This window comes from Pleurodeles waltl, unplaced genomic scaffold (genome assembly GCF_031143425.1).
Source record: "Pleurodeles waltl isolate 20211129_DDA unplaced genomic scaffold, aPleWal1.hap1.20221129 scaffold_37, whole genome shotgun sequence".
Lineage (NCBI taxonomy): Eukaryota > Metazoa > Chordata > Amphibia > Caudata > Salamandridae > Pleurodeles > Pleurodeles waltl.
The window spans coordinates 9,285,874-9,430,052 of NW_027150076.1; the positions used below are offsets into that span (position 1 = coordinate 9,285,874).

At 47.3% G+C, this 144,179-nt stretch overlaps 1 pseudogene; it reads left to right on the forward strand.

The window, feature by feature from the left end:
- The first annotated feature begins 46,445 nt into the window (after positions 1-46,445).
- Positions 46,446-116,186, forward strand: LOC138276136 (zinc finger protein 850-like; annotated as a pseudogene).
- The last annotated feature ends 27,993 nt before the right edge of the window (positions 116,187-144,179 follow it).

The window sequence follows — 144,179 nt, forward strand, 5'->3', positions numbered from 1 at the left end:
AAACAAATCCTCGGCTAAGCGTCTCTCAAATGGACCCGAGAAGCATGAAACAGCTGGTCTCTTCTGCTGTCCTTCGCTCAGCTGCTCCCCTCCCTGCCTTTCGAATTCCATTGTGATTGAAAACAGGGTCCAACCCTGCACATCTTGTTCACGTTTGTCTCTGCCCTTCGCGCTCCATGGCCACTGGCGGCTGACTTGTTGGTTTTGCTTTCTGAAATGAGTCCCTCTCAGGCTGCGCCCGGTCGGCGGCCAACAGAGGTCATAAATCGTTACTATTACAACAATTTTGTTCCCCAGAAAATACGGAGCGAACCCCCCCCACCCCTCCTCATAAATTGTGATAAAAATCTGCTCTTTCTAGACAGATGTCAAATGCATTTTACTTTGACTGGAGAATGAAATCCCTAACAGTGAAATACAAAAAAATTGAATATGTAATGAAAAAATGCACTACCACCGAAGGCATATACGAATTAGTTGTATAATTGCTTCTCTAAAACTGAGAAAATTAACGCAAAATACTCAACGCACTGCTATCCTTACTCGCTTAATATTGGAAATAAAAAGCAATTGGGAAAAATACGAGTTCGTTAGCATTAGTTAGTAGCTTTCATCTGTTATTCATTAGAAAATATTTTACCCCGCATAGTTAACTTTCAGAGTGTAACGCCAGAGATGCTTTTAAACATCATTTACTGGTCCTTGTTAATGAATTCACTAATTAAATCGTTGAGCAGCTTGCAGAGCATCCTTCACTAAGAAAACACACGTATAATCTGCTTTGGAACAATGAAATTGATTGCAAATAAAATGTAATGTTGTTTTTTGTGCAGATGGTAGCAAATTCACAACGTTAAAGTAACACAGACATATTTAATTGAACTACACAAATCGAAAAATAGATGCACCATAGGATGATCATGTGAAAAATAACAAAAATGTATTATTACTAGCAGCTTGGTCCTATGGCATTGGTGTGCTGAAGCATCACTTCAGGAGGGCCACACACTCCTGCTTAAACAGACAGTATCAACCCTGAATCATCTTTCTGGGACTCAAGTGCCCCTGACTACCATTCATTTCATGTCCTTGTAGGATGAGTTCATGGGATTAACTGATCCCCCAGGAGGGCTCATGAAACAGCATCAAACTGTAACCACCTCCTTGAATTGTTGTTTCAGGAAGCCTTGGTCTCTACGGCTCCCCCAGAAGTGCTCATTGCTGTCTGGGTGATGTATTCCCAGCAAGTATTCGTAATGGAATTAGCACTACATTTCATAGTTTATTCATTTGAGGGCAGCTGCGAATGGAACATATTTTACTTCGACAAAGAGATTTCCATTTTTAATCTTTGCTGCGCCAAAGACGGGGTAATTTGTAAACCGAACAGTGGGTGACACTTTCCAATGCTAATAAGTACACAATTAGCACATGTGCGAGAATACATTCAGCTAGCGTGTGCGTGATAGGTGTACATCATCTCTGTGATACCCCTCGACATTACAGTGACTGTAAACATTGCCAACGTCATGGAGTACATAGTGGGTTATGGGAGTCACTGGCATTTGAATTTTAAGGCAATAAGAATCCAATTGTTGTTTTAGCAAAGTTGGTTTACGGCTAGTAGGACGTGGGCATCACTATTAAAACCGTTCTAACCCATCAGCACATGCTTATGTCTATAATATATACAAGGTTTCTAGCATTGATCCAGGGAATAGATATGGCATGGCTGTGAAACATGAAGGACTGCGCATCCATTGTGGGGTTCCAAATGTAATCAAACCGTTATGCAAGGATTGAAAGGCGGCAATTCGTAGGTATGTGGCTTAAAGTGTGCTGGCCCCAACCCTCGACTTTCCGCCCAGATCGATTATTTGCCGTTTGTGTTGTTGGATCCCAGTAAATAGGGGCTGTGTAGCGTGCCCTGCTTCTCCGGGAAGGTAAAGAGCTCATGGGCCACGTACATGACTGTAAACAGGGGACCTTGGCACAGATTATAAGTGAGATGCGTCGAAGCGATGGGTCCTTCTGATTGGTAGGCAATGGCATATCACTCCAGGTAATACGTTAGGGAACAGATAGACCCTCCTACGACAATGACCAGGAAACAACAAGGCATAAAGGATTAAAGAGATAATGAAGCAGACAGCTGATAGGCTCGCAGAAGAGACAACAGTTTATCTGCCTCTTACCATTTAGGGAACTGCCAGAGCAACAACCACAAAATAACACTATGGGCCTATGGGTCATAGACCGCCAGGGTGGAGGCCGGATGAAGCACCGCCAACAGGCTGGCGGTGCTTCATCAGGGATTCCGACCGCGGCTGTGAAGCCGCGGTCGCCCAGCCGGGTCCGGCGGTTTCCCGCTGGATTTTCCCCGGCTGGGGGAATCCTCCATGGCGGCGCTGCATGCAGCGCCGCCATGGGGATTCCGACCCCCTTCCAGCCAGCCTGTTCCTGAGGCTGGCGGGAACGGGTGTCGTGGGGCCCCTGGGGGCCCCTGCACTGCCCATGACACTGGCATGGGCAGTGCAGGGGCCCTCTAACAGGGCCCCATAATGATTTTCAGTGTCTGCTTTGCAGACACTGAAAATCGCGACGGGTGCCACTGCACCCGTCGCACCCCTGCAAATCCGCCGGCTCCATTCGGAGCCGGCTTCATCTTTGCAGGGGCTTTCCAGCTGGGCCGGCGGGCGATCTTCTTGAGATCGCCCGCCGGCCCAGTGGGAACGTTGGAATCACCGCCGCGGTCATTTGACCGCAGTGCGGTGTTTGGGCGGTATATATGGGTGCGTTGTGGTGCCCTCTATGGGCTGTTTTGAGCATTACAGACTAATGCCAAAAATGTATTCCTGATAAATGTTTGTTGGGGTTTACATGATGATTGTATATCTTTTATTAATTTCTCCTTATTGCAGTTATGACCATGTTTTAAGCCAGCATAACATCCTTATTACACTGACTGTGTGAACACTCTTGATATGTTTTGGTGACACTTCTAGTTTATTTCTCTCGTTACTCCTCTGTGGCTGTCTTGTGTATTTGTGGGGGGACTTGTGCTACCCCGCCAGCAGCTCTGATGGTGGGGTGGTGAAAGTGGTATTCTATTAGAATTAGCATGGCAGATTTATATTAGAATGTTAAATGGTAACCTTTTACATTTTTGCTACAGATAGAGGAAGAAGGTAAATGGAAGTGCGTTAGTTATAGCCAGGACCACTGGAATTATGTGGTAAGAAAGGACCAAATTATGAGGCAGGATTGACCAATTTATGTGGCAAGAAAAGTCCAATTATGCATTTACAATGCCAATAGCTCTAACTCTCGTAAATGCGAGACCTATTGCATTTCAAATGCTTTTTTCAGATCTGTGTACCCCATTCTGGCTTCTGCTATGTGTACTGCTGCCCAACAACTGTCATACATTGGCATGAGTAAATGAGCATATACCTTGCCATGCTTTGCTAATGTTCTAGTAATACATTTGTGATTCATCAGACTGACTCCAGATTGTTATTTGTTTCAAGGATGTTTATTTCGGTGATAATAAGTATAGGGGCATGTGCAAAGGGCTGGGGTGACGGTGGAGGAAGGTCCATGGTAGAGTCCAATCTTATGGCATCACAGGTGCATTGTCCAAGGGGGCATTGGAAGTGGAGCAATGTCAGTACAAGGTGGACAGGGTAACAGAGTGGGACAGAAGGGTGACAATCAGAAGAGTCCTATTCCCTGGCGGGGTCTTGGCAATGTTCTCTCTTTTCTGCCTGGATCGCAGGGACCATTTGCGGGGTGGTTCTCCTTCTGCAGGGGGTGGGGGGCTGGTGGCCTGATGTTTGTGTGGCGGTGCCTCCTGTCCACTAGCGCCGTTGGAGGTGGAAGGCTGTTCCTCCATTTGGCTAGTGTCAGGGGCCCTTTGTTGTGCCATTGCCTCCCTCATGGTCTTGCCCATATCAGCCAGCACCCCTGCTATGGTGACCAGGATGCTGTAGATTTTTGTGAGGTCATCCCTGATCCCCATGTACTGTCCCTCCTGCAGCCGCTGGGTCTCCTGAAACTTGACCAGTACCATGCCCATGGTCTCCTGGGAATGGTGGTATGCTCCCATGATGTTGGAGGTTCGGTTTCCTGGGCCTGTCCTCCCCCTGTCGCACAGCAATCCTCCCAGCTTCCCTGTTGTCCTGTGCCTCTGTCCCCTGAACCGTGTGCCCACTGCCACTGACCCTAGGTCCCTGATCGTTGTGTGTTTGTGGGGTTGCCTGGGGTCCCTGTTGTGGTGGACACACTGCTGATTGACGTGTCCTGGGGACAGTGGCATGGGTCCGCTGGGTGGGTGCTGTGCTGGTGTTTCCTGAGGGGGGAGGCTCTGTGGTGGTTTGGGACTGTGGCAGGGTAACCGACTGTCCAGAGGTCCCTGATGGGCCAGGTTGGTCATCGTGACCCAGGCGTGCAGAGCTGCTGTCATCACTGTGAGCCTCTTCTGTGGGGGGGGGGGGGGGGGGGCTGGATGTAGCTGGCACCTCCTGTCCGGTGACGTTGGGTAGGGGTCCTACTGGGATGCAAATGCATTGTTATTGTATCGGTGTGTGCCATCTTGTGCAATGGGTGTGTTTCCCTTATAGAATTGTGCTTTCCCTATCAGTTTTAGCCTTGTGTAATTGCTGATTGTGTGGGCTGGGTGGGTCTCTCTACTGGGCATGCTGTGATGATGTGTGTCCATGCAGGTCTGTGATGGGGGTCCATGCATTGGTGTGGCATGCAGGGCTTGGTTTTGGGATGTGTAGGTTGTGATAGTGGGGTATATGTGAGGTGGTGGACTGGTGGGGGTGAGGTTATGGGTAGGAGTTAGTAATGGCATGCAGGTAGGGTGAGGGATATAGTAGTAATGATATGTCTTACTAGAGTCCAGTCCTCCTGCTACTCCTGCGAGGCCCTCAGAATGCATGATCGCCAAGACTTGCTCCTCCCATGTTGTTAGTTGGGGGGGGAGGAGGTGGGGGCCCACCGCCAGTCCTCTGTACTGCTATCTGGTGTATTGATACCACGGAACGCACCTTCCCCCTTGGTCGTTCCACCTCTTCCTGATGTCATCCCTGTTTCTTGGATGCTGTCCCACGGCGTTCACCCTATCGACGACTCTCCGCCATAGCTCCATCTGCCTTGCAATGGATGTCTGCTGCACCTGTGATCTGAATAGCTGTGGCTCTACCCGGATGATTTCCTCCACCATGACCCTTAGCTCCTCCTTAGAAAAACTGGGGTGTCTTTGAGGTGCCATGATTTGGTGTGAGTGATATGTGTGAGGTAATGTGTGGGGTGATGTGTTGGGATGTATTATGTGATGTGTTGGGATGTATTATGTGATGTGTGTGGATGGTGTATGAGTGATGGGGTTCTGTCTCTCTGAGTGATTGTGTGCTCTATGATTGTCTGTGCTTGTTCAATTTTGTTTGGGTTGTAAGGGGCTGTGGGTAGTGTGGGTGTGTGTTTTATAGTGATGTGGGTGTGTGGGTGTGGTATGTGTATGTGTGTCAGGTGTGCGTATTTTGAATTGTCCAATGTGTTGTGGTTTTGTAAGTGTGGGTGTATTTTGAGAGCGGCGGTATGTACCGCCAATGGCTTACCGTGGTTGAATGACCGCCGCGTTGATTCGTGGGTCGTGATACTCTGGGCATATTCCTGTTGGTGTGACTGTGTGGGTTTTGCTATCGCCAGTTTATCACTGACCTTTGGTGTGGCCGAATTGTGTGGGTGTCTGTATTGTGGCGGTATTCTCTGTCTGAGTCATAATACCGCCACGGTCACGGTATGCTGGCGGGCGTCAGCACGGCGGTAGGCAGCATTTACCACCAGGGTGGTAATGAGGGCCTTAGTCTTTGGGGCGGTAGTCACCAATGTCTAAAGGAGCACCACTGTGTGACCAAATAAGCCCTGGTTGATCTCCAGGACCAGTCACTCAGGGCCAGTGATCAGGTCCCTCAGCAGTCCTCCTACGATTCTTGCACAGGTGCTGCAGAAGGTGGTGTGCAATAAGTTGGGTTTGACATAGAGTGTCTGGTATTCACCCACCAGTCTTCCACAGGTGCTGCCAGAGAGGGTGTAGAATAGTTTTGGTTTGACAGAGAGTGTCTGGTGTTCACCTACCTGCCTCCTATCTGTGCTGATGGAGAGGGTGGAGAATAGTTTTGGTTTGAAAGAGAGCTTGGTGTTCACCCACAAGCCGTCTAGAGGTGCTGTTGGACAGAGTGAAGAATAGGTTGGGTTTGAAAGAGACAGAGAGAGATGTTCTTAAAGGGGTGCTGTTAGCATATAAATGATCACACTCCTGTCTGCAATAGTTGAGTAGGGGGAGTCACACAGGAGTTGGTGTTGCCCCCAACCCTCCTTCTCAATGCCTACACAATTGTCTTGCCTTTATTTTTTACATCATGAGATCTTGTTATTGAAATTAATTCACCCAGCTGGTGGTCCATCTGCACAAGGGAGGAGGGGACATGATCCAGCACCTACTACGATCAATGAGGATGAGTAAGATGCGATCAACAGGTTTGAGAATGAAATCCTATTGCAAGGAGTCTGTGCCTCCACTTTAAGCTGTGACTGACCAACAATGTTGAATCAGACTTTTGATATCTCCTTCATCCTAGACCAAGAATACTAAACCTTTTGAGTTCGACGGACCCCATTACTGGAATTTGGGGACACAGACTGACGCCCTCATTATGAACATAGCAGTAATGAGCGACGGCATGGCGGGTTCAGACCGCCATATTCTGAACTGCAGCCAGTTCACTACTACCCACTGCCAGGCCAGAATCGACCACCGGGCCGACAGTAGGCACTCTCGACCCGGCGGTGGAGGCCGGACCGGCTGTGGGATAATGATCCCATTTCCATCAGGGATTTCCTGGCAGTTAATCTCTGGTGGAAAGCATACGGGTGAAAGGAATTCTCATTCCTGTCACCTGTTTGTGACATGCCAGCCCCCCTTGAAACTACCCACCCCCAAAACCCCTAGAACTGCCCACACCTCCCAAACCTATAAAACCGACCCCATCCCTTCACCATCCAATCTCCCAGTAGGTCTCACAAAACCCCACCCTCACCATCCACCACCCACCCCCCTCCACACAGGTACCCCCAAACCCTAACCCCCCACATCCACATGCATCCATATTCCTACATGCACACATGCATTCTTACACGCAGACACACATCTTCCCCTTCGCAAACACACACACACCCATGAACTCACACACTCAATACACATACACCCCTTTCCCCCTTTCCCTTCCGGACAGCACTTACCTGTTCTGTGGTGCTGCTCCGGGAGGGAACGGGCTCCTTGGATACTGCTCCGCCGGCATCGCCGCGCCTCCATACACCGCCACGCCTATGACTGCATCATTATAGGCGTGGCGGTGTCTGGACTGCCGTGGCGGTGAGGGTGGAGCAGCATCCACCTCCACAACCGACCGCCAGCATGGCGCAAGGCGGGCCTCACCGCCATCAATGGCGGTGAGGCTCCATGCATCAGAATATGGCGGAATGCCTGCTGCTGCCACTGGAAGTCTTCTGTCAACCGTCAGCATGGTCGGCGGCAGGCTATCCCGCCATGTTCATAATGAGGGCCTGAGTCATTAGTGGAATCCGGGGAGCCCGGCCTAGGCATTTTTGATTTAAACCACAGAACAATGCACAAAAAATAGAATCAAACAAATACACATTTTAATTTTAATAGAAAGGTTGGAGCTTTTCTAATTCAATTGGGGCCACTCATCATCCATACTAAATTCTGTTTGATGCACTTGCACTGCACCCAAAAATCAATCTGAGGACAGCAACTTAATTTTGAGCCTCCCATTTTAAATTCCTTGACATTTACAGAAATTTAAAAAAACTTTCAGTTTTACATTTTGTGTCTTTTCTTAAGTACACTTTATCCTAGTTAATATTATTTAATTTTCTAAGCAGTCATGAACCCCGGAGTAGGCTCCACAGACCACCATGGGTCCCCGAATCACAGGTTAAGAACCACTGCCCTGAACATATATTTCAGTATTTTCTTAATAAATAAGAAAATCACTGAGGAGTTGACAGAATGTGAGTGAATTAATCAATCATAGAATTAATGTACATTAGTGTATATTCCATGGCATCATTACATCAATAGTACAGAAGAGTACAACAACAGAAATATATGTTAACATTAGCTAATCAATTCATAAACAGTAGTAGGGAAACAAGCAACTGAAGCACCAAAAGTATAACATACACCTAATGTCTGAAAATTATTATACCTTTGATAGAATTTTCAGAAGATAGACTGACTTAAAGGAGTCCATAGTTTAAAACACCAATGGTTGAATTAAACTTGTAGAAATAAGTACCAGCAGCTTCCACCAACCTATGGATGACGTGAATTGTTAGGCTAATGACGTAAATTTATTACCAAAAACTCACAAACTTAGTCAATTCCTTTCTAGTGTTATGTTTCATACTATTGGCCAATTATTACAGAACACTTGGGCCATGAGATGTTAGGAGGAATGTTATTACACATTTACAGCTCCCCATGTTAGCTTATTTAAAATCAGTATTTCCATTTTAAGGGCAACAATACATTGGCAAATGCAGCTTTGAAAATGCAATTCTGTTCTGTTATCTGTCGCCTCAGAGTCACACAACTGGGTGTAAGAGTGACTATGTGCACCTCCTTATTCTGAACATCTGCACTGAAAGCTAAAGACAGATTTCTTATCAATCAACAAACTATTTAAAGTAGTCAAACTTCCAGAGAAAACAATTCTCAGTGAACTCCCACCATGTCACGCAAACCGGTAACAAGGAGGGCAGGAAGAAAAAAGTTACCTGTGGTAACTATCTTTCTTGTGGATACTCTTATCCGCCTGCAGATTCCTTGTCCAAAGAATAATCCCAGGCACCAGTCTGGATCCGGAAACTTCAAAGCTCTCACATTGCCAGTAGGGGGGCGCTGATTCACATCAGACCTGGAAGTGGCATCTGATGAGGTCCCCAAAGAAATAGAGTGCACAAGAACTCCAGGTTTTAGCCATTGTTCCCACCTTTTAGGCCCGGAGATTGACTGATATTGATAGAGTGGTGCAGTACCAAAATCAATTTGGGATCTTATTAACTGTCCCATAACACATCCATCAAATGTGGAGGAGGGAGAGTCATTGAGGAATCCGCAAGTAGACAGAGTATACACTAGACAGGTAAGTAACCTCTTGATCTGATGGACTTGGTGGTGGGTCAGCGCACTGACAAGATGATGTCTACCACATCCGGTGGCAGCTGCAAGGAATTCAGATGTCCCCTCTCAATCTCATCTCAGCCATGAACGAGACAGCCTTGGGAATTGGGATACAGCACCATTTCCTCCGACTGGGAGAGAAGGTCTAGTCTGCATGGCAACTTGAGAGGGGGACATATAGAGAAGCGCTGAAGGTCTTCATACCACACTCCCCTTAGCCAATCTGGGGCAATTACAATGACTTGGGACTGATCTTGGTGTATCTTCCAGAGAACTCATGGAATCAATGGAAATGTGTAGTGCATTTGAAAGTTACACCTCAACTGAAACATGTCCTCCAAGGCATCCATGAATGGATACTGGAGGGCACAGAACTGCTGGTGTTGAGAATTTTCTGAAATGGTGAACAAGTCCACAGGAGGAGTGCCCCCTGGGCGAAGATGTCCTGGACTCATATCCGTAGCGGATGCTACTCAGGATCGCCAAGATAACACCAGCTGAGGCTGTAAGATCTCACATTCAGGGACACTCTGCAGTTCCAACAGGTTGATATGGAGAACCTGTTCTTCTACTGACCAAAGGCCTCTGATCTCCAGATCCTCTAGGTGAGCTCCCCACACTGGAGTGGAAGCATTTGTTACTACCATAGCCACGGCTGAAGGGGAAGCAAAGGCCATCTTGCAACTCAGGTTCACCTCGTTCCCCCACTAAACCACTTCTGTTGCAGCACTGGGGGAGATTATGATGGAGTCCAACAGGTCTCCGCCGTACTGTAGCCACTGTCTGTAGAGGCACCACTGCAGGGCCCACAAGGGCCAACATTCATGTGGGACTATGAGAATGCAGGAACCCATCAGACCTAGGAGTCAGAGGACCTACAGAACTGGGACTTTCGTATTGTGTTGGAAAGAGGGAACCGTTTCCCCCGAATGTCCGCTATCCATGGAGGTGGAGGAAAGGTACGAAGAAGAGTGGTGTTCAGTACTGACCTTATAAACTGGAGTCATTGGGAGGGTGTCAGGTGAGATTCTGGCTCATTAGTCCAGAAACCCAGGTCAAACAGTAGGGCTGCTCTTGACTGTAGATGTGGAAATATCAAATCCAGCGACCTAACTTTGGTTAGCTAGTCATCCAGGTATGGGAAAATAGGTGTGCCCGACCTTTGGAGATGGGTTGTAACCACTGCCATCACCTTTGTGAAAACCTGAGGTGCTGATGTTAACTGAAATGGTAGCACTACAAGTTAGGGGTGTGTAGAACCCACTACATAAAGCATATACCTCTGATGCAAATGCAGGATCGGGATGTGGATGTGACACCATACAGTCTCTAGCTTTGAAAGCCATTAACACTTGCACTAGGGCCTGCCTCTTGAACTTTTCCTTTTTGAGCTGTAGTGTGGTCGGAAGCAGTGTCGACTGCGCTTCTCATCCATGGCCTGGACCATGAGGAGTCTTGCCTCATGGTCTTTGATGTCCTTTGGGTGCTGGTAGTAGTTACAGGACCAGGCCTCATGGTCTCAACCAAGGTACTAGTGGCGGATGAAGTGGGGATCAGTTATGGACATCTGTCCTTCCCAATCCCTACAGGGTTTGAACCCCGATTTTTTGGGAGGAGGCATGGTACTGCACTTGTGAAAAAATTTCAATGAAAAAACTCTAGACTTTTTGAGAGAGTGGGCTCCGGATCTGCGCCAAAGGAGATGGAAAAAGGGAACAGATTTCCCTGTACTGGGGTGAGTGCTATATGGCTTTGTTGTCATCGGATGCCACTTTTGACACTGATGCAATGCCTGACCCCCTACCATCAATATGATAGCCTTGAAGTTCCTGCTCCAGACTGACACCTGGGGATTACGCTATAGATGAGGAATCGTCAGGTAGAAGTATCCATCAAAAGTGATCTCTCCTTAGTCACAGGTGCTGAGACTCTTGATTCTCACTGCTTCACAAAACCTTCAATGTGAAACATGCCAGGACGGGCAGAGCTCTGGCGGCATTGATGTGCTGTGCTCATTCAGGTACTTAACAGCAAGTGACATCTTCATTTCCAAGTCCACTACTAGGTGTTGGTGATGGTGGTCGGCAGCAGGGACTCTGAACTTTTTAAAAATTAATTAAGAGGATTACATTTGTTCTCTGCCATCTTTGGCTACTGAAGATGTTTCCTTTTCTTTCTTCTCACATGAATATTTTATCGTAGAACTCCTTCAACTACACAAGGTTATGAAAACACTGTTTATTTGGTGGCTCCAGCACCACAAAAGCATATTTCAGATGATTCACAAAGCTGCGATTATCTTATTTGAGGTCTGAGAAAGTCTCACCTGCATACTGATGAGGCAGCACAAACTTTTAAAGGCCTTGCATTTACCCGCAGAGTTTATAAAATGAGGGTTCCTTTTTGCTTATAAACAGAAGCCTGAATTAATTTGTGTTTCTTTTCTGCTCAATCCAGATTTAATTTCCAGTGCCAAGGTTCCAGAAATGTATAGCAGGAAGTCGATAGTTCTGGATTCTAGCTTCTAAGAGCTGGAATTCTTTACAGCTCAAGATTCCATCTTTACTTAGCCGTCAACACTTCAGGAACTTATTAAGAACATCTTTTTCTCCTATCAGTAATTTTGCCATTATACACTGATTCTATCCTTGCACCCAGTCAGGATTCTTCACCAGTTTTTCACTCTTGGCCGCTCACCAAGGATGGTGGGCATCTCCTTCGCCCCAGGAACCTCAGGCCCTGCCCCAGTCAGCCCTGCAGCCCTCAGTGAGGAGGCTATTGACCTCCTGAGATCCCTCACTGTTGGGCAATCTACCATTGTGAATGCCATACAGGGTGTCGAGAGGCATTTGCAACAAACAAATGCATACCTGGAGGGCATTCATTCTGGCCAGGCAGCCCAACAGAGAACATTTCAGGCTCTGGCCTCAGCACTGATGGCAGCCATTGTCCCTGTGTCCAGCCTCCCTCCTCTAACTTCCTCCACCCAGACCCAATCCCCTGTACCTCAGCCTATCCTTGCACACCATCAGACTAGCATGCACACACCTCAAAACACAAGGGTGGCTCAGGCACCACACATCCCACAGGCACTCACACAAGCATCATACCCATGCAGACATACCAACATCCACTGCCTACACTGTGTCCGCCTCCTCCACGTCCTCCTCCTCCCTTCCAGTCTCGTCTCCACTCTCACCTGCATGCACTACATCTTCAGCCACTACCTCCATCACCACACACCGCTCACGTGCACTCACCACCCCCACTACCATTCACACATCCCCTGTGTCCTCTCCCAGTGTGTCTGTGAGCCCTCCTCCCAAAGTACACAAACGCAGGCACACACCCTCCCAAAAGCCATCCACCTCACAACAGCCTCCAGCCCATGCACCTTCACCCAAATTCAGCAAACGTACACCTCCTACAACCACTACCTCTTCCTCCACTCCCAAACCCCCTCCATCTTCCCATCCCAGTGTGTCTAAAAAACTTTTCCTGGCTAATATTGACCTCTTCCCTACACCTCCCCCCCCCCCGTCCGGCCCCTAGGGCCAGGCTTTCCAGGTCCCAACCCAGCACCTCAACCACCATATCACCAGACACAGTGGTGCCAGCGACTGCGGGCTATTGGAGTGCGCCAACCAACAGGGCTGCTAGTGTGCCACGGAGCGAGGGCAAGGACATTCCGCCACCTGCAAAAGTTAAAAAGTTGCCCACATCCCAAAGGGAGAAGCAGAAAACACCTGCCACCAAGGGCTCAGGAAAAACGAAAGGGGATAGTGGCAAGACAGCTGCGCCACCATCCAAGGTGGGGAAGGGCCAGAAAATAAAGGGCAGGTCAGGAGAGGGCATGGTGGCACCGACAATGGGATCAGTGTCACACCTTCTGCCCACGTCGACGCCAACCTGTACGGCAGAGAAGACCGCCACCTGCCCTGCCACCTGCACCGCCACCAGCACCGCTGTCATTGAGGCCGCCACCAGCACCCCAGTCACTGAGCCCACCACCAGCACCGCAGTCACTGAGCCCACCACCAGCACTGCCGCCACAGAGCCCGCCACCAGCACCACCGCCACAGAGCCCGCCACCAGCACCTCAGTCACTGAGCCCGCCACCAGCACCGCCGCCACAGAGCCCGCCACCAGCACCGCCGCCACAGAGCCCGCCGCAAGCACCGCTGCCACAGAGGCCGCCGCCAGCACTGCTGTCACAGAGGCCGCCGCCAGCACCGCTGTCACAGAGGCCGCCGCCAGACCGCTGCCACAGAGGCCACCGCCAGCAACGCTGCGACTGACCCCGCCGCAAGCACCGCCAGCGGCCCTGCGACATCCTGAGCCAGTGGCACCACCGCAGACATGGCTGCCATCCCCAGTGGTCAGTCGTCCGAGGCTGGTGGTCAGTTCCAGGAGCCTGGGCAGCTTCCATGATGTACCACTTTCAGTGGAGAAAGGCATCCACTACCTCAGTCCTTGGCAGGATGAAGCACTGTGGGCACAAAGCCCCCTCCAGAACTAGTGGAGAAAGGCATCCACTACCTCAGTCCTTGGCAGGATGAAGCACCCTGGGCACAAAGCCCCCTCCAGAACCAGTGGAGAAAGGCATCCCCTACCTCAGTCCTTGGCAGGATGAAGCACTCTGGGCACAAAGCCCTCTCCAGAACCAGTGGAGTATCATCACATCCACTACCTCAGTCCTTGGCAGGATGAAGCACTCTGGGCACAGAGCCCCCTCCAGAACCAGTGGAGAAAGGCATCCACTACCTCAGTCCTTGGCAGGATGAAGCACTTTGGGCACAAAGCCCCCTCTAGAACCAGTGGAGGAAGGCATCCACTTGAGAGACTGTGGCTTTGCACTCCCCAAGATACAGCAGTGGGCAAACCACCCACTGGAAAGACTTGAGAGACTGTGGCTTTGCACTCCCCAGGATAAAGCAGTGGGCAAACCCCCACTTGAGAGACTGGAGAGACTGTGGCTTTGCACTCCCCAGGATAAAGCAGTGGGCAAACCGCCCATTGGAGAGACTTGAGAGACTGTGGCTTAGCACTCCCCAGGTTAAAGCAGTGGGCAAACCGCCCACTGGAGAGACTTGAGAGACTGTGGCTTTGCACTCCCCAGGATAAAGCAGTGGGCAAACCACCCACTGGAGAGACTTGAGAGACTGTGGCTTTGCACTCCCCAGGATACAGCAGTGGGCATGGAGCCCCCACGTGGAGCAGTGGCGTCGTGCATTCATCAGGCTGAGGGCCCCCCCCTCATCCTGAGGTGCCTGTTTCATTTCGATCTAATGCCCCTGCAGTGTTCTCTACGTTTGAAGTCTGGTATCATGTGTGGGCCTCCCCCATGCATTTTGGGACACTGATCCACGGACAATGTAATATCCGGACTTGTGTAGTTCGTGTACATATTTGTATATACTGATTTTTGAAATTGCACTATCTGATTTTTATTGATTACAATTGTTACAATCATTTCATTTTGTCCTTGCGTTCTTCCAGGGGGTGAGGGGGTGTATATGTAATGTTGCTGCATGTATTAGCGTGTATGTTGTTGTGGGTGAGGGTGGGGGTGGGGGTGGGGGTGTTGCGTGTGTGTGTCACTCTCTTTTCCCTCCCCCTCCCCTGTGTTGTAGGTGCAGTACTCACGTGGTCCTCACCGCCGTCTTTGGTGCTCCTGGTAGAGGAGCAGGAAGACCATCGCAGGGAGTATCTGGAGTTCTGGCTCCATGGCGTCCTGGTTCCTCGTGGGGTGTGGAGAGGTGAGTGTTTTCCCTTCCAAGTCCTGTTTCCGCTGTGTTTTTGTTCACGTTGGTTCTGCCCCGGAAAAGGTGGTGGATTCCCGGGTTGTAACAGGGTGGGCGGTATATTGTCTTCCGCCTGTCTGTTGACGGTGACCGCTGCAGTGTTTGTTTCTACCGCCTTAGCGGTCGGAGTGTTAAAGTGGCTGTCTATGATGGCGGTTTCAGCCATGGTCGTGATTCCATTTTTTTACCGCCCGCCTGTTTGCGGTCCTACCGCCGCTTTAACACCGACCTCCAGGGTTGTATGAGGGCCATAGTTGTTACCTGTGGGCTTTGTCATTGGACATAATTAGGTGTCAGTGCTCCACTAGATACTTGGGGCGGTGCGCAAAAGGGGTTACCTCCTTGCACCACTACTCCTCCTACCTGCCATTGTGCTTGTCCACCTATGGTGTTACTGCCACCCTCGGGCCTATGTTGCTGCAGTGGCCCTTGAGGTGTCATCCACTGAGCTTGAGAGGTATGGGGGCACTCTTGTCTTGTATATTGTTGTGGTCTCCATTGCATCTGCGGCAGCCTCGCTACTTGTCTTTGCGAGGTGGCCACCCCTGCATACATTCATCCATCCTTTTAATTCTGCATTCCCTTACAAAATGACCCGACCTGCCACAATAGTAACATGGCTGACCCCCTCGGGACCCTCCTTGCCTTCTCCCCTGCATTGCTCCTTGTTCTCCTGCCGGACCTCCTTGTCTTCTCACTGTTTCTCTCACTACCTGTCCTACTGGTACTTGCCCTTGCACTGGCGTTGTGACAGTCGCTGATGGTGCTGTCACAAGTGCTCCTTCTGTACTTGGTTTCTTAAGTTTCTGTTGCACTAACTTAGCAGTAGCTTTCCCTGCCTGCTATGTTCTCTCTTTATCTTTCTCTTGTTTACATTTAAAATAATGTATTATGTGAGCCTGTATTGCTGGCCATGGTTTAGCCTCAATTCCCACTACTCCATCTAGATTTACTTGTATCTCCGTGGGAAGGTCTCTCTTCAGTACATTATAAAATAAAAGTGTATTTCCTCCCGTATTCTCCCAATTACATCTTACCTCCTGTATCCATCGTTCTTTCATTCTTGTAACAATGTCCTCAGATGGCTTAATACTTTCTGCCATGAGAGCTCCAATATCTGGCCTATCTGGATATGTCCACCGCAGCGCATCCCAAACATGCTGGCGGGCATTATTAAAGGAAAATCCATCAAACTGTGTATTTGTCAACTTAACTTGAGGAAGTCCTGCTCTCGTAAATATAGTATTTACCTCATCTCCTGCCAGAAAACTCAACAAACTCTTGACATCGCCCAGTGCAAGGTTCACTCCAGAAGTATGTTTTTCAAAACTTCCTATCCATTTTCCTGCACCTTCAGACAGTGGGGGCAGTGCTCTCTTTAAATTTTCTTTGTCCAACTGTGGCTAAGGTACGTATGTTGGTGCCTGTCCTCCCTTAAAAATGAGAGGCAGTTGAGTGAAAGGCAGGGAGCCTGTTAACCTATGACTTAACCTTGGGTCTGGCCTGTTACTGCGTATCACTTCAGTCGGTTTGTCTTTGGCGTACATCTCCCAAACTCTAAGACACTCTTGCATGTATGGATAATTCCAACCCGGGGCGCCCATCCCTGCCGTATACAGTCTTCTGCTATAGCTAAATCATAGGGTTGGAAAGACCCCTGTCGGGCCATGGTTTTCTCCCCTCTTTTTCAGTCCATTCTGCTAATTCATCTGAAAAGGGCTGGCAAAAATAACTGCCCTCCTCTTGTTCTATCGTCTCAATAGGTGACACCCTCAATTTGGTTGTTTTTCGAATTTACTTTCTCTTTACTTCTCCCGAGGCTCGCGCTATTAATTGTAACCTTCGTATATGACGGGGTCTAACGTTATTCAGGCTTCTGTCTCTTCCTGATGTGCCCTTATTCGTATCAGACTCATCATCCCAATCCTCAACTGCTGCCTCAGCTCATGTTTCCCTTCTTGTTTCTTGTAAAAATCTATCTTATTGTGACCTTTCTACATCTTCTTCCTTCTCTCTTTCCTCCAACGTCCACTCTCCTGCTGCCTCGCTCAATGTATTCGCAGATGTATCTCCTAATCTGCCCTGTAGTCCATTGCCTTCGAAGAGGGTCAACATTCTCAAATCTGTCTGCCCGTTCTCCAAGGCGTTGCACCCTAGGTATTGCTCCTTCCTTTCTAATCTGTTCATGCTCTGTCCGAGGAGCTGTCGGGACTAGGCTAGGCGTTCTCTCTGCCTCCTTCACCTCTGTCTCACCTTTCTCTAATTCGACCCGTATTGAATCTTGATATCCGGCCGCTGGCCAAATAGGGTAGAGACCATACGGTGGAGGTCCCTCTGGAGCCCCTTCCGTGAATATTTTGCTTCTGATATTTAGATTTAATGTAAGTCAATGTATGTTCAACTATGTCCTCATCAAATATCCCTTACTTAGGCCATGGCTGAGCATGGTCTTTGGTATCTCTATACCATTGCTTACAATATTTCTGTATTTTCTTCTTGTCAGACGAAAATGTTTTCATCATATGTTCCAGGGGAGCATCCATGATTTTCCCCAGGACATACGCTTCCTATATGTCTGTATACTCTTTATTTCCACCCACTCCTTATGTCCTTTCTCTCCCCTGTATGTGTTCTTTTGTCAATCTCGCTAACCTATAGCACTTCTTCTATCTCAATGTCAAGTGTGGGAGCATTTGTAGGGGACGAAATAGATTGTAACAGAACACAGTACAGGTTAAATTATGAATGAGAATTATCAACAGTGGCACTTGGGGACATAACGTCCCTTTCTTCACTTAAAACCCCAGACTCATATAAATCTGTAAAAAATGCATCTAGGAGGGCTTCTAACAATAATTTCCTGCGTTATTATGTGAAACCGAGGAGTGTCACACAGACATGGGGGTTGGCCGTAGACCCATTGAAATGTTAAAACTAGATCGAGGGTATCTACTTCCTGCCACAGGGGATTACCAATCTCACTCATAAGGGTTTTTTATTTATCTCCACTAATCTTGATCTCATCTAATTTTAATTCTCCAGTTTTATTTGCACTGACGTTTCCCCACTCCCCGGACACTTCAAGTTTTTCTATCGGGATATAAAAAATATGACAAAGATCTTGCACTCTCTCTTCCTCACTTATTTCAGATATTATAACCTTAGGCGAGAATCCTTGCCTTTTCTCTACAATTTGCCACTATGATTATGAAACATCACATTCTTTTTATCATCCTTATTACACATTGTTAACATCACATATTTTAGTCATTATTATTACACTTTTCAAGTTTTCAACAAAAGGTCTGACTGTGCTCCGGGTAAAGTCAATTGTCACCGAACACTTGCTCGTCCCTTTGCCTCCTGTCAGACTTTACACATTACCTGATTCACTCTACTCTCTACTCTCACCCTCCGGACCTAACGGGGATACCTAATGGACATTAACTGTCCCTTCCAGGAACTATTTCCTTGGTTATCCACTATCATACACCTACGTCATCCAGGAGTTATTCTCCTAGGTTATCCGCTAAAACACCTAGTGTGTCTTCCAGGAGCTATTCTCCTAGGTTATCCACTGATACACATGGCACTGATAGGGGTCTCCCCCGTCCCTTCCCTTTCCCCAGAGTTCTCTCCCACCCCCCTCCCTCCCCCGACCCCCTGCACATATCCACACATTCACGCACATACATACACACATATGCACACATGCATACACACATTCACCCACGCATTCCTACATTCATACACACTCACAGCAACACTCACGTACATACATCCAGGCACTCACACGACACAACATACACGTACACTCACAGCCATTCATGCACACACGCATTACACACACATTCACACACACGCGCACAACACCCCCTACCCCCCTCTCCTGTCGTAAAACCCGACTTACCTGCTTGCAGGGGGCCCTCCGGCAGGAGACGGGACGCGCCGATGCTGCCAGCAGCAAAGTCCGCCAGCAAAGCACCACCAGGCCGTATCATGGAAAATGATACGGTAGGCGGTGTTTTGCTGGCGTGGCATGGCTGCTAGCAGTAGCGCCACCTTACCGCCGTCCGCCGCCATGACCATAGCCGAAATTCCGCCAGCCTTCTGTGTTGGTGGTCTCTGCCTCCTGGGTCCTGTGGGATGCAGCTCCCTCCGTCGCCCGTGCCTCTGCTCCTCCGCCAGATGATGCTAATGCACATAAGGACAGGATGACAAAATAACAAGGGGGGAGAGACCAAGGATACACTTGGTCAATGGCTGCATCAACACCACCGTTGGCGTACACAGCACCCTCACACACAGGGAACAGGCCTACGCCCTATGCAATGCTCTACCAGTAACAATGCTAGTCACCAGGGCATGGGGAGGGACACATACCGCCCACTGCCGCATACCTGGGACCCACACAGCCCTCCCCAGTAGTGGATGCCTACAAGCTAGGTAGGAGGAATATCACATCAGAACCCTACCCAACATGGGACCTACTCTGCAATGTCAGGCCCGGCCTAGGGGCACCCATAGACACACATCCACTACCCGGATACCACCCCACCATGCGTAAGTAGTAATGATGGGCACTGTACTCACCCCCTTGTGGCTGCTGTGATGCCCGCAAGTGCCCATCCAGCTCTGGATAGGCCACTGCCAGTATGCGGGCCATCAGGGGGGTCAGGGTTCGATGGGCACCCATTCCTCTTTGGGAAGCCATCCCCAGCTGGGCCTCGGCCATCTTCCGTGCCCAGCGTCTCAGGTCCTCCCACCATTTCTGACAGTGGGTGGTCCGCATGCCATAGACCCCCAGGGTCCGCACGTCCTTGGCGATGGCACACCATATACCCTTCTTTTGATGGGCGCTGACCTGCAGAGAGATACACACAGGTAAAGGTATTAGTCAGACCGTCCTGCCTGTTACACTCATGGCCCACCATACCCCTTCCCATTTGCACAGACATGGCACAGCACACAAGCTGCACGCCGCCCAGGGGACATCCACCAAATCCCCCTATACGAGGCCTTCACACACACCACTCCATGCATTCATGCCCCATGCATCGTGCTCACAGTGTACTCACCTGTTGGTCTGGAAGCCCATACAACAGTCCGTACTGGGGTAGGACCCCATCCACTAGTCGCTCCAACTCCACCAAGGTGAAGGCAGGGGCCCTTTCCCCAGTCACACGGGCCATGGTCGGTTCCAGACACAGGTCACAGCAGCACATGCAGTGTAGGTCCTCTCCTGTTGAAGGTCAGGTAGCAAGTGAGTGAACAGATAGAAAATGGCAGTGACGTCTGCGGCGGTGCATACCGTCACCGCCGGCGCACATCACCATTGGCCACTGTACCCCATAGGGCCCAATATTATACAATGAGTCGTTGCACAACGGTTCCCGACCGCCTTCCGCAACGGCGCACAACGTCTGCAGAATTACCTCACTTCCACCTGCTCCCCCACACATGACAGGCGGATGCCATTTCATGGGGGGGCAGGCCCTGGATTATAACTGCTTCACAGTTCATAATTGTACATACATGACAAATGCCACTTATACATTTCAGATTAACATCATGCATTGTACTGTTGTGGCTACAATGTACAGTTTATGACCTGCTCCTCACTCTTTTGCCCCATAGATTGCTACCGCTGCGGATGAATAGGAGATGGAGACATACCCCTGTGTGCAGACCTCTGGTAGACTTGCAACAATGGAGGACACGCACATCATCCTCACCTACAGACTTGACTGGGCCACAATCATGGAGCTGTGTGCCCAACTGGAGCCTGACCTGATATCTGCTATCTGTCACCCCACTGAGATACCCCCTCTTGTGTAAGTCCTATCTGTGCTCCATTTCTTGGCAACTGGTTCTATCAAAGTGACAGTGGGCTTGGCAGCAGGAATGTCACAGCCAGTGTTCTCAATAGTGCTGATCAGAGTGTTGTCTGCCCTGATTAAACACATGTGCAGCTACATTGTTTTCCCCCAGGTGGAGGATTTAGCCACAGTGAAGGCTGACTTCTGTGCAATGGGACATATCCCCAACATCATTGGGGCGATTGATGGAACACATATTGCATTTGTCCCCCCCCTACAAAATGAACAGGTGTTCAGAAATCAAAAGAGTTTTCACTCAGTGAATGTTCAGATGGTGTGCCTGGCGGACCAGTACATCTCCCACGTCAATGCTAAGTATCCTGGGTGTAAGGAAATGCCTCCTTGGCATGGTTACCCCCTGACTTTTTGCCTTTGCTGATGCCAAGTTATGATTTGAAAGTGTGCTGAGGCCTGCCAACCAGGCCCCAGCACCAGTGTTTCTTTCCCTAACCTGTACCTTTGTTTCCACAATTGGCACACCCTGGCATCCAGGTAAGTCCCTTGTAACTGGTACCCCTGATACCAAGGGCCCTGATGCCAGGGAAGGTCTCTAAGGGCTGCAGCATGTCTTATGCCACCCTGGAGACCCCTCACTCAGCACAGACACACTGCTTGCCAGCTTGTGTGTGCTGGTGGGGAGAAAAAGACTAAGTCGACATGGCACTCCCCTCAGGGTGCCATGCCAACCTCACACTGCCTATGGCATAGATAAGTCATCCCTCTAGCAGGCCTTACAGCCCTGAGGCAGGGTGCACTATACCATAGGTGAGGGCATAGGTGCATGAGCACTATGCCCCTACAGTGTCTGAGCAAAACCTTAGACATTGTAAGTGCAGGGTAGCCATAAGAGTATATGGTCTGGGAGTCTGTCAAACACGAACTCCACAGCACCATAATGGCTACACTGAAAACTGGGAAGTTTGGTATCAAACTTCTCAGCACAATAAATGCACACTGATGCCAGTGTACATTTTATTGTAAAATACACCCCAGAGGGCATCTTAGAGATGCCCCCTGAAACCATACACGACTTTCAGTGTGGGCTGACTAGTTTTAGCAGCCTGCCACACACCAGACATGTTGCTGGCCACATGGGGAGAGTGCATTTGTCACTCTGTGGCTAGTAACAAAGCCTGTACTGGGTGGAGGTGCTTCCCACCTCCCCCTGCAGGCACTGTAACACCTGGCGGTGAGCCTCAAAGGCTCACCCCCTTTGTTACAGCACCCCAGGGCACTCCAGCTAGTGGAGTTGCCCGCCCCCTATGGCCACGGCACCACTTTTGGCTAGAAGGCCGGAGGAGATAATGAGAAAAACAAGGAGGAGTCACTGGCCAGTCAGGACAGCCCCTAAGGTGTCCTGAGCTGAGGTGACTCTGACTTTTAGAAATTCTCCATCTTGCAGATGAAGGATTCCCCCAATAGGATTAGGGATGTGACCCCCTCCCCTCAGGGAGGAGGCACAAAGAGGGTGTAGCCACCCTCAGGGCTTATAGCCATTGGCTACTAACCCCCCAGACCTAAACACACCCCTAAATTGAGTATTTAGGGGCTCCCAGAACCTAGAAAGATAGATTCCTGCAACCTGAAGACGAAGAAGGACTGCTGACCTGAAAGCCCTGCAGAGAAGACGGAGACACCAACTGCTTTGGCCCCAGCTCTACCGGCCTGTCTCCCCACTTCAAGAAAAACTGCAACAGTGATGCGTTCCACAGGGTCCAGCGACCTCTGAAGCCTCAGAGGACTACCCTGCATCTAAAAGGACCAAGAACTCCAGAGGATAGCGGCTCTGCTCCAAAGAAGAAACATCTTTGCAACAAAGAAGCAACTTTTAAAGAACACACATTTCCCGCCGGAAGCGTGAGACTTTGAACTCTGCACCCGACGCCCCCCGGCTTGACTTGTGGAGAAACAACACTACAGGGAGGACTCCCTGGCGACTGCGAGCCTGTGAGTAGCCAGAGTTGACCCCCCTGAGCCCCCACAGCGACCCCTGCAGAGGGAATCCAGAGGCTCCCCCTGACCGCGACTGCCTGCTTCTAAGAACCCGACGCCTGGTAAGGACACTGCATCCGCAGCCCCCAGGACCTGAAGGATCCGACCTCCAGTGCAGAAGCGACCCCCAGGTGGCCCTCTCCCTTTCCCAGGTGGTGGCTACCCAGAGGAACCCCCCCTTTCCCTTCCTGCTTCGCTGAAGAGACCCCTGGGTCTCCCATTGAACTACATTGCAAACCTGACGCCTGTTTGCACTCTGCACCCGGCCGCCCCCGTGCAGCTGAAGGTGTACTTTTTGTGTTGACTTGTGTCCCCCCCGGATGCCCTACAAAGCCCCCCTGGTCTGCCCTCCAAAGATGCGGTACTTACCTGCTGGCAGACTGGAACCGGGGCAACCCCTTCTCCATTGAAGCCTCTGTGTTTTGGGCACCACTTTGACCTCTGCACCTAACCAGCCCTGAGCTGCTGGTGTGGTAACTTTGGGGTTGCCCTGAACCCCCAACGGTGGGCAACCTTGGACCCAACTGTGAACCCTGTAGGTGGTTTACTTACCTGCAAAACTAACAAACACTTACCTCCCCCAGGAACTGTTGAAAATTGCAGTGTCCAGTTTTAAAATAGCTTATTGCCATCTGTATATGCTATTTTGCTAATTCAAAGTTCCTAAAGTTCCTAAGTGAAATACCTTTCATTTAAAGTATTGGTTGTAAATCTTGAACCTGTGGTTCTTAAAAAAAACTAAGAAAATATATTTTTCTATATAAAAACCTATTGGCCTCGAATTGTCTTTGAGTATGTGTCCCTCATTTATTGCCTGTGTGTGTACAACAAATGCTTAACACTACCCTCTGATAAGCCTACTGCTCGACCACACTCCCACAAAATTGAGCATTAGAATTATCTCTTTTTGCCACTATCTTACCTCTCAGGGGAACCCTTGGACTTTGTGCATGCTATTTCTTACTTTGAAATAGTACATACAGAGCCAACTTCCTACACTGGGTCTGTGCATGATGCCTTTATCCTGAAGAATAGCAGCATTCCAAATGTGATGGGCCAACTACAGAGGCACCGGGTGTGGCTATATGTGAGCCCTGGTTCCCACCCAGTGGATGTTGGTGTATGCGTAGGGTGTGGGCCATAAGGGATAGTGTGTGGCTAAATGTTGTCCCTCAATATTTGCAGGTGACTCTGGTTCCCCAACCTATTATGGCTACTGACCCCTGTAGGAAAGTACCATCTTGCCTGGCATGTTACCCCCATTTTTCACTGTATATATGTTGTTTTAGTTGTATGTGTCACTGGGACCCTGGTAACCCAGGGCCCCAGTGCTCATAAGTGTGCCTGAATGTGTTACCTGTGTAGTGACTAACTGTCTCACTGAGGCTCTGCTAATCAGAACCTCAGTGGTTATGCTCTCTCATTTCTTTCCAAATTGTCACTGACAGGCTAGTGACCATTTTTTCCAATTTACATTGGCTTACTGGAACACCCTTATAATTCCCTAGTATATGGTACTGAGGTACCCAGGGTATTGGGGTTCCAGGAGATCCCTATGGGCTGCAGCATTTCTTTTGCCACCCATAGGGAGCTCTGACAATTCTTACACAGGCCTGCCACTGCAGCCTGAGTGAAATAACGTCCACGTTATTTCACAGCCATTTTACACTGCACTTAAGTAACTTATAAGTCACCTATATGTCTAACCTTTACCTGGTAAAGGTTAGGTGCAAAGTTACTTAGTGTGAGGGCACCCTGGCACTAGCCAAGGTGCCCCCACATTGTTCAGAGCCAATTCACTGAACTTTGTGAGTGCGGGAACACCATTACACGCGTGCACTACATATAGGTCACTACCTATATGTAGCTTCACCATGGTAACTCCGAATATGGCCATGTAACATGTCTATGATCATGGAATTGCCCCCTCTATGCCATCCTGGCATTGTTGGTACAATTCCATGATCCCAGTGGTCTGTAGCACAGACCCTGGTACTGCCATACTACCCTTCCTGGGGTTTCTCTGCAGCTGCTGCTGCTGCCAACCCCTCAGACAGGCAGCTGCCCTCCTGGGGTCCAGCCAGGCCTGGCCCAGGATGGCAGAACAAAGAACTTCCTCTGAGAGAGGGTGTGACACCCTCTCCCTTTGGAAAATGGTGTGAAGGCAGGGGAGGAGTAGCCTCCCCCAGCCTCTGGAAATGCTTTGTTGGGCACAGATGTGCCCAATTCTGCATAAGCCAGTCTACACCGGTTCAGGGACCCCTTAGCCCCTGCTCTGGCGCGAAACTGGACAAAGGAAAGGGGAGTGACCACTCCCCTGACCTGCACCTCCCCTGGGAGGTGTCCAGAGCTCCTCCAGTGTGCTCCAGACCTCTGCCATCTTGGAAACAGAGGTGCTTCTGGCACACTGGACTGCTCTGAGTGGCCAGTGCCACCAGGTGACGTCAGAGACTCCTTGTGATAGGCTCCTTCAGGTGTTAGTAGCCTTTCCTCTCTCCTAGGTAGCCAAACCCTCTTTTCTGGCTATTTAGGGTCTCTGTCTCTGGGGAAACTTCAGATAACGAATGCATGAGCTCAGCCGAGTTCCTCTGCATCTCCCTCTTCACCTTCTGATAAGGAATCGACCGCTGACCGCGCTGGAAGCCTGCAAACCTGCAACATAGTAGCAAAGACGACTACTGCAACTCTGTAACGCTGATCCTGCCGCCTTCTCGACTGTTTTCCTGCTTGTGCATGCTGTGGGGGTAGTCTGCCTCCTCTCTGCACCAGAAGCTCCGAAGAAATCTCCCGTGGGTCGACGGAATCTTCCCCCTGCAACCGCAGGCACCAATAAGCTGCATCTCCGGTCCCTTGGATCTCCTCTCAGCACGACGAGCGAGGTCCCTCGAATCCAGCGACACCGTCCAAGTGACCCCCACAGTCCAGTGACTCTTCAGCCCAAGTTTGGTGGAGGTAAGTCCTTGCCTCACCTCGCTGGGCTGCATTGCTGGGAACCGCGACTTTGCAAGCTTCTCCGGCCCCTGTGCACTTCCGGCGGAAATCCTTCGTGCACAGCCAAGCCTGGGTCCACGGCACTCTAACCTGCATTGCACGACTTTCTAAGTTGGTCTCCGGCGACGTGGGACTCCTTTGTGCAACTTCGGCGAGCACCGTTTCACGCATCCTCGTAGTGCCTGTTTCTGGCACTTCTCCGGGTGCTACCTGCTTCAGTGAGGGCTCTTTGTCTTGCTCGACGTCCCCTCTCTCTGCAGGTCTAATTTGCGACCTCCTGGTCCCTCCTGGGCCCCAGCAGCGTCCAAAAACGCCAAACGCACGATTTGCGTGTAGCAAAGCTTGTTGGCGTCCATTCGGCGGGAAAACACTTCTGCACGACTCTCCAAGGCGTGGGGGATCCATCCTCCAAAGGGAAAGTCTCTAGCCCTTGTCGTTCCTGCAGTATTCACAGTTCTTCAGCCTAGTAAGAGCTTCTTTGCACCAACCGCTGGCATTTCTTGGGCATCTGCCCATCTCCGAGCTGCTTGTGACTTTTGGACTTGGTCCCCTTGTTCCACAGGTACCCTCAGTCAGGAATCCATCGTTGTTGCATTGCTGATTTGTGTTTTCTTTGCATTTTCCCTCTAACACGACTATTTTGTCCTTAGGGGAACTTTAGTGCACTTTGCACTCACTTTTCAGGGTCTTGGGGAGGGTTATTTTTCTAACTCTCACTATTTTCTAATAGTCCCAGCGACCCTCTACAAGGTCACATAGGTTTGGGGTCCATTCGTGGTTCGCATTCCACTTCTGGAGTATATGGTTTGTGTTGCCCCTATCCCTATGTTTCCCCATTGCATCCTATTGTAACTATACATTGTTTGCACTGTTTTCTAAGACTATACTGCATATTTTTGCTATTGTGTATATATATCTTGTGTATATTTCCTATCCTCTCACTGAGGGTACACTCTAAGATACTTTGGCATATTGTCATAAAAATAAAGTACCTTTATTTTTAGTATAACTGTGTATTGTGTTTTCTTATGATATTGTGCATATGACACTAAGTGGTACTGTAGTAGCTTCACACGTCTCCTAGTTCAGCCTAAGCTGCTCTGCTAAGCTACCATTATCTATCAGCCTAAGCTGCTAGACACCCTATACACTAATAAGGGATAACTGGGCCTGGTGCAAGGTGCAAGTACCCCTTGGTACTCACTACAAGCCAGTCCAGCCTCCTACATTGGTTGTGCAGCGGTGGGATAAGTGCTTTGAGACTACTTACCACTCTTGTCATTGTACTTTTCATAAGAGAAAAATATACAAAACAAGGTCAGTGTATATACACATAGCCAAAAAGTTTTGCATTTCCTCTTTTCACTCTTTTCTAAGTGCTGAAAAGTACTTCTAAACTTTCAAAAAGTTCTTAAAAGTTTAAAAAGTTTTTTTCTCTCTTTCCAAAAAGTTCTGAAAACTTTTTTCTCTTTGTCTATCACTTTAACTCTCTCTAAAAATGTCTGGCACAGGCCAAAAAGTTGAACTGTCCAAACTTGCATATGATCACCTTAGCAGGAAAGGAGCAAGGAGTCTCTGCATAGAGAGAGGTTTGAGTGTAGGGAAGAATCCTTCCTTAGAACTGTTAATTAATATGCTTAGAGTACAGGATAAGGCCATAAGTGCCCAATCTGTAGAAAAAGTAGCTAATGGTTCTCAATCTGATCCAGGGACTCCCCCAGGAAAAGGTTCAGGAAAGAAACTTCTCAGCCTACCCATTACTAGACAGTCTAGCATAGTTGGTACAGAGGTTGAATCACATCATACTGATGATGTGCTCTCACATTATGCTGGTAGCCAAGCTGTTAGGGTGCCCTTGGTAAGGGACAGGTCTCCTTCTGTTCATTCCCATCATACCTCTGTATCTAGAAATGTCCCTCCCACCCACCCTGATGACAGATTGTTAGAAAGGGAGCTCAATAGATTGAGAGTGGAACAAACCAGACTGAAGCTCAAGAAGCAACAGCTGGATTTGGATAGACAGTCTTTAGAAATAGAGAGGGAAAGACAGAAGATGGGTTTAGATACCCATGGTGGCAGCAGCAGTATTCCCCATAGTCATCCTGCAAAAGAGCATGATTCCAGGAATCTGCATAAGATAGTTCCCCCTTACAAGGAGGGGGATGACATTAACAAGTGGTTTGCTGCACTTGAGAGGGCCTGTGTTGTACAGGATGTCCCTCAAAAGCAGTGGGCTGCTATCCTATGGCTATCATTTACTGGAAAAGGTAGGGATAGGCTCCTTACTGTAAAAGAAAATGATGCTAACAATTTCCAAGTTCTTAAGAATGCACTCCTGGATGGTTATGGCTTAACCACTGAACAGTACAGGATAAAGTTCAGAGATACCAAAAAGGAGTCTTCACAAGACTGGGTTGATTTCATTGACCAGGCAGTGAAGGCCTTGGAGGGGTGGTTACATGGCAGTAAAGTTACTGATTATGACAGCCTGTATAACTTGATCCTGAGAGAGCATATTCTTAATAATTGTGTGTCTGATTTGTTGCACCAGTACTTGGTGGACTCTGATCTGACCTCTCCCCAAGAATTGGGAAAGAAGGCAGACAAATGGGTCAGAACAAGAGTGAACAGAAAAGTTCATACAGGGGGTGACAAAGATGGCAACAAAAAGAAGGATGGTAAGTCTTCTGACAAGGGTGGGGACAAATCTAAAAATGAGTCTTCATCAGGCCCACAAAAACACTCTGGTGGGGGTGGTGGGCCCAAATCCTCCTTTAATCAGAACAAGGAAAAGAAACCATGGTGCTATTTATGTAAGATAAAAGGCCATTGGACAACAGATCCCAGTTGTCCAAAGAAAGGCACCACAGCTCCTACCACTACAACCCCTACTGCTACACCTAGTGTCCCTACTAATAGCAGTGGTGGTGGGAGCAAACCTACTAATAGCCAATCCAAGGGAGTAGCTGGGCTCACTTTTGGTAATTTAGTTGGGGTTGGTCTGATTAGGGAGACCACAGAGGCTACTTTAGTCTCTGAAGGGGCTATTGACTTAGCCACTTTGGTTGCTTGCCCCCATAACTTGGAGAAGTACAAGCAACTAACCCTAATAAATGGTGTTGAGGTCCAGGCCTACAGGGACACAGGTGCCAGTGTCACAATGGTGATTGAGAAACTGGTGCACCCTGAACAACACATACTTGGACACCAGTACCAAGTAACCGATGCTCACAACATAACACAAAGCCACCCCATGGCTGTTGTAAATCTCAACTGGGGGGGGGTATCTGGTCCAAAGAAAGTTGTGGTAGCTTCAGATTTACCTGTAGACTGTCTATTAGGGAACGATTTGGAGACATCAGCTTGGTCAGATGTGGAGTTGGAGGCCCATGCAGCAATGCTGGGCATCCCAGGGCATATTTTTGCTTTGACAAGGGCTCAGGCCAAAAAGCAAAAAGGACAGGGAAGCTTGGATCCTGGAACAATGGACCAAGTGCTCCCTAAAGCTAGGGCTAGTAGAAGCAAACCACTTCCTACTATCCCTCCCTCTACAGTGGATTCTACTTCTGAGGAAGAAGAATTCCCTCCCTGTGCAGAACCTACACCAGAGGAGCTGGAAGCAGACACTGCTGAGCTTTTGGGTGAAGGGGGGCCTGCCAGAGAGGAGCTGAGTGTGGCACAGCAAACCTGTCCCACATTAGAGGGTCTCAGACAGCAAGCTGTCAAACAGGCTAATGGGGATGTCAGTGACTCACACAGAGTTTACTGGGAGGACAACCTCTTGTACACTGAGAATAGGGATCCTAAACCTGGAGCTGCCAGGAGATTAGTGATTCCTCAGGAGTACAGAAAGTTCCTCCTAACACTGGCACATGACATTCCCTTAGCTGGGCACCTGGGTCAAATGAAAACTTGGGACAGATTGGTACCACTGTTTCATTGGCCTAGGATGTCTGAGGACACAAAAGAATTTTGTAAGTCCTGTGAAACCTGTCAAGCCAGTGGCAAGACAGGTGGCACTCCAAAGGCACCCCTTATCCCACTGCCTGTGGTTGGGGTTCCCTTTGAAAGGGTAGGGGTTGACATAGTTGGCCCCCTTGACCCTCCTACTGCTTCAGGCAATAGGTTTATCTTAGTGGTAGTGGACCATGCCACAAGGTATCCTGAAGCTATTCCTTTAAGGACCACTACAGCTCCTGCAGTGGCAAAGGCCCTCCTGGGAATATTTTCCAGGGTGGGCTTCCCAAAGGAAGTAGTATCAGACAGGGGAAGTAATTTCATGTCTGCATACTTAAAGGCCATGTGGAAGGAGTGTGGTGTAACTTACAAGTTCACAACACCCTATCATCCACAAACAAATGGACTGGTGGAGAGATTTAATAAAACTCTCAAAGGCATGATTATGGGACTCCCTGAAAAACTCCGCAGGAGATGGGATATCCTTCTACCATGCCTCCTTTTTGCCTACAGGGAGGTACCCCAGAAAGGAGTGGGCTTCAGCCCCTTTGAACTTCTTTTTGGACACCCTGTTAGGGGTCCACTCACACTTGTAAAGGAGGGTTGGGAACAACCTTTAAAAGCTCCTAAGCAGGATATTGTGGATTATGTACTTGGCCTCAGATCAAGGATGGCTGAGTACATGAAAAAGGCCAGTAAAAACCTTCAGGCCAGCCAAGAGCTCCAGAAGCAATGGCATGATCAGAAGGCTGTTTTGGTTCAGTACCAACCAGGGCAGAAAGTGTGGGTCTTGGAGCCTGTGGCCCCAAGAGCACTCCAAGATAAATGGAGTGGACCCCACACAATTGTTGAAAAGAAGGGTGAAGTCACCTACTTGGTTGACTTAGGCACTGCCAGGAGTCCCCTTAGGGTGCTCCATGTCAACCGCCTGAAACCCTACTATGACAGGGCTGATCTCACCCTGCTCATGGCAACAGATGAGGGACAGGAAGAAGACAGTGATCCTCTACCTGATCTCTTCTCTTCCACAGAACAAGATGCTCTTGTGGAAGGTGTAGTTTTGGCTGATTGTCTTACCGCTGAGCAGAAAGATAATTGCATAAATCTCCTAGGACAATTTTCAGAACTCTTCTCCATTGTGCCAGGCACCACTTCTTGGTGTGAGCACACTATAGATACTGGAGACAGTTTACCTGTCAAAAGTAAGATCTATAGGCAGCCTGACCATGTCAGGGACTGCATAAAGCAAGAGGTTCAGAAAATGTTGGAACTAGGAGTGGTTGAGCACTCTGACAGTCCATGGGCTTCTCCTGTGGTACTGGTACCAAAACCCAATTCTAAAGATGGAAAGAAGGAAATGAGGTTTTGTGTAGACTATAGAGGTCTCAACTTGGTAACCAAAACAGATGCTCACCCTATACCCAGGGCAGATGAGCTAATAGATACACTGGCATCTGCCAAGTATCTAAGCACTTTTGATTTGACTGCAGGGTATTGGCAGATCAAAATGTCAGAAGATGCTAAACCTAAAACTGCATTTTCTACCATTGGAGGACATTACCAGTTTACTGTAATGCCTTTTGGTTTGAAAAATGCACCTGCCACTTTTCAGAGGTTGGTGAACACAGTCCTGCAAGGGCTGGAAGCTTTCAGTGCAGCATATTTGGATGATATAGCTGTCTTTAGCTCCAGCTGGGATGATCACCTGGTCCACCTATGGAAAGTTTTGGAGGCCCTGCAAAAGGCAGGCCTCACTATCAAGGCTTCAAAGTGCCAGATAGGGCAGGGTAAGGTGGTTTATCTGGGACACCTTGTTGGTGGGGAACAGATTGCACCACTTCAGGGGAAAATCCAAACTATTATTGATTGGGTTCCCCCTACCACTCAGACTCAGGTGAGAGCCTTCCTAGGCCTCACTGGGTATTACAGGAGGTTCATTAAGAACTATGGCTCCATTGCAGCCCCCCTTAATGACCTCACATCCAAGAAAATGCCTAAAAAGGTATTATGGACAGCAAACTGTCAGAAAGCTTTTGAGGAGCTGAAGCAGGCCATGTGCTCTGCACCTGTCCTGAAAAGCCCTTGTTACTCTAAAAAATTCTATGTCCAAACTGATGCATCTGAATTAGGAGTAGGGGCAGTCCTATCACAACTTAATTCTGAGGGCCAGGATCAACCTGTTGCTTTTATTAGTAGAAGGTTGACCCCTAGAGAAAAGCCTTGGTCTGCCATTGAGAGGGAGGCCTTTGCTGTGGTCTGGGCTCTGAAGAAGTTGAGGCCATACCTGTTTGGCACTCACTTCATTGTTCAGACAGACCACAAACCTCTACTTTGGCTAAAACAAATGAAAGGTGAAAATCCTAAATTGTTGAGGTGGTCCATATCCCTACAGGGAATGGACTATACAGTGGAACATAGACCTGGGAGTAGCCACTCCAATGCAGATGGACTCTCCAGATATTTCCACTTAGACAATGAAGACTCATCAGGTAATGGCTAGTCTTATTGTCCTTCGTTTGGGGGGGGTTGTGTAGGAAAGTACCATCTTGCCTGGCATGTTACCCCCATTTTTCACTGTATATATGTTGTTTTAGTTGTATGTGTCACTGGGACCCTGGTAACCCAGGGCCCCAGTGCTCATAAGTGTGCCTGAATGTGTTACCTGTGTAGTGACTAACTGTCTCACTGAGGCTCTGCTAATCAGAACCTCAGTGGTTATGCTCTCTCATTTCTTTCCAAATTGTCACTGACAGGCTAGTGACCATTTTTTCCAATTTACATTGGCTTACTGGAACACCCTTATAATTCCCTAGTATATGGTACTGAGGTACCCAGGGTATTGGGGTTCCAGGAGATCCCTATGGGCTGCAGCATTTCTTTTGCCACCCATAGGGAGCTCTGACAATTCTTACACAGGCCTGCCACTGCAGCCTGAGTGAAATAACGTCCACGTTATTTCACAGCCATTTTACACTGCACTTAAGTAACTTATAAGTCACCTATATGTCTAACCTTTACCTGGTAAAGGTTAGGTGCAAAGTTACTTAGTGTGAGGGCACCCTGGCACTAGCCAAGGTGCCCCCACATTGTTCAGAGCCAATTCACTGAACTTTGTGAGTGCGGGGACACCATTACACGCGTGCACTACATATAGGTCACTACCTATATGTAGCTTCACCATGGTAACTCCGAATATGGCCATGTAACATGTCTATGATCATGGAATTGCCCCCTCTATGCCATCCTGGCATTGTTGGTACAATTCCATGATCCCAGTGGTCTGTAGCACAGACCCTGGTACTGCCATACTGCCCTTCCTGGGGTTTCTCTGCAGCTGCTGCTGCTGCCAACCCCTCAGACAGGCAGCTGCCCTCCTGGGGTCCAGCCAGGCCTGGCCCAGGATGGCAGAACAAAGAACTTCCTCTGAGAGAGGGTGTGACACCCTCTCCCTTTGGAAAATGGTGTGAAGGCAGGGGAGGAGTAGCCTCCCCCAGCCTCTGGAAATGCTTTGTTGGGCACAGATGTGCCCAATTCTGCATAAGCCAGTCTACACCGGTTCAGGGACCCCTTAGCCCCTGCTCTGGCGCGAAACTGGACAAAGGAAAGGGGAGTGACCACTCCCCTGACCTGCACCTCCCCTGGGAGGTGTCCAGAGCTCCTCCAGTGTGCTCCAGACCTCTGCCATCTTGGAAACAGAGGTGCTGCTGGCACACTGGACTGCTCTGAGTGGCCAGTGCCACCAGGTGACGTCAGAGACTCCTTGTGATAGGCTCCTTCAGGTGTTAGTAGCCTTTCCTCTCTCCTAGGTAGCCAAACCCTCTTTTCTGGCTATTTAGGGTCTCTGTCTCTGGGGAAACTTCAGATAACGAATGCATGAGCTCAGCCGAGTTCCTCTGCATCTCCCTCTTCACCTTCTGATAAGGAATCGACCGCTGACCGCGCTGGAAGCCTGCAAACCTGCAACATAGTAGCAAAGACGACTACTGCAACTCTGTAACGCTGATCCTGCCGCCTTCTCGACTGTTTTCCTGCTTGTGCATGCTGTGGGGGTAGTCTGCCTCCTCTCTGCACCAGAAGCTCCGAAGAAATCTCCCGTGGGTCGACGGAATCTTCCCCCTGCAACCGCAGGCACCAAAAAGCTGCATCTCCGGTCCCTTGGGTCTCCTCTCAGCACGACGAGCGAGGTCCCTCGAATCCAGCGACACCGTCCAAGTGACCCCCACAGTCCAGTGACTCTTCAGCCCAAGTTTGGTGGAGGTAAGTCCTTGCCTCACCTCGCTGGGCTGCATTGCTGGGAACCGCGACTTTGCAAGCTTCTCCGGCCCCTGTGCACTTCCGGCGGAAATCCTTCGTGCACAGCCAAGCCTGGGTCCACGGCACTCTAACCTGCATTGCACGACTTTCTAAGTTGGTCTCCGGCGACGTGGGACTCCTTTGTGCAACTTCGGCGAGCACCGTTTCACGCATCCTCGTAGTGCCTGTTTCTGGCACTTCTCCGGGTGCTACCTGCTTCAGTGAGGGCTCTTTGTCTTGCTCGACGTCCCCTCTCTCTGCAGGTCCAATTTGCGACCTCCTGGTCCCTCCTGGGCCCCAGCAGCGTCCAAAAACGCCAAACGCACGATTTGCGTGTAGCAAAGCTTGTTGGCGTCCATTCGGCGGGAAAGCACTTCTGCACGACTCTCCAAGGCGTGGGGGATCCATCCTCCAAAGGGGAAGTCTCTAGCCCTTGTCGTTCCTGCAGTATTCACAGTTCTTCAGCCTAGTAAGAGCTTCTTTGCACCAACCGCTGGCATTTCTTGGGCATCTGCCCATCTCCGAGCTGCTTGTGACTTTTGGACTTGGTCCCCTTGTTCCACAGGTACCCTCAGTCAGGAATCCATCGTTGTTGCATTGCTGATTTGTGTTTTCTTTGCATTTTCCCTCTAACACGACTATTTTGTCCTTAGGGGAACTTTAGTGCACTTTGCACTCACTTTTCAGGGTCTTGGGGAGGGTTATTTTTCTAACTCTCACTATTTTCTAATAGTCCCAGCGACCCTCTACAAGGTCACATAGGTTTGGGGTCCATTCGTGGTTCGCATTCCACTTCTGGAGTATATGGTTTGTGTTGCCCCTATCCCTATGTTTCCCCATTGCATCCTATTGTAACTATACATTGTTTGCACTGTTTTCTAAGACTATACTGCATATTTTTGCTATTGTGTATATATATCTTGTGTATATTTCCTATCCTCTCACTGAGGGTACACTCTAAGATACTTTGGCATATTGTCATAAAAATAAAGTACCTTTATTTTTAGTATAACTGTGTATTGTGTTTTCTTATGATATTGTGCATATGACACTAAGTGGTACTGTAGTAGCTTCACACGTCTCCTAGTTCAGCCTAAGCTGCTCTGCTAAGCTACCATTATCTATCAGCCTAAGCTGCTAGACACCCTATACACTAATAAGGGATAACTGGGCCTGGTGCAAGGTGCAAGTACCCCTTGGTACTCACTACAAGCCAGTCCAGCCTCCTACAACCCCTATGAGGAATCCCAGGACAAGGGCAGAGGGACATTACAATGAGGCACATGGGCGAACAAGAAGGATAACTGAACGTACCTTTGGCCTCCTGAAGGCCAGATTTCAGTGCCTCCATCTAACAGGATCCCTGTGCTACTCACCCAAGAAGGTCTGCCAGAGAATCTTGGCATGCTGCATGTTGCATAACCTTGCCTTGAGACACCATGTGCCTTTTCTGCAGGAGGAGGAGGCTGGAGATGGCCGCGTGGCAGCAATGGACCCTGTGGACAGTGAAGATGAGGAGGCAGATGATGAGGATGAGGACAACAGAACTGCAGTGATTCGACAATACTTCCAATGACACACAGGTAAGGCAGTGTAACTTCACATTTCATTGTCATTTTTTTGTTTCACATTGTCACTGGCAGGCTGTGATTTCCCACTTCTATGTCCACTCACTGTACCCTTTGGCAACTCTTTTTGCAGATGTTGGTGCCCCACTATTGTCCTGGTGTGTTCACTGCAGCTAACTACACGTCTATCCTATGTGCACATTACTGTACAGTTGATTTGCAATGTTTGAACCTTATTAAAAGAATACATACTTAAATCATTTCACATACTCCATACTTGTATTTTTTCAAAGTGTGTTTATTGCAATGCTAAGAAGAAAAGGGGGAAATGCAATCGGCCAGGGTGATGATGGAGGAAAGTCCAGGGTATTGTTCCAGTCTATTTGTAGTAAAGGTGCATTGTCCAAGGGGGCATAGGAAGGGGAGCAATGGCAGTTCAAGGTGGACAGGGTGACAGAGTGGGACACAAGGGGGACAATCAGGAGAGTCTTATTTCCTGGCGGGGGTCTTGGCAATAGTCTCTTGCTTCTGCCTGGATCGCAGGGAATGTTTGCGGGGTGGTTCTCCTTCTGCAGGGGGAGGGATGCTGGTGGCCTGTTGGTCCTGTGGCAGGCCCTCCTGTCCACTAGCGGCAGCAGAGGTGGAGGGCAGTTCAGTTGTCTGGCTAGTGGCAGGGGCCCGCTGTTGTAAGACTGCCTCCCTCATAATGTTGGCCACGTCTGCCAGAACAGCGTTAGCTTTAGGCCTTAGGCCTTTGTGCACTTTGCCCTGGATGTATTTTATTCATTTGCAGGTAGTTTAGAGCCTCTGTGCACTTTGCTCTAAATGCTTTTTATTAGGCTTCGTACTGTTATTTTCAGATAGCCAGTTCTACGGTGTTGTTTTTCTATTCATATCACACTGTTTTGCATACTTCAGCACTTGAGTTCTCCATAACATATTCACTCAGTGCTTCAGTCAAGGATACAGTCTGGTACATTGCCGATAGACGTGGTAGGAGTTTAATCTTGGCATTTTTGCATAGGGACATTTTGTGATCACGCTGACATGTAGGTTATAAAATAACTTCCTTGTCCCAATACACGCAAGAGGGAGATTCCGACCAGGGAACCACAACTTGATGCTGACTGCCTCGTTGCAGATGCTGAACCAAGATCACAGGCCTTTGCTCAGGTATGAGGGCTGATGTCTCCGCAGTGATACAGACAGGCAAGCTAGAAGCTTAACATGCTGTGCTCGAAATAGAACAAGCAGAGGGAGAGTAAAAACTATAATACACAATGATTGCTTTATTCTTATGTTTTACTCTCCTGGTAACTATTTCAATCCTACTGTGTTGTATGGTTCTGGTTATTGCGGCTCATGCCTTATTCTCTAAAATACAGTCGTTTTATTAAATCGTTATATAAAACTTATACTGTCTTTGTCATTTGTATATGAGATCATATTGTAAATGAGAGAGTTGGTTTGGATCTGAGTGACCACGACTTCCCTGAGAAGTTCCAAAGATGTCATGTGCTCGGCTGCCCAATCATCTCTTCCCCGTGCGAGAAATGAGGCACTGCTAGTTAGCCGGAGCAAAAACCGGATTAGGGTGACAGAGTTCCTTACACGTGGGTCAGACTCGGTCCCCCACACCGTTATCGATCCTGCTGCCTAGAAATCCAGTAGTCTCATTTAGGATAATGAGAGCCCACGCGACACCTGCAATGGAGACCAGGGTGGTGTTGATGGCCTTCAAGTCCTCCCTGATCCCCCTGGTACTGTCTCTCCTGCAGCCGCCTGTTCTCCTGCACGTTGTCCAGGATCTGGCCCAGCGTATTCTGGGAATGTTGGTATGCTCCTAGGATCTCGGTGAGTGCCTCCTGGAGAGTCGGTTCCCTGGGCTTGTCCTCCCCCTGGCGCACAGCACTCCTCCCAGTTTCCCGGTTGTCCTGTGCCTCTGTCCCCTGAACCATGTGCCCACTCCCACTGACCCCTGTAGTGGTGGACACACTGCTGATTGATGTGTCCTGGGGACAGAGGCATGGGGATGCTGGGTGGGTGCTGTTGTGGTGTTTCCTGAGGGGGGAGGCTCTGTGGTGGTGTGTGACTGTGCCTGGGTAACCGACTGTTCAGAGGTACCTGATGGGCCAGGTTGGTCATCCAGATCCAGGTGACCAGAGCTGCTGTCATCACTGTGGGCCTCATCTGTGGGGGGACTGGAAATTTCTGGCACCTCTTCTCCACTGACATTGGCTGGGATACCTGTGGGGATGTAAATGCAGTGTTAGTGTTTCTGTCTGTGACATATTGCGCATGTGTGGCTTGCCCTCTTTGGTTGTATGTGCCCTGGCTGCTCTAACATGTGTGAGTTGTATGTGGTGGGCTACCTGATTCTCTCTAGTGTGCATGCTTTAGTGATAGGTGTCCATGCAGGTCTGTGAGTGGTGTCCATGCATTGGTATGGCATGAAGGGCTTGGCATTGGGATGAGTGAGATGTGATGTTGGGGTGTGTGGGAAGTGGTGGAGTGAGGGTGAGGGTAGGGGTATGTGATGGCATGCAGGTAGGGGGTGAAAGTAGTAAAGAGTTGACTTACCAGAGTCCAGTCCTCCTCCAACTCCTGCCAGGCCCTCAGGGTGCATGATTGCCAAGACTTGCTCCTCCCATGTTGTTAGTTGTCTGGGAGGAGGTGGAGGTCCACCGCCAGTCCTCTGTATAGCGAGCTGGTGTCTTGCTGCAATGGAACGTACCTTCCCCCGTAGGTCGTTCCACCTCTTCCTGATGTCATCCCTTGTTCTGGGGTGCTGTCCCACGGCGTTGACCCTGTCCACGATCCTCCGCCATAGCTCCATCTTCCTAGCAGTGGATATCTGCTGCACCTGTGCTCCAAATAGCTGTGGCTCTACCCGGATGATTTCCTCCACCATGACCCTGAGCTCCTCCTGAGAGAATCTGGGGTGTTGTTGTGGTGCCACGGGTGTTGTGTAAGCAGTATTGGTGAGGGTGTGTAGGGTGATGTTTTGGGGTGTGTGTTGTGTAGGAGGCTGGCTTGGCTTATAGTGGGTACCTGATGGTACTTGCACTTTGTGCCAGGTCCAGTTATCCCTTATTAGTAGATTAGTAGTGTTCTAGCAGCTTAGGCTGATAGAGGTAGCTATAGCAGAGCAGCTTAGGCTGAACTAGGAGACATGCAAAGCTCCTACTATACCACTTATATCATATAGCACTATATCATAAGAATCACAATACTCAAAGTTACTAAAAATAAAGGTACTTTATTTTAGTGACAATGTGCCAAAAATATCTCAGAGCATATACTCCCTTATGAGGTAAGTAAAATACACAAAATATACACACAAACCAAAATCAGGTAAGTAAACAGTTAGAAAAGTAGTGCAAACACTGTAGAATACAAGAGGATGCAGTAGGCCTAGGGGCAACACAAACCATATACTAAGAAAGTGGAATGTGAACCACTTAGGGACCCCAGGCCTGGTGTAGTGTGTAAAGGGTCGCTGGGAGTGTAAGAAAACACTAAGGGTGTCCAAGATACCCCACCCTAAGACCCTGAAAAGTAGGAGTAAAGTTACCCTACTTCCCCAGAAACGCACTAAAGTCGTGATAGGAGATTCTGCAAAGACAACAACTGACTGCGAAACACTGAAGATGGATTCCTGGACCTGAGGACCTGTAAAGGAAGGGGACCAAGTCCAAGAGTCACAAAAGTGTCCAGGTGGGGCAGGAGCCCACTAAATCCCAGCTGAAGGTGCAAAATGGCTGCCTTCGGGTGGAAGAAGCTGAAGATTCTGCAACAACGGAAGATGCCAGGAACTTCTCCTTTGCACAGAAGATGTCCCACGGCGTGCTGGAGGATGCAGAGTTGTGTCCACGCAGAAAGACCGCAAACAAGCCTTGCTAGCTGCAAAGGTCACAGTTGAAGAAAATGGGTGCTGCCTGAGCCCATGAAGGACCAGGAGGTCGCTCCTTGGAGGAGGAGACAGAGGGGACGCTCAGCAACACAGGAGGGTCCCACAAAGCCGGTGGTCAACTCAGCGAGTTGAGCAATGCAGGATGGAGTGCTGGGGACCTGGGATGTGCTGTGCACAAAGGATTCCTTGTAAAATGCACAAAAGCCAAATCAGCTGCAGATCACGCAGTACACAAGATTACTGTCTGGCGTGGGGAGGCAAGGACTTACCTCCACCAAATTTGGACAGATGGACCACTGGACTGTCGGGGTCACTTGGATCCAGCTCCTGTGTTCCAGGGACTAAACTCGTCAAGATGAGAGGGGACCCAGAGGACCGGTGATGCAGAAGTTTGGTGCCTGCGTTAGCAGGGGGAAGATTCCGTCGACCCACGGGAGATTTCTTCTTCTTGGCTTTCAATGCAGGGTGAAGGCAGACAGCCTTCAGAGCATGCACCACCAAGAAACAGTCGAGAAAGCCGGCAGGATTAGGTGCTACAATGTTGCTGGTAGTCGTCTTGCTACTTTCTTGCGGTTTTGGAGGCGTCCTGGAGCAGTCAGCAGTCGATCTTTGGCAGAAGTCGAAGAGGGAGATGCAGAGGAACTTTGGTGAGCTCTTGCATTTGTTATCTGACGAGAAACCCACAGGAGACACCCTAAACAGCCCTCAGAAGAGGATTGGCCCCCTAACCAGGTAAGGACCTATCAGGAGGGGTCTCTGATGTCACCTGCTGGCACTGGCCACTCAGAGGTTTCCATTGTGCCCTCACACCTCTTCATTCAAGATGGCAGAGGTCTGGGACAAACTAGAGGAGCTTTGGGCACCACCCCTGGGTGGTGATGGACAGGGGAGTGGTCACTCCCCTTTCCTTTGTCCAGTTTCACACCAGAGCAGGGGCTGGGAGATCCCTGAACCTGTGTAGAATGGTTTATGCAAGGAGGGCACCATCTGTGCCCTTGAAAGCATTCCCAGAGGCCAGGAGAAGCTACTCCTCTCAGGCCCTTAACACCTATTTCCAAAGGGAGAGGGTGTAACATCCTCTCTCAGAGGAAATCCTTTGTTCTGCCTTCCTGGGACTGGGCTGCCCAGACCCCAGGAAGGCAGACGCTTGACTTTGGGTTGGCAGCAGCAGTAGCTGCAGTGAAAACCCCAGAGAGCTAGATTGGCAGTACCCGGGGACCATGCTGGAGCCCAGGGGATGCATGGGATTGGTACCCCAATACCAGATTTGGCATGGGGGGACAATTCCATGATCTTAGACATGTTACATGGCCATATTCGAAGTTACCACTGTGAAGCTTCATATAGGTATTGATCTGTATGTAGTGCACGGGTGTAATGGTGTCCCCGCACTCACAAAGTCCGGGAAAATTGCCCTGAACTATGTGGGGGCACCTTGGCTAGTGCCAGGGTGCCCTCACACTTAGTAACGTTCCACCTAACCTTCCCTAGGTGAGGGTTAGACATATAGGTGACTTATAAGTTACTTAAGTGCAGTGAAAATGGCTGTGAAGTAACTTGGATGTTATTTCACTCAGGCTGCAGTGGCAGTCCTGTTTAAGAATTGTCTGAGCTTCCTATGGGTGGCAAAAGAAATGCTGCATCCCATAGGGATCTCCTGGAACCCCAATACCCTGGGTACCTAGGTACCATTTACTAGGGAATTATAAGGGTGTTCCATTGTGCCAATCAGAATTGGTAAAAATGGTCACTAGCCTGCAGTGACAATTTTAAAGACAGAGAGAGCATAAGCACTGAGGTTCTGGTTAGCAGAGCCTCAGTGATACAGTTAGGCACCACACAGGGAACACATTCAGGCCACAACCTATGAGCACTGGGGTCCTGGCTAGCAGGGTCCCAGTGAGACATATAAAACACACTGACAAACAGGGTTTTCACTATGAGCACTGGGGTCCTGGCTAGCAGGATCCCAGTGAGACAGTAAAAACACACTGACATATACTCACACACAGGCCAAAAGTGGGGGTAACAATGCTAGATGGGGGCTACCTTCCTACATGTTGTGAGGTGCGTGGGTGGTGTATAGGTGATGGTGGTGTGTGGCTCTGGTCTTGTCTGTGGTCGTGGTGTCTATCTTGTTGCAATTGTTTGTAATGGTAAAGGGTTGTGGGTATTGTGGGTGTGTATTTTATAGTGGTGTGTGTGTGTGTGTGTGTGGTTTGTGTATGGGTGTCAGGTGTGTGTAGCCTGAATTGTCCAATGTTGTGCTGCTTTGTATGTGTGTGTATATTCTGAGCGCGGCAGTATGTACCGCCAATGGTTTACCGCCATTGAATGTCCTCTGTGGTGATTCGTGGGTCATAATGTGATGGGCGTTGTTCTGTTGGCGTAACGGTGTGGGTTTTGATACCGCCAGTTTATCGCTGACCTTTGGTGTGGCGGACTTGTGTGTGTGGCTAAATAGTGATGTATTGGTGTATGTGTGTCCTAATATGGTGAACGGATATCCACCGCCGCAGCGGTATGTGACGGTATGCTGACGGTAGTCAGCGTGGCGGTAAGTGGGATTTACCGCCATTGTCATAATAAGGGCAATTGTGTGTCTTCCAGCCTGGCCGGGATATCACATTTCATTTCTACATCAACATTGTATTTTTTTTTAAAACACACAAATCGTGCATGCACTTACTTCCCCATACTACAATTACCACAGAATTATGCACTTTTAACTATCAGAGTTCGAAGCCCAACCCCTCCTACTCTTTAGGTAAGCAGGCTCTGGAATGTCGCCCGTCCGCTTGAACAAACAGGTGTAATTCTCACCTGGTTTGAGCGCAATGTTCTATTCAAGCGTCACCGGCGGTGCTTCCTTCAGCTGCATCCAGGGACTTGAGGAAGTAGCGGGCTCCTGGCTGCCGCTCGCCAAAATGTAGTTGAGTTTTTGTCAGAAATAAAGAAGTGACACAATTCTAATAATAATTGAGTATATTTATAAGTAAATAAAATACGGCCGGGAGTACAGCACAGTTCTGTAACTGAAGCCACACTCAACACAGCTCTTACAAACAGCGATTTCTTTGCTCTTGGTGGGCACCTAAGTTCCACCTCCTTCATTACATTTACAATTAACAAAGACTATAATTCTTTAAATGCTATCTGACTACCTGTTACTAAAATTCAGGTATAACAGATCAGATATAATACATATATATCTTCCTACATACACAGTGACCTTCAATCCTACCCTTTGAGCTCTATCAATATGTCTTCCCTACGCGTCTGCCAACTTTGAAGTTTTACGGTCTCTCTCCCACTCCCTGCCAACCTTGAAACACAAACATCTAGTGCTGTGTCTCCCTTTCAGCCTGTCATGATTTACCCCTTCTCCTAACCCTGGAATCAGAAAGTGGCTCAGACTCTCCTTTGTGTATGCGTCCTTCTAAATTATCTATGGCATGCGAAGTCGGACTGTGACTGCTTTTACTCTGCACCTGGCCTCTCTCTTCATTCTCCTTTCTGTCCCTGCATCCCTACTTGACCATTGTATTCAAACCGAGGCCTGTACTTTTCATGTATCATGTACACCGCTGCACATTTGTTTTCTACGTCGTGTGTTGATCAGAGTAGGCCTTCTGTCATTTTCTTGAGGCCTATTACAAGTGTCCTAATACTCTGCTAAATTCTATGCCGATTTATCAAACTGTGCCACACTTATTAGCAGATCGAACTGGACTAAAAAATAAATTCCAGTTTTATGCCAGATTTTGTTTAGATTTGTCAAATTGTGCCTAGGTTAGAAGCAAATCAGGTCCATTTTTTAAAGGAAAAAAATAAAAAAATTAGGTGTAACCTAACGTCTGGGTACTTAGGAAAAAAAATTGCAATTTTCCTTTACAGTTGCAGTCTTATTGGTTTATAGCAATTGTACCTGATTTTTCTGTCCCACTACGCTGAAATTATGTTCAATGCGAACAAAATGTAATTAAGATGGTGGTGAAAAAAAAAACTGCAAACGTTCCATCAATCAGTCAGATTACACATGTAATTATTCTGGGGGTGTGACGAAGTGTATGCTACCGCCAGCTATTCTTTAGTCGTTCTCGCATATGGGGAAGTTTGTATTGTTGTTGACCATGCTGTATGGTAATTACTTTTGGTTAACACCTTTCCACTACGTAGCAGGCAAAACGCAGATTGAAATGTGGGTGGATGGAGGGCAGGGTGCACGCCTCCTGTGTACAGAAAGAACAGGTAGAGCCAAGTGCCTATGCATGCCCCATAGACACACACGTTTCACATGGGCATCAATAGTACTATTTCCTTGGCAAAGACTGGAAGAGTGAGAGAATTCCCAACTTGCCAGCGCTTCCCAGAAGGATGGGGCAGAGAGCATCACAGCTGAAGTTGACAAGGGGTCAAAGAGAGGCACTACCGGCTGGAGCAGAGGTAGTCGGGTGCCTGAACTTCGGGCGACAAAAGCAAAAAGAACAGATGATGGACGGAGTACGGAACAAATCAAACATTCACTCCATCATAGGCATCTACATGTCCACCTCTTCTGTTTATACCTCAGAAACACATACCTCTGCATCTAATCTGTATGTACTTCATAGGCACCTACCTGTGCACCTCCTCTGTTTGTAGCTCATAAGCACCTACATGTGCACCTCCTGTTTCTACCTCACATGCACCTACCTATGCACCTCCTATGTTTGTAACTCATACACGTCTACCTGTACGCCTCCTCTGTTTGTACCTCATGAACACCTACCTGTTCGCCTCCTCTGTTTGTACCTCATTCGCACCTACCTCTGCACCTCTTCTGTTCCTCCTAAGCACCTACCGGTGCACCTTCTCTGTATGTACCTCATAGACAAATACCTATGTGCCTCCTCTGTTTGTACCTCACAGGCGAGCTTCCAAAAATAAGCTTGTAATCCCTATGCTGACATCCGTGGCCTCTTGACTGTAAGGCCATTATCTGACTTCTGCTGAACGCTGCAGAGTGAGTGTCCAGACGTAAGGGAGCTGAAGGACAGGAAATGAGGTAAACTTGAATATAAGAAATATGGAAAGGTAGAAATGCAGCCTCACCTGTGGATAACTCACACCGATCTGCCCAATGCCCATCCAGTCACAAAGTAGCATCCTAGGTCCCAAACTTACAACATTAAGTCAGATACCATGTGAAGGCAGAAAAAGAGGAAAAAGGTTAAATGCACACATCCGTTGCGGGGATATACCCGGTGAATTATTAGTTGTGATGGATTCTCTTAATGACTGATATTGTTGAATAATAAATTATATGACTCAATGTTTGTTTGCCTTATTTGTGCAGATAATGTAAAGGTTGGGCGTTACAATCAACCACTCATTCTTTTTTACAAAAAGGCCCTGGAAGGAGCTGCATCTTTTTAAGTTGTCTTTCAGGGCCAGAATCAGGCACTATAAGCTCTGCTAGTTTGAGGGAGATGGGCAGGTGTTATGGCAATAGGAAGCCCACCTCAACTCACAATAATGCTCCAATCTTTCAGGTTAGAAAAAAACAGTAATGCTTGAACCAGGGGAGCTTTTGAAAGTGTCAAAGGTGACTTGATGAACAGTAAGGTGAAGGCAGGAGTTGGCATTTGAGCTGATCCAATGTGAACAGGGAAGCATTTATTTGAAGTGTGTGAATTGAGGTATTTCTGTTATATACTTCCTGAAGAGTTACCTTTGTTATATATTTCCTGAAGAGTTATTGGATAACAGCAGCCCAGCCTGATCCCTCTGTTTTTCCACAATCAGTTCTTCTTTAAATTAAATCTTATCCATTTGCATCTACCTAAAGCAGCGCCAGTACCACATAGGTACTTCGTGATCGTCCTTCCTTTATTAAGTTACTCTGGGAACACTGGTAAATCACCTCCTTTTCAGAAGTTAATACTTTGTGACATAGGCACTCCGTAAGCATCCTTCCTTTACTAAGTTACTTTGTGAATGCTGGTAAATCCCCTCCTTTTCAGAAGATAATACGATGTGACATGTTCAACAAAACGTTTAGTTAAATATCCGTGTATGGTGAAGTATTCCTTGCTAAGTTTCAAAGACGGTTAAGTAGAGATGTAATTTACAACCAGTTCAATATTGTGTATTCACATTTCCATTTAGTAATTTTTTATATCTTCACATCCAACAGAAAACAAGCCTTGAATGTATGACATTATTATGAATAAAGAAGATAAAACTGCAGATCTGCAAAGAACAGTCACCAACACTCACCTTGGTATTCAGGAAAATATCAATACAGACAGCAACTGAGAAACCTGCTCATAAACTGATCCTGGAAGAAGCATTTAAGGGCAATTCAGTGGATGTAAGAATCTGAGCTGTGCACCTCAACACCACAAGACGAAGAAATGACTGCTTGAAAATGAAGGCAGCAACAACAACAATAACAAACTACCTCTTGTATAAACGTGTGTCCAACACCAGCTTTGGTCATGGGATCAGTATGATGTTACAGCAGTGTTTTGTTTTCTAAAGTGATAACAGACCATCATTCAATGCTCTGCGTGTATTGCAAACTCTTCCTGGTCAAATCACAGCAACCAGAGAAAAGCACAACAGAGTGGAGCCAAACACCTGAAGGGTAAAGGAAAGAGGAGTTCTGCTGTCTACAATACAATAGACTGTTCCAATTTGCACCGGCCAGAAGGGAGATGAATCTCTACCTGCAAGCGTGCATAGCCATAATCCAATCTAAAGTCACAACCACCTACATCATATTTTATATATGAGTGTGACACGTATTTAATGGCTATTGAACGCTAGTTTTAATTCAGAAATCAAACGTAAAAGTGCTTTATCAGCCATATGGCTCATCAGGAAGCACAGACTTGGGCTGTAGACAAATATATACCCGACCCACAGACACTAACCACGAAAAACAAATCATACACATTTAGTGAGAGCTTTAGTTTCTCACCTCAATTAAAGCACCATCAGAAAACTCACACAGAAAAAAACCCATTCAAGTCCAGTGAATGTGTGAAGAGCATCAGTCAATTACCAGAATTACAGAGCCATCAGCAAACACGCAGAGGGGAAAAACCATACAAGTGCAGTGAATGCGAGAAGAGCTTTAGTCGACTATCAGTTCTAAAAAAGCATCAACGAACACACACCGGGGAAAGACCATTCAAGTGCAGTGAATGTGGCAGCACTTTTAGTTATGCTTCATCATTAGGGATTCATCAGCGAACACACACAGGGGAAAAACCATTTAAGTGCAGTGAATGTTTAAAGAGCTTTAGTCAATTATTACACCTCCAAAGACATCATCAAACACACACAGGGGAAAAGCCATACCATTGCACTGAATGTGGAAGTAGTTTTAGTGATTCTTCACAACTCAGGATTCATCAGCGAACACACACAGGGGAAAAACCATTCAAGTGCAGTGAATGTGCAAAGTGCTTTAGTATGTCATCACACCTACGAAGACACCAGCAAGCACACACAGGGGAAAAACCATTCAAGTGCAGTGAATGTGCAAAGTGCTTTAGTATGTCATCACAATTACAAAGACATCAGCGAACACACACAGGGGAGAAACCATTCAAGTGCAGTGAATGTGCAAAGTGCTTTAGTATGTCATCACAATTACAAAGACATCAGCAAACACACACAGGGGAATCCCAATTACAAAAACATCGGCGAACACACACAGGGGAGAAACCATTCAAGTGCAGTGAATGTGCAAAGTGCTTTAGTATGTCATCACAATTACAAAGACATCAGCAAACACACACAGGGGAATCCCAATTACAAAGACACCAGCGAACACACACAGGGGAGAAACCATTCAAGTGCAGTGAATGTGGCAGCGCTTTTATTTACTCTTCATCATTAAGGATTCATCAGCAAACACACACTGGGGAAAAACCATTCAAGTGCAATGAATGTGCAAAGTGTTTTAGTATGTCATCACACCTACGAAGACACCAGCGAACACACACAGGGGAAAAACCATTCAAGTGCAGTGAATGTGCAAAGTGTTTTAGTATGTCATCACAATTACAAAGACACCAGCGAACACACACAGGGGAAAAGCCCTTCAAGTGCAGTGAATGTGGCAGCACTTTTACTTACTCTTCATCATTAAGGATTCATCAGCAAACACACAAAGAGGAAAAAACATTCAAGTGCAGTGAATGTCTGAAGAGCTTTAGTCAGTTATCAAACCTAAAAAGACATCAGCGAACACACACAGGGGAAAAGCCATTCAAGTGCAGTGAATGTGGCAGCACTTTTAGTTGTGCGTCATCATTAGTGATTCATCAGCGAACACACACAGGGGAAAAACCATTCAAGTGCAGTGAATGTCTGAAGAGCTTTAGTCACTTATCAAACCTAAAAAGACATCAGCGCACACACAGGGGAAAAGCCCTTCCTGTGCAGTGAATGTGGCAGCACTTTTATTTACTCTTCATCATTAAGGATTCATCAGCGAACACACACAGGGGAAAAGCCATTCAAGTGCAGTGAATGTGGCAGAACTTTTAGTTATGCTTCATCATTAGGGACTCATCAACGAACACACACAGGGGAAAAGCCATTCAAGTGCAGTGAATGTGGCAGAACTTTTAGTTATGCTTCATCATTAGAGACTCATCAACGAACACACACAGGGGAAAAACCATTCAAGTGCAGTGAATGTGGGAAGAGCTTTAGTAAGGTATCACACCTACATAGACATCAGCGCACACACACGGGAGAAAATCCTTAACATTGTAGTGAATGTGGCAGTAGTTTTAGTGATTCTTCGGCATTAAGGAATCATCAGCAAATGCATACAGGAGAAAAAACATTGAAGTGCAGTGAATTGTATGAACAGTGTTGGCGGTATCCGTGGCACCCTATTTTGACATTTCCGCTGGGCCAGCGGACAAGCCACATCAACATTGAAGCCGGCTCATAATAGATGTTGATGGGCAGCGGGTGCAGCAGCACCTGTCGTGCATTTCACTGCCCGAAATTCAGGCAGTGAAATGCGCGATGGGGCTGTGTCTGGGGGCCCCTGCACTGCCCATGCCAAGTGCATGGGCCCGCAGGGGCACCCCAAGTCCCCCTTACTGCCAGCCTTTCCATGGCGGTGTTTACCGCCATGGACAGGCTGGCGGTTGGAGATTCATAATCCCCAGGGCAGAGCTGCTTGCAGCGCCTCCCTGGGGATTATGACCACCCGGCGGAAGCCTGGCGGTATAGTGGAGGGACTGGCGTTATGGCCTTGGTTAATGCACCACGGTCATAATACACTGGTGGAACACCGCCAGCCTGTTGGCGGTATTACCGCCAGTGTTCCGCCGGCCACCAGGGTCGTAATGACCACCTTAGTCACTTATCAGGCCTACAAAAGCATCAACGAATACACACCAGGGAAAGACATAAAGGTGCAGTAAATGTGTGAATAGGATCAGTTGATTATCAAAACTACGAAGACATCAGCAAACACACAGGGGGTAAACAATACTTTTACGGTCAATGTGGAAGTAGGTTTAGGAACGTACCAACATTAAGGATTCATCAGGGAACATTCACAGGGGAACAGCCTTTCAATTGCCCCGAATGTGTGAAGAGCTTTAGTTTACCAGGCCTACAAATATATCAAGGAACACACATACAGCGGAAAAGCCATTCAAGTGCAGTGAATGTATGAAGAGCTTTAGTCAAATGCAGTGAATGTGAAAATAGTCTCAGTGACTTTTCAACATTAAGGATTCATCAGTGGACACACACTGGGGAAAAGCCTTTTGGGTGCAGTGAATGTGTGGATAGCTTTTGTCAGTTATTAAACCTATTGGTACATCAGCAAACGCACACAGAAGAAAAACAAAAACATTGCAATGAATGTCAGAACTGCTTTTGTCAATTATCAGCTGTCTAGAAGTCATGAGCAAACACACAGTGGGAAGACCTAGAAGTGCACTGAAATTGTGAAGAGCTTTTGTCAATTTTCGATTCCACACAGTCCTCAGCGAACACTTTCATTTCACTCACATGGAAATAATCCTAGCGGTGCAGCGAGTCTGGAAAGAACTTAAGAAGATTAACAATAATAATGAACCATCTGAGGGCATAGACAGGAGCAAAAAAGTGCAGTTATTTCAACATGAAGGAATTACAGAGAAAGCTAAAATGTCAATGATGTGGGACATTCAAATACCAGATCGTAGAAGACCCGTCTAGTCAGAAAAGAAAAAACACAAATCTCGATACCTGTAGAATTATAAAACGTGTCTATTCTCAGTGATTGTTCACTTTTGCACACATAACAAAACAACATGACGTACCAGGAAGCACATTGGGAGACTAGCACATTGTTGACTAAAATGAAAGAAACATTGTTGGTTTTTATTCAGTTGCAAAGAAAAACATCCAAGCACACCTGTTCCTGCTACCTGTAAAGGCAGCACTCTGAACAATACTGGGACTAACAAGGGTACTTTCAGCTAACTTGAGGGGTTAGTGATAAAACCCATAAACCCAACACACCTCGACTGAGTCCCTGCAAGAAGAACTAGTTTAACAAGCACACGCTGGTGAATGTTCACAGCTGATCGTGGTGTTTGGTCATTTTCATACAACATTGATGATTCACTGGCAGTAGCCGGAGAACAGTGTCCAAAAGCACAAGACGTAAAAGCAGCAGAATGTGAGCTGTAACTCTCAGGGTTAATGCTTGCAGTGCACGATACTTACCACCCAATGCCTGACATGGAAGAAGCAATGCTAATGTCCATCCTCACATGCACCTGTCAATGCACCCATCATAGTGGCACTTCCCAGGGATATTTAACATTGAGCTGGTTCTTGGCTGACTGCTCACTACGTAAATGATTCACTGTTAGATTAATTGTATATAAATGTGTTTTATGACTTTCTTATTTACAGAGAATTATTCAACCAAATCCTAATTGGGTAAAGGACAGAATCGGGGCATGATGGCACAATTCTTGAGAGGAATTATTGTGAAATGACAGAACCCACTATAAAGAGTTTCTCATAAAACTATAAGCACCATGAACGGGCGAAGAGTGAGCAAGGGGAAAAAGTTATGGTTGTCTGAGGGTGGAAACGCACCTCCAAAGATCACATCTAGAACTTTGTTCTTCCTAGGTCTCGAACAAACTGCTTTATGTGTTTTGTTTCTTAAAATGGGAGGCTGTGCCTCAGAGCCCAGTAAGAACATGCAGTGCTAAAATTCTAGCAAATGTAAACTATGTAGCTTTTCCACAGCCATATAACGCCCCTTTAACCTTTGTTTTTTTCAGTCAATTCCTAATTTTAAATTTTTTATTCTATTTTCTAAGTATACTGTCTCTGTAATCTTTGTTTATGTGAGTGAAGAAAGTAGTGTATCCTGACTTATCCCACGTTTAGCCTTGTTCAAAAAAGACATTTTAACATTTTACACATAGTGAGGTCACTTTATTGTAGTTTAACATGCTATAAGACTGTCCCACATACAAAAATATTGGCAGTATAAATACAGTGCATATGACAAATTGTCACCTATCGTTTCGCTCATGGACGTGTTGTCAGGGCTCTGGAGATGGGAACCTCCATTGGTAAAATGTATATATTACTAATAACAAATGCCTCTGCAGTATATGTATTGAACTAAAGTGAAGCACAGGTGTTCAGGAAACAGCCTATTTTTAATCCAAAAGAGTATACCTTGCTCTTTCATAATGTTTGCTGCATCATTTAAGCATTGAATCAGTTGATGTATCCGCTCGTTCTTTGGACCTTATAACTAAGGGCCTCATTACGAACACGGCGGGACACAGTGTCTCCGCCCACCGGCCTGGCGGGGAACACGGGCGCAACATTTAGGGCGGCTCCATGAGAAGCCGCCGCCAATGTTGTTGTGCGGCAGGTGCAGCAGCACCCGTCGCGTATGTCACTGCCCGTAAATCGGGCAGTGACATGCGCGACGGGTGCCTGCACGGGGGCCCCTGGGAACCCCCTCCGCCAGCCTTTTCCTGGCGGGACATCCCGCCAGGAAAAGGCTTGCAGCATTTGAAACATTATCCGCAGGTAGCGCAGGTACCCTGACAGATGGCGTTTCCGAGCATGGCGGTGGGTGACGGCTGCCGTTGGCGGCCATCACCCTGTTCTTTATATGGCGGTTCGGCCCACCATGCCGTCTGGCGGCTTTAGCCACCACTGCCGGCATGGCGGGCCTAACCGCCAAGTTCGAAATGAGGGCCTAAGTGTGACTCTGGCTTGACTCCCCCCATGAATATTGTGACTTGCCGAGATCTTATTTTTACCAGAATGAAGCCACTGAACCAGCGGATTCTGTTTGAAGAATGGGGTGAAATAGTTAAATCCCACATCAAAAACATTTAATTGCTAGGACGATCAATTGCACATCCTGCAACTCCTCTTCCACACCAGTTGTCCCTTATTCTCAAATGTTCAGAAGGATTTGTTGTCTGAATGTCAGAAGCGGCAGAGACATTCATGAAGCTAAAGCAAGAAGGAGTGTGGCAGATATAGAGGGCAAAAGAGAGATAAAGGGAGCGAGACAAAGAAAGAGGGATCAAAATGAAAGAAAGTGAAAATATAAAGAAGAAGCAGCCAAATACTTGCAATGTGTGACACCACTAGAGGAACGGCTTGAATACCTGTGAATTTATATATTTATTTTCAATACCCATAGACTAACGTCATGCCAATAAACAGGGCACAAGTTGTGAGAAAGAAAGGGAGGGGGACCCTTCTCATATGCAAATTGCAATGATGTCACAAAAAGTGATGTCAGGCCCTTATAATAATCCTCATGTGAAAGGTCGACGGCCTATTTTAAAAACAATAAACATAAAATAATGTTAAAAGAACATTTTGGTTTTACTTTTTATGCATCATGTTTTTCCCACTATCAATCTGTAACTAAACTCGGAAATGGCTGAAAGTGTAAATAATATTAAACAGATATGTGGAACTTGGAAATTATATTATTATATAACTTTCAGCAAATAAATAAAATGTGCTGCCAACTTGTGTTTGTTTCCTGATGGTGTTCTTTACCCAGCTCCAAATCACAAAGGTGTTTCACATATACAGTGTGTCAAGCAATAGAAGGGTTAATTTTGTCATGTTCTCTGTTGCTCTCTTGTGCCATTCACACAAATAAAGGGGACGATGCTGGTGGGACGGGTAGTTACAAACACTCTGATGCCAGTATTTGCAAATGCAAGAACCTGCAGTGCCATCCACCAGGTAACACCTCCCAGCCGCAGGCTGGGGCGGAGGTGGAACTGAGTCCCTTTTCTAAAAAATAGTAGGGGGCCTCCATCAAACTGCATCCTCCCCCGACGTGTGCCCTTCTGATAATGAAATAGTGAATTTGAGTAATGAACGATGAATTGAATTGACAGAAAGAAATGAGAAAAAGAGAACAACAGAGCGAGATGCAGAAAGTATGGTGAAAACTAAAAAAGAGACATGAGACAAGGAGAAAGTACAAACGGTTCACCCTTGGTAGATCATGCCCTTCTGCACACAGGACCCTTTTCAGGTTATTTATATAGAAAATAAATAAAAAAGAGGCCAGTATCCAGCCTTGTCTAACACCACAATTCAAGGCAAATTTAGATGTACACTCTCCAGCGGGCCCATAACAGACAGTAATGGTAAGGTCCAAATACAAGTCTCTAAGAAAAGTAACCAGCGTTTTATCAAAACCCACGCCCATCAACATGTTTCAGAGCTTAGCCCTGTTAACCCTGTCCATAGCTGAGCTGAAGTCCATAAACCCCAAATGAAGGGAGCCTGTCTTTGCCTTGGTGTACTTGGCTACAAGTAGGTAGAGATTTAAACCTTGGCCCACGTTGCCCTTCCCAGGCTGGAAGCCATATTATACATCAGAGAAAGGCTCATGTTCACTAGCCCACACAGTTAACCTTCTCAATAGAACTCTCCCAATTACTCTCACTCTTGATTATTTCAATGAAATGGGCCTGTAACAGCAGGGTCCATCCTTATTGCCCTTTTTATGTTTCCCCTAGGCAGCACATGCGCTATCTCCTCAAGAAATGTTATCTATTCTGTTAAGTATGTGCCCCCCCCTTTGCTGCCCGTTGCTTTTAATCTCGTAAATGTGAGTTTTTTACTGGTCAGTTGTATTTGTCTCTCCTTTCGTTGCTTGGTTTCCTCCCATGGCAACTACCCATGTTACATGTACGCTTACTCTGTTCTTAATGTATATATTTGTCAGCGCACTACTTTTTATGTCAACTTTAACTCATTTTCAGGTTCAAAATGGTAACACAGCTGCTCCCGTCAAAGTTGAACGCAAGTTTGGCATCCAGCCGCTACCGCACTGCCTCATCCCCGCTTTTCCTGTCCCTTGCCCTGGGCGGCGCCCGCTTCATGTCCACCACACTTCCTCTCAGTATTGCTGGCTCTGCTCACTCCTCCCCCTGCTCTCGCCGGCTTCCAGCAGTGCCCCTTCTTCCTCCCTCCTGCTTGATGGGCTTGTTACTCTGCTGAGGCCCGTGCGGAGCTTCTGATATCCTTCATTTATTCTTTTGGCTCCTGCAATGATTTGCAACCATGGGTACTATGACCCAAATTTAAGAAGAGCCTAGTGCCACCCAGCACCATATTAGCGTCATTTTTTTATGTTAATGTTCTTGTTAGATTGGAAAAAACGTTGTGCCAAATTTACAAAGTGGAGCAATACATGCATTGTGCCACTTTGTAAACCCTGGCGCCACCTTATGCCTGCGCCAGACATAATGCATGCAAGGGGGCGTTCCTCCATTAGGGGGCCCAGAAATATGGCCCAGTGGAATCTGTGAGATTCCACTGCACCATTTTTCTCGTCATTTTTAATGCCAGCTCAGTGCAGGCATTAAATTGAGGCACACCATTGTTTATAATGGGCCTCTATGTACTTTGCAGGATTAGTGCCAAAATTGTTGCCACTAATCCTGCAAAGTACCACAATAGCATCAGAAATCATGACGCTATTAATCCTAACGTGCTCCATGGTGCGCTGTATCATTAATACAGCGCACACTTGGTGCGTTAGTGGCACAATGGGGCGCAAGAAAAATGGCGCTTCATGTAATGAAGCACCACTTTTCTTAAATCTGGGCCTATATTTTTTATCAGAGCAATCTCTAGTTCTTGTTTACTTTCTTCTCACCCACCCAAATCCTGATTCTTCTCTTCCCCCTGCGTCTTTTTCTTCTCCCCCTCCCACACGCACTGGTCTCTATTTATTCAGCCCCATTCCAACTGAAGCGCTGGCCACTTCATAGCACTTAGATTTTTTTCCGTGGACTGGTTGTGCTGAGGCGACGATAGAAGAAAGAAAACAATTCAACACATGAAAATACAACAGACAGCAGCAGCAGCCTCTGCAGAGAGGTACAGGAAAAGGCTCTGCACACACGAGCAGGTACATGATGGGTTACCATAGCTTTGTGATATAAAATGACCAAAAGGTTTCAATCCTGTTTTGACCCTATTTAACAATACAGGCCATGAGCTGCAGTGGGGTGTGTCCTTCCTCCATGGCAGCAACAAACAAAACAGCTGGCAGAGGTCCTGTCCCTCACAGAATTTATTATCTCATGTTGATTGACTGCTATCCAGCTCTGTGCTCTTCTCGGTCTTTATCTCTGCTGTTTGCTTTATTTTCCAATTCAAATTGTTCCATGCACAATTAAGTTTCCCACCTGCGCCAAGGAGGATTTGTGTTGATGGATGCTTCTCCAACAGTGCACCTCTCTCCTTATTGGTAAATGGCAATGCCAGGCAAGATGGTACTCTCCTACAATATCCAAGAAATCATAGTGACTGCATCTCTTAGGAACTGGTTTCCATGGAACTTAACAGCACCGACACAAACAATGTACTTTGTAGTGACTTGGCCCCTTCAAACGTTTGGGAACAACTTTTAATTAAAGTGGCTAGCTGTCTTGGGCCAAATTCCAAATTTTCTGAATAAGGGGTAACCTTATAAGCCAGACTAAAATGCACCTTTTTACATGAAACACTGAACATCAGCACAGAAAAAGGATTGGACAAGAATGTACCTCCCTTGAAGAAGTAGTCTTGTACTCCAGGCCTTCTCATGAGGCTCCATGTTCACCTGCTCAACTTTTCCCAACATGGTGTTGTGAGGTACTTTGATATGAAAGCTTTGGAAAGATCGGATATCTGCTCCCTGTACTGAGCTTGGCCACAGAACACAGAGACTTAAGCTTGATGGACTCTGTGGGCCTCCTACTCTCTCCATGGCCGCCCCCCACCTCCAGACATATATTAACTGTGTGTAGGAAAGTACCATCTTGCCTGGCATGTTACCCCCATATTTCACTGTATATATGTTGTTTTAGTGTATGTGTCACTGGGACCCTGCCAGCCAGGGCCCCAGTGCTCATAAGTGTGCCCTGTATGTGTTCCCTGTGTGATGACTAACTGTCTCACTGAGGCGCTGCTAACCAGAACCTCAGAGGTTATGCTCTCTCTGCTTTCTAAATTGTCACTAACAGGCTAGTGACCAATTTCACCAATTCACATTGGCATACTGGAACACCCTTATAATTCCCTAGTATATGGTACTGAGGTACCGAGGGTATTGGGGTTCCAGGAGATCCCTATGGGCTGCAGCATTTCTTTTGCCACCCATAGGGAGCTCTGACAATTCTTACACAGGCCTGCCACTGCAGCCTGAGTGAAATAACGTCCACGTTATTTCACAGGCATTTACCACTGCACTTAAGTAACTTATAAGTCACCTATATGTCTAACCTTCACCTGGTGAAGGTTGGGTGCTAAGTTACTTAGGGTGTGGGCACCCTGGCACTAGCCAAGGTGCCCACACATCGTTCAGGGCAAATTCCCCGGACTTTGTGAGTGCGGGGACACCATTTCACGTGTGCACTATACATAGGCCACTACCTATGTATAGCGTCACAATGGTAATTCCGAACATGGCCATGTAACATGTCTAAGATCATGGAATTGTCACCCCAGTGCCATTCTGGCATTGGGGAGACAATTCCATGATCCCCGAGTCTCTAGCACAGACCCGGGTACTGCCAAACTACCTTTCCCGGGCTTTCACTGCAGCTGCTGCTGCTGCCAACCCCTCAGACAGGTTTTTGCCCTCCTGGGGTCCAGCCAGGCCTGGCCCAGGAAGGCAGAACAAAGGACTTCCTCAGAGAGAGGGTGTTACACCCTCTCCCTTTGGAAAAAGGTGTCAGGGCTGGGGAGGAGTAGCCTCCCCCAGCCTCTGGAAATGCTTTGATGGGCACAGATGGTGCCCATCTCTGCATAAGCCAGTCTACACCGGTTCAGGGATCCCCCAGCCCTGCTCTGGCACGAAACTGGACAAAGGAAACGGGAGTGACCACTCCCCTGACCTGCACCTCCCAGGGGAGGTGCCCAGAGCTCCTCCAGCGTGCCCCAGACCTCTGCCATCTTGGATTCAGAGGTGTGCTGGCACACTGGACTGCTCTGAATGGCCAGGGCCAGCAGGTGACGTCAGAGACTCCTTCTGATAGGCTCTTACCTGTGTTACTAGCCTATCCTCCTTCCTAGGTAGCCAAACCTCCTTTTCTGGCTATTTAGGGTCTCTGCTTTGGGGAATTCTTCTTTGGATATATCTGTGTATTGTGTTTTCTTATGATATTGTGCATATGACACCAGTGGTATAGTAGGAGCTTTGCATGTCTCCTAGTTCAGCCTAAGCTGCTCTGCTATAGCTACCTTCTATCAGCCTAAGCTGCTAGAAACACCTCTTCTACACTAATAAGGGATAACTGGACCTGGTACAGAGTGTAAGTACCCCTTGGTACCCACTACAAGCCAGGACATCCTCCTACGTTGGTTGTGCAGTGGTGGGATAAGTACTTGCAACTACTTACCACTTTGTCATTTTGTACTTTTCATAAGAGAAAAATATACAAAACAAGTTCAGTGTATGTACACCTAACCAACAAGTTTTGCTTTTCTTCTCTTACACTATCTGCTAAGTGCTGAAAAGTACTCCTAAACTTTCAAAAAAGTTTCAAAAAGTTGAAAACGTTTTTTTTCCTGTTCTTTAAAAAGTCCTGAAACTTTTTCCATCTTTTATCTGTCTCTAAACCTTTTTCTATCATGTCTGGTGTAGGAACTCCTCTTAATTTGGTCAATACAACTTGTGACCACCTTAACTTTAAGAGCCTAAGGAGTCTCTGCATTGATAGAGGTTTAGTGGTAGGAAAGAACCCTTCTAGAGAGTTACTGTCTAATATGCTTATTGAGAATGATAAGGCCCAGGGTGGCACCTCATCTGAAAAGTTGATAGATAGCTCACACTCTGACTCAGGGGAGCCCCCAGTAGGAGTGTTGCAGGGTTCCCTTCTTAATCTGCCCCTTAGCAGACCACCTAGCAATGCTGGTAGTAATAGAAGCTCCCATCACAGTAGGGATGTTTTTGTTCCTGGAGGCCAGGTTGTTAGGGTGCCAACTGTTAGGGACAGATCTCCCTCTGCTCATTCAAATCTTTCTTCTGTGTCAAAACATTCCCAACCCACCCACCCTGATGACAAGATGTTAGAAAGGGAACTCAATAAGTTGAGAGTGGAAGAGTCCAGGCTGAAGCTTAAACAGCAACAGCTGGCTCTAGACAGGGATTCCCTAGACTTAGAAAAAGAGAGACAGAGGTTGGGGTTAGGACCCCATGGTGGCAGCAGCAGTATTCCAGATAGCAATCCTGTGAGAGAGCATGATTCTAGGAATCTGCATAAGATAGTTCCCCCTTACAAGGAGGGGGATGACATTAACAAGTGGTTTGCTGCACTTGAGAGGGCCTGTGTGGTTCAGGGGGTCCCTCAAAGGCAGTGGGCTGCTATCCTATGGCTATCTTTCAGTGGAAAGGGCAGGGATAGGCTCCTTACTGTGAAGGAAAATGATGCCAATAATTTTACAGTTTTGAAGAATGCACTCTTGGATGGATTTGGCTTAACCACTGAGCAATACAGGATTAAGTTCAGAGAAACCAGAAAAGAGTCCTCACAAGACTGGGTAGACTTTGTTGACTATTCAGTGAAGGCCTTGGAGGGGTGGTTACATGGCAGTAAAGTTTCTGACTATGAAAGCCTGTACAATCTAATCCTGAGAGAGCATATTTTGAATAATTGTGATTCTGATTTGTTACACCAATATCTAGTGGACTCAGATCTGACCTCTCCCCAAGAATTGGGAAAAAGGCAGACAAATGGGTCAGAACAAGAGTGAACAGAAAAGTTCATACAGGGGGTGACAAGGATGGCAAGAAGAAGGATGGTAAGTCTTCAGACAAGGGTGGGGACAAATCTAAAAATGAGTCTTCATCAGGTCCACAAAAACACTCTGGTGGGGGGGGGGGTGGGTCCAAATCCACTTCTAATCAAGTAAAGAAACCATGGTGCTATTTATGTAAAGTAAAAGGCCATTGGACAACTGATGCCAGCTGTCCAAAGAAAAGCACCAAGCCTCCCACTACCACAACCCCTACTGCAATCTCTAGTGCCCCTAGTAATAGCAGTGGTGGTGGGAGCAAACGTACTAATAGCCAATCCAAGGGAGTAGCTGTGCTCACTTTTGGTAATTTAGTTGGGGTTGGTCTTGTTAGAGAGACCACAGAGGCTGTGTTAGTCTCTGAAGGTGCCATTGATTTGGCCACCTTGGTTGCTTGTCCCCTGAATATGGATAAGTACAAGCAACTTCCCCTAATCAATGGTGTTGAGGTTCAGGCCTACAGGGACACAAGTGCCAGTGTTACCATGGTAATAGAGAAACTGGTACACCCTGAACAACACCTACTTGGTCACCAGTACCAAGTGACAGACGCTCAGAACAACACTTTTAGCCACCCCATAGCTGTTGTGAATCTCAACTGGGGGGGGGGGGTGGTTACTGGTCCAAAGAAAGTTGTGGTTGCCTCAGATTTACCTGTAGACTGTCTACTAGGGAATGATTTAGAGACATCAGCTTGGGCAGAAGTGGAGTTGGAGGCTCATGCAGCAGTGCTGGGCATTCCTGGGCATATTTTTGCTTTGACAAGGGCTCAGGCCAAAAAGCAAAAAGGACAGGGTGACTTGGATCCTGGAACAATGGACCAAGTGCTCCCTAAAGCTAGGGCTAGTAAGGGTAAATCCCTACCCACTATCCCTCCCTCTACAGATGATTCTACTTCTGAGGAAGAAGAATTTTCCCCCTGTGCAGAACCTTCACCAGAGGAGCTGGCAGCAGACACTGGTGAGCTTTTGGGTGGAGGGGGGCCTGCCAGGGAGGAGCTGAGTGTGGCACAGCAAACCTGTCCCACATTAGAGGGTGTAAGACAGCAAGCTGTCAAACAGCAAAATGGGGATGTCAGTGACTCACATAGAGTTTACTGGGAGGACAACCTCTTGTACACAGAGGCAAGGGACCCAAAACCTGGAGGAGCCAGGAGATTGGTCATTCCCCTGCAGTACAGAGAGTTCCTCCTAACTCTGGTACACGACATTTCCTTGGCTGGACATTTGGGTCAGATTAAAACAGGGGTAGCAACTTTCTGTCTGAATACTTGAAGGTCATGTGGAAGGAATGTGGTGTAACATACAAATTCACCACACCTTATCATCCACAAACAAATGGACTGGTAGAGAGGTTTAATAAAACTCTCAAAGGAATTATAATGGGACTCCCTGAAAAACTCAGGAGGAGATTGGATGTCCTGTTACCTTGCCTCCTTTTTGCTTACAGGGAGGTACCCCAAAAAGGAGTGGGCTTCAGCCCCTTTGAACTCCTATTGGGACACCCTGTAAGAGGTCCCCTAACACTTGTGAAGGAAGGTTGGGAACAACCTTTAAAAGCTCCAAAGCAAGACATAGTGGACTATGTATTCGGCCTAAGATCCAGAATGGCTGAGTACATGAAAAAGGCCAGTAAAAACCTTCAGGCCAGCCAAGAGCTCCAAAAGCAAAGGCATGACCAGAAGGCTGTTCTGATTCAGTACCAACCAGGACAGAAGGTGTGGTTATTGGAGCCTGTGGCCCCAAGAGCACTCCAAGACAAATGGAGTGGACCCCATCTCATTGTTGAAAAGAAGGGAGAGGTCACCTACTTAGTTGACCTGGGCACTGCCAGGAGTCCCCTTAGGGTGCTCCATATCAATCACCTAAAACCCTACTATGACAGGGCTGATCTCACCCTACTCATGGCAACAGATGAAGGACAGGAAGAAGAGAGTGACCCTCTCCCTGATCTCTTCTGATGACGCAGAAAAAAGAGGGTCCTACATATATTCACGCGTGTGTTGCATAATCGAATTATATAACCTAGTGTGATGTTAGTAAATGAAATAATGTACGAGGGAAAATGTGCCCTCGGAGTAGTTTGCCATCATTGTAATCGAGCTTTATTAATCATGAAGTATTGAAAACGTAGTAATCCGTTATAATTGCGACTGTATGCCATGATTTTCGTGTTTAAAACTGTTTGACTTAGCTTAAATTTAGTAGAGGCTTTGGCCTAGTTGCCTGGTCTCAAATTCTAACTGCGTGGCTTTCGTTGAACTAATGAAACATATATTCTTGCTTGAAGTTGTATTTTTCCAGTGGAGACGAGTAATGCACTTATCTTCAAGTTCTGTACCAGGCCGGTTTCATCCCCTTTGATACAAGGTCAGTCTCTGCAGGTGCGGACAATGGAGGTACAGATAGTTAAATAATTGGCAAACCATGTAACAATTTATGCTCCAAGGCTCCAAGGACAGTCTATGCATAAATGAGCGCTAGTAAAAGACAATTTTGATTGGTCAATTTGAAGCCAACCTATGAACCCTCCAATGGAGGAACCTGCAGATTTTGGAATGTTTCTTACTTAAACCTACTGGACGAAGAGAAGTCAGCCATTTTCCTCGATGCCAGCTTGAAGCCTGATGCCAGACTCCATTTTGGTCGACACCCTGATGCCCTCTTCTCTATCTGAGAGAAAGAGACTTTGAGAATTCTCACCCTAGAGACTTTAACTTTGATTTGCCCCGTCTTGCCCTTGCAATAACTTTACCCCATTCTCCTTGCCGCTGCAAGGAAACTTGCCCTTAACTTTGCCCCTTTTAACTTGCCCATGCTGATCGAACCGATATCTGAAGGACGAAGACATTCTTGAATGCTGTTTGTATTTGGTAAATATGAAAGGATAAATGTATTATGCATTGTGTTTTTCCTTTTAGGTACCAACTGCTATTTTGATAGAGCCCAAGCTAGGACTTTTCCAAATTTGTGTTGCCTAAATTCGTTTCGCATGAAGTCCCACATGCTAATGCTAATTAGAGGTTAGTTGAGGGTTTCATTCGATGCACCATGTCAAATTGAGATCTTGTTATGCTGACCAAATGTATGAAATCAGTCAAATACAATTAGTCTTATTAGTGATTTGCATTGCTATAACTGAATGTATTATTGTTCAGATTTTGCGTAGATTGCGTTTCTTCCACCGTAAAGGACAGCTAGTAATGTTCATATACATGTCACATTTGGTTTTGAGACAAATATATATCGTGTTGGCTTTGTTAATATAGAGAAATAAATTCACTAACTTCTAATAAACTGGTGTGGTTATTCATGACTGAAAGGTCATGGTGCGCCGAAATACCAACTGTTATTGATTTCTGATGTGCTATATTGATCTAATATTGAGTATTGACTATTGATTACTATAGCAATTGATTATTGATTTGAATGACTCGACTATTCTCGAATGAGGAGAGCCCGACTCGGTTAAAAGATTCACCGACCTCCAACGTGTCCAGGATACAGGTAATTTATAAGGGCTGGACGCGTTATCAGTAGATGGTAGCAGAGATTGATGGTTTAGCCCTTTGGGACCCCATTCGAACAATAGACAGATTCAAGTTAGAATTTTCTTTGATAAAACAAGTTGGAGAGATGATGATGCCCTAAGTCCCCAATGACTTTCCCGGGATCTCGGAGCTTGCGAATGGAGGATACGGAGGTGTGAGAATGGTTTCAGCGTTTCTAGTGACGGTATGAGTGAAGTTAGGGTTTTGCGCTTGCACAGCTTATTGCCGCAGATTAATTGAGAAGTTTGTGAGGATTAAGTTTAGGGGAGTGTGACTCCAAAGCGTGAGAGTAGGGAAGTCGTCGAACTTCATGTGCGTGTAGCGCTTTGTGCAGAAAAATTGTCCACGTGGTTGTTGATGTTGAGACGGGCCCTGCGAGGTCAAGAGACTCCGGAGTATGTTGAAAAGTGTATGAGACACTTAGTTGATGTTGTGATCTGGTCGGTTTAATAGGTTGATCGGGCGTGGTCAACGAGTCGGTATGAATATTGAGGAACGAGAGAAAATTTCGACTTTGAGATTTGACGAATTCTAAAGTGCACTAGAATAGTTCATTGATCAGTTGAGAGTAAGATTTGCGGGTCAAATTTTGCTTGCGAAAGTGGGAAACCGAGAAAGATGGAATAACTGCCGAGGCTAGTGAAAAATCCCTAAGGTTTCTGAAGCGATTGTATTACCCTTCCTGTAGTAAACCGACAGATTTGTTTTCTTCTTTTTGGTTAGTGCTCGCGATATTGCAAAAGTTAGTTTATGAGTGAAGTTGAATGAAAGGAGGACAAGCCGCAGGACTTTGTCAGCCGCAGTGTGTGAGTGTGACGTCACTAGGAGCCGCGCTGGGATAGGTTGGTCAGTGAGAAGGGTCGCGCACGGATTGGACGCAGTCCAAAAAGGCGCAACTGGTAGGGGAAAGGCAAGCGAAGAGTATTCCGGGAATTTAAGTCACCTATTGATTACACATTTTTTAAGAAAATAAGAGACGGAAAGATGAAATTTTTCAAAGCATTTAAGAGTGCCATGAGGGGAGATGCCTACATTAAGGCAAATGTAGGAGAAGAAACACCACCTGAGGGTACACCAGCTTACATTGTCATTGAAGAAAAGGGAGTAGCACCATGTCTTTGGTTAAAACAATGGTGCAAATTAACAGAGAAGCATGGGAGTGTAGCGTTCCCGATACATGGGACATTTAACCTAAGGATTTTGGAAAATCTGAGATTTGCTCTATACGATATGAAAGTACCTCCAAGACCAGCGCAGTTTGAGGCACTAGCAATCTGGGAGCTGATGGCTAGAAACCAACAACAAAAGAAGTTCGAGACCAGAATAAGAAAAGTAGAAAAGACACTAGCGGATGCTAGGTGGGATACCACACAAAAGGTTTGGAGATCAGATGTATTGCAGGGGATTAAATTATTTCCGGCAATTGCTGAAGAAGAGGAGACAGAAGGAAGGAAAGCTACCCATAAGACAAACAGGGGTCAGTCCAGAGATAGAGAGAATAATAAGAACTCGAAAAGGGGAGAAGAGTCAGACGATGAGGATTTCATTATACAATTACTGAATGATCGCCCGCCACCATACGTGGAAAGCGAAAAAGGCTCGAGCATTAGCACTGCCCCTCCAGAACCAGTGCAGGGTAATGTAACACCAAATTTGAGAATATCTCAGAGGCCAGGTACTTCCGATATGCCTTTCTCACCACATATACCACAAATTCAGAGAATGTACCCTGATGTGCCTACATTGAAACCTGCTGAAAATTATCAGCCACAGGTTCAAAGGCACTGTTGCGATGAGCACAACATGACCTCTGATTCAATGGCGCAGGGAGGACAGAGTTATCAGAGACCGATGTTGATTCAAGGAGAATCAACGCAGTTCTTGATGCCCCAAAAGCAGGCACAAGAAGGACCAAAGTATACTAGAGCAACAGAGAACCAGTTAGGTATACCGGCAATGATGAACCATAATGTAGGGATTAACATGCCACAGAGTTCAGGGAATGGGCAGAATCCAGACGCGATATCTCTGCCTATTACTGTAGGTCCACCAGTACCACTGTACATACAGCCAAATACAAGCACATGTGACCAAGGGTTAATGGTACAGAGTGGGACAGGGAGAAGATGCATAGAAAACACTCTAGAAACAACTCCGATAGCGGCACTGCCAAATGGATCTGGGTCCTTGTCGGAATTTAGTCCAATTCCAATTTGTGCTCCGTCAACCGTGGTAAGGTCACAGCCACCATATTAGTACCGTTAACATCCCAAACTGAAACATTACAGAAACCATCAGTAGCGGTTAATGTAACTACTACGTTGATGGGACTGAATGCGCAGCAGTTGACACAATGGTTCAACAGCCTGAATTCCCCACAGAGTACCTCCAGCGGAAAGGGAGAAGAATACCTGAATAAAATGAGATTGAGTATGGAGGCAGATGAATTGATAGAGGGAACAATGGGGCTGAACAGATTAGAGTCATACACGGAAGAAGAGCTGAGGTATCTATGCCCTAGAATTACAAAAGAAGTAAGCACCATACATAAGAAGTTACAAGAAATTGCAGACAGGAATGAGATCGACATAAGTAAGACTAAACACCTGAGCAGAAGTTACAGGTTAAATTTTGTGGCGAAGGACTTCGAACACATGAGATCCGCAGGGATGAAGACACACCTTAAAGAGATACTGCAGGGTGCACAAATCTGGAGATGTCTAGACAAGTGGGAAAGCAGGTGGGTCAAGAAAAAGGATAAAAAGAAAGAAGGTACCTCAGAACGGAATGAGAAAGCGCAACAGAACGACAATCTGATAACTATGCTACCAATGAGAGAGACAGCAGGGGGAAAACTTGTACATGTACCGTGGCATAGATGTGATATTCAGTCTTTCACAGATGACTTTCCCAAATTGAGGGAGAAGCCAATTGAATGGTATCAGCAGACAGATAGATTTGTGAAACTCGCGAAGTGTCTCTGGGAAGACCTGAATACATTATTTGAGATTGTGGTTCCGGCAGATTTGTGGGAAGACTGTAAGAGAGCTGTAGGTTGGCCGACGAGTGAACCAGAGAGAGATAGGGACACAGGTGCACCATCACCCACGGTAATGAGTTTATACCATAAGGTGATCGAGCACTTGAAAACCAAGGTTGCGTCGAAAAATGTGGATTGGCAAAGGATTGACAGGACTGCCCAAGAGGTGAAAGAATCTATACATGCGTACTATGAGAGGTTGTTGAAAGCGTTCAAGAATTACAGTGGCACGGAAACGATTGAGCCAAAGGACATGCTCCATTTTGTGTTCAGATTTGTGGAAGGATTGAGACCCGAAATCAGCCAGATGATTAAGTCACATTTGATTTGTTGGCAGTCAAAGTCGATCGATGAAGTGTTGAATTATGCAAAATACTGCAGTGATGAGATTGAGACAAAGCAGAAAAGATTGAAAGAAAAAGTGATGGTGATGCAACTTAGAGCAGCTCAGACGGGTTTGCAAGGTTTGCAAGGGTTTCAACAACAGATGCCACAGCAGCAGCAGCAGGGAAATGCTATGTTTCAGCCGCAGATGAGAGGCAGAGGCCGAGGAGGTTTTGTGAATAATGGTCCTGATTTAAATACTGTCATGATTCCAAATGGTATACAGGCAATGAAGAAGGTGATGCCATGTCACACGTGTGGCATCGTCGGGCATTGGAAACGGGAGTGCCCAATGATGGTGCAGGAAGGTGTAGGTCAGCAAAACAATGATGTCAATGCATTTCAGACCATGAGAGGACCGAAAATGAGAGGTCCGAACCCAAATTTTCAAAATAATATGAATCAGATGCAGGGTTTACAACCCATGCAACCGCAACAGATGCAAATGCCCCGTGTACAAATGACACAGTTGCAACCACTGCAACAGCAGTTTCCTATGGTACCTAATCAGCAAATGCAAATACCCTTAGCACCAATGAATCAGCAGCAAGTAATGCTTCCTCAACAGGTCACGGGTCAAGGAATGAGTCAAAGTGACACAGTACACCAATTCCCATTACACAGTGAAAATGGAATAAACGATATATGGGAGAGTGAAAGTTCAGATGAGGAGGGAAATTGTGTGCTTGCAGCATCTTTGGAAGTTGATCAAAAGGGTCCGTATGTGGAGGGAAGAGTTATGGGACATCGTGTTTCATTCTTGGTTGACACAGGAGCTACTCGTTCTACTGTCAGGAGCATTGAAGTACCAAATTTGCCACTTTCAGGGAGAACAGTTCAAGTGGTGGGAGTAGCAAATAGGTACCTGACAAATCCGATTACAGATCCAGTCCAAGTCCAAATTGGCAATTATCAAGGGACACACAAATTTGTGATTTGTGATTCAAGTCCAATATCACTGTTAGGGAGAGACCTATTATGCAAATTGGGGTGTTCAATTATGTGTTCAAATACCGGAATTAAAATTCAGACAAGCAGTGATGGGGAAGAAGAGGACAGTGTAGGAGGAGACGAAGTGGAAACTGTCGATGAAGAGTATCCCCTGATTACTCTTTATCCAATGATCACTGAAGCAGATATTCCTGCTGAGTTACGGGAAACAGTCGGGAAAGAAGTGTGGGACATGACAGGGAAAGAGGTGGGATTGGTGAAAGGGGTGGAACCTGTGAAAGTGACTGTAAAACCCAATGTAACCTTTCCCCAAACCCCACAGTACCATATGGCACAAGACACCCTCATGAAAGTCGCACAACTCATTGATGAGTTCGTGAAACAGGGAGTATTGAAAGAAGTGTTGAGCAGTCCATGTAACTCACCAATCATGGGACTGATAAAGCCAAGTGGAAAGGTCCGAATTGTTCAGGATTTGAGAAAAATAAATGACATAATAATAAAATGTTGCCCTGTAGTACCAAATCCAGCTGTGATAATGTTTCAGGTTCCTTGTGATGCTGAGTGGTTCTCAGTCGTCGACTTGTCACAGGCATTCTTTTCTGTGCCTCTTCATGAGGACAGCCAATTTCTATTTTGTTTCAAATTTCTGGACTGAGTCTATAGTTGGTGTCGAATTCCTCAAGGATTTTCGGAGTCACCATCAATATTCAATCAGATCCTAAAGAAAGATTTGGAAGCGTTAGAGTTGCCATTTGAGTCAACCCTAGTGCAGTATATTGATGATTTACTGATTGCATCCAAGACAGAAAGTGACTGTACAGCTGACACTATTGCTTTATTGAACCATTTGGGAAGGAATGGACACAAGGTGACCCCTTCAAAGTTACAATTCTGCCAGAAGAAGGTGAAATATTTGGGTCACCAAATAGAGAAAGGCTCACGAAGAATTATGAAGGAAAGAATAACAAGTGTACTTCAAATGAGTCCACCAAAGACGAGAAGGGAGGTGAGAAAATTCTTGGGAATGGTGAGCTACTGTCGCCAGTGGATTCCCAATTTCTCAACCCTAGCGAAACCTTTACTGAAATTGACCCAGAAAGAGGCGCTGGATGAAATTGAGCTGAAAGGGGATGAGATGGATGCTTTTATTGAATTGAAGGAATGTATGTGTAGGGCTCCAGCTTTAGGTATGCCTGATTACACAAAGCCTTTCACATTGTTTTGTCATGAATGCGATGCATGTTCCTTGTCCGTCTTGACCCAAGCCCATGGTGGCGTAAACAGACCAGTAGCATATTTTTCAGCTACTTTGGATCCGGTCGCAGCAGCACTACCTGGGTGCTTGCGCGCCGTAGCCGCAGTTGGTATCAGCCTCACTCAGAGTGAAGGAATAGTGATGGGACACCCTTTAACAGTCATGGTCCCTCACTCAGTTGAAATACTTTTGACACGTTCCCGAACACAGCACATGACTGGTGCTAGATTCACAAGGTACGAGACAATAATTCTGGGATCACCTAATGTGCAGCTGAAAAGGTGCACTACGTTGAATCCAGCAACATTGTTTCCCAGTAAAAATGCCGAAATTGAGAACGCTGAAGACATCGAACACGACTGTCTTCAGGTGACTGAATTTTGCACCAAACCAAGGCCTGATATCAAAGACACTCCATTGGAAGAAAATGATCAAGTTATCTTTGTTGATGGTTCATGTTTAAGAGATGCACTGGGAATACTGAAAGCAGGATATGCTGTATGTACTGTAACAGGTGTTCTAGAAGCGTCATGGCTTCAGGGAGTTTACTCTGCACAAGTGGCAGAATTGGTAGCTCTTACTAGGGCTTGCCAACTCTCTGCCTTAATGAAAGTCACCATTTACACTGACAGTCAGTACGGATTTGGAATAGTGCATGATTTTGGGCAGTTGTGGTCACAAAGAGGCTTCCTCACTTCTTCAGGATCGCCAGTGAAAAATGGTGAAAGAATAAAAGAATTGTTACATGCTATTCAATCACCAAGAGAAGTAGCTGTGGTAAAATGCAGTGCACACTCGAAGGGAAAAGACTATGTTTCCCTGGGAAATGGATATGCGGATCAAGTCGCAAGGTTTTGCGCATTGAACTGTATATTGCTCAGGGATGAGTGGAGCTTGATAAATGAGCCAGAACTTGAGCCAAGTGAAGTTTTTGCCTTAAAAGTCATAGATACAATGGATGAATTGAAAGCCTTACAGAATGGTGTCAGTGAGGATGAGAAACTCTCATGGACCAAATTACAATGCGTAAAGAGACTAGATGACTTGTGGGTTTCAAATGAAGGAAAATTTGTTCTTCCAAACAGTCTTTTGACTCAGATAGCCAGATTTTACCATGGACAAGCTCATCTTGGGAGGGATGCCATGATTAGACTGTTCAAAACTGATTGGTTTAACCCTAAATTTCGTCAAGTTGCTGAAGCAGTTTGCCATTGTTGCGTCATTTGCCAACAGATGAACGCAGGGAAGTGAACAGTAGTAAATTTGAGCCACATTGGAAGGGCAGGGGGTCCCTTCAGCAGGATGCAAATGGACTTCATTGAGATGCCTGTGCATGGAGGCTTGAAGTATGTGTTGGTGGTTGTGTGCATTTTTAGTCACTGGATTGAAGCATACCCTACACGCAGAAATGACAGTCTCACAGTTGCAAAATTACTCTTGAGAGAGCTAATACCACGATTCGGATTCCCAATCTCTTTAGAATCAGATAGGGGAAGTCACTTCAATAATGAAGTAATAAAATTGCTTTGTGCAGCGCTGAACATTGAGCAAAAGTTACATTGTAGCTACCGCCCTGAAGCCTCAGGTCTAGTGGAACAGATGAATGGCACACTGAAATCAAGAATGGCGAAAATATGTGCATCAACAAACTTAAAATGGCCTGACGCATTGCCTTTGGTGTTAATGTCGATGAGAAACACCCCTGACAGAAAAACTGGATTGTCCCCCCACGAGATTCTCATGGGCAGAGCCATGAGACTCCCTGCAGTTCCTGCGAATGCTCTTTTGAATATTACAGATGATATGGTGTTAGACTACTGCAAAGGTCTAGCTGACGTGGTTCGCTCTTTCTCTCACCAGGTGGAGGCAACCACCTTGCCACCGATCCAAGGTCCGGGACACGCCCTGAAAGCAGGTGACTGGGTCGTGATAAAGAAGCACGTGAGGAAGTCGTGTCTGGAACCCCGTTGGAAAGGACCTTTTCAAGTGATTCTGACAACTACCACCGCAGTGAAGTGTGCGGGAGTTCCCAACTGGATTCACGCCAGTCACACAAAGAGGGTGTCGTGCCCTACAGAAGAGGAAGTTGAAGCGTTGAAATTACCAGTGTCTGGTAACAAAGCAACAAGTGCTGAAGCAAAGCAAAAGGGAACAAGAAGCGAGCAAATAGAAATAGAGGAAGGAGAAATATTTTCTGAAGACGAAGCAGCCGATTCACTTGGGGCAGACCAAGGAGGAGCTTCTGAGAGTGACGAAGGGTCTGAAGGTGACAAAGAGCCTGAAAAAGCTGAAGGCAACAAAGAGCCTGAAGCAGGTAACGGTAACGAAGGGCTCGAGACAAGTGAAGAAGCAGGAGAGCCTGATCAGAGGAGGGCTTTCCCAGAAACAGACGATAGAAGAAAAGAAAAGGTGAACCTGATTGACCTCCCTGAGGGAGAAGATAAGACAGGTCAGAACGAAGCTGTTCAAACTCCTTCGGAGGAACTCGCAGGTCCATCAAGTGGACCCAGTGCGAAAAGAAGACAGAGCATATCACCAGTAAAATTGAGGATCAGAGAAGCACTGACCGACAGTGAAGGACCAAAGGTGAAAGAGAAAAGGAAGGAAGTGTCTATCGAAGTACCAGCACCAAGTGAGGAGGGGGATTTGACCAAAGAAGAAAGTACCAGTGAAAGAGAGTCGAAAAGAGATGCAAAATTGAAAAGAAGGAGAAAACCAAGCAAAAGGTATTCTGGTCCAGAGTGGGCGTATTTGGTCACTAACGATTGGTCAGACGAGTTCGTATCCCTCAGTCTCGAAAACGAAGAGACAGAACTTCAGTTTGGAAATAAAAACTTCATGGACTCTGTCGATTGAAGACATTGATAATCTGATTGACTTTTTCAACCGGCTACGACATTGTTAACTTGATTGACTTTGAAACCGATTTTGAGACAACGCTGCTAACCGATGAGAGACTAAGCTGCTAAAGAGAACTGCGTGAACATTGAACTCGTTCAGCTTTGTAAAATATCTGCAAATCTGCTTTGATAGAGTGTCCTCAACTTTCTGATTCTATACAGATCATGACTAGCTGCATTATACAGGGCCATAGAATGAAGTGTTGTAAATACATGTGTATAGGTATAATAACCGCATGTGCACTAATAATTGTAGTGTTAATTCTTGGAATGCATGGTAACAGTGAGAATGAGACTAATGATGCTCCTATTTCTGAACCTATTATTGTCACTGAACTAACAGCTTTAAAGAGACTCGAACAAGACGAGAGACACTTGCATGATAAGAAGGAACTTTCATCTAACGTTTTCTATCGCTTGCTGAGTGAGTATGTTGAGACCATGGATGCGAAAGATTGTTATGTGTGTACACAGATACCTACCTCGGTAGTGGAAGGGGTACCGTATCACAGCATGCCGCTTACATATAGAATAACATGTAGTATTATAGCGTCTAGATTTTATGATCAAACGAACATTCATTATTTTTACACAAATTATGATGTCACTTTTGCGTATGTCCCCATAATTTTGCATCTGAGTAAAATATCCAAAGATTGGAATGCTAAATTAATGAGAGAATTTTTCGAACCAATGGCGCCTTTTCACACAGCTCACGCACATAGGGAAAATCTTACATGCTTGCTTTCACCAGTAGAAATTAGTTTCTTAGATCGTACTGATGATAGGAGAAGTGAAATGAAAGAGAAGTTAGAAAGGGAATTACACCAAAGAACATCTGTAGATAATTATGCTTTTGCTGCTATAAAGACACAAGGGAAAATAGCTTTAGATACAATGCACGTAGGGAAATTTTGTATATATAGAACTCAATCATATTATGACACAGTGTTTGTGGGAACGAGTGAATGCAAACATACTTACGCATTTAAATCTAAATGGACATTCATGCTGAACGGACAAGACCCAGTTATTCCTGGAATATATTATATTTGTGGACTTAATGCCTATTATCGTCTCCCTAGAGGATGGTATGGGAGATGTTATTTGGGAATACTGTTCCCAAAGGTTTACCAACTAGACGACTTAAAGAACTTTCCGAAGCTGTCACAATCACATCATGCTCAGAAAAGAGAGACGGCTTCTGGTGTGGTAGGAGATATATTTGGAGCATTGATTCCTTCAGTGGGAGTCATATTAAATTCAATCAAAATACGAAAGTTGTCTACTATAGTGGATAACATGCTGACAAAATTTTCAGGAGCTATAATCCTGATGGATGCTGAACTTGCTGCAGAAAGAGCTATGACTCTTCAAAATCGGCTTGCCTTAGACATCCTTTTAGCAAAGGATGGCGGCGTTTGCGAAATGCTTGGTACGCATCACTGTTGTACCTATATACCAGACAGTAGTGGAAAGATTAGAACAATGCTTACAAACTTAACCAAGGAAAGCGTAGATTTAAAGGAACTGAAAGAACCCGGAATTTGGGAGAAAGTTGGAAAAGGATTTGCTTCAGTGGGAAATTGGCTCAGCAACGTTTGGAGGGGACTATTATTAAAAATAATAAAGGGAATATTGATAGTAATAATTTGTATATTAGGCCCATGGGGAATATGGAAAATTATAAAAATATTAAAAGCAAGAAGAGAAAGAAAAAGAGAAGAAAAAGAACTGGCTAAAATGGTAGCGATATATAGGGAGAAATCAAAAGGGACTAAAAGAAAAAGGGAATTGACTGACGTGCCAAATTAATATTCAAAATTTTAATGGAATAAAATTTGTGGGTAGATTTGATGTGATGACTTAATTAGTCATCAGAGGAGGGATTGATGACGCAGAAAAAAGAGGGTCCTACATATATTCACGCGTGTGTTGCTGTAGGAGGCTGGACTGGCTTGTAGTGAGTACCAAGGGGTACTTGCACCTTGCACCAGGCCCAGTTATCCCTTATTAGTGTATAGGGTGTCTAGCAGCTTAGGCTGATAGATAATGGTAGCTTAGCAGAGCAGCTTAGGCTGAACTAGGAGACGTGTGAAGCTACTACAGTACCACTTAGTGTCATATGCACAATATCATAAGAAAACACAATACACAGTTATACTAAAAATAAAGGTACTTTATTTTTATGACAATATGCCAAAGTATCTTAGAGTGTACCCTCAGTGAGAGGATAGGAAATATACACAAGATATATATACACAATAGCAAAAATATGCAGTATAGTCTTAGAAAACAGTGCAAACAATGTATAGTTACAATAGGATGCAATGGGGAAACATAGGGATAGGGGCAACACAAACCATATACTCCAAAAGTGGAATGCGAACCACGAATGGACCCCAAACCTATGTGACCTTGTAGAGGGTCGCTGGGACTATTAGAAAATAGTGAGAGTTAGCAAAATAACCCTCCCCAAGACCCTGAAAAGTGAGTGCAAAGTGCACTAAAGTTCCCCTAAGGACAAAGAAGTCGTGTTAGAGGAATAATGCAGGAAAGACACAAACCAGCAATGCAACAACTGTGGATTTCCAATCTAGGGTACCTGTGGAACAAGGGGACCAAGTCCAAAAGTCACAAGCAAGTCGGAGATGGGCAGATGCCCAGGAAATGCCAGCTGCGGGTGCAAAGAAGCTTCGACTGGACAGACGAAGCTGAGGTTTCTGCAAGAACGAAAAGGGCTAGAGACTTCCCCTTTGGTGGACGGATCCCTCTCGCCTTGGAGAGTCGTGCAGAAGTGTTTTCCCGCCGAAAGGACGCCAACAAGCCTTGCTACACGCAAATTGTGCGTTTGGCGTTTTTGGAAGCTGCTGGGGCCCAGGAGGGACCAGGAGGTCGCAAATTGGACCTGCGGAGAGAGGGGACGTCGAGCAAGACAAAGAGCCCTAACTGAAGCAGGTAGAATCCGGAGAAGTGCCAGAAACAGGCACTACGAGGATGTGTGAAACAGTGCTCGCCGAAGTTGCACAAAGGAGTCCCACGTCGCCGGAGACCAACTTAGAAAGTCGTGCAATGCAGGTTAGAGTGCCGTGGACCCAGGCTTGGCTGTGCACAAAGGATTTCCGCCGGAAGTGCACAGGGGCCGGAGTAGCTGCAAAGTCGCGGTTCCCAGCAATGCAGCCCAGCGAGGTGAGGCAAGGACTTACCTCCACCAAACTTGGGCTGAAGAGTCACTGGACTGTGGGGGTCACTTGGACAGCGTCGCTGGATTCGAGGGACCTCGCTCGTCGTGCTGAGAGGAGACCCAAGGGACCGGTAATGCAGCTTTTTGGTGCCTGCGGTTGCAGGGGGAAGATTCCGTCGACCCACGGGAGATTTCTTCGGAGCTTCTGGTGCAGAGAGGAGGCAGACTACCCCCACAGCATGCACAAGCAGGAAAACAGTCGAGAAGGCGGCAGGATCAGCGTTACAGAGTTGCAGTAGTCGTCTTTGCTACTATGTTGCAGGTTTGCAGGCTTCCAGTGCGGTCAGCGGTCGTTTCCTTATCAGAAGGTGAAGAGAGAGATGCAGAGGAACTCGGCTGAGCTCATGCATTCGTTATCTAAAGTTTCCCCAGAGACAGAGACCCTAAATAGCCAGAAAAGAGGGTTTGGCTACATAGGAGAGAGGAAAGGCTACTAACACCTGAAGGAGCCTATCAGCAGGAGTCTCTGACGTCACCTGGTGGCACTGGCCACTCAGAGCAGTCCAGTGTGCCAGCAGCACCTCTGTTTCCAAGATGGCAGAGGTCTGGAGCACACTGGAGGAGCTCTGGACACCTCCCAGGGGAGGTGCAGGTCAGGGGAGTGGTCACTCCCCTTTCCTTTGTCCAGTTTCGCGCCAGAGCAGGGGCTAAGGGGTCCCTGAACCGGTGTAGACTGGCTTATGCAGAATTGGGCACATCTGTGCCCAACAAAGCATTTCCAGAGGCTGGGGGAGGCTACTCCTCCCCTGCCTTCACACCATTTTCCAAAGGGAGAGGGTGTCACACCCTCTCTCAGAGGAAGTTCTTTGTTCTGCCATCCTGGGCCAGGCCTGGCTGGACCCCAGGAGGGCAGCTGCCTGTCTGAGGGGTTGGCAGCAGCAGCAGCTGCAGTGAAACCCCAGGAAGGGCAGTCTGGCAGTACCAGGGTCTGTGCTACAGACCACTGGGATCATGGAATTGTACCAACAATGCCAGGATGGCATAGAGGGGGCAATTCCATGATCATAGACATGTTACATGGCCATATTCGGAGTTACCATGGTGAAGCTACATATAGGTAGTGACCTATATGTAGTGCACGCGTGTAATGGTGTCCCCGCACTCACAAAGTTCAGGGAATTGGCTCTGAACAATGTGGGGGCACCTTGGCTAGTGCCAGGGTGCCCTCACACTAAGTAACTTTGCACCTAACCTTTACCAGGTAAAGGTTAGACATATAGGTGACTTATAAGTTACTTAAGTGCAGTGTAAAATGGCTGTGAAATAACGTGGACGTTATTTCACTCAGGCTGCAGTGGCAGGCCTGTGTAAGAATTGTCAGAGCTCCCTATGGGTGGCAAAAGAAATGCTGCAGCCCATAGGGATCTCCTGGAACCCCAATACCCTGGGTACCTCAGTACCATATACTAGGGAATTATAAGGGTGTTCCAGTAAGCCAATGTAAATTGGTAAAAATGGTCACTAGCCTGTTAGTGACAATTTGAAAGTAATGAGAGAGCATAACCACTGAGGTTCTGGTTAGCAGAGCCTCAGTGAGACAGTTAGGCACCACACAGGGAACATGTACATGCACACCTATGAGCACTGGGGCCCTGTGTGACAGGGTCCCAGTGACACATACATATAGGCCACAAACCTATGAGCACTGGGGTCCTGACCAGCAGGATCCCAGTGACACATAACAACCATACTGAAAACATAGTGTTTTCACTATGAGCACTGGGGCCTGGCTATCAGGATCCCAGTGAGACAGTGAAAACAGTGACAAACACCCTGACATACACTCACAAACAGGCCAAAAGTGGGGGTAACAAGGCTAGAAAGAGGCTACTTTCTCACACAACCCCCCCCCAAACGAAGGACAATAAGGCTAACCTTGGCCAGTTGAGACTTTATTGTCTAAGTGGTGATAAGTAGAGAGTAGCTCTGCAATAGACTGGTTACTCCCTTTATCATCCACTATATGGTTACTTCCCTGTGGGGATGTAAACCACCCTGTTTGAAGTTTTTTAGCTAGGCAACAATGTGAAGATGTATTTTCAGAGTTTCTATCAGTAAGTTTTAGTTTAGAGTAGTGGGAATTGTCCACTGAACCTATTTGTAGTGATGGAAATGCCAGACAGGGATGCTGTCTCAGTAAAGCCATAGCTGGGCAAAAACTTTGTCCATATGGCTGGAAGAGAGAACAGGGATGCTGTTTCTCTTGGGTTGGAGCAGGGCAGGGATGCTGTCCTATCAGCTCCACACTAGGGCAGGGATGCTGTCCTAAGTGTTGTGAGGCAGTGCAGGGTTTCTGCACTAAAGTTTCTCTGGGAGGGTTGGAGGGATGCTCCATGTTAACTAAAATGGTGCTCTTTTTCTCACCAATGTTAGTTATCCCACAGAGAGGTACTTCCACCTCAGGGAGTACAGTTTTGCCAACTGATGATTCCCTTGGAACAGGTGCCACCCCAGGAGAGGTTTCTCCCACCACAGGAATAGTATCCTGAATGGTAGGGTGGTTAGGGGATACTGTGATACCCTTTTTACCTGTTGATGGAGAGGGATCCTGAGTTTTCAGGCCTTCTCTCCTTTGCTTTTTCATTTCACTTGAAATGAGAGGAAACAATTCCTCAGGGATGTCCAGCATGGCTGCATGGGCATAAAACTCTACATCAGCCCAACCTGAGGCCTCTAGGTCATTACCTAAGAGACAGTCTACAGGTAAGCTAGGTGATACCACCACCTGCTTAGGGCCAGTAACTCCACCCCAACTAAACTGAATTATAGCTAAGGGAAGAAACTTAGTGGAGTTATGGACATCAATAATCTTATACTGTTGTCCAATGATGTGTTGTTCAGGAGGCACTAGGTTTTCAGTCACCAAAGTGAAACTGGCACCTGTGTCCCTGTAGGCCAAGGCCTCAACACCATTTATTGAAACTGTCTGCCTGTACTTATCCATTGTAAGGGGACAAGCAGCCAGTGTGGCAAGGCCAATGCCACTAGGTGTGACAGAAACTGTCTTGGGACTGATTACATCAGTTTCCACTATGGACCCATAAGTGAACCCAACTACACCCTTTGCTTGACTGTTGCCAGCAGTCCCACCACTAGTACCACTACTGCTAGGGGCACTAGAGCTTGATGTATTAGTGGTGGTAGGCTCAGGGGGTCTACCTGGACAGGACTTATCCCCTGGCCTATGGCCTCTGTTTTTACACACAAAGCACCAAGGCTTTTTAAAGTGTGCAGGTTGGGAAGAAGAGGAAGAATTTGTTTTATCCCCACCCTCTGAAGAGTGTTTAAGATTTGAAGTGGGATCTTTGGTTTTACCCTTATCCCCATGCTTATCTTGAGATTTTTCACCATCTTTCTTCTTATTGCCATCTTTGTCACCCCCTGTATGAACTTTTCTGTTCACCCTTGTTCTGACCCATTTGTCTGCCTTCTTTCCCAATTCTTGGGGAGAGGTCAGATCAGAGTCTACCAGGTACTGGTGCAACAAATCAGACACACAATTATTAAGTATATGCTCTCTCAGGATTGTGTTATACAGGCTTTCATAATCAGTAACTTTACTGCCATGTAACCACCCCTCCAAGGCCTTCACTGAATGGTCAATAAAATCAACCCAGTCTTGTGAAGACTCCTTTTTGGTCTCTCTGAACTTTATCCTGTACTGTTCAGTGGTTAAGCCATAACCATCCAGGAGTGCATTCTTAAGAACTGTAAAATTATTGGCATCATTTTCTTTCACAGTAAGGAGCCTATCCCTACCTTTTCCACTAAATGATAGCCATAGGATAGCAGCCCACTGCCTTTGAGGGACATCCTGTACAGCACAGGCCCTCTCAAGTGCAGTAAACCACTTGTTAATGTCATCCCCCTCCTTATAAGGGGGAACTATCTTGTGCAGATCCTGGAATCATGCTCTTTTGCAGGATGACTATGGGGAATACTGCTGCTGCCACCATGGGTATCTAAACCCAACTTCTGTCTTTCCTTCTCTAATTCTAAAGACTGTCTATCCAAATCCAGCTGTTGCTTCTTGAGCTTCAGTCTGGTTTGTTCCACTCTCAATCTATTGAGCTCCCTTTCTAACAATCTGTCATCAGGGTGGGTGGGAGGGACATTTCTAGATACAGAGGTACGATGGGAATGAACAGAAGGAGACCTGTCCCTTACAGAGGGCACCCTAACAGCTTGGCTAACAGTATAATGTGAGAGCACACCATCAGTATGGTGTGATTCAACCTCTGTACCAACTATGCTAGACTGTCTAGTAATGGGCAGGCTGAGAAGTTTCTTTCCTGAATCTTTTCCTGGGGGAGTCCCTGGATCAGATTGAGAACCATTAGCTACTTTTTCCACAGATTGGGCACTTATGGCCTTATCCTGTACTCTAAGCATGTTAATTAACAGTTCTAAGGAAGGATTCTTCCCTACACTCAAACCTCTCTCTATGCAGAGACTCCTTGCTCCTTTCCAGCTAAGGTGATCATATGCAAGTTTGGACAGTTCAACATTTTGGCCTGTGCCAGACATTTTTAGAGAGAGTTAAAGTGATAGAAAAAGTGAAAAAAAGTTTTCAGAATTTTTTGGAAAGACAGAAAAAACTTTTTAAACTTTTAAGAACTTTTTGAAAGTTTTAGAAGTACTTTTCAGCACTTAGAAAAGAGTGAAAAGAGGAAATGCTAAACTTTTTGGCTATGTGTATATACACTGACCTTGTTTTGTATATTTTTCTCTTATGAAAAGTACAATGACAAGAGTGGTAAGTAGTCTCAAGCACTTATCCCACCACTGCACAACCAATGTAGGAGGCTGGACTGGCTTGTAGTGAGTACCAAGGGGTACTTGCACCTTGCACCAGGCCCAGTTATCCCTTATTAGTGTATAGGGTGTCTAGCAGCTTAGGCTGATAGATAATGGTAGCTTAACAGAGCAGCTTAGGCTGAACTAGGAGACGTGTGAAGCTACTACAGTACCACTTAGTGTCATATGCACAATATCATAAGAAAACACAATACACAGTTATACTAAAAATAAAGGTACTTTATTTTTATGACAATATGCCAAAGTATCTTAGAGTGTACCCTCAGTGAGAGGATAGGAAATATACACAAGATATATATACACAATAGCAAAAATATGCAGAATAGTCTTAGAAAACAGTGCAAACAATGTATAGTTACAATAGGATGCAATGGGGAAACATAGGGATAGGGGCAACACAAACCATATACTCCAAAAGTGGAATGCGAACCACGAATGGACCCCAAACCTATGTGACCTTGTAGAGGGTCGCTGGGACTATTAGAAAATAGTGAGAGTTAGCAAAATAACCCTCCCCAAGACCCTGAAAAGTGAGTGCAAAGTGCACTAAAGTTCCCCTAAGGACAAAGAAGTCGTGTTAGAGGAATAATGCAGGAAAGACACAAACCAGCAATGCAACAACTGTGGATTTCCAATCTAGGGTACCTGTGGAACAAGGGGACCAAGTCCAAAAGTCACAAGCAAGTCGGAGATGGGCAGATGCCCAGGAAATGCCAGCTGCGGGTGCAAAGAAGCTTCGACTGGACAGACGAAGCTGAGGTTTCTGCAGGAACGAAAAGGGCTAGAGACTTCCCCTTTGGTGGACGGATCCCTCTCGCCGTGGAGAGTTGTGCAAAAGTGTTTTCCAGCCGAAAGAACGCCAACAAGCCTTGCTAGCTGCAACTCTTGCAGTTAGCGTTTTTGTACGCTGCTGTGGCCCAGGAGGGACCAGGAGGTCGCAAATTGGACCAGGAGGTAGAGGGGACGTCGAGCAAGAAAAGGAGCCCTCTCAGCAGCAGGTAGCACCCGGAGAAGTGCCAGAAACAGGCACTATGAGGATGCGTGAAACGGTGCTCACCCAAAGTTACACAAAGGAGTCCCACGTCGCCGGAGACCAACTTAGAAAGTCGTGCAATGCAGGTTAGAGTGCCGTGGACCCAGGCTTGGCTGTGCACAAAGGATTTCCACCGGAAGTGCACAGGGGCCGGAGTAGCTGCAAAAGTCGCGGTTCCCAGCAATGCAGTCTAGCGAGGTGAGGCAAGGACTTACCTCCACCAAACTTGGACTGAAGAGTCACTGGACTGTGGGAGTCACTTGGACAGAGTTGCTGGATTCGAGGGACCTCGCTCGTCGTGCTGAGAGGAGACCCAAGGGACCGGTAATGCAGCTTTTTGGTGCCTGCGGTTGCAGGGGGAAGATTCCGTCGACCCACTGGAGATTTCTTCGGAGCTTCTAGTGCAGAGAGGAGGCAGACTACCCCCACAGCATGCACCACCAGGAAAACAGTCGAGAAGGCGGCAGGATCAGCGTTACAGAGTTGCAGTAGTCGTCTTTGCTACTTTGTTGCAGTGTTGCAGGCTTCCAGCGCGGTCAGCAGTCGATTCCTTGGCAGAAGGTGAAGAGAGAGATGCAGAGGAACTCTGATGAGCTCTTGCATTCGTTATCTAAAGTTTCCCCAGAGACAGAGACCCTAAATAGCCAGAAAAGAGGGTTTGGCTACTTAGGAGAGAGGATAGGCTACTAACACCTGAAGGAGCCTATCAGAAGGAGTCTCTGACGTCACCTGGTGGCACTGGCCACTCAGAGCAGTCCAGTGTGCCAGCAGCACCTCTGTTTCCAAGATGGCAGAGGTCTGGAGCACACTGGAGGAGCACTGGACACCTCCCAGGGGAGGTGCAGGTCAGGGGAGTGGTCACTCCCCTTTCCTTTGTCCAGTTTCACGCCAGAGCAGGGCTAAGGGGTCCCCTGAACCGGTGTAGACTGGCTTATGCAGAGTTGGGCACATCTGTGCCCAAGAAAGCATTTCCAGAGGCTGGGGGAGGCTACTCCTCCCCTGCCTTCACACCATTTTCCAAAGGGAGAGGGTGTAACACCCTCTCTCAGAGGAAGTCCTTTGTTCTGCCATCCTGGGACAAGCCTGGCTTGACCCCAGGGGGGCAGAAACCTGTCTGAGGGGTTGGCAGCAGCAGCAGCTGCAGGGAAACCCCAGAAAAGGCAGTTTGGCAGTGCCAGGGTCTGTGCTACAGACCACTGGGATCATGGAATTGTGCCAACAATGCCAGGATGGCATAGAGGGGGCAATTCCATGATCTTAGACATGTTACATGGCCATATTCGGAGTTACCATTGTGAAGCTACATATAGGTAGTGACACGCGTAATGGTGTCCCCGCACACACAAAGTTCAGGGAATTGGCCCTGAACAATGTGGGGGCACCTTGGCTAGTGCCAGGGTGCCCTCACACTAAGTAACTTTGCACCTAACCTTTACCAGGTAAAGGTTAGACATATAGGTGACTTATAAGTTACTTAAGTGCAGTGTAAAATGGCTGTGAAATAACGTGGACGTTATTTCACTCAGGCTGCAGTGGCAGGCCTGTGTAAGAATTGTCAGAGCTCCCTATGGGTGGCAAAAGAAATGCTGCAGCCCATAGGGATCTCCTGGAACCCCAATACCCTGGGTACCTCAGTACCATATACTAGGGAATTATAAGGGTGTTCCAGTAAGCCAATGTAAATTGGTAAAATTGGTCACTAGCCTGTTAGTGACAATTTGAAAGAAATGAGAGAGCATAACCACTGAGGTTCTGATTAGCAGAGCCTCAGTGAGACAGTTAGTCACTACACAGGTAACACATTCAGGCACACTTATGAGCACTGGGGCCCTGGAGAACAGGGTCCCAGTGACACATACAACTAAAACAACATATATACAGTGAAAAATGGGGGTAACATGCCAGGCAAGATGGTACTTTCCTACAGACGGGATCTAGCAGCCCACTGTAGTAGGCAATTGGTTTGTGTCCCATAGATGTCTTTTGAGTCAGTACCGCTGTCATTGTTGTTCCATTACAATGACAAAAGAGGTAGAAATGTTTATTATAATCAGGTGTAGCTAACACTGGATCATTTGTTATTGCTCTTTTTAGCTCCAGGAAGGCTGTCTCTCTGTCATTTGTGCAGTCTACTTTGTTTGCGTTTGCGTGGGACTCTTTTAAGGCAGTGAGAAGTGGTGCTGTCAGGGTGGCGGAATCAAATACCCACTGTCTCTCATAATTACAGAGTCCTAAAAACTTCTGCAAGTAGTGGACCTCTGTCATCTCTACATATGTCTTCAGTGGCACTGCAAACCATGATATCGTCTACGCATTGTAACAATGTACTCCTGCAGTCTATGTTTGCTAAATCCTTCTTCACTGTTCAGTACTTGGCGATTCACAGTAGCCTTGAGGCAAACGCCTGTAGCAGAATTGAGTCTGTTTAAATGTGAATCCAGTCAAATATTGGCTGTCAGAATGCAGTGGAATACTAAAGAACGCATTCTTGAGATCGACCACTGAGAAGTAAGTGGCCTCTTTAGGAATGTTTGTTAGTATGATTGATGGGTCAGGTACCAATGGAAATTCTGGTATCACTACATCATTAAGAGAGTGAAAATCTTGAACCATTTACAAAAGTTCCCCCCTTTGCCTTGCGTATCGGGAAAATCGGAGTGTTGCACGGTGTCTGTGAGAAAGTAGCCTCTTTCTAGCCTTGTTACCCCCACTTTTGGCCTGTTTGTGAGTGTATGTCAGGGTGTTTTCACTGTCCCACTGGGATCCTGCTAGCCAGGGCCCAGTGCTCATAGTGAAAACCCTATGTTTTCAGTACGTTTGTTATGTGTCACTGGGACCCTGCTAGTCAGGACCCCAGTGCTCATAAGTTTGTGGCCTATATGTATGTGTTCCCTGTGTGGTGCCTAACTGTCTCACTGAGGCTCTGCTAACCAGAACCTCAGTGGTTATGCTCTCTTATTTCTTTTAAATTGTCACTAACAGGCTAGTGACCAATTTTACCAATTTACATTGGCATACTGGAACACCCTTATAATTCCCTAGTATATGGTACTGAGGTACCCAGGGTATTGGGGTTCCAGGAGATCCCTATGGGCTGCAGCATTTCTTTTGCCACCCATAGGGAGCTCTGACAATTCTTACACAGGCCTGCCACTGCAGCCTGAGTGAAATAATGCACACATTATTTCACAGCCATTTTCACTGCACTTATGTAACTTATAAGTCACCTATATGTCTAACCTTTACCTGGTAAAGGTTAGGTGCAAAGTTACTTAGTGTGAGGGCACCCTGGCACTAGCCAAGGTGCCCCCACATTGTTCAGGGCCAATTCCCCGGACTTTGTGAGTGCGGGGACACCATTACATGCGTGCACTACACATAGGTCACTACCTATGTGTAGCTTCACAATGGTAACTCCGAATATGGCCATGTAACATGTCTAAGATCATGGAATTGCCCCCTCTATGCCGTCCTGGCATTGTTGGTACAATCCCATGATCCCACGGGTCTGTAGCTCAGACCCGGGTTGCCAAACTGCCTTTTCAGGGGTTTTACTGCAGCTGCTGCCAACCCCTCAGACAGGTTTCTGCCCCCCTGGGGTCAAGCCAGGCTTGTCCCAGGATGGCAGAACAAAGGACTTCCTCTGAGAGAGGGTGTTACACCCTCTCCCTTTGGAAAATGGTGTGAAGGCAGGGGAGGAGTAGCCTCCCCCAGCCTCTGGAAATGCTTTCTTGGGCACATTTGTGCCCAATTCTGCATAAGCCAGTCTACACCGGTTCAGGGACCCCTTAGCCCTGCTCTGGCGTGAAACTGGACAAAGGAAAGGGGAGTGACGACTCCCCTGACCTGCACCTCCCCTGGGAGGTGTCCAGAGCTCCTCCAGTGTGCTCCAGACCTCTGCCATCTTGGAAACAGAGGTGCTGCCAGCACACTGGACTGCTCTGAGTGGCCAGTGCCACCAGGTGACGTCAGAGACTCCTTCTGATAGGCTCCTCCAGGTGTTGCTAGCCTATCCTCTCTCCTAGGTAGCCAAACCCTCTTTTCTGGCTATTTAGGGTCTCTGTCTCTGGGGAAACTTCAGATAACGAATGCAAGAGCTCATCAGAGTTCCTCTGCATCTCTCTCTTCACCTTCTGCCAAGGAATCGACTGCTGACCGCGCTGGAAGCCTGCAAAACTGCAACATAGTAGCAAAGACGACTACTGCAACTCTGTAACGCTGATCCTGCCACCTTCTCGACTGTTTTCCTGGTGGTGCATGCTGTGGGGGTAGTCTACCTCCTCTCTGCACTAGAAGCTCCGAAAAGCTGCATTACCGGTCTCTTGGGTCTCCTCTCAGCACGACGAGCGAGGTCCCTTGAATCCAGCAACTCTGTCCAAGTGACTCCCACAGTCCAGTGACTCTTCAGTCCAAGTTTGGTGGAGGTAAGTCTTTGCCTCCCCACGCCAGACTGCATTGTTGGAAACCGCGTCTTTTGCAACTACTCCGGCTTCCGTGCACTTCCGGCGGAAATCCTTTGTGCACAGCCAAGCCTGGGTCCACGGCACTCTAACCTGCATTGCACGACTTTCTAAGTTGGTCTCCGGCGACGTGGGACTCCTTTGTGCATCTTCGGCGAGCACCGTTTTACGCATTCTTGTAGTGCCTGTTTCTGGCAATTCTCCGGGTGCTACCTGCTGCTGAGAGGGCTCTTTGTCTTGCTCGACGTCCCCTCTCTCTCCTGACGCAATTTGCGACATCCTGGTCCCTCCTGGGCCATAGCAGCATCCAAAAACGCTTACTGCATGATTTGCAGCTAGCAAGGCTTGTTGGCGGGAAAACACTTTTGCACGACTCTCCACGGCGAGAGGGATCCGTCCACCAAAGGGGAAGTCTCTAGCCCTTTTCGTTCCTGCAGAAACCTCAGCTTCTTCTGTCCAGTAGAAGCTTCTTTGCACCCACAGCTGGCATTTCCTGGGCATCTGCCCATCTCCGACTTGCTTGTGACTTTTGGACTTGGTCCCCTTGTTCCACAGGTACCCTAGATTGGAAATCCATTGTTGTTGCATTGCTGGTTTGTGTCTTTCCTGCATTATTCCCCTATCACGACTTCTTTGTCCTTTGGGGAACTTTAGTGCACTTTGCACTCACTTTTCAGGGTCTTGGGGAGGGCTATTTTTCTAACCCTTACTATTTTCTAATAGTCCCAGCGACCCTCTACAAGGTCACATAGGTTTGGGGTCCATTCGTGGTTCGCATTCCACTTTTGCAGTATATGGTTTGTGTTGCCCCTATCCCTATGTGTCCCCATTGCATCCTATTGTAACTATACATTGTTTGCACTGTTTTCTAAGACTATACTGCATATTTTTGGTATTGTGTACATATAACTTGTGTATAATTGCTATCCTCATACTGAGGGTACTCACTGAGATACTTTGGCATATTGTCATAAAAATAAAGTACCTTTATTTTTAGTATATCTGTGTATTGTGTTTTCTTATGATATTGTGCAAGTGACACTAGTGGTACTGTAGGAGCTTCACTCGTCTCCTAGTTCAGCCTAAGCTGCTCTGCTAAGCTACCATTATCTATCAGCCTATGCTGCTAGACACCCTATACACTAATAAGGGATACCTGGGCCTGGTGCAAGGTGCAAGTACCCCTTGGTACTCACTATAAGCCAGTCCAGCCTCCTACAGTGTCGACCTCTCATATATTACTCCCTGCTCAAGTAATGCTTCTATTGCGGGGAGAATGCCCTTTTCTGCCTCCTTGGACAAGGGGTACTGGCGTATCCTGGGTAGAATTGCTCCAGGCTTCAAGGTAATCTTTACAGGCTTAGCTCCTTTGATCAGTCCCACATCTTATGGACCCTTTGTCCACAACACCTCTGGGACTTTTGCCAAATCTCTCTCAGTTATTGTTGGGTCTCGAGCATGCCTGGACGCTGTTCTGTATTGTAGCTGCACTCTAATGTCAATGTCCATCTCAAACACAACTGTCTCAGTTAGTGGGCAATCATCAAATAGTTCTTCATCTGATATATCTCTTAATTTAACCCCAGGATCTGTGAATATTATTGATGCCCACATCTCCTCTCTTCTGTCAGTTGCAAATAACACAGCATATTTCAAGGGTGGATATTTCCAATATCATTTCACGTTCTTTAATAGGATCCACAGGCTCATAAGGCCTGAACAGCAGTTCCTTTGGTAACTGCACCGTTTTCCCTTGCAGCACTGGTGTGTGTGCTATCAAGGCATATACACCGTGCAAAAAAGCTTCTGTGTCAACAGGAACTGCTCTGACCTGTTGTCCTAGCTCCTCATGAGCTATGAGGGACAATATCCTGCTCGGTGTGACACCTGGTGTGTAACATACCATTGACCCGTCTTCCAAGAAGGAGATGGTCATATGCAGTTTACTCATTAAATCTCTCCCAAGAAGATTGACTGGTGACTCTGGGGAGTATAGTAGTGGTCCTTCAATGTGTTTATCTCCCACAGTCATGTTTACTGACTTGGTGAATGGAACCCTGCTCACAGCCCCAGAAAACCCTTGTGTGTCCATTGAATAGCAAGAAAGAGGTAGTTTCCCCTTCTTAATACACGATTTGGTGGCCCCAATGTCGACTAAAAACCTATAGGGGCGACCTTCTATGGCTACCATCACAGTGGGTTCCTCATCTGACCTGCGGGTTACCGATAGTACTGGACACACAGTGGCTATCTGCAGGCTCTGTCATTGCGTATAATTTTGAGTTGGTGCTCCCCCGAACATTTGGGGTGATACCTGGAAGGGGTTGCCTCCTTGCACTATTACCCCTCCCACCTGTGCCTGTCCTCCCGTAGGATTGTTGACGCCTTGGGGCCCCCCTTGTGACATTGGCCCTTGAGGTGCAACCCACTGGGCTTCGGGGCCCGGTGGGGGTCCCTGCACGGCTTGCTGCTGGGGCGCCCACTGCACTTGTTGAGGCCTCATCTGCCCCTGTGGGGTATTCCAACCTTGCGCTCTCTCTCATCATTTTTTCTAGCTCTGCATTCTCTTGCAAAATGGCCCATCTTACTGCAATAATAACATTGCTGTCCTGCCCTATAATTTCCCTGTCTTCTCCCTTGGGTTGTCCCTTGCTCTCCTGAACAATTCCTCTGTCCCTTCCTTGTATCACTTCCTGGTTGTCCTCCTGGTGTCTGTACCTGTACCGGCATTGTGACAGACATTGGTGGTGCAGTCACAAGTGACCCTTCTGTACTCGGCTTCTTAAGTTTTTGTTGTACCAACTTCCCTGCAGCCCTTTCCGCCTGCTCTGTCCTCTCCTTGTCTTTTTCTTGCTTCCGCTTAAAATAATGTATTATGTGGGTCTGTATTTCGGGCCATGGTTTAGCCTCTATTCCCACCACTCCATCTAGATTTGCTTGGATATCAGTGGGAAGGCCTCACTTTAATACATTATAAAACAAAATTGCATTTCCTCCTGTGTTTTCCCAGTTACATCCTACCTCCTGCACCCATCGTTCTTTCATTCTAGTAATGAATTCCGCAATATCCTCAGTTGGCTTTATACTTTCTGCCATAAGGGCTCCAATGTCTGGCCTGTCTGGGTACGTCCGTCGGAGCGCATCCCAAACATGTTGGTGGACATTGTTAAAAGATGACCCGTCAAACTGTGTATTTATCAATGTTACTTGAGGGAACCCTGCCCTCACAAAAATCGTATTTACTTCATCTCCCACTAATGAGCTGAGCAGGCTTTTGACATCACCGAAGGCAAGGTTGACGCAAGCAGTGTGTTTTTCAAAACATCCTATCCATTTCCCTGCACCTTCAGACAGCGGGGGTAGTGCTCGTTTTAAATTCTCTTTGTCCATTTGTGGCCATGGTACGTACGTTGGCACTTGCCCTCCCTTAAAAACAAGGGGCAACTGAGTTATTGGTCGAGGGCTTCCTGATCTGAGGCTTAATCTTGGATCTGGTCTAGTACTGCGTGTCACCTGAGTTGGTTTGTCTTCGGCATACTTTTCCCAAACTGCAAGGCATTCTTGCATGTAAGGGTAATTCCAACTTTGGTCACCCTGTCCCTGCCGTATGCAATCTTCTGCAGTCGCTAAATCAAAGGGTTGAAAAGACCACTGTCGGGCCATGGCTTCCTTCCTTCTCTTTTAGTCCACCTTGCCAGTTCGTCTGAGAAGGGGTGACAATAATAACTACCCTCCTCTTGCTCTATTATCACAATAGGCGTCAATTCTTACCTTTTTTTAAATTTCGACGGTCTTTTTGTATCTGCACAATCTCTGGTTATCATTACTAGTTCTCATGGAGGGCGCGGACGAAAATTGTATAACCTTCTGTTGACTCCTTGCTCATGCGCACTCCTATTAAACCCATTGTCCCACTCCTCATCATCTTCTGCCCCTGTTACGACCTGTGAGCCCCCCAGGGGCTCCTCGTATTGTGGCGTCTTTACACCTCCTTCCCATTCTTCTTCTTCCTCTTCTATCCACTCCTCTGCTGCCTCTCTCAGTGTATCTGCAGATGTGTCTCCAAGCCTAAGAATGATGCGTCCTGTAGTCCATTGTCCCCTGAGGGGGGCAAGTCTCCTAGATTGCTCTGCCTGTCTCACTGTGTGTTGCAACTCACTTACTAGCCTGTCTCTCCCACTCTGTTCTGGGTCAGCTCGAGGAGGTGATGGGACAGGAGCGGGGGTTGCCTCAGCTCCCTGTGCCTCTAACCTCTCCTCCTTAGGCTCAACCCGAACCGGATCTTGGTACCCTGCAGCTGGCAGGATAGGGTACAACCCATAAGGTGGGGGCTCCCCTAGTGATTCTCCTGGGGATTCTGTTTGTGTTTGTACCACTTCTTATGTTTGTGCCACTGCCTCTCCGGGCGCAGTAGACTTTTCCTTTTCTTTTTCATGACAGAATACTCGCCATAGTGACAGAATAGCTTCCCTCTTCTGTCTTTTCTTTTTCTTATATGTTGAGCGAATGTAAGTTAATGTGTGTTCAGCTATGTCGTGGTCGAATGTCCCTTCTTTTGGCCATGGTTGAGCGTGACCCTTGGTGCCTTTATGCCACTGCTTGCAATATTTTAGTGTTCTTTTCTTATCTGAAGGGAATGTTTCCATCATGTAGTCCAGAGGGGTATCCATGATCCCCATAGGACGGGTGTTTCCTATGCGTACTTCTTGCAGTGTAACCGATGCACTGTGTATTTCTTTTTAGCTTCTTGTCTCTCATCTTATGTGTATTTTTAGCTTTTATCACTGTTGCTAACCTATGGCAGTGTTGTGTAGGGACAGTCCTACTCAGTATTGCCTGACTTCACATATATGGTTGTGAGACCGTATTGGTGAACATCAGCCATACTTATCGCTAGTTTGTGTAACACCTCTTCTATGGTAATGTCTGGGGCAGGTGAATTTATGGGGGGTCTGAGTGGGTTTGTAGCTGACGCAATGCGTGTTATAACGTTGTCATGTATGTAGATGCGTATTTGTGGTGCTCGGGGATGTGTTGAGCCATTCATTGTTCAAGGCAGTGAAATTACGAACATCTGTGAGAAATGCATCAAGAAGAGCCTCTAATATAAGGGTGATTGGGTTATTATTTCAAACCGCGGGGTGTTGCATGGGGGTTGTCCGTGAGCTCATTTAAATACTAATTTTAACTCAATGGTATCTGTCTCCTGCCACAGAGAATCATCAACCTCACTCATAGGGATTTATTATCAACCTTTACTTACCTTGGGATTGTTTATTCGGACCTCCTGTGTTTTTATTTACACTAATTATTTCCCCCTTACGGGACGCTTTAAGGGCGTCTATTGGGATGTCAAAAATATGGCGGAGGTCTTGCACCTTCTCCTCTTCAGTTATATCTGACTGCGTGACAACTGGTGGGGACACCTGTCATTTCTCTATAACCTGACCCTTATGATTGTAAAACACTGTACTATTTCCGTCCTCTTTTTTACTCATTACTTATGAAATGCATTCACTGGTTGTAGGAAAGTACCATCTTGCCTGGCATGCTACCCCCATATTTCACTGTATATATGTTGTTTTAGTCTGTGTGTCACTGGGACCCTGACAGGCAGGGCCCCAGTGCTCATAAGTATGTGCCCTGTATGTGTTCCCTGTGTGATGCCTAACTGTCTCACTGAGGCTCTGCTAACCAGAACATCAGTGGTTATGCTCTCTCTGCTTTCCAAATGTGTCACTAACAGGCTAGTGACTAAATTTACCAATTCACATTGGCATACTGGTACACCCATATAATTTCTTAGTATATGGTACTGAGGTACCCAGGGTATTGGGGTTCCAGGAGATCCCTATGGGCTGCAGCATTTCTTTTGCCAATACTCTTTTCTTGGCACAATGGATTGTAACACCCACATAGATCTTTTCACACGGACTTATCAAGCAGTAAATACAGAAATCTGTATTGCAATTATAATGACCTTTAATAAGATGTTCCTTTCCGTTACTTCCCACTCTCAATTTCTTACCGTTTTCACTCCTCTTGCAAAGAAGCAAAATGGCAAAAAGAGTGAAAAGCTGCAGAGGACGGTCTAAATGACAGCACGAGATGGAGTGAAGCACACTGAAGGCCTCTTCCCTTTAGCTGACTACACTGATGTTTAAATCACAGGCCTGGCTTGTTTTTTGGGGAGTATTGATTACTCTGTTATACATCCGGATACAAATATAAAATTACTCACAGGAATGCAACTATTAGTCATTGTTCTGATTTACTCATAAGTGTCACTTAACGTGTCACACATTCAGCAGTAAAATGTCACTCATTCACACAATAAAACATTAGAAAAGTCACACATAAGGAATCCAAAATCTTGGCAGATATGGATTATTCAGTCTATTTCTACAAAACTCAGCAGAAGGTGCTGGCAATCTCCTACCTGAGCAGAGATTTCCAGACTTCCTCTCGTCTCATGGGGCAGGTGCAGATCAGGTGCCTGAGGCGTCTGAAAATGAAGGTATCTGTACAGAGAGGGGCTCATCCCCCCTCTATATAGACAGATGGACAGACTCACAGAGGCTTCTTCTCTGAACAGATGGACAGAGCCTCCTCTGCATAGACCCACAGGGCTTCTCCTTCCATGGGACAGAGACAGAGCCTCTCCATCTCTTCAGAGGCACCCAGCCACAGGAATTGGCTGTGCAGCCCCGCCATGGCACGGCTGCCCCTCACTAAGAACTCAAACGCTGCGCTGCTATAATTAAATGCAGCTTGGATGGTTCCAGTCACCCTGCTTCACCCTGTCACAGCATGCAAATGGTCAAAGTGCAAAAAATGTGTGATTAATGAATTTTAATGTGGTAATGTGGACCACCATATTAAAAAGTGTTAGTCTAACTCCTGATGAGTGGTACTTGCAGGGCTAAAAGAGTCACTTTAAGTCTCACATGTGGTAATCAAATGTCACTCACTGAAACTCTGTAATAATGGAAATGTCACACATGAGCATATTTGGCAGCTATGCCAGTGCACACTGCAAATACTTAATATTAGGAGAAATCACCAGAAAATGGGTTCTAGAGATGCCTTAATGATCCATGACTGATAGTGAAAGTAAACAAACAGCAAAGCCATGTTAAAAAAAAAAATGAATACAAAGAATGTTATACAATGACTTATTGAAGAATGATTTCCGGGTCTTTCCAAAACCTTAAAACACGACCAAAAGTTGGTGACCCTAATAAGAGCCTGTATGAAGGAGTCCAACAATTTCTAGTGGTGAAATAACTCTTCCGTCCGTCAGTCCCGGCACCGTTCAGTCATGTTCATGATACCGTCCACTGATTGAGAAATCCCTGTGTGGGTCAAACCTGATGGTTCTGTCTTATGAATGTATTGTGACTACAATCTACTTCTTTTTTTGTTTGATAAGTGACCCTTCGAAGGGAGGGAGGTGGATAACAAAGCAGCACAGAAATGCAAAACTTAATTTGGGGCAAAGCCAGTCCCGCCAAGTACCACGCAACACGGGTTAGGCTAACGCATTTTAGTGATTTCTTCGCATCACTGTACTAAAATACATTAGTCATGCATTTACAGAACTGCTGGACACAGTCTGGACCATTAGAGGCTCCACTGCTGCAGGAATAATTATTGTCAAAAGTTGGCCTTGCAAACACTTTGGCGCAACCAACACCATTTCATTTTTGTATAGCAAGCTCTAAGGCTCGCTGTCATCCAGCACCGTTTAATTAGTCACTGCCATCTCGTGGCATCAGAGAGAATTCAACAACTTCCTTCAGTGTGAAAGAGCTAAGGATTTGTACGATAACAGCATAAAACTCATAAACAAAACTCACTTTGTGCAATGCTTTTTTTTACCCTGATGTTTCAGTCACTTGGCCTCTACAGATGTTATTTCTAGAGGCACTGTTGTGAAGTGTGCAGTCTAACATTTGTGTGTTGAATAGACCTCTACTCGTCATTATCGAGGGCCAGCACTTCTGTAGCCCCCACACCCACCTGAGGTCCAGATCTTCCACTTGGCCTGAGTGCAGCTGACAGCGAGGGCTTGCGTGACCATGTGTAAACAAAGAGTAACCGAACTGAATCCTGATTTGCGCAATGAGGAACAGTTACCTGCATACTTATACTTATAGTGCTTCAAGGTCCCAGCCTGCAGCTGATAAGACACTGAGAACATGAAAGTCGCCATTTTAAAATTGCATAACAAGCAGTAAAACTGTCACTCGAACTGTCACCCATTTGGGTGTACAGTGTCACTCATAAGTAATCTGAAACCATGCAAATGTCACACAAAACAATCTGAAAAATTGGCAGCTATGCTTTGCTTGCAAAAAAGTGTCACTCATAATTACATACATAGTGATCCCCTGGCAGCAATGCAAGGTGGTGAGATGTTTCTGAGGATACACAGCCCTATTAAAGAATTACCCACAGAAACGGGAACATAAGAAAAACCTGTACAGTTTAGCAGTAGCAGCAGCTGTCTACATTCTCAAACATTTAATTAAATTAAACACAAGATATCATTTGTATTCCCTGCTGGAGCCTGGAGGCGGCGTTTTAGTCAGAGGCCACCAGAGGGCGCTCCTCGCCTGCTGATGAAATCCACTGAGCACATGGTATGAAAGGGAGAAGGGTTTCCTCTTCCGGGTCAGCGGCGGCAGAGACAGCACCAGCAGCGGATGCTGACATCACTTCCAGGTTCCCTCTCTGTGTCCAGCCTGCTGCAGAGGAGGAAGGACCCCCGTCTGTCTGTGCAGTTATCTTCATCTTCAGACCCTCACAGACCCCCCCAGACCCCAAATCTGCACCTACCCCCCCCCCCCCAGGAGGAGGAGGAGAGAGCCTGGAAATGTCTGCACAGGTTCCTGCTCAGGTAGGAGATTGTCAGCACCTTCTGCTGTGTTTGTAGAAATAGACTGAATAATCCTGGAGGAAATCTCTGCCAGGAGCCGGGCTGAGCTGGGCTCTTCTATCCGGGGACCTCTGGGGGGCTTTCCTTCCGGGCCTGGGGGTGTTTGTGTCATCATTTGTGTTACAGAGGTGATCTGTGCACTGCACTGCATCTTACTGCACTGAGGAATCTGTGCACACTGCACTGCATCTTACTGCACTGAGGGTCTGTGCGCTGCATCCTACTGCACTGTGAGGAATCTGTGCACTGTACTGCATCTTACTGCACTGTAAGAAATCTGTGCACTGCACTATACCTTACTGCACTGTGAGGAATCTGCACTGCACTTCATCTTACTGCACTGTGAGGAATCTGTGCACTGCACTGCATCTTACTGCACTGAGAAATCTGTGCACTGCATCTCACTGCACTGAGGGTCTGTGCACTGCAATACATCTTACTGCACTATGAAGAATCTGCACTGCACTGCATCTTACTGCACTGTGAGGAATCTGTGCACTGCACTGTATCTTACTGCTCTATGAGGAATCACCTCTGCATCTTACTGCACTGTGAGGAATCTGTGCACTGCATCTTACTGCACTGTGAGGAATCTCTGCCAGGAGCCGGGCTGAGCTGGGCTCTTCTATCCGGGGGCCTCTGGGGGGCTTTCCTTCCGGCCCTGGGGGTGTTTGTGTCATCATTTGTATTAAGGAGGGGGGTCTGTGCACTGCACTGCATCTTACTGCACTGTGAGAAATCTGTGTACTGCACTGCATCTTACTCCCTTGTGGAATCTGCACACTACAGTGCATCTTACTGCACTGTGAGGAATATGTGCACACTCCACTGTATCTTTCTCCACTATGATGAATCTACACTGCATCTTACTGCACTGTGAGAAATCTGTGCACTGCACTGCACCTTACTACACTGTGAGGGATCTGTGCACTGCATCTTACTGCACTGTGAGGAATCTGTGCACTTCATCTTACTGCACTGTGACGAATCTGTACACACTGCATCTTAGTGTACTGTGAGGAATCTGTGCACTGCATCTTACTGCACTGTGAGAAATCTGTGTACTGCACTGCATCTTACTCCACTGAGGAATCTGTGCACCGTGCTGCATCTTTCTGCACAGTGAGGAATGTGTACACTGCACTGCATCTTACTGCACTGTGAGGTATCTGTGCGCTGCATTGTGTCTTACTACACTGTGATGAATCTGCACTGCACTGCACCTTAGTGCACTGTGAGGAATCTGTGCACTGTATCTTACTGTACTGTGAGGAATCTGTGCACACTGCACTGCATCTTACTGCACTGTGAGGATTCTGTGCATTGCACTGCATTTTACTGCACTGTGAGGGATCTTTACACTGCATCTTACTGCACTGTGAGGAATCTGTGCACTGCACTGCATCTTACTGTACTGCGAGGAATCTGTGCACACTGCACTGCATCTTACTGCACTGTGAGGATTCTGTGCATTGCACTGCTTCTTACTTCACTGTGAGGGATCTGTAGACTGCGTCTTACTGCAGTGTGAGGAATATGTGCACACCACTGCGTCTTACTGCACTGTGAGGAATCTGTGCACTGCATTGCATCTTAGTGCGCTGTGAGAAATCTGTACTCTGCATATTACTGCACTGCGAGGAATCTGTGCGCACTGCATCTTAATGCATTGTGAGGAATCTGTGCACTGCACTGCATCTTACTGCACTGTGAGGAATCTGTGCACTGCATCTTACTGCATTATAAGGAATCTGCACATGCGTCACTGCATCTTACTGCTCTACGGTGAGCTTGTGTCACTGCACTACATCTTACTGCACTATGAGAAATCTGTGCACACTGCACTGCATCTTACTGCACTATGAGGACTCCGTGCACATTACACTGCATCTTACTGAACTAAGAGGAATCTGTGCATGCTGCACCACATCTTACTGCACTATGAGAACTCTGTGCATGCTGTAGTACATTTTACTTTACCGTGAGAAATCTGTGCTCACTGCATCCTAATGCACTATGAAAAATCTGTGCACGCTGCAGTGCATCTTAGTGCACTATGAGAAATCTCTGCGCACTGCACTATTTTTTCATCCAGACCCCTTGAGATGTAGATAAGCTTTATCTGTCGATCATACTGTGACCACAGGTGTCCTGGCACTAGTGGACCAAGAACAGACTCATGGACTTATAACAGATAGACACAGCACAAGCCAACAGGACAATGCATCAACAGAATAAGTACATTGTCAGATTGTTCCTGAAGCAACTCCGACTTCATAATGGGAAAACATGAGTCCAGGGGCCAAAGGTAGCCCATTCCAAAGCTGGCGATCCTGCTCACTGAAGGTCCTCCGCCTACATCTAGTCCTCCAGTAACAAGAAATATGATTTACGCCCTGTTGGCTGAATCGTAGAAGCCATGTAAGAGTGTGGGCCACCAACTTGTCTGACAGGGACGTTGGACTACCTCTGTGCTTTGTAAAAGGCCTGATGAATAAAACTGAGGATTTTAAAGAGATTTTTTTTGCCTGGGAACCAGTGAAATGATACGATGACGTTTCTGCAGCACTAGCATCTGCATTACTGATATATTCAGTGTCTGCTGCAGTCTTCCCATCACAGCCTCCAGTAAGCCAAGATAGATAGTCTTTTTGGTAGAGAATAAATGCTCTTACCCCTTCCACTCTCTTAGGAGTGGGGAGTAATGCCAGAATCATTCTAAGGATCCACAGTTGTAAAACACAAGAACAACAGTTTTTTTCTGTTCATTTGTTGCTTGTAAACAACAAAAGAGTCTCTCAGGGAAGAAAATAGGGTTTCCTATCTGAAGCAGGCCACACCCACATGACCCTGATGTAGGTACAATGCATCCTTAGAGTGTAGTAAAAAGTAGTGCAGTGCAGAGATTTCCTCTTATGTTAGCACTCCTTACAATGTAAGTAAAACACAGCGTGATGTGCACAGATTCCCTCATTTAGATAAAACCCCTCACAGTGCTAGTTGTGAGAAAAGGCCTCTTTTTGAAATGGTTAGCTCCCACTTTTTGCCTGATGTATGATGTAGCCTAGAAATTGTAGTGGTCAGTGACCCTGCTAACCACGATCCCTGGGCCAGAGCTCTTTCCTAAAACTGTTGTGATGCATTGACACAATTAGAACGCCTTTAGCTTTAGCTTCAGCACTCTGCCCATCATCCTTTTGTGTTGCTAAAGTTGCCCTAAGTGGGAAGGATATGCCTAGATGTGGGTCCTGTGTTCACTGTGCTTCTGGATTCAAGCTAGCCTGGCCGAAGAAGGGTGATACCTTGAAACCGGGCCCAGGATGCTTGTTTCTGGTCCAGGGAGGACCTGGCCTGGCAGTTCCGGCTCAACTGTTCCTATGGGGAATAAGGTCAAGACTGATTGGCATATGGCTGGGTCCAAACTGAGGTGGCATGATGAGCAAAAGGTCGATGGATTAAACCCATTTCTGTGACTGGGGGTGAGTGTTAGAAAAGTTTCAGCACTCCGTCCATCATCCTTTTGTGTTGCTAAAGTTGCCCTAAGTGGGAAGGGTATCCCTAGACATGGGTCCCGTGCTCACTGTGCCACTGGATTCAAGCTAACCTAGCATCTTACTGCACAGTGTGGAATCTGCGCACTGCACTGCATCTTACTGCACTGTGAGGGATGTGTGCACACTGCACTGCATCTTGCTGCACTGTGAGGAATCTGTGCACTGCATCTAACTGCACTGTGAGGAAGCTGTCTCACTGCTGTGCATCTTATTGCGCTGTGAGAAATCTGTGTCATGCACTGCATCTTACTGCACTGAGAGCGATCTGTGCACACTGCACCTTACTGAACCGTGAGGAATCTGTGCACTGCACCTTACTACACTGTGAGGCATCTGTGCACACTGCACTGCATCGTAATGCACTGTGAGGCATCTGTGTGCCCTGCACTGCATCTTACTGCACTGAGGGATCTGCACACTGCACTGCATCTTACTGCACTGTACTGCATTTTACTGTACTGTGAGGAATCTGTGCAGTGCACTACATCTTACTGCACTGAGAGGGATCTGCGCATACTGCACCTTACTGCACTGAGAGCCATCTGTGCACAATGCACCTTCTTGCACTGTTAGGAATCTGTGCATACTACACTGCATCTTAGACTGCACTGTGAGGCATCTGTGTGCCCTGCACTGCATTTTACTGCACTGTGAGAATCTATGTACACTGCAGTACATCTTACTGCACTGAGGGATCTGTGCACACTGCACTGAATTTTGCTGCACTGTGAGGGATCTGTGCACACTGCACTGCATCTTGCTGCATTGTGAGGAGTTTTTGCACTGTACTGCATCTTACTGCACTGTGTGGAATCTGTGGACTGCACTGCATCTTACTGCACTGTGAGGGATCTATGCACTGTACTGTATCTTACGGTGCTATTAGGAATCTGTGCACTGCAGTGCATCTTACTGCACTGTGAAGAATTTGTACAAACTGCACTGCATCTAACTGCAGTATGAGGAATCTATGCACCCTATATCTTACTGCACTGTGAGGGACCTGTGCACACTGCAATGCATCTTACTGCACTGTGAGGAATCTGTGCACACAGCATTTCTTTTCACTGCATATTGTGGGGTATTGATAGAAGAACACATCTGTGCACACTGCACTGCTTTTAACTGTAGCATGAAAGCACACTGCCTTGCTTTTTATTATGCTAAGGGGGGTGTTTACAGCATGTAAGAAGTCTGCAATACAGTACACATATGTTAAAAAATGAGAAAATCAGTTTACACTGCATGAAGGTTAGCACACACTGTGAGAAATCTGTCCATACTGTACTTCTTTTTCCTACACCATGAGGAGTGTTTACAGAAGAGATATTCTGTGCACACTGCAATGCTCTTTCCTGAATTACAAGGGCAGTTACAGAAGAGGAAATGTGCACATTGTGCTGTATTTTACCTGCACTAGAAGGGGTGTTTACAGGTACAAGAGTAAATCCGTTTTACAACAGAATGAAGAGTGATACAAAAGAGTAAATCTTTTCACTCTGCTGTGCTGTTTACTGACTCTGTGAGACGCCTTTACAGAGAAAATCTGTAAACACTGCACTGCTTTTACCTGTACTATGAGAGGCAGTAACCGGAGGAAATCTGTGTGCAGCGCATTGCTGTTTATGACACAATGAGGGGCATTTACAGAGGAAGACTGCACACTGCACTGCCTTTTTGGAACACAATGAAGGGTGTTTACAAAAGTGTGAATCTATACAAAGTGCTCTGCTTTTTACTACGCTAAGAGGAGTGTTAAAAGTGGATTAAACCTGTGCACACCACACTGCTGGTTGCTGCATTATAAATGGTATTTACAGACCTGTAAGGCCACACTGCACATTACTCACACTGGGTGTTTAGAGTGGAGGTGATCTGTGCACTCTGCATTGCTTTGTGCTCAGACTAGGAGGGCATCTACTATGGAAACTAAACCATGTCCCGGCATTGGCAGTTTATAAAATTACTATCACAAAGTCTGATGAGAGGTGAAAGCTCTAGTCCGTCATGTGATTTCATCCTGATTGCTGGTGGTTTCCGACAGAGATCTGCAGGTTTCTGCATGTGAGTCATAGCAACAATCCAGCTGTTCCTCTTTGTGTGTGGATGCATTTCCTTGCTGCTGTAGTTGTTGACTTCAGGTTTGGTCCAAATTAGTGAATTGAAGCACATGACAAGGTGCGACTGCACGACTCTTAGATAAGGATTTTGGATATTTGCAGATATCCTTACACAGAGATAGTCTTCACCTAATTTAATGAGAAAACCATGAAGTATGATCTCTCTGTCCAAGCATGTGTGTATGTTTCCCTAAGTAAAGTGATTGTGTTTCTTTGTCAGCTCCTTAACACCATAACCTTTTCCCAATACACCATGTGCCTAGGCATGTGCCAGAGGTCAGACCAATAAATCTTATCAGCTGTCAGTCCCAGCAAGCCTTACTTCTGGTACTATATAAGGTCAGATCAGTGCACCACACAGACTGCCCACAGCTGGTCACCCCCCTAAGAAGGCCACTCCTTAGTATAGGAGCTCTTCTTTGCCGTCCCTCTCCTAAACTTCTTCCTAGTTCTATCTGCGTGGATAAATATTTTTATACAGAGATCTGATTTCGGTGGTGGCTGAAGGATACCATCCTGTTCCAGCATAAGTACGTTGGTCATGTTGCCGAGGCCAGTGGCGTAACAAAACTTGAGAGGGCCTCCCTGCAAAGTACATGAAGGGGTCCTCCCCGACCCAGTCAAGAGCTCTCTGGTCAGGGACCCCTTGCTGGTGCGCAGTGTGCAGTGTATTGTGCTGAGTGGGCCTCCGTGGGGGCTGCAGGTGCTTAATGTCACGCCACTGGTCGAGGCCTAACATATGGAACCGACTGAATTGGTGGTGGACTACAGGGCAAATAAAATAAATTAGTGGAAGTGGAATCCAGTAAGACTCTTGGGCAAAAGTTGATGAAAGTAATTTGTTTTAGTAGGTACTAATTTAGGAAACCATTAAGAGATGAATGGTTATAGGACATCCAATGAAAATCAGCAGATGTACTGTTTCACCCACTTTTCAGTGCCCTGCCTCATTTAGAGTTGGGAATATCACTACATTTCTGATGGCCCATATGCCACAGGACTGCCAGCTCAACTACTTAGGACGTGCCTCCCAACATGTATTTTTCTTGTTTACAATGCTTTGAAATGAATGGCATTCATAAAGATAGTAAAGTTGTTCCATCCTAAGAGTGGTACCTAAAGTTGTTTCACTGCCCAAAGAAAATCTCCTATAGGCCTTGAAAATTCTACTTGCCCACTTGCTCTGGCAAGTCATATTTTATCAGGTCGAGCTATTTTTAGAATCTACTCAACAAAGAACTGGTATTCTGTTCAGTCAGAAACTGAAGGAACAATTAAGATCTCTTTAAATCTTGTTCTTGTCACATTTTCGTTGTATTCAGAGACAGAGGTCAAAAGTCAGTTTGTAGACTGACACAACAGAACTCCCTCCTGGAGTCAATGACTTTTCCTTCTGACTGCAGAGTTCCAGAATTTTGTAAGGTGAACTGTCTGACCTGTGTATTTTTCCTAACACACAACATTTATAAAACTAATTCAACTTTAGAAACATTTCAAAATATATTTGAGTAGCTGCGAAAGACCATTTGTTGTACTTCTGTGTGATGAAAAAAATATTTTATTAGGATGAAAAAATTTAGAACACTTTACTTGGTGATGTACAAATGATAAATATGTTTGCTGAAAGACAGTTTTCAAAGACTATTGTTAATCCATTACATGGTTTTATCGGTAAAACTGCAGGTTGGTGGGACGGTGTTTGGACATCCTTTGTAAATGTACTGTCTGTAAATGGCAACGTCCCAACACATCATGCTTTAGTGATATATTTATTGAAAGTGAGAGTTTAAAGATAAACTGAGAAACACTCCTGCCCTGATGGGAAAGCTATTAGTAAATAAAGAGGCACGCCATGGATCATTTGTAACCTATATGTGGGCTTGATTCTTATTTTACATAGAGAAAACGTTTAGTCTATTTAATCAAACAAAAGAGGTTTTTTGTACAGCAGAAATACTGAACTCACATATTTGAAGATGCACTCTAAAATATTTGCATAGGATCACACAATTGGAGACTGTTTCCAGGTCAAGTACATTACAGTTGGGGCGAGTACATTATTTTAGTTACTCAACCTGCAGGTCTTGTAACATTTTTATGATTTTTCGAGGTCTGTCCTAAGGATATAGAATGGGCCATTCAACTTATGCGGCGGGGACCACCAAATTATGCGTCAGGGTTTTTTGAATTATGTGGTAAATAAAGGCAAATTATGCATTACATTTTTACTAGAACTACTTAATTATTCTGTAGTTTTTAGATCTAGTAATTCTGTCTAGGCAAAGATTTCACCTCATTTGTAGCAATTTAACAACCAAATACAGAAATAAGCAAGAAAGATGAACAGTTAACCTTTATGACGGGCCTTTCACTAAGGGCAAACACATGTGGCCACGTTTAATCTGTTTGAGTTAGAAATCTGCATAATCTACAAAATCTGCATACTATGCGGCAGATGATGGATTATGTGGCAGATCCATAAATAAGCCAAAAAAAGCTGTGGTTGTAGACTCTTACAGTTCCCGTGCGCCTGGATATAGAAGCCTCTTTCTCTATAGAGAGAAATCTGACAATACGGTAGTGTCGCCCCCTGCCAGATCGCGTTCTTTTTCCTTGAGCCCGTACCTCCCCTTGGTTTCACCTCCTTTCTCCATTCCTCTTGTTCCTGTTGAGTTAATCTCAACTTCTCCCTGTCTGACTCTCTGGCTTTCTCGCTTACATCAGACTTAGTTTTCTGGAGAGTTCAGGGTCTCAGTCAAACATATCCCACCTGAATTATAAATTACGGAGTTAGTGACAGTGGTGCCCTTGAAATCCGAGGGGAGGGAGAATGTCTGTAGGAAACCTTGGAAAGCAAATATGGGGTCACATCTGGGGTGTGTCTGAAATAGACACCACAGCACTCCCTCCTAGGGTCCCTATCATGTACCTTCCTCTCTTCCAACACAGTATCTTCCTTGCCAACCAGTTTTCCAAATGGGTCCTTAATAAAATTTACAAGAATCTGCCTACCCTCGTTTCTGGGAGTCCCCCATCCTGCCTAAAAACACAAAATCCTCAACTGACTGGGCATCAGGGTTTCCTCTCGCGAAGCTGTATCTGCTCCTATACTGTGCAGGTAATGCTGTGTTTAAGTTGAACTTATTGTTCTGTTCAAGACAGATGGAGATGGGACTTGTAGATATCCCACCACTTACTACCTATTGTCAGACTACCTCTGGGGGGCCACAGTGCAGACAGGCTACTGGGCCCCAGTTGTGGTGGGTGTGGTTGTTTACCACTGCTGTCCTGGGGTCCATCCCACGATGTCTCTGGAAAATGGGCAACCCTTAGCACACTTCTTCCCACGGCAGCAAGAGTGAGCAGTCACAGGCATCTCAGGGACGTGGTGCAGCGGGGCTGAGACTCAGAAGTGAACAATCATCCATCACATGCAATAACATGATGTCCAGCCTGGTGCTTACCTTTTACATGAAAAGAAAGTACTTTAATGTCAAAGCAAAACTAAATACTACACAACACAATGAGAGCATAATATGGGTTTGCAATCAGTTGCATCTGATAGTAAAGAGGTGCACCCTCTTCTTCTCTCTAGCACCCTTCTCTTTCCTGCCATAGTCAGGATTCTATCTCTTCAGTTCCCAAAGATTTATGGAGGAGGCAAGAATGGGGCACAGGTGCAGATAACTCAAAGCAGTCTCGCTCAGTGATGGGCTGTAGCTGTAAGGAGAAGGCAAGTATGAGGCATAGGTGTGGATAACTCAAAGCAGTCTCACTTAGTGATGGGCCATGCTGTAGGAAGAGGCAAGAATGAGCACAGGTGTGGACAACTCAAAGCAGCCTCACTCAGTGACGGCCATAGCTGTAGGGAGGAGGCAAGAATGAGCATAGGTGCAGACAACTCAAAGAAGTCTCACTCAGTGACGGGCCATAGCTATAGGGCAAACAAGCCCAGTTATCGGGCAAAACGCGTCTTGTACAGCAATAAACGTTGTGTTTCACCTTCTTGAGAGAGCGTTGTGAGCTATTTTTCGTTTGCAATTAAAAATGTTATTTTATATGTGGCTACCTGGCAGTGAAAGACCTAAAAACTAAAGTCAACAACAGCAGCAAACTAATATAACCAGGAGTCAGTTTTTGCTAAAATAGAAGCATCTATTTTCATGTTGTTAAAAATAAAACCTTTTTTAGAAAAACGGTGTGGAAAAAAATTAACGGACCACTTCCTCCTCAAGAATTAAAGAAAGCTTCCTACTTGGACCTTACAGTTTATCATTAATAACTGTAAATGGTATGTTTTAATTATGATGAATGATGTTCATCAACTTCCAACTGTAAAAGCTAAGCCGTCAGCATCCCATTAAACATTGTATGGTTCTCCCCGGATAACATGTACTAAAGTTGCAGCCCATGCATTCCAGCCGTTATACCCATGGTCACCGGAATTATTCGATTGTACAGCCGCAGTGATTTTCATAAAATTGCAGATTTGCTGCATTTGCCACATAATCTGCTGATTTTAACAAAATAAATTTGTTTATAGCTCAAATGGTTCAAAAGTTACTAAAAAGCAGCTTGCCGTGCAGTAGAAGGTCCTTTGCAGAGCCAGACTTGTCCCCTTTGTGTTGCGTTTGCTAAATTTGGGTTTTAAACTAGTTTTTAATGAGGCGCAACCACAGATTGGCCGTGTCTCTGAGAAGAATAGGCCCACCCATCACATCATTCAGAAAGGTGTTATCATCTAAATAAGGTTTGTCAAATTATGTTTTGTTTGTGAAAAATAAAGCACATTTGTTCCTTTTTTTCGGTAACTTTTTTTGGAGACTTTTTGTTTGAGCTGCGTAGTAAGCCTCTGACACCACACCACAGTCACCCACTAACATCAAGTTTGCTAATTACTGTTTAATATTATTTCTCCAATCATAAAATGATTTGTTGTGGGAATTGTGGGTGTTTATGGTAGTCAATGATGAGGAGTACCAGGTTTTAGAACTTTTTGTCAGGAGGGGGTCCTTGCGCCTAAAAACGTTTGCCAGGGGGATCTTCACATCAAAAAGTATGAAGACCTCTGCTCTAGGGTCTCCCCCCCCCATCACACTGGATGCAGATCCTGTCCTCTCTGGGGTTCTCCTAGGTCACACTGGTTGCAGAGCCTGCCCTCTCTCCTATATCACACTGGTTGCAGAGCCTGGTGTCTCTTCGTCTCTCATATGTCACACTGGGTGCAGAGCCTTGTGTATCTCCAATGTCACACTGAGTGCAGAGCCTGGTATCTCTGGGCCTCTCCTCCGTCACACTGTGTACAGACCCTGTCCTCCTTGAATCTCTCTACTGTCACCCTGAGTACAGGGCCTGTCCTCTCTGGGACTCATATGTCACACTTGGTGCAGAGCCTAGTATCTCCTCCATCACACTAGGTGCATAGCCTGGTGGGTCTGGGTAACTCCTCGGTCACACTGTGTACAGACCCTGACCTCTCTGGGTCTCTCCTCTGTCACACTGGGTGCAGGCCCTGTCCTCTCTGGGTCTCTCATATGTCACACTAGGTGCAGAGCCTGTCCTCTCTGGGTCTCTCATATGTCATACTGGGTGCAGAGCCTTGTGTATCTCCTATGTCACAGTGTGTGCAGAGCCCGGTATCTCTGGGCCTCTCCTCCGTCACACTGCAGAGCCTGGTGGGTCTGGGTCTCTCCTCCATCACACTGTGTACATACCCTGTCCTCCTTGAATCTCTCTACTGTCCCCCTGAGTACAGGGCCTGTCCTCTCTGGGACTCATATGTCACACTTGGTGCAGAGCCTGGTATCTCCTCATCACACTAGGTGCTTAGCCTGGTGGGTCTGGGTAACTCCTCGGTCACACTGGGTGCAGAAACTCTCATCTCTGGGTCTCTTCTCTGTCACACTGGGTAGAGTCCATCCTCTTTGGATCTCTCTACCGTCACACTAGGTGCAGTGCATGACCTCTCCAGGTCTGTCCTCCTTTACAATGGGTGCGTATTATTTTGAGATTGATCAACGAAAAACTTTTTTGTACTCTGAGGTAACCAGTATAGTATTGATTATTTACTTATCTTGCAACATGAATGTGGAACAGAAACAACAATCATGTTGATTCTTACATAAATAAAGGTACATTTTTTTTTGTGAATATTCGGTGGCACTCCTTTTTTGGTATTACTTGCAGCAGAGCTTAGTGTGTCTTCTGCCACACTTAGTAAAGAGTCTGTCCTGTCCTCCAGGTCATGCCCTAATTGCAGAATTTGTGTCTTGTCTCTGATATACTTCATGTATAAACTGTCCTCTCGTTTGTCACACAAGTTCAAAGTCTGGCCTCACCCCTACGCCCCTGGTTGTTTGAAACCGCTCCCACATTTGGGGCAGAGCATGTTCTCTCCGGGTGTCCGTCCTGTCACAATGAGTTCAATGCCCGGCATCTTGCCCGTCACACTGATTTCAAATCCTCAGTTCTCTGGGTTCCGTGTTACACTTAATGGCTTCCACTTCTTTTTGTGTTGATCCATTTCCATAATCATGTTTGTCCATCATTGAGAACGACTGTATTCCACCTACAGCAGTAACTCTCGGTGGAATTCTACCACTTGCAATCCTGAGTGGCTCCATGTCTGGAATTATCAGGCCTGCAAAATCCTGACCCACTAATTACAGGTCAGGAACTCAGAAATTCCAGGCCTAGAGACTCTGGTCTATTTTCACTCCATTTGGTATTTTCCTGAAATTGGGGTGTGGCATTTAAGACCCATACTTAAGTAAGTATGGTGGGTCCAGTTTCTGTCCACACCCACCGCGAACCGTCTCGGCTCATGTATAAAGAGAAAGGGGACATGAGTGGAGGAGAAGAGGAGAAATAGAGAAAAAAAAACAGGAAGAGGATGGGAGAGGGAGTATAAATGACTATCTTCCTTGCCCATCAAGAAACCAGAGGGCCAGAGAGATGAAGACTTGAGTGGGACTCTTGGGACGAGTACCGCAGACAGGAGTATGAGGAAGAAACCCACGGTGACTTTAAAGGCCGCACTAACCATAGTGTCCATCAGAAAGAGGAAAGCAGATCTGAAGGAATCCTTTAGGAGGGAATATAGGAGAGTCTAAGTATGGCTGGAGCGGAGGAAGCAAAGCTGGAGTACAAACATAGGTGACCCACCCGATTTTGAGTTTGAGCTCCGCGTCTATCCAGGAGGGTCGTGACCTTCTCATGCAGGTTAAGCAAACATAGCAAAGTGTTAGCTTGGGTTGCACCCAGAAGAAGCCAACTGAAAAACTTTATGAGTAATGGCTGGAGGGTTCAAGGTGCAATTAGGGAGAGAATGAAGGAAAACAGAGCGAAATATAAAGTTTGTGCTTGAAAAGGACCAATTTGGGAACAGTGTTTAACTTTGAATAGTGCCTAGCCACCTCAGAGGGTAATTTGCACAAACGATTGCCAGACGCATGCTAAGAATTAATTCCTGATGAACAGCCTCAAAAATATGTCCACTGAGGCGCCACTGGAATATATGTATATATAGGCAAGAGAAAAGACAGAAAGGAAGGGGGAAGAGGAAAAAGGTTTGTGAAGTGAACCCGTAATCATGGCATGCGTGGCATCTGGTGCCCTAGACTCTTTTATGTGCCTTCTTTCTTGAGCACCTGGTAGGGTAGTTAGTGCAACAGTTAGTGGAACCTTTTTCTGATGAAGCCGAAATGTTAATTATATATGTGTATATCACGGACTCTGCTTGCTGGGGCAGGACTATGCTGTCTGTAATCCCTGCCACAGGGGAAAGAAGGGGCCTCTAGGAGAGGACTTCATAGTGCGAGGCGGATTCCTGCACGCTAGAACTCATGGACTCTGCTTGCCAGAACAGGACTATGTTGTCTGTAATTCCTGCCAGAGGAGAAATGAGGAGCTGTGGGTGGAGCCCTTCATAGAGCGAGATGACTTCCTGCACGCTGGAGATCCCTGATTCTGCTTTCCGGGGCAGGACTACGCTGTCTGTAATCCATGCTACAACAGAAATGAGGAGAAGTGAGTGGAGTGCTTCATAGCGCATGACACCAGACTGGGCCCAGAAAGTGTGTTTCCCGGACCTTCTGGGCATGAGCACCTGTCCTCCGATTAGGTTACTGCTTCAGGAGGATCTTCTGCTGCAGCAGCAGGGCAGGGTTCTACAACCAAAGCTGTGCAATCCACACCTCCATGCAAAACTGGTGTATTATTTGTTTTGTCTTTGGTGCCAGTTGCAGGCTGCGCAGATCTGGGGGGGGGGACACACTCTTACCTTCATGTATACGTAACACATTTCACGCTGCGCAGGGCGATGGAACATGTTCTTACCTTCATGTATCAGTAACACTTTGCCGGCGGTGCAGAGTTGGGCCGTGGAACATGGTAATACCTTCATGTATAGGTAACACATTTCAGGCTGCGCAGAGCAGGGTGGTGGAACATGCTCTTACCTTCATGTATGGGTAACTGTAGGAGGCTGGCCTGGCTTGTAGTGGGTACCAGAGGTACTTACACTTGTGCCAGGTCCAGTTATCCCTTATTAGTGTAGAAGAGGTGTTTCTAGCAGCTTAGGCTGATAGAAGGTAGCTATGGCAAAGCAGCTTAGGCTGAACCAGGAGACATGTAAAGCTCCTACTATACCACTGGTGTCATATGCACAATATCATAAGAAAACACAATACACAGAGTTACTAAAAATAATGGTACTTTAATTTTATGACAATATGCCAAAAGTATCTCAGTGAGTACCCTCAGTATGAGGATAAGTTATATACACAAGATATATGTACACAAACCAAACTTAGGTAAGTAATTGCAAGAAAAATAATGCAAACAGTGTAGAATTACCATAGATTGTAATAGGAGCACATAGGTAAAGGGGCAACACAAGCCATATACTCCAAAAGTGGAATGCAAATCACAAATGGACCCCAAACCTATGTGAGCTTGTAGAGGGTCTCTGGGACTGTAAGAAAACAGTGAGGGTTAGAAAAATAGCCCACCCCAAGACCCTGAAAGGTAGGTGTAAAGTGCACCTACTACCCACAGAGAGCACAGAAGTCGTGATAGGGGGATTCTGCAGGAAGAACAAACACCAGCAATTCAACAACAGTGGATTTCCGGACCTGAGTACCTGTAAGACACGCGGACCAAGTCCAATAGTCGCGACAGTGTCGAGAGTGGGCAGGAGCCCAGGAAATGCCAGCTGAGGGTGCAAGGAAGCTGCCACCGGATGGAAGAAGCTTGGAGTTCTGCAAGAAGAAGAGAGCTAGGGACTTCTCCTTTGGAAGACGGATGTCCCACGTCGTGAAGAAGCTTGCAGAGGTGTTCCCACGCAGAAAGACCGCAAACAAGCCTTGCTAGCTGCAAGGGTCATGGTAGAGGTTTTTGGGTGCTGCTGTGGCCCAGGAGGGACCAGGATGTCGCCACTTGGAGGAGGAGACAGAGGGGGCACCCAGCGACTCAGGGAGCCATCACAGAAGCAGGCAGCACACGCACAAGTACCTGAACAGGCACTTGGAAGGAAAGTGAACCAGAGTCCACGAAGTCACAAAAGGGAGTCCCTTGACGCCGGAGGACAACTCAGAAGGTTGTGCACTGCAGGATAGAGTGTTGGGGGCCCAGGCTTGGCTGTGCACCAAGGAAATCATGGAAGAGTGCACAGGAGCCGGAGCAGCTGCAAATCACGCGGTACCCAGCAATGCAGTCTAGCGTGGGGAGGCAAGGACTTACCTCCACTAAACTTGGACTGAAGAGTCACTGGACTGTGGGAGTCACTTGGACAGAGTTGCTGAGTTCCAGGGACCACGCTCGTCAGTATGAAAGGGGACCCAGAGGACCAGTGTTGCAGTCTTTTGGTGCCTGCGTTAGCAGGGGGAAGATTCTGTCGACCCACGGGAGATTTCTTCAGAGCTTCTGGTGCAGGGAGGAGGCAGGCTACCCCCAGAGCATGCACCACCTGGAAACAGTCGAGAAAGCCGGCAGGATGAAGCGATACAAGGTTGCTAGTAGTCGTCTTGCTACATTGTTGCGGTTTTGCAGGCGTCCTGAGCAGTCAGCGGTCGTTCCTTTGGTAGAAGGTGAAGAGGGAGATGCAGAGGAACTCTGGTGAGCTCTTGCATTCGTTATCTGAACAATTCCCCAAAGCAGAGACCCTAAATAGCCAGAAAAGGAGGTTTGGCTACCTAGGAAGGAGGATTGGCTACCAAGAGAGATAAGAGCCTATCAAAAGGAGCATCTGACGTCACCTGCTGGCACTGGCCACTCAGAGCAGTCCAGTGTGCCCCCAACACCTCTGTTTCTCAGATGGCAGAGGTCTGGGACACACTGGAGTAACCCTGGGCACCTCCCCTGGGAGGTGCAGGTCAGGGGAGTGGTCACTCCCCTTTCCTTTGTCCAGTTTCGCACCAGAGCAGGGGTGGGTGTACCAGTATGCCAATGTGAATTGGTAAATTTAGTCACTAGCCTGTTAGTGACAAATTTGGAAAGCAGGGAGAGCATAACCACTGAGGTTCTGGTTAGCAGAGCCTCAGTGAGACAGTTAGGCACCACACAGGGAACACATATAGGCTACAAACTTATGAGCACTGGGGTCCTGGCTAGCAGGATCCCAGTGACACATAACAAACACACTTACAACATAGGGTTTTCACTATGAGCACTGGGCCCTGGCTAGCAGGATCCCAGTGACACATAACAAACACACTTACAACATAGGGTTTTCACTATGAGCACTGGGCCCTGGCTAGCAGGATTCCAGTGAGACAGTGAAAACACCTTGACATACACTCACAAACAGGCCAAAAGCGGGGGTAACAAGGCTAGAAAGAGGCTACTTTCCAACAGTAACACATTGCAGGCTGTGCAGAGCTGGGCAGTGGAACATGCTCTTACCTTCATGTATGGGTAACACACTGCAGCTGCACAGAGCTGGGGTTGGAGACATGCTCTTACCTTCATGTATGGCTAACACACTGCAGGCTGCACAGAGCTGGGGCGGGGGACATGGTCTAACCTTCTTGTATGGATGAGACAATACAGGCTGTGCAGAGTGCGTGGAGCGACATGCTCTTACCTTCATGTGTGGGTAACCTATTGAGAGGTTGTGCAGAGCGGGCAGTGGAACACGATGTTACCTTCATGTATGGGTAACACATTGCAGGCTATGCAGCGCTGGGCAGTGGAACATGCTCTTACCTTTATGTATGGGTAACACATTGCAGGCTGCACAGAGAGGGGTGGTGGAATATGCTCTTACCTTCATGTATCAGGTACACACTGCAGGCCTGCAGAGCTGGACAGTGGAACATTCTCTTACCTTCATGTATGGGTAACACTGCAGGCTGCACAAGGCTGGGGCGAGGACATGCTCCTACCTTTATGTATGGGTAACACATTGCAGGCTGTGCAACGCTGGGCAGTGTAACATGCTCTTACCTTTATGTATGGGTAACACATTGCAGTCTGCACAGACAGGGTTGGTGGAACATGCTCTTACCTTCATGTATTGGGTAAACTGCAGGCTGCACAGAGCTGCGACGGGGACATGCTCTTACCTTCATGTATGGGTAACACATTGCAGGCTGTGCAGAGCTGGGTGGTGGATCATTCTCTTACCTCCATATATTGATAACACATTGCAGGCTGTGCATACTGGAACCTCCACCTACCAGTGGATGGCTAGGGGCCTGGCCCTTGATACCAACAGAAGTCAGTAGCCTCTGTTGGTTACGGCCTATGTGGGCAGAGGTTTTCCTGGTCTGGGGATAGAAATCTGACACAGGGGCAGAATGGGATTCATGACCTAGTTTGCCATATGGGTACTATCTCCTTAGTGGAATCACAGATGGCATCTGCAGATGAGAAGGGTTCCCCATGGGCCAGTTCAGTTGCCAAGTGCAACTGCAGAAGAAAACTGTCCACATTCTTTTGCCTGAGCAGGGTTCTGATTAGTCTACTGTAGCCTCTGGCTGGAGCGGAGTTACCTTTATGTTGAACCTTATCTTTGCTGGCTACAGAACTTTGTGCACTTTACACCTGCCAACCAGAAGTAAAGTGATTGTACGCCTCCTTTCAACTATGTAAAATTGGTTTACACCTGATTGGTTTCTTTAATTTTCTGTAAGTCCCTAGTATATGGTATAAAGTGTACCCTGGGCCTGTAAATTAAATGCTAGCATTGGACTACAGCACACTTCGTGCCATCCACTACAGTGGTCCTGTTAAGCAGGTCTCTGGGCTACCATTGTAGCCTGGCCATGCATTTTTAAACTGTAAATTCTACTCATAAAATAACTCCTTTTGACAGGCCTAAGCTTTCCTTACAAATGTTAATAAGACCCCCTACATAGGCGTCATTGCCCATAAGGCATGGTACACCTTATTTAAAAGTAGGACATGTATAGGTTTACTTTTCCACATGTCAGTACAATGAAAATGGTCTAAAAGCTATTATCACTGTAGTAAAGCTGCATGCTCCGTAGGAAAACTCAAGGATTATAAAGCTCACCTCCTGTTCAAGTTACAGGGATCCTTCAGGTGACAAGAATCCTTTCTTCAACTGCCCAGTTGATCAGGGGCAACTGAGCTTGGACTGGACTTTTCCTGACACTAACAACTTCTCTAATGGCCTTCCCTGAGGTTTTGGGGGGCTTTAGAAGTGTACTCTTGTGGTTAATTGGAACTTAAAGGACTAAAGTCAGATGGTAAAATCTTTGCTCACAGTAAAACTGGTTAGTGTATCTGACCTGCGCTCCATTGTGGTTCTACCGTGATAATTACTATCATTGGTGCTACGTGCTTCCTGGCGCTTTATGAAAAAAATGATTAATGTGAAGGCTGTGAGTATTTGTCAGGTAAATTATTGGTTGTCATAAGAACGGTATGACTGTTATTGTTAATTATTATAAAATTGTTAATCAATGTTTGTTTGCCCTATCTATGTGCATAATGTAGAAGTGGGACATTACAATGAACCCCTCACTCTGCTTTACAAAACAGCCCTGCTCTGGAGGGAGCTGTAGCATGAAATGCAACAAGTTCCGAACTTTATCTACTTTAGGGAAAACTAAAGTGTCACTTTTCTTTATGTGTGCGGGCCAAAACTAGGCCCCGCAAGTTGCATTAGTTATAGGGAGATGGGCGGGTGTTAAAACAAAAAACCTGAATGCACAATAATGCTTCAGTCTTTCAGGTTAGAAGAAAGTAGAAGTGGATGAAACAAGCTCAGCAAGAGGTGGTGGAACTCCTACAGAAAAGAGCGGTGGTGCAAGTGTCAGAGTGGGAACATGGTCACCTTCCTTGTTCCCTAGGAGGACGGCCTTCTGCGTCGGATCCGGGACCTCAGGGAATTGAACTTCTTGCTCAAAAAGGAAACGTTCAAGAGGCAGACCCCAGCTCAAGTGTTATTGGTGTTGGAAGCTGGAGATTGGATGGTGTCACTTGACCTGCAGCATGCGCACTTCCACATCCTGATCTTGCGGTCGCATCTGCGGTATCTCCGTTTTATGGTGGGCTTTATGCACTACTAGTTTGTAGTCTTCACACTTAAGTTAACATTGTCACCTTGAATTTTACAAAGATGATGGCGGTGGTTGCAGCCCATCTCCAAAGGTCGGGAACAACAATTTGCCTATACCTGATTGATTGGCTAATAAAAGGTGGATTGCCAGAGGCTGTGTCTTGCTATGTACAGTCAAGAGTAGTCCTGCTGTTCGACCTGGGTTTATTGATCAACAAGCCAAAATCTCACCTGAAGCCCTCCTACCGACTCCAGTTAATAGGGACGGTACAGGAAACACTCTTCTCCGCTCCTTTCCTCCTAATCAGAGGATTGCAAACATTCAGAAATTGGTTCCCTCTTTCCAACACTGCACATGAGTCCCAGTTCTGAAGGTCCTGTTGCTCCTAGGTCTGATGGGTTCCTGCAGTCTCCTAGTCCTGCATGCACTTTGGCACATGAGGGCCCTGATGTGGTGCCTTTGCAGGCAGTGGCTATAGTACGGGGGAGAGGGGCAAAAGTTACTTAACAAACATGAGTTGGCACTTGAGCTGTTATAAAGTGAACAGAAAAGCATTGAGGTTCACAAATGCGTTTACCTTTGGTATATAATTCCTAAAGAATTACCTTTATAATTCACTTCCTGAAACTTAGGTATCAGCAGCACAACCTGCTCCATCTCTTTTTCCACAATCTGTTCTTGTCTAAATGAAATATTGGCCATGTGCATCTTCCTAAAGCTGTACCTGTTGCATGTGGATGCTCTGTGAGCACCCATTCTTCACTAAGTTACTCTGTGAACAGTAAATCACCTCCTTTTCTGAAGTAAATACAATGAGACTTATTCAACAGACAATTTATTAAAATATCTGTGTATGGTGAAATATCCTTTGATAAGTTTCAAAGACAGCAAAGAAGTGATGTCTTTTATAGCCAGGTAAATATTGTGTATTCACAGTACATTACGTTTGCATTTAGTAATTTTGAATCTCTTTACAGTCCACAGAAAATGCCCTGAATGCACAAAATGATTATGAATAATGAAGATAATATTGGAAATCTGCAAAACAGCTGCAAGAAACAGTGTGTAACAGTATTCCGGTATACATCAGTGCAGAGACAGAGGAATCTGAACATACATTGACAGATCCTGGAAGAATCAGTCAAGGGCAATTCAGTGAAAGTCTGAGGCGTGGACCTTCGCAGCACATGACTAAGAAATGAACTCTAGAAAATTAAGTCAACAACACTGACAAACTACGTTATGTGTGCAACACTAGCTGTGATCATGGGATCAGTATACATTGGTTACAGCAGTGCTCTGCTTCCTAAAGTGATAACAGACCATCATTCAGTGCTCTAGGTGTATTTTAAACTCTTTCTGGCCAAACCACAGCAACCAGAGTAAAGCACAAGAGCGGAGACAAACAACTAAGGGGTGAAGAAAAGAGGATTTCTTCTGTTTAAAATAAAGAGTACTATCTCAATTTGCACCTACCAGAAGGAGGAGGATTAATCTTTACCCACAAATGTCAAAAACTGTTATCTGTTCTAAAGACACAACGCTCACAAAGAAGCCTGACACATATTGTGAGTGTGGCAAGAATTTAGTGACCGTTGCATTCTATTTTTGAATTGGAAATCAAATGTTCTAAATACCAGCAGCTACAGCAAATGTGACAATAGCACAAGTGCTTTATTAACCATGTTGGCCCGTCAGGAAACACAGTCGTGGGAAGTGGACAAATATATCCCTGACCCAGAGACACCAACCAAGAAAGAAGAATCATACACGTGCAGCGAGAGCTTTAGTTTGTCATCGCTACAAAAGCACCATCAGCAAACTCACACAGGAGAAGAACTGTTCTATTGCACTGAATGTGTGCAAAGCTCTAGTAATTTAGCACTCCTAAAAGAGCATCAGAGAACACACACAGGGGAAAAGCCATTCAGATGCAGTGAATGTGTAAAGAGCTCTAGTCAGGCATCCCAGCTCCAAAGCCATCAGCAAACACACACGGGAGAAAAACCATTCAAGTGCAGTGAATGTGGGAAGAGTTGTAGCTGTTTATCTGACCTCAAAAGACATAATCGAACACACACAAGGGACAAACCAAACCAATGCAATCAATGTGTGAAGAGCTTTAGTTGGTTATCACACCTCCAAAGACATCAGCGAACACACACAGGGGAAAAACCATACCAATGCAATGAGTGTGTGAAGAGCTTTAGCCGTTTATCAGACCTCCAAAGACATCATCGAACACACACCGGAGAAAAACCATACCATTGCAATGGATGTGTGAAGAGCTTTAGTCAGTTATCACACTTTCAAATACATCAGCGAACACACACAGGAGAAAAACCATACCATTGCAGTGAATGTTTGAAGAGCTTTAGATGTTCTTCAAACCTACAAGCACATCAGCGAACACATGCCGGGGAAAAACCATACCATTGCAATCAATGTCTGAAGAGCTTTACTTGGTTATCACACCTCCAAAGTCATCAGCGAACACACACAGGGGAAAAACCATACCATTGCAATGAGTGTGTGAAGAGCTTTAGCCGTTTATCAGACCTCCAAAGACATAATCGAACACACACCGGAGAAAAACCATACCATTGCAATGAATGTGTGAAGAGCTATAGCCTGTTATCACACCTTCAAAGACATCAGCGAACACACACAGGAGAAAAACCATACCATTGCAGTGAATGTTTGAAGAGCTTTAGATGTTTTTCAAACCTACAAATACATCAGCGAACACACACAGGGGAAAAGTCATTCAAGTGCAGTGAATGTGCGAGGAGCTTTATTCAGTTATCAAACTTACAAACACATCAGCGAACACACACTGGGGAGAAGCCATTTAAGTGCAGTGAATGTGAGAAGAGCTTTAATCAATTATCAAGTCTACAAGGACATCAGCGAACACACACTGGGGAGAAGCCATTTAAGTGCAGTGAATGTGCTAAGAGCTTTAGTCAATTATCAAATCTACAGACACATCAGCGAACGCACACAGGGGAAAAGCCATTCAAGTGCAGTGAATGTGCAAAGAGCTTTAATCAATTATCAAATCTACAAGGACATCAGCGAACGCACATAGGGGAAAACCATTCAAGTGCAGTGAATACGCGAAGAGCTTTAATCAATTATCAAATCTACAAAGACATCAGCAAGCACACACAGGGGGAAACCATCCAAGTGCAGTGGATGTATAAAGAGCTATAGTCAATTATAAAACCGATATAGTCATTGTAATGAACGTATGAAGAGTTTTAGCTAATACACCGTGAAAGACATAACCAAACACACAGGGGAAAACCACACAATTGCGCTGAATGTTTGAAGCACTTTACTCGGATATCACACCTCCAAGTACATCAACTGTCATGAGGCCTATTCATGGTCTCAGTATGATTTTCATAATTATACCAGTATTGTAATCTCATCTAATTTGCTTCATAATCGACTACGTTGGTAGCAATAAATATATTCTGCACTTTCATTGCGTCTTTTTTACTGTTGCTATGGATATGTATGACTAAGATAATGAGGAAAAGGACTAACCTGTTTTTCCACTGCTCCCTGAGAGGGGGATAGAGTGTCGTGCCTTTTGGGTTGCCACAATTACTTGTCACTCTGTAAAGCTAGGAGTAAGGCACTGTGAGCTAGACAGGTTTTTTGGGATGCCAGCACTGGTTTGGCAGAAGTGGAGCAGCCCCTGCACTCTGACGTTCTGTTGTTCCAAGGCACAGCCCGGAAGAGCAGACTCCCTGCGTCATGGCGCTATTGGCGATGTGTCTGATACTTATGTAATGGCTCACCTGAGTAGTACTCCTCAGAATCCATAGTACCCTCACGCATACACCGGAAACATCCATGGTGTGTGGGATTTATCCTCCACAGTACTTTTTAATACAGGTGATTCTTTGAGCTCAAGCTTTTAAAAAAGATTTAAAAATAACCATTTTTGGTGTTACTACTTTGTTACCACTTTTGCCACGACCGGTTCCAATTGCAGTAAACTGCAAACGGTCTGTTCATGCACATTTAACATTTCAAGGCCTCACTAATGTGGGTGGTGATTTTATTTTCGTGATTGAGGCACACAATGGTTACAGAATGGAAGTTGTTTGTTCTTGGGTCAACGTTCCGGCTGTGGAAGGTAATACAAATAATTTTCTTGAATACACTAATATTGCACCACCTAACGCATACAGGGCATGTGCACTTTTGGAAATACCACTTACACATTTGGAACATACAAATTGGTTTTGAGGCACCCTAGAACATGTACTTGCCCCAGTACGCATGGGACCCCTTACTAATGAAGGGGCTAGTTGGCCAGCCTTAGTTAACTTGACTGTTGTTGAACTTCAGCAGTTAAACACTATCCTAGTTCGACTCTAACGACAACTAGCTTAGTTTATTACTGCGCTTTGATGGCTGCTCCTGTGCGAGTGGCAGCGGTGGGTGTACACAGTTGCCTGCTGCTTCGATAATTAGTCCTGTGATCAGAATTGCAATTATGGGTGAAGTACTCACAGTATGTGAGGAAATTCCCGTTTGGCTTGCCAAAAAAATAGACCAAATTGAGGCTATATTCCTCTTATGGGACCACAGGACAAGCATAGAATATAAACTATGAGCTTACCACATGGGATGGTACCTCAGATAGGGGACTGTAACACATGCGGTCAGCTGTCTCTACCCTGACTAATGGCACGCCGTCTTGGGCGGTGTTACCAGATGTCCTGAAGCAAGCGCAGGATGAGTATGTGCCTGGCCCCTGTTTTGGGTATGAAATTATTGGGAAATGGTCCTGTTCTTTCTGAGATGATTCTCTCGAACATCAGAGGTGAAGCTGCATCTCTGGCTATATGTTGGAAGCTCACCGTGGTCGCTGCTGGTAACCAGGAGCGTGAAGTGCTGACCATTATAGCTGAAGTTTATACTTCACTTGGTCACAATAATCTCCTCTCTTCTCCTCAGGGTGAAGCAGTAATCCTTCCTTCTTTCTCTTCCCTTGTCCCTGAGGAGATCAAACAAACGTATGCAGCAAAATGGTGTAGGAGGCTGGCCTGGCTTGTAGTGGGTACCAGAGGTACTTACACCTTGTGCCAGGTCCAGTTATCCCTTATTAGTGGAGAAGAGGTGTTTCTAGCAGCTTAGGCTGATAGAAGGTAGCTATGGCAAAGCAGCTTAGGCTGAACTAGGAGACATGTAAAGCTCCTACTATACCACTGGTGTCATATGCACAAGATAATAAGAAAACACAATACACAGAAGTACTAAAAATAAAGGTGCTTTATTTTTATGACAATATGCCAAAAGTATCTCAGTGAGTACCCTCAGTATGAGGATAAGATATATACACAAGATATATATACACAAACCAAAATGATGCAGGTAATAGCAAGAAAAGTAATGCAAGCAGTGTACAATTACAGTAGATTGCAATAGGAGCACGTAGGTATAGGGGCAACACAAACCATATACTCCAAAAGTGGAATCCGAACCACGAATGGACCCCAAACCTATGTGAGCTTGTAGAGGGTCGCGGGGACTGTAAGAAAACAGTGAGGGTTAGAAAAATAGCCCACCCCAAGACCCTGAAAGGTAGGTGTAAAGTGCACCTGCTACCCCCTGAAAGCACAGAAGTCGTGATAGGGGGATTCTGCAGGAAGAACAAACACCATCAATGCAACAACAGTGGATTTCCGGACCTGAGTACCTGTAAGATAAGGGGACCAAGTCCAAGAGTCGCGACAGTGTCGAGAATGGGCAGGAGACCAGGAAATGCCAGCTGAGGGTGGAAGGAAGCTGCCACCTGTTGGAAGAAGCTTGGAGTTCTGCAAGAAAGAAGAGAGCTAGGAACTTCTCCTTTGGAGGATGGATGTCTCACGTCGCGATGCAGCTTGCAGAGGTGTTACCACACAGAAAGACCGCAAACAAGCCTTGCTAGCTGCAAGGGTCGCAGTAGAGGTTTTTGGGTGCTGCTGTGGCCCAGGAGGGACCAGGATGTCGCCACTTGGAGGAGGAGACAGAGGGGGCGCCCAGCAAGTCAGGGAGCCCTCACAGAAGCAGGCAGCACCCGCAGAAGTACCTGAGCAGGCACTTGCAAGAAGGGTGAACCGGAGTCCACGCGAAGACACAAAAGGGAGTCCCACGACGCCGGAGGACAACTCAGAAGGTTGTGCACTGCAGGTTAGAGTGTCGGGGACCCAGGCTTGGCTGTGCACGAAGGAAATCCTGTAAGAGTGCACAGGAGCCGGAGCAGCTGCAAATCACGCTGTACCCAGCAATGCAGTCTAGCGTGGGGAGGCAAGGACTTACCTCCACCAAACTTGGACTGAAGAGTCACTGGACTGTGGGAGTCACTTGGACAGAGTTGCTGAGTGCCAGGGACCACGCTCGTCGTGCTGAGAGGGGACCCAGAGGACCAGTGATGGTGCCTGCGGTTGCAGGGGGAAGATTCCGTCGACCCACAGAAGATTTCTTCAGAGCTCCTGGTGCAAAGAGGAGGCAGGCTACCCCCAGAGCATGCACCACCTGGAAACAGTCGAGAAAGCTGGCAGGATGAAGCGATACAAGGTTGCTAGTAGTTGTCTTGCTACTTTGTTGCGGTTTTGCAGGCGTCCTGAGCAGTCAGCGGTCGATCCTTTGGTAGAAGGTGAAGAGGGAGATGCAGAGGAACTCTGGTGAGCTCTTGCATTCGTTATCTGGTGAGATCCCCAAAGCAGAGACCCTAAATAGCCAGAAAAGGAGGTTTGGCTACCTAGGAAGGAGGACTGGCTACCAAGAGAGGTACGAGCCTATCAGAAGGAGCCTCTGACGTCACCTGCTGGCACTGGCCACTCAGAGCAGTCCAGTGTGCCACAAACACCTCTGTTTCCAAGATGGCAGAGGTCTGGGACACACTGGAGGAGCTCTGGGCAGGTGCAGGTCAGGGGAGTGGTCACTCCCCTTTCCTTTGTCCAGTTTCGCGCCAGAGCAGGGCTGGGGGATCCCTGAACCGGTGTAGACTGGCTTATGCAAAGATCGGCGCCATCTGTGCCCATCAAAGCATTTCCAGAGGGTGGGGGAGGCTACCCCTCCCCAGCCCTCACACCTATTTCCAAAGGGAGAGGGTGTTACACCCTCTCTCAGAGGAAGTCGTTTGTTCTGCCTTCCTGGGCCAGGGCTGCCTGGACCCCAGGAGGGCAGAAACCTGTCTGAGGGGATGGCAGCAGCAGCAGCTGCAGTGGAGACTCCGGAAAGGCAGTTTGGCAGTACAAGGGTTCTGTGCTAGAGACCCGGGGGATCATGGAATTGTCCCCCCAATGCCAGAATGGCATTGGGGTGACAATTCCATGATCTTAGATATGTTGCATGGCCATGTTCGGAGTTACCATTGTGACGCTGTACATAGGTAGTGACCTATGTACAGTGCACGGGTGTAATGGTGTCCCCGCACTCACAAAGTCCGGGAAATTTGCCCTGAACGATGTGGGGGTACCTTGGCTAGTGCCAGGGTGCCCACATACTAAGTAACATTGCACCCAACCTTCACCAGGTGAAGGTTAGACATATAGGTGACTTATAAGTTACTTAAGTGCAGTGGTAAATGGCTTTGAAATAACGTGGATGTTATTTCACGCCGGCTGCAGTGGCAGGCCTGTGTAAGAATTGTCAGAGCTCCCTAATGGTGGCAAAAGAAATGCTGCAGCCCATAGGGATCTCCTGGAACCCCAATACCCTGGGTACCTCAGTACCATATACTAGGGAATTATATGGGTGTACCAGTGTGCCAATGAGAATTGGTAAGTTTAGTCACTAGCCTGTTAGTGACAAATTTGGAAAGCAGAGAGAGCATAACCACTGAGGTTCTGGTTAGCAGAGCCTCAGTGAGATAGTGAGGCATCACACAGGGAACACATACAGGGCACATACTTATGAGCACTGGGGCCCTGCCTGGCAGAGTCCCAGTGACACATACACTAAAACAACATATATACAGTGAAATATGGGGGTAACATGCCAGGCAAGATGGTACTTTCCTACAAATGGGCTCTTGCTGAAGCCCGAGCACTACACCGCAATCATGTAGGCTAGGATAAGGACTCTCCTTATCACACAATATCCTTAAGGTCCAACCCGCAAGTGCAACCACAATATCCTATCAAGCGGGATGCTAAAGCACCCGTTGGGGACATCCCATCTCCGTTAGAGTTCCAGGAAGTAATTGAATCATTCCTATAGAATAGTCTTAGCGTATAGACATTTGAATAGTCATACACTCACTGTTGCAATACAAAACACACACAGTACTGGCACTTATTAATAATATTGTCCATAAAAATGGATATTTCCAATGTTTTTTTCAGTCAAAATCTAGCGCCCGAGAGTAGGGCCTTAACTGCCTTCTCCGTGCTTGGCTTCCAGCATCGCTTTGCACAACTGGCCATGGGGTAGAAGAACAGTTCAGGACTGTTTGCTGCCCTTATAGTGTCCGTTCTTCAGGATATTGACCTAGACGCATTGTGTTATGTAGATAATAGCTCTCTAATGGATGATGAGTTAAACGGACATTTAGCAAAAGTTGGTCGCATAATTTCCTGGTTTGCTGCCATTGGTTACAAATTTAATTTGAAGAAATGTCACATTGCATTTTTCAGTGTCATATTCTTGGGATATGAACTCAGAAATGAAGGCAAACATTTTGCAGTTCACTGCCTAGAGATGTGTGTACTTCTTCAACCACCTAATGCTCTTCGGAAGCTTCAATCGCTTATGGGTTTCCTTAGTTTTGGCAGGACATACATTCTTGATTATACACAACGCATAAAACTCTTGCATGAATTAATACATCCGGATTTTTCCTGTTCACATTGGACATTTGAACACACTGACATACTCAGATCGCTACAAGCTGACTTACTTGCTACACAACGTTTACATACACGTTTAAGTACCACAAACCTTTTCATCCGAATAATTGGGGGGATGGGCATTAGATTTACTTAAATATCCTTCAAAAATTGTGAAACAGTGCCGATTGCATATAAATCGCTTTTACATTCTAATGTGGGAATGCGTTTTACATCCACTAAGAAAAGTCTGACTGTGGTGCAGATGGCTATCATAAAAGACCGACCTCTTGCACAAGGAAAATGCATAATTGTTACACCAATTCCAGCCTTAGAGGCTGCCACTAAAGCTAGTGTTCCAAATGCTAAAGCCCTGCATCCTAGATGGATTCAGTGGGCAAATCCTTAACAGCCAATTATGTGGACTGTGGCCCTCATTACAACCGTTCCCATAAATGCCACCTACCGCCGTGCTGACGGCCGCCAACATAAGTGGCCGTAGCGGTATTCCCCAAGGGTATTATGACCCACACTGAGAATTCCGCCACAATACAGACACCCAAACAAGTCCGCCAGCCCAAAGGTCAGTGATAAACTGGCGATAGCAGAACCTACACAGTTATGCCAACAGGAATACGCCCACAGTATCACGACCCACGAACCACCGTGGCTGTCTCTCAAACGCGGTAAACCATTGGCAGTACACACCGCCGCACTCAAAATACACACACATTTACAAAACACCACCAGATTGGACAATTCTAACTATACACACCTGACACACATACACACATCACACCCACACACCCACACCAATGCCCAAAGGTCAGTGATAAACTGGCGATAGAGGAACCTACACTGTTATGCCAACAGGAATACACCCACAGTATCACAACCCACGAATCCTACACTGTTATGCCAACAGGAATACGCCCACAGTATCATGACCCACGAATCACCGTGGCTGTCTCTCAAACGTGGTAAACCATTGGCGGTACACACCGCCGTGCTCAAAATACACACACATTTACAAAACACCACCAGATTGTACAATTCAAACTATACACACCTGAAACACATACACACATCACACCCACACACCCACACCAATATAAAACACACACCCACATTACCCACAACCCTTTACGAGAAAATAAATAGTGCCAACACCGAGAGACACAAGCCAGGAACACCCACTCAATCAGAGCCACTGAACACCATCACCCATATACCATGCACTCACCTTACGGCATACGCTCCAACACATCACCCCACACATCACCCCACACATCCTCACACAAATCACTTGCACCACATGCATGGCACCCCAAAGACACCCCAGGTTTTCAGAGGAGGAGCTAAGGGTCATGGTGGAGGAAATCATCTCGGTAGAGCCACAGCTATTCGGATCACAGGTGCAGCAGACGTCCATTGCAAGGAAGATGGAGCTATTGCGGAGAACTGTGGACAGGGACAACGCCGTGGGATAGCACCCAAGAAACAGGGATGACATCAGGAAGAGGTGGAACGACCTACGGAGGAAAGTGTGTTCCGTTGTTGCAAGACACCAGGTAGCAGTACAGAGGACTGGCGGTGAACCCCCACTTCCTCCCCCACAACTTACAACATGGGAGGAGCAAGTCTTGGCAATCATGCATCCTGAGGGCCTCGCAGGAGTAGCAGGAGGACTGGACTCTGGTAAGTCAAATCTTTACTACTTCATCCCCTACACCCTACCTGTATGCCATCACAAACTCCTACCCCTACCCTTACCCCATCACTCCACCACCTCACATATACCCTACTATCACAACCCACCCATCCCAATACCAAGACCTGCATGCAACAGAAAAGCATGTACCCCCCCACACAGACCTGCATGGACACCCATCACCACAGCATGCCCAGTAGAGAGAATCACCCAGCCCACAAAATCACCACTCACACAAGGGCAAGCTGACAGGGAAATCACTATCATACAGGGAAACACACTTATGCACAAGATGGCACATACAGATACAATAACACTGCATTTGCATCCCCACAGGACCCAAACTCAACATCACCGGAGAGGAGGTGCCATCCAGTCCCCCCACAGAACAGGCCCACAGTGACAACAGCAGCTCTGCACGCCTGGATCAGGATGCCCAACCTGGCCCATCCGGGACCTCTGGACAGTTGGTTCCCCTGCCACAATCCCAACCTACCACAGAGCCTTCCCCCTCAGGAAACACCACCACAGTACCCACCCAGAGGGCCCATGCCACTGTCCCCAGGACACATCATTCAGCAGTGTGTCCACCACTGCAGGGTCCCCAGGCAACTCCACAAACACAGGACGATCAGGGACCTGGGGTCAGTGGCAGTGGGCACACGGTTCAGGGGACAGAGGCACAGGACAACAGGGAAGCTGGGAGGAATGCTGTGCGACAGAGGGAGGACAGGCCCAGGGAACCCACTATCCACGAGGCACTCTCCAACATCCTGGAGCATACCACCATTCCCAGGAGATGATGGGGCAGATACTGGCCAAGTTGCAGGAGACCCAGCGGCTGCAGGAGGGACAGTACCTGGGTATCAGGGATGGCCTAACAAAAATCTACACCATCCTGGTCACCATTGCAAGGGTGCTGGCTGACATGTGCAAGACCATGAGGGAGGCAGTGGCACAACAGGCGCCTGACACTAGCCAAACCGAGGAACAGCCTTCCACCTCCGCCGGCGCTAGTGGATAGGAGGCCCCGCCACAGGACCAATAGGCCACCAGCACCCCACCCCCTGCAGAAGAAGAACCACCCCGCAAACTGTCCCTGCGATCCAGGCAGAAGCCAGAGAACATTGCCAAGACCCCCAACAGGAAATAAGACTCTCCTGATTGTCACCCTTCTGTCCCACACTGTCACCCTGTCCACCTTGAACTGCCAATGCTCCCCTTCCTATGCCTCATTGGCCAATGCACCTGTGATACAAATAGACTAGACTCTACCCTGAACCTTCCTCCACTATCATCCCAGCCCATTGCACATCCCCATCTACTTATGAGTATAAGGAAATGCCTCCTTGGCATGGTTACACCCTGACGTTTTGCCTTCTGCGGATGCCAGTTATGATTGAAAGTGTGCTGGGACCCTGCTAACCAGGCCCCAGCACCAGTGTTCTTTCCCTAAACTGTACCTTTGCTTCCACAATTGGCACAGCCCTGGCACTCAAATAAGTCCCTTGTAAATGGTACCCCTGAAACCAAGGGTCATGATGCCAGGGAAGGTCTCTAAGGGCTGCAGCATATCTTATGCCCCCCTAGGAACCTCTCACTTAGCACATGCACACTGCCTCACAACTTGTGTGTGCTGGTGGGGAGAAAATGACTAAGTCCACATGGCATTCCCCTCAGAGTGCCATGCCAACCTCACACTGCCTGTGGCATAGGTACGTCACCCCTCTAGCAGGCCTTAAAGTCCTAAGGCAGGGTGCACTATACCACAGGTGAGAGCATATGTGCATGAGCACTATGCCCCTACAGTGTCTAAGCAAAACCTTAGACATTGTAAGTGCAGGGTAGCCATAAAGAGTATATGGTCTGGAAGGTTGTCAAACACAAACTCCACAGCACCATAATAGCTACATTGAAAACTGGGAAGTTTGGTATCAAACTTCTCAGCACAATAAATGCACACTGATGCCAGTGTGCAATTTATTGTACAAAGCACCCAGAGGGCGTCTTAGAGATGCCCACTAAATACCAATCTGACTTCTAGTGTTAGGCTGACCAGTTTCTGCCAGCCTGCCACAACCAGACGAGTTGCTGGCCACATGGGGAGAGTGCCTTTGTCACGCTGTGGCCAGGAACAAAGCATGTATTGGGTGGAGGTGCTTCTCACCTCCCCCTGCAGGAACTGTAACACCTGGCGGTGAGCCTCAAAGCCTCACCCCTTTTGTTACAGCACCACAGGGCATCCCAGCTAGTGGGGATGCCCGCCCCTCCAGCCACTGTCCCTACTTTTGGCGGCAAGGCTGGAGGAGATAATGAGGAAAACAAGGAGGAGTCACCTACCAGACAGGACAGCCACTAAGTTGCACTGAGCTGAGGTGAACCCTGCCTTTAGAAATCCTCCATCTTAGTTTTGGAGGATACCACCAATAGGATTAAGGATGTGCCCCCCTCCGCTCAGGGAGGAGGCACAAAGAGGATGTAGCCACCCTCAAGGACAGTAGCTATTGGCTACTGTCCTCCCAGACCTAAACACCCCCCTAAATTGAGTATTTAGGGACACCCCAGAACCCAGGAAATCAGATTTCTGCAACCTGAACCAAGAAGAAGGACTGCTGACCTGAAAGCCCTGCAGAGACGATAGAGACAACAACTGCTTTGGCTCCAGCCCTACTGGCCTGTCTCCTGACTCAAAAAACTACAACAGCAGTTGGGGAATTCTTCAGATAACGAATACAAGAGTTCACCAGAGTTCCTCTGCATCTCCCTCTTCACCTTCTACCAAGGATCGACCGCTGACTGCTCCAGGACGCCTGCAAAACCACAACAAATAGCAAGACGACTACCAGCAACATTGTAGCGCCTAATCCTGCTGACTTTCTCGACTGTTTCCAGGTGGTGCATGCTCTGAGGGTAGCATGCCTTCACCCTGCACCAGAAGCTCCGAAGAAATCTCCTGTGGGTCGACGGAATCTTCCCCCTGCTAACGCAGGCACCAAAAGACTGCAACACTTGTCCTCTGGGTCCCCTCTCATCCTGACGAGCGTGGTCCCTGGAACACAGCAACACTTTTCAAGTGACTCCCACAGTCCAGTGACTTTTCAGTCCAAGTTTGGTGGAGGTAAGTCCTTGCCTCCCCACGCTAGACTGCAAAGCTGTGTACCACGTGATTTGCAGCTGCTCCGACTCCTGTGCACTCTTCCAGAACTTCCTTCGTGCACAGCCAAGCCTGGGTCCCCAGCACTCTGACTTGCAGTGCACAACCTTCTGAGTTGTCCTCCGGCGTCGTGGGACTCCCTTTTGTGACTTCCCGTGGACTCTGGTTCACTTTTCTTCTAAGTGCCTGTTAGGGTACTTCTGCGGGTGCTGCCTGCTTCTGTGAGGGCTCTCTGAGTTGCTGAGCGCCCCCTCTGTCTCCTCCTCCAAAAGGCGACATCCTGGTCCCTCCTGGGCCACAGCAGCACCCAAAAACCTCTACTGCGACCCTTGCAGCTAGCAAGGCTTGTTTGTGGTCTTTCTGTGTGGGAACACCTCTGCAAGCTTCATCGTGACGTGGGACATCCGCCTTCCAAAGGAGGAGTTCCTAGTCCTCTTCTTTCTTGCAGAACTCCAAGCTTCTTCCAACCGGTGGCAGCTTCCTTGCACCTTCAGCTGGCATTTCCTGGGCTCCTGCCCACTCTCGACACTGTCGCGACTATTGGACTTGGTCCCCTTGTCTTACAGGTACTCAGGTCCGGAAATCCATTGTCAGTGCACTGCTGGTGTTTTTTCTTCCTGTAGAATCCCCCTATCACAACTTCTGTGCTCTCTGGGGGTAGTAGGTGTACTTTACTCCTACTTTTCAGGGTCTTGGGTTGGGGTGTTTTTCTAACCTTCACTGTTTTCTTACAGTCCCAGCGACCGTCTACAAGCTCACATAGGTCTGGGGTCCATTCGTGGTTCGCATTCCACTTTTGGAGTATAAAGTTTGTGTTGCCCCTATACCTATGTTCTCCTATTGCAACCTATTGTGATTCTACACAGTTTGCATTATTTTCTTGCTATTACTTACCTAATTTTGGTTTGTGTACATATAACTTGTGTATATATATTACCTTCTTACTGAGGGTACTCACTGAGATACTTTTGACATATTGTCATAAAAATAAATTACCTTTATTTTTAGTAACTGTGTATTGTGTTTTCTTATGATATTGTGCATATGATATAAGTGGTATAGTAGGAGCTTTACATGTCTCCTAGTTCAGCCTAAGCTGCTTTGCCATAGCTACCTTCTATCAGTCTAAGCTTCTAGAAACACCTCTTCTACACTAATAAGGGATAACTGGATCTAGCACAAGGTGTAAGTACTTCTGGTACCCACTACAAGCCAGGCCAGCCTCCTACAGGCACACAGTTCTTGGATGGTGGCACGATCAAGTATGATAATGTGTCTGTCCTTCATTGTTGCAAGGTGCACCAGGGGTCTGTACACTGGAGGATGTCGCCATCTCATATTCTGCCTCAGCGGTTGAAGCCTTTGGAAGAGAATGGTGAGCAGAGGGTCATATTCCCACATATATTGCACTAATGATGATTTGTTTACTTTACAGAAACAAAATGTGAATCTGACAGTCATTTGCCATGCCAATGTCTGCTGTGAAGCAGTTAGGTGCCATGCCCTGTGCCCCCCTGAAATGGCGGATGCCTGACCTGTGAGGAGGGACAGTGGAAATGAGGTAATTGCGCTGGCGTTGTGTGCCATTGCGGTAGGCGGTCGATGACGGCTGCGCAAAATCGCATTGGTTATCATTGGGCCCTATGGGTTCCAGGAGCCAATGGCGGTGTACGCCGGCAGTGACGGTACGCACCGCCGCAGACATGACCGCCATTTTCTATCTATTCACTCACTTGCTACCTGACCCTCAACAGGAGAGGACCTACACTGCAAGCGCTGCTGTGAGCTGTGTCTGGAACCGACTGGCTCATGTGTCTGGGGAAAGGGCCCTGGCCTTCACAGCGGAGGAGTTGGAGAAACTGGTGGATGAGGTCCTACCCCAGTACACGTTACTCTACGGTCCTCCAGACAAACAAGTGAGTACACTGTGAGCATGATGCGTGGGCCATGAATGTATGGAGTGCTGTGAATGTAAGACACATGTAGGGGGGGGCTTAGGCATCCTGGCCAGAGTGCAGCATGTGAGGTGGTCAATGTATGTGCGTCAGGGGATGGGAGGGATCTGGTGGGCAATGAGTCTGATGGTCCGGATGGGTAACTAATTCCTTTTTCTGCTGTCTCTTCCCTGCAGGTCAGCGCCCACCAGAAAAAGGGTATTTGGCGTGCCAGCGCCAAGGAGGTGTGGACCCTGGGGGTCTTTGACAGGCGGAGCACCCACTGCTGCAAGAGGTGGGAGGACCTGTGCCGCTGGGCAAAGAGGATGGCGGAGGCCCAGCTGGGGCTGGCCTCCCAACGAGAAAGGGGTGCCTGTCGCACCATGACCCCCCTGATGTTCCGCATCCTGGCGGTGGCCTATCCAGAGTTGGATGGGCGCTTGAAGGCATCACAGCAGCCACCAGGGTGTGAGTACTGAGTCTGAACCCTGACTTTGCGTGCATTAGGAGGTACCTGGGTGGGGGATGTGGGCTATGGGTGCCCCTAAGCGAGGGCAAAATGGCAGGGTAGGTCCTTTGTTGGGCAGGCTCTGAAGCACTCCTACCCCAATAGTGTTAGTGGGCCTCTACTACTGGGCAGGGTCCTTTGGGATTCTGGTGTGCAGCTGATGGCTTTAGGCATTGTACCCCATGGGCTGGTGACTGGCTTAGTAAATGGTTGGGCATGGCCTAGTGCATAGGGCTGCTCCCTGTGTGTTGTGTACGCCAACAGTAGTGGTATTGCTGTCATTAACCAAGTGTATCCTCTGTCTCTTCCCCCCTTTTTGTTTTGTCATCCTGTTCTCATGTGCATCTCATGTGCATTAGCATCATCTGGTGGAGGAGCTGAGGTACCGGCGACGGAGGGAGCTGCATCCCACATGGGCCCTGAGGCCGAATCCACCGAGGGTGAGGGCACCAGTGGGACGGAGGGCGAGGGGAGAACCACAACGGGGACAGAAGGGAAGACCACAGAAAATGGCGACTCCTTCGATGGAAGCTCCCTGGCGGTGGCGGACACCTCTGTGCCCACCCCAACAACAGGTACAGCCGCTATCCCCCCTACCAGCCCCGCCCTCCCAGCAGCCCCTCAGCGTGTTTCCCGTGCCAGCTCACCCAGGAGGGTGGGCATCTCCTTCACCCTGGGCACCTCAAGCCCTGCCCCAGTCAGCCCTGCTGCCCTAAGTGAGGAAGCTATTGACCTCCTGAGATCCTTCACTGTTGGGCAGTCAACCATTCTGAATGCCATCCAGGGTGTCGAGAGGCATTTCCAATAAACAAATGCATACCTGGAGGGCATTCACTCTGGTGTGGGGGCCCAACAGGGAGCATTTCAGGCTCTGGCCAACTCCCTGATGGCAGCCCTTGTCCCTGTGTCTAGCCTCCCCCATCCAACTTCCTCTACCCAGTCCTAATCCCCTCAACCCCAGCCTATCCCAAGCACACCTTCAGACCAGCATTCACCCAAATCAACACCCAGAAGTGGCTCAGGCAAACACAAGCACCACACATCCTCCCACAGGTCCTCACACAAGCACCATCCTCATGCAGACACACCAACATCCACTGCCCCCACTGTGTCCCCCTCCTCGTCCACCTCCCTCCCAGTAGCATCTCCACTCACACCTGCATGCACTACATCCTCATCCACTACCTCCATCACCAGCACGCCCATCACTACTCACCCCTCACTGGCAGTCACCACCTCCACATCCATGCACACGTCCCCTGTGTCCTCTCCCAGTGTGTCTGTGACCCCTTCTCCCAAAGTACACAAACGCAAGCACCCACACACCCAACAGCCATCCACCTCACAACAGCATCCAGCCCATGCACCTTCAGACAGACACCTCCTGCAACCACTCCCTCTTCCTCCTCTCCCAAACCCTCTCCCTCTTCCTGCCCCAGTGTGTCTAAAAAGCTTTTACTGGCAAACATTGACCTGTTCCCTACCCCTCCTCCCCCCGTCCTTCCCCTCCGGCCATGGTATCTAGAACCGAGGCCAGCACCTCAGCCACCAAGTTGGCACCGCTGTGGTACCTGCAACTCACAGAGGCTCAAAGGGGGCACCTGTCAGGCCAGCCAGTGTGCTACCAACCCGTGCAAAGGACCAAACCATTCCACCACCTGCCAAGGTGAAGAAGGGGACAGCATGCACAAGGGCAAGGAGCATGACCCACCCAGCAAGGCCTCCTCCAAAACTCCAGCTGCCAGAGCCAAGGCCACAACAGCATCTGCCAAGGTGAGGAAGGGGCAGAAGACCCAAGGCAAGGCACTTCAGCCGTCGGAGGCTGCAGGTGAGGGCCTGGTGCCCACCAGCAGAACTGCCAGCCCCGCCACCAGTACCTTAGGCAGCACCGCCAGGATCCCCGATGCAAGCACCGCCACCTGCACCGCCACTGGCACCACTACTGTCAGCAGCAGCATCCCCAGTGGGCAGCCGTCCGAGGCTGCAGGAGAAGTGCTGGAGCCTCCCTCCACCACTGGCAGTATGAGCACCTGCACCCCGGCCAGCACCGTCAGCAGCCCGCCGCAAGCACCGCCACCTGCACCGCTGACAGTAGGACTACTACCAGCAGCAGCAGGCCTAGTGGGCAGCCGCTGTGGCTGCAGGAGAAGGGCTGGAGCCTCCCTCCACCACTGGCAGCACCAACACCTGCGCCACGGCCAGCACCGCCAACAGCCCTGCTGCAAGCACCGCCACAAGCACCGCCACCTGCACGTCTGACAGTAGGACCACTACCAGTAGCAGCAGCCCCAGTGTGCGGCCGTCCGAGGCTGCAGGAGACGGGCTGGAGTCTACCACCACCACGATGGAGTCTAGTCCTGCCTCCATGGACTATCATGCAGCCTGGTCCCTGCAAATCTCGTGCCTCAGACACCCAGGTGAGGGAATGTGAACTGCCACACCCCAAGTGCTACATCACTGGGCACAAGGCCTACTCCAGAACCGGTGGAGATATGCATCCACTCACACCTTTCCTTGGCAGGATGAAGAACACCGGGCACAAGGCCCCCTCCAGAACCAGTGGAGATATGCATCCACTCACCCTCTCCTTGGCAGGATGAAGCAGACTGGGCACAAAGCCCCCTCCAGAACCAGTGGAGAAGCCACCCACTTGTGACTGTGCACTCCCCAGGACCAAGCAGTGGGCAGGCCACCCACTTGAGAGACTGTGGCTTTGCATTCCCCAGGAACAAGCAGTGGGCAGGCCACCCACTTGAGAGACTGTGACTTTGCACTCCCCAGGACCAAGCAGTGGGCAGGCCACCCACTTGAGAGACTGTGGCTTTGCACTCCCCAGGACATCACTGTGGGCATGTAGCCCCCTCCAGGAGCAGTGGCGTTATTCCATCTTCCGGCTGAGGTGCCCCCCCTTCCCCATCCCCATGAGGTGTCTGTGTGTTTACGACCTGATGCCCTTGCAGTGTTCTCTCCGTATTGAGGCAGGAGTCAAATGTGGGCTTGGCCCATGATTTTTGGCCCAGTGGGCCACAGACATTTGGAAAGGACAATGTACGGCCTTATGTACATATTGTACATTTTTGTAAATACTGTTTTTCATATTATTACGTATATCTGCCTATTCGAATATATCACTGATTGGACTCTATTCCTTTTGTCCTTGCGTTCATCCAGGGGATTACGGGGTGTAAATGTAATGTTGTTGCATGTGTTTGTGTGTGTGGGGTTGTGGGAGAGGGTGGAAATGTTGCGTGTGTGTGTCACTCTCTTTTTCCTCCCCCCTCCCCTGTGTACTAGGTGCAGTACTCACTGTGTTCGTTGCCGCCGCCTTTGGTATTCCTGGTAGATGAGGAGGTAGACCAGCATGGTCAGGACCTGTAACTCGGGCTCTATGGCATCCTGGTTCTTCGTTGAGTGTTGAGAGGTGAGTGGTTTCCCTTCCAAACACTGTTTGTGCTGTGCTTTTGATTGCGTTGGAACTGCCCCGGAAAAGCTGGCAGATTGGTACGTTTTAATGGGATGGGCGGTACATTGTCTTCCGCCTGGCTGTTGGCGGTTACCACTGCGGTGTTTGTTGCTACCGCTGTGGCTGTCGGAGTGTTAAAGTGTCTGTCTGTGATGGCGGTTTCCGCCATGGTCGTGATCCCATTTTTTTTCCTGCTGCTTTAACACCGACCGCCAGGGTTGTAATGAGGGCCTTTGTCTTTGACCCGTCTTTGCAGACACAAGAATGTTTACAATATGAACATGTTTACCCCATGCCCACTGACATTTTGCCTCTTGAACAGTGTAAGTTTATAGTTTACACTGATGGTTAAGCTCAACCTGCTATAGGGACTAAGCACTGTAGTTCGGTGGCATGCACCTCTGTTCATGGTGTTATGTTGGATGGTAGATTCCAACCCCAGAAAAGTCACACAAAGTCCCTATGGGTTTATACTGTGCAGTTAAATTAAATGCTCTGATTTTGACGCTAGAAAATATGGATCCAGAATTCCTTGCACTTACCTCGTGTTTGATTTGTATTATTGTTTCCAGTCCTTTAATGACAACCTGCATTACTGCCATCAGAATGGTTTTAATGCCTCTAAAGGTAACACTATAAAGCTTAAAACGCTTTGGGTAAAAGTGGTGGACGGCAAAAGCAGGTGCCACAGACTCATGTTGTACATACATTGGGTCATCAATGTGTGGGAACACAAGCTGTAGGTAATTCATTGGCTGATGATGCGGCCAAATCAACAGTTGCGACTGCTACTGTAGCTGTGATTACACATTCACAAACATGCATTGACGAAGATATACTGACAGCCGTTAATGCTACAAGCAACTGCACTCCCTTACTTAAGGGCTTTCCAGCTAAGTATTCATAATATTTAAGTGAACATAATGTACCCTATGTAACTCTCCCTCAAGTTAGTGATCGGCTGATCCCTAACTTAGACAGCAAGCTACCATTAATGAAATCTACGCATGAAGGTGTTGCCTCTACACATGCTGGTTTTGCAGCTACAATTTTGCTGCAACCACAGCGTTATTGGTGGCAAGGCTTATACTCACAGACTAAGAAATATGTCCTCTGTTGTTAAATCTGTCAACAGATTTAGTGCTCCACAGTTGCACGCCCACCGCAGACACAACTGTTCATTTCAAACACACCTTTCGGCTACCCTTATTTGGACCATGCAGGTCCTCTTAATTTAGATGGTGTGTTTAAATGTATCCTTCTTGCAGTTGATTGATGCTCTAGATTCCTCTGGGTGTGGCCACACCGTTCAGCTGATGCACCAAACTGTCATTAAAGGCTTGCAAGTCTTTGTTGGGACTTAGTCATGCAGTATTTTCCACATGGGCCAGGGCCCTGTTTCACTTCCAAAGCGTACAGGAACTCCAGTGCTTCAGTAGGGGTACAAGTGCCTTATTCTTCACCCTACAGGCCTGAGGGCAACTCTGTTGTGGAACGAATGAACCGTGACTTAAAGCAGGTCCTTGACAGCTATGGTTTTAGACTCAGGACATGTGGAACGAATGAACCGTGACTGTGGGAGACTGGCCTGGCTTATAGTGGGTACCTTGTGGTACCTACGCCTTGTGCCAGGTTCAGGTATCCCTTATTAGTAGAAAAGAGGTGTTTCTCGCAGCTTAGGCTGATAGAAGGTAGCTATGGCAAAGCAGCTTAGGCTGAACTAGGAGACATGCAAAGCTCCTACTATACCACTTATATCATATAGCACAATATCAAAAGAAAACACAATACTCAGAGTTACTAAAAATAAAGGTACTTTATTTTAGTGACAATATGCCAAAAGTATCTCAGAGAATACCCTCACTTAGGAGGTAAGTAATATACACAAGTTATGTGTACACAAACCCAAAATAGGTAAGTAACAGTAAGAAACGTAGTGCAAACAATGTAGAATCACAATAGGATGCAATAGGCAAACATAGGTCTAGGGGCAACACAAACCATATACTGCAAAAGTGGAATACGAATCACGAATGGACCCTAGACCTATGGGAGCTTGTAGAGGGTCACTGGGACTGTAAGAAAACAGTAAGGGTGTCCAAAATACCCCACCCCAAGACCCTGAAAAGTAGGAGTAAAGTTACCCTACTACCCCAAAAAGACACAATAGTTGTGATAGGGGATTCTGCAAGAATCACAAGCACCAGCAAAACACTGAAGATGGATTCCTGGACCTGAGGACCTGTAAAGGAAGGGGACCAAGTCCAAGAGTCGCAATAGTGTCCAGGGGGGACAGGGGGGCTCAAAAGTAGGAGTAAAGTTACCCTACTACCCCAGAAAGACACAATAGTTGTGATAGGGGATTCTGCAAGAACCAGCAAGCACCAGCAAAAAACTGAAGACGGATTTCTGGACCTGAGGACCTGTTAAGGAAGGGGACCAAGTCCAAGAGTCGCGATAGTGTCTGGGGGGGGGGGGGGGGGGGGGGGGGGGGCAGGAGCCCAGGAAACCCCGGATGAAGGTGCAAGAGGGCTGCCTCCGGATGGAATTAGCCAATGATTCTGCAACAACGAAAAGGACTAAGAACTTCTCCTTTGGATGGAAGATGTCCCACGGTGTGCTGGAGGTTGCAGAAGTGTTTCCAGGCCGAAATACCGCAAACAAGCCTTGCTAGCTGCAAGAGTCTCAGTTGAGGTTTTTGGGTGCTGCTGGGGCCCAGGAAGGACCAGTATGTTGCCACTTGAAGGAGGAGACAGAGGGGGCGCTCAGCAACTCAGAGAGCCCCCACAGAAGCAGGCAGCACCCGCAGAAGTACCAGAGCAGGCACTTGGAAGACCTGAGGACAGCGGTCGACTCAGAGTCGCATAGGAGGGTCCCACGACGTCGAAGTCCAACTCAGCGAGTTGGGCAATGCAGGACGGAGTGCTGGGGACCCAGGCTAGGCTGTGCACGAAGGAATCCTTGGAAAAGTGCACAGAAGCCTGGGCAGCTGCAGATCAATGGCCTCCTCACTGAGGGTAGCAGGGGTGACTGGGGCAGGGGCTGAGGTGCCTGGGGTGAAGGTGATGCCCACCCTCCCGGGTGAGCGGGCATGGGGCAAAGGCTGAGGGGCTGCTGGGAGGGCGGTGCAGGTAGGGGGGGTGATCGCTGTACCTGTAGATGGGGGGTACAGATGTTGCCACTACCACAAGGGAGCTCCCATCAGAGGACGAGTCCGTGTCGCTGGTGTCAGCTCCTGTCCCCACCGTGGAGCTCCCCTCGCCCTCCGTCCCACTGATGAAGTCCGAGTCCGTAGTGTGGCCCTCCATGGCCATGTGGGATGTAGCCCCCTCACGCTCCGGTGCCACTGCTCCTCCGCCTGATGATGCTGCAAGAACAGGGAAACCACAAAAAGGGGAAGAGACAGAAGAAAGACATGTTGAGTGCATGCATTACCGCTACTGTTGGCGGACACGACAGACACAGAAACCCCCTGCACTACGCCGCGCTCTTGGGCTCCACTGTTCAATCCATGGGAAATGGCCTACTAGGCTATGCATGACATCTGCACACATAGATGACACAGGGGCATGACTAGGTGTACTTGGCACTCTACAGAGGTGGGGTGGGGTGCCACATGGCCTGCATTACGGAGGGACCTTGCCTATTAAACTCACCCTGGCCCAGGGAAACCCACAGCCCACCTCCCCCACCCAGACCCCTCCACTGCGCGCAAAATCAGCAGGATGAGAGTGTACTCACCCCCTTGTGGCTGCTGTGATGCTCTCAAGCACCCATCCAATTCCGGGTACGCCACCGCCAGGATCCTGAACATCAGGGGGGTCATGGTGCGACGGGCACCCCTCCCATGTTGGGAGGCCATCCCCAGCTGAGCCTTCGCTATCTTCTTGCTCCAGCGGCGAATGTCCTCCCATCTTTTCCGGCAGTGAGTGCTCCGTCTGTTGTAGACCCTCAGGGTTCGGACGTCCTTGGCGATGGCACGTCAAACATCTTTTTTCTGGTGGGCGCTGACCTACATGAATTGTACAGGGGGAAAAGAAACTTATTACCAACTGCACCGTCACAGTCATTGGCCCCCATCCCTACCCTTGCCATGTGGCACATGCACTCACTGTCGTTTCATGCACGCCTCAATCCCCCCCCCTTCTTACATCCACCCCACTCCACACAGGCATAGCCCATACAGCATGCTCCCAGTGTACTTACCTGTTTGTCCGGAGGACCGTAGAGTAGCGTGTACTGGGGGGGGATCCCGTCCACGAGTTCCTCCAACTCCTCCGATGTGAAGGCAGAGACCCTTTCCCCAGACACTCGAGCCATTGTCTCTTCCAGACCGAGGTCACAGCAGCACTTGCAGTGTAGGTCCTCTCCTGTCGAAGATCAGGTATCGAGTGATTGAACAGATAGAAAATAGCGGTCACGTCTGCTGTGGTGCGTACCGTCATCGCCGGCGTACATCGTCATTGGCTCATGGGACCCATAGGTTCCAATGTTAACCAATGCAGCATTGCGCCGCGGTCTTCGACCGCCTACTGCGACGGTGTACAACGCCAGCGCAGTTACCTCACATCCCATTGTCCCACTTTAGAGGTCAGGCAGCCGCCATTTCAGGGGCCCACATGGCTTCATTTTTAACTGCATCACACATACCAAGGCCTAAACTCAACACACATACAGGCCACTTTTTGGATTATGATTTGTGTTCTGTGTAAGCTGTGGGTATGTACCTCTGAGATGCTTGACTCTGTGCTCGCTGTTGTCCTTCATAGGCACCGTCCGCTCGGACATGTGAGGAGATGGCGGCATCCTCCGGTGTACCGACCGCTGGTGGGCCTGTCGACAATGGAGGAAAGACATGTGATTATCACATACAGGCTTGACCGTGCCACAATACAGGAACTGTGTGCCCAGTTGAAGCCAGACCTGATGTCAGCTATCCGCCAGCCCACAGGAATACCCCCTCAAGTGCAGGTGCTGTCAGTGCTCCATTTCCTTGCAAGTGGGTAATTTCAAACAACTGTGGCCATTGCATCAGAGATATCCCAGCCTATGTTTTCCAACGTGTTGTCTAGAGTGTTGTCTGCCCTGCTGAAACACATGCAGAGCTACATCGTTTTCCCTCAGGTTGAGGATTTGCCTACAGTGAAAGGTGATTTCTTTGCCCTGGGACATATCCCCAACATCATGGGTGCCATTGATGGGACACATGTGGCTTCGGTCCCCCCCGTAGGAGTGAACAGGTGTACAGAAACCAGAAGAGTTATCATTGGATGAATGTACAGATGGTATGTTTGGCAGACCAGTACATCTCCCATGTTAATGCCAAGTTCCCTGGCTCAGTGCATGACGCCTACATCCTGCGGAATAGCAGCATCCCTTATGTGATGGGTCAACTCCAGAGGCCTGTGTGTGGCTATTAGGTGAGCACCTGGAAGCAAGACAGTGGAAATGGTTGTCTGGGTTTGGGGTTATCCCTACAGGTTAGTGTGTGTCTAACTGTTGTCCCTCGCCATTTGCAGGTGACTCTGGTTACCCCATCCTGTCATGGCTACTGACCCCAGTGAGGAATCCCAGGACAAGGGCAGAGGAACGCTACAATGAGGTGTGAGAAAGTAGCCTCTTTCTATCCTTGTTACCCCCACTTTTGGCCTGTTTGTGAGTGTATGTCAGGGTGTTTTCACTGTCTCACTGGGATCCTGCTAGCCAGGGCCCAGTGCTCACAGTGAAAACCCTATGTTTTCAGTATGTTTGTTATGTGTCACTGGGACCCTGCTAGTCAGGACCCCAGTGCTCATAAGTTTGTGGCCTATATGTATGTGTTCCCTGTGTAGTGCCTAACTGTCTCACTGAGGCTCTGCTAACCAGAACCTCAGTGGTTATGCTCTCTCATTTCTTTCAAATTGTCACTAACAGGCTAGTGACCAATTTTACCAATTTACATTGGCTTACTGGAACACCCTTATAATTCCCTAGTATATGGTACTGAGGTACCCAGGGTATTAGGGTTCCAGGAGATCCCTATGGGCTGCAGCATTTCTTTTGCCACCCATAGGGAGCTCTGACAATTCTTACACAGGCCTGCCACTGCAGCCTGAGTGAAATAACGTCCACGTTATTTCACAGCCATTTTACACTGCACTTAAGTAACTTATAAGTCACCTATATGTCTAACCTTTATCTGGTAAAGGTTAGGTGCAAAGTTACTTAGTGTGAGGGCAGCCTGGCACTAGCCAAGGTGCCCCCACATTGTTCAGGGCCAATTCCCTGAACTTTGTGAGTGCGGGGACACCATTACACGCGTGCACTACATATAGGTCACTACCTATATGTAGCTTCACAATGGTAACTCCGAATATGGCCATGTAACATGTCTAAGATCATGGAATTGCCCCCTCTATGCCATCCTGGCATTGTTGGCACAATTCCATGAACCCAGTGGTCTGTAGCACAGACCCTGGTACTGCCAAACTGCCTTTCCTGGGGTTTCACTGCAGCTGCTGCCAACCCCTCAGACAGGTTTCTGCCCCCCTGGGGTCAAGCCAGGCTTGTCCCAGGATGGCAGAACAAAGGACTTCCTCTGAGAGAGGGTGTTACACCCTCTCCCTTTGGAAAATGGTGTGAAGGCAGGGGAGGAGTAGCCTCCCCCAGCCTCTGGAAATGCTTTCTTGGGCACAGATGTGCCCAATTCTGCATAAGCCAGTCTACACCGGTTCAGGGGACCCCTTAGCCCTGCTCTGGCGCGAAACTGGACAAAGGAAAGGGGAGTGACCACTCCCCTGACCTGCACCTACCCTGGGAGGTGTCCAGAGCTCCTCCAGTGTGCTCCAGACCTCTGCCATCTTGGAAACAGAGGTGCTGCCAGCACACTGGACTGCTCTGAGTGGCCAGTGCAACCAGGTGACGTCAGAGACTCCTTCTGATAGGCTCCTTCAGGTGTTAGTAGCCTATCCTCTCTCCTAGGTAGCCAAACCCTCTTTTCTGGCTATTTAGGGTCTCTGTCTCTGGGGAAACTTTAGATAACGAATGCAAGAGCTCATCAGAGTTCCTCTGCATCTCTCTCTTCACCTTCTGCCAAGGAATCGACTGCTGACCGCGCTGGAAGCCTGCAAAACTGCAACATAGTAGCAAAGATGACTACTGCAACTCTGTAACGCTGATCCTGCCGCCTTCTCAACTGTTTTCCTGGTGGTGCATGCTGTGTGGGTAGTCTGCCTCCTCTCTGCACTAGAAGCTCCGAAGAAATCTCCCGTGGGTCGACGGAATCTTCCCCCTGCTACCGCAGGCACCAAAAAGCTGCATTACCGGTCCCTTGGGTCTCCTCTCAGCACGACGAGCGAGGTCCCTCGAATCCAGCAACTCTGTCCAAGTGACTCCCACAGTCCAGTGACTCTTCAGTCCAAGTTTGGTGGAGGTAAGTCCTTGCCTCCCCACGCCAAACTGCATTGTTGGAAACCGCGTCTTTTGCAAATACTCCGGCTTCCGTGCACTTCCGACGGAAATCCTTTGTGCACAGCCAAGCCTGGGTCCACGGCACTCTAACCTGCATTGCACGACTTTCTAAGTTGGTCTCCGGCGACGTGGGACTCCTTTGTGCAACTTCGGCGAGCACCGTTTCACGCATCCTTGTAGTGCCTGTTTCTGGCACTTCTCCGGGTGCTACTTGCTGATAAGAGGGATCCTTGTCTTGCTCGACGTCTCTTCTATCTCCTGGTTTAATTTTCGACCTCCTGGTCCCTCCTGGGCCACAGCAGCGTCCAAAAACGCTAACCGCACGATTTGCAGATAGCAAGGCTTGTTGGCATTTACTTGGCGGGAAAACACATTTGCACAACTCTCCACGGCGAGGGGGATCTGTCCTCTAAAGGGGAAGTCTCTAGCCCTTTTCGTTCCTGCAGAAACCTCAGCTTCTTCTGTCCAGTAGAAGATTCTTTGCACCCACAGCTGGCATTTCCTGGGCATTTGCCCATCTCCGACTTGCTTGTGACTTTTGGACTTGGTCCCCTAGTTCCACAGGTACCCTAGACTGGAAATCCACAGTTGTTGCATTGTTGGTTTGTGTCTTTCCTGCATTATTCCTCTATCACGACTTCTTTGTCTTTTGGGGAACTTCAGTGCACTTTGCACTCACTTTTCAGGGTCTTGGGAGGGCTATTTTTCTAACTCTCACTATTTTCTAATAGTCCCAGCGACCCTCTACAAGGTCACATAGGTTTGGGGTCCATTCGTGGTTCACATTCCACTTTTGGAGTATATGGTTTGTGTTGCCCCTATCCCTATGTGTCCCCATTGCATCCTATTGTAACTATACATTGTTTGCACTGTTTTCTAAGACTATACTGCATATTTTTGGTATTGTGTACATATAACTTGTGTATATTTGCTGTCCTCTTACTGAGGGTACACTCTAAGATACTTTGGCATATTGTCATAAAAATAAAGTGCCTTTATTTTTAGTATAACTGTGTATTGTGTTTTCTTATGATATTGTGCAAGTGACACTCGTGGTACTGTAGTAGCTTCACACGTCTCCTAGTTCAGCCTAAGCTGCACTGCTAAGCTACCATTATCTATCAGCCTATGCTGCTAGACACCCTATACACTAATAAGGGATAACTGGGCCTGGTGCAAGGTGCAAGTACCCCTTGGTACTCACTACAAGCCAGTCCAGCCTCCTTACATTGGTTGTGCAGCGGTGGGATAAGTGCTTTGAGACTACTTACCACTCTTGTCATTGTACTTTTCATAAGAGAAAAATATACAAAACAAGTTCAGTGTGTGTACACATAGCTAAAAAGTTTTGCATTTCCTCTTTTCACTCTTTTCTAAAGTGCTGAAAAGTACTTCTAAACTTTCAAAAAGTTCTTAAAAGTTTAAAAAGTTTTTTTCTGTCTTTCTAAAAGTTCTGAAAACTTTTTTTCTCTTTTTCTATCACTTTAACTCTCTCTAAAAATGTCTGGCACAGGCCAAAATGTTGATCTGTCCAAACTTGCATATGACCACCTTAGCTGGAAAGGAGCAAGGAGTCTCTGTGTAGAGAGAGGTTTGAGTGTAGGGATGAATCCTTCCTTGGAATTGTTGCTTAATATGCTTAGAGAACAAGATAAGGCCATAGGGGCCACATCTGTTGAAAAAGTAGCAAATGGTTCCCAATCTGATCCAAGGACTCCCCCAGGAAAAGATTCAGGAAAGAAAGTTCCTAGCCTGCCCATTACTAGACAGTCTAGCATAGTTGGTAATGATGAAGAGCCACACCATACAAATAGTGTTGTCTCACATCATAGCAAGAGCATTTATTCACACCACAGTGGAAGTGATGTTTCTGTTAGCCAAGCTGTTAGGGTGGCTTCTGTAAGGGACAGGTCTCCTTCTGTTCATTCTTCTGTGTCTAAGAATGTCCCTCCCACCAACCCTGATGACAGAATGTTAGAAAGGGAACTCAACAAGTTGAGAGTGGAACAAACCAGACTGAAGCTTAAAAAGCAACAGCTGGATTTGGATAGACAGTCTTTTGAACTAGAGAAAGAAAGACAGAAATTGGGTTTAGATACCCATGGTGGCAGCAGCAGTATTCCCCATAGTCATCCTGTAAAAGAGCATGATTCCAGGAATCTACACTAGATAGTTCCCCCTTATAAGGAGGGGGATGACATTAACAAGTGGTTTGCTGCACTTGAGAGGGCCTGTGTTGTACAGGATGTCCCTCAAAGGCAGTGGGCTGCTATCCTATGGCTATCATTTAGTGGAAAGGGTAGGGATAGGCTCCTTACTGTGAAAGAAAGTGATGCCAATAATTTTACAGTTCTTAAGAATGCACTCCTGGATGGTTATGGCTTAACCACTGAACAATACAGGATAAAGTTCAGAGAGACCAAAAAGGAGTCTTCACAAGACTGGGTTGATTTCATTGACCATTCAGTTAAGGCCTTGGAGGGGTGATTACACGGCAGTAAAGTTACTGATTATGACAGCCTGTATAACTTGATCCTGAGAGAGCATATTCTTAATAATTGTGTGTCTGATTTGTTGCACCAGTACTTGGTGGACTCTGATCTGACCTCTCCCCAAGAATTGGGAAAGAAGGCAGACAAATTGGTCAGAACAAGGGTGAACAGAAAAGTTCATACAGGGGGTGACAAAGAGAACAATAAGAAGAAAGATGGTGAAAAATCTCAAGATAAGCATGGGGATAAGGGTAAAAACAAAGATCCCACTTCAAATCTTAAACACTCTTCAGGGGGTGGGGATAAAACAAATTCTTCCTCTTCTTCTCAACCTACACAATTTAAAAAGCCTTGTGCTTTGTGTGTAAAAATAGAGGCCATAGGTCAGGGGATAAGTCCTGTCCAGGTAAACCCCCTGAGCCTACCACCACTAATACATCAAGCTCTAGTGCCCCTAGCAGTAGTGGTACTAGTGGTGGGACTGCTGGCAACAATCAAGTTAAAGGTGTAGTTGGGTTCACTTATGGGTCCATAGTAGAAACTGGGGTAGTCAGTCCCAAGACAGTTTCTGTCACACCTAGTGGCATTGGCCTTGCCACACTGGCTGCTTGTCCCCTTACAATGGATAAGTACAGGCAGACAGTTTCAATAAATGGTGTTGAGGCCTTAGCCTACAGGGACACAGGTGCCAGTATCACTTTGGTGACTGAAAACCTAGTGCACCCTGATCAACACATCATTGGACAACAGTATAAGATTATTGATGTCCATAACTCCACTAAGTTTCTTCCCTTAGCCATAATTCAGTTTAGTTGGGGTGGAGTTACTGGCCCTAAGCAGGTGGTGGTATCACCTAGCTTACCTGTAGACTGTCTCTTAGGTAATGACCTAGAGGCCTCAGGTTGGGCTGATGTAGAGTTTTATGCCCATGCAGCCATGCTGGGCATCCCTGAGGAATTGTTCCCTCTCATTTCTACTGAAATGAAAAAGCAAAGGAGAAAAGGCCTGAAAACTCAGGATCCCTCTCCATCAACAGGTAAAAAGGGTATCACAGTATCCCCTAACCACCCTACCATTCAGGATACCATTCCTGTGGTGGGAGAAACCTCTCCTGGGGAGGCACCTGTTCCAAGAGAATCATCAGTTGGCAAAACTGTACTCCCTGAGGTAGAAGTACCTCTCTGTGGGATAACTAACATTGGTGAGAAAAAGAGCACCATTTTAGTTAACATGGAGCATCCCTCCAACCCTCCCAGAGAAACTTTAGTGCAGAAAACCTGCACTGCCTCACAACACTCAGGACAGCATCCCTGCCCTAGTGTGGAGCTGATAGGACAGCATCCCTGCCCTGCTCCAACTCAAGAGAAACAGCATCCCTGTTCTCTCTTCCAGCCATATGGACAAAGTTTTTGCCCAGCTATGGCTTTATTGAGACAGCATCCCTGTCTGGCATTTCCATCATTACAAATAGGTTCAGTGGACAATTCCCACTGCTCTAAACTAAAACTTACTGATAGAAACTCTGAAAATACATCTTCACATTGTTGCTTAGCTAAAAAACTTCAAACAGGTAGGTTTACATCCCCACAGGGAAGTAACCATATAGTGGATGATAAAGGGAGTAACCAGTCTATTGCAGAGCTACTCTCTACTTATCACCACTTAGACAATAAAGTCTCAACTGGCCAAGGTTAGCCTTATTGTCCTTCGTTTGGGGGGGGGTTGTGTGAGAAAGTAGCCTCTTTCTAGCCTTGTTACCCCCACTTTTGGCCTGTTTGTGAGTGTATGTCAGGGTGTTTTCACTGTCTCACTGGGATCCTGCTAGCCAGGGCCCAGTGCTCAC